This window comes from Heptranchias perlo, chromosome 35, assembly GCF_035084215.1.
Source record: "Heptranchias perlo isolate sHepPer1 chromosome 35, sHepPer1.hap1, whole genome shotgun sequence".
Classification (NCBI taxonomy): Eukaryota; Metazoa; Chordata; class Chondrichthyes; order Hexanchiformes; family Hexanchidae; genus Heptranchias; species Heptranchias perlo.
Genome location: NC_090359.1, coordinates 7,321,827 through 7,463,145, shown reverse-complemented (window position 1 = coordinate 7,463,145; position 141,319 = coordinate 7,321,827). Strand labels below are relative to the sequence as shown.

At 45.9% G+C, this 141,319-nt stretch overlaps 1 protein-coding gene and 35 non-coding genes across 36 annotated transcripts in view; all 36 read left to right on the top strand.

Moving 5' to 3' along the window:
- The window catches only part of LOC137302211 (probable G-protein coupled receptor 139), a 9,836-nt gene extending 2,008 nt beyond the window's left edge, over window positions 1-7,828 (top strand). The window contains exons 2-4 of the mRNA XM_067971870.1: window positions 1,006-1,206; window positions 4,098-4,281; window positions 6,933-7,828. Of these exons, the coding sequence (XP_067827971.1) occupies window positions 1,006-1,206; window positions 4,098-4,281; window positions 6,933-7,828 (1,281 nt within the window). The remainder of the gene's footprint in view (window positions 1-1,005; window positions 1,207-4,097; window positions 4,282-6,932) is intronic.
- Window positions 7,829-41,958: 34,130 nt separating this feature from the next.
- Window positions 41,959-42,040, top strand: trnal-aag (transfer RNA leucine (anticodon AAG)). The gene has a single exon. It is a non-coding gene; the product is annotated as a tRNA-Leu (tRNA).
- A 1,625-nt stretch (window positions 42,041-43,665) lies between these two features.
- Window positions 43,666-43,747, top strand: trnal-aag (transfer RNA leucine (anticodon AAG)). Its single transcript has one exon. It is a non-coding gene; the product is annotated as a tRNA-Leu (tRNA).
- A 1,625-nt stretch (window positions 43,748-45,372) lies between these two features.
- trnal-uag (transfer RNA leucine (anticodon UAG)) lies at window positions 45,373-45,454 on the top strand. Its single transcript has one exon. It is a non-coding gene; the product is annotated as a tRNA-Leu (tRNA).
- Window positions 45,455-47,079: 1,625 nt separating this feature from the next.
- trnal-aag (transfer RNA leucine (anticodon AAG)) lies at window positions 47,080-47,161 on the top strand. The gene has a single exon. It is a non-coding gene; the product is annotated as a tRNA-Leu (tRNA).
- Window positions 47,162-48,786: 1,625 nt separating this feature from the next.
- trnal-aag (transfer RNA leucine (anticodon AAG)) lies at window positions 48,787-48,868 on the top strand. The gene has a single exon. It is a non-coding gene; the product is annotated as a tRNA-Leu (tRNA).
- A 1,625-nt stretch (window positions 48,869-50,493) lies between these two features.
- Window positions 50,494-50,575, top strand: trnal-aag (transfer RNA leucine (anticodon AAG)). The gene has a single exon. It is a non-coding gene; the product is annotated as a tRNA-Leu (tRNA).
- A 1,625-nt stretch (window positions 50,576-52,200) lies between these two features.
- trnal-aag (transfer RNA leucine (anticodon AAG)) lies at window positions 52,201-52,282 on the top strand. The gene has a single exon. It is a non-coding gene; the product is annotated as a tRNA-Leu (tRNA).
- A 1,625-nt stretch (window positions 52,283-53,907) lies between these two features.
- On the top strand, window positions 53,908-53,989 carry trnal-aag (transfer RNA leucine (anticodon AAG)). Its single transcript has one exon. It is a non-coding gene; the product is annotated as a tRNA-Leu (tRNA).
- A 1,625-nt stretch (window positions 53,990-55,614) lies between these two features.
- On the top strand, window positions 55,615-55,696 carry trnal-aag (transfer RNA leucine (anticodon AAG)). Its single transcript has one exon. It is a non-coding gene; the product is annotated as a tRNA-Leu (tRNA).
- Window positions 55,697-57,321: 1,625 nt separating this feature from the next.
- On the top strand, window positions 57,322-57,403 carry trnal-aag (transfer RNA leucine (anticodon AAG)). Its single transcript has one exon. It is a non-coding gene; the product is annotated as a tRNA-Leu (tRNA).
- A 1,625-nt stretch (window positions 57,404-59,028) lies between these two features.
- Window positions 59,029-59,110, top strand: trnal-aag (transfer RNA leucine (anticodon AAG)). Its single transcript has one exon. It is a non-coding gene; the product is annotated as a tRNA-Leu (tRNA).
- Window positions 59,111-60,735: 1,625 nt separating this feature from the next.
- trnal-aag (transfer RNA leucine (anticodon AAG)) lies at window positions 60,736-60,817 on the top strand. Its single transcript has one exon. It is a non-coding gene; the product is annotated as a tRNA-Leu (tRNA).
- Window positions 60,818-62,441: 1,624 nt separating this feature from the next.
- On the top strand, window positions 62,442-62,523 carry trnal-aag (transfer RNA leucine (anticodon AAG)). The gene has a single exon. It is a non-coding gene; the product is annotated as a tRNA-Leu (tRNA).
- Window positions 62,524-65,685: 3,162 nt separating this feature from the next.
- On the top strand, window positions 65,686-65,767 carry trnal-aag (transfer RNA leucine (anticodon AAG)). Its single transcript has one exon. It is a non-coding gene; the product is annotated as a tRNA-Leu (tRNA).
- A 1,625-nt stretch (window positions 65,768-67,392) lies between these two features.
- trnal-aag (transfer RNA leucine (anticodon AAG)) lies at window positions 67,393-67,474 on the top strand. The gene has a single exon. It is a non-coding gene; the product is annotated as a tRNA-Leu (tRNA).
- A 1,625-nt stretch (window positions 67,475-69,099) lies between these two features.
- Window positions 69,100-69,181, top strand: trnal-aag (transfer RNA leucine (anticodon AAG)). Its single transcript has one exon. It is a non-coding gene; the product is annotated as a tRNA-Leu (tRNA).
- Window positions 69,182-70,806: 1,625 nt separating this feature from the next.
- On the top strand, window positions 70,807-70,888 carry trnal-aag (transfer RNA leucine (anticodon AAG)). The gene has a single exon. It is a non-coding gene; the product is annotated as a tRNA-Leu (tRNA).
- Window positions 70,889-72,508: 1,620 nt separating this feature from the next.
- trnal-aag (transfer RNA leucine (anticodon AAG)) lies at window positions 72,509-72,590 on the top strand. The gene has a single exon. It is a non-coding gene; the product is annotated as a tRNA-Leu (tRNA).
- A 1,624-nt stretch (window positions 72,591-74,214) lies between these two features.
- On the top strand, window positions 74,215-74,296 carry trnal-uag (transfer RNA leucine (anticodon UAG)). The gene has a single exon. It is a non-coding gene; the product is annotated as a tRNA-Leu (tRNA).
- A 1,624-nt stretch (window positions 74,297-75,920) lies between these two features.
- Window positions 75,921-76,002, top strand: trnal-uag (transfer RNA leucine (anticodon UAG)). Its single transcript has one exon. It is a non-coding gene; the product is annotated as a tRNA-Leu (tRNA).
- Window positions 76,003-77,626: 1,624 nt separating this feature from the next.
- Window positions 77,627-77,708, top strand: trnal-uag (transfer RNA leucine (anticodon UAG)). The gene has a single exon. It is a non-coding gene; the product is annotated as a tRNA-Leu (tRNA).
- Window positions 77,709-79,333: 1,625 nt separating this feature from the next.
- trnal-aag (transfer RNA leucine (anticodon AAG)) lies at window positions 79,334-79,415 on the top strand. The gene has a single exon. It is a non-coding gene; the product is annotated as a tRNA-Leu (tRNA).
- A 3,334-nt stretch (window positions 79,416-82,749) lies between these two features.
- Window positions 82,750-82,831, top strand: trnal-cag (transfer RNA leucine (anticodon CAG)). The gene has a single exon. It is a non-coding gene; the product is annotated as a tRNA-Leu (tRNA).
- A 1,626-nt stretch (window positions 82,832-84,457) lies between these two features.
- Window positions 84,458-84,539, top strand: trnal-aag (transfer RNA leucine (anticodon AAG)). The gene has a single exon. It is a non-coding gene; the product is annotated as a tRNA-Leu (tRNA).
- A 1,627-nt stretch (window positions 84,540-86,166) lies between these two features.
- On the top strand, window positions 86,167-86,247 carry trnal-aag (transfer RNA leucine (anticodon AAG)). The gene has a single exon. It is a non-coding gene; the product is annotated as a tRNA-Leu (tRNA).
- Window positions 86,248-87,873: 1,626 nt separating this feature from the next.
- On the top strand, window positions 87,874-87,954 carry trnal-aag (transfer RNA leucine (anticodon AAG)). Its single transcript has one exon. It is a non-coding gene; the product is annotated as a tRNA-Leu (tRNA).
- Window positions 87,955-89,580: 1,626 nt separating this feature from the next.
- trnal-aag (transfer RNA leucine (anticodon AAG)) lies at window positions 89,581-89,661 on the top strand. Its single transcript has one exon. It is a non-coding gene; the product is annotated as a tRNA-Leu (tRNA).
- A 1,626-nt stretch (window positions 89,662-91,287) lies between these two features.
- trnal-cag (transfer RNA leucine (anticodon CAG)) lies at window positions 91,288-91,368 on the top strand. Its single transcript has one exon. It is a non-coding gene; the product is annotated as a tRNA-Leu (tRNA).
- Window positions 91,369-92,995: 1,627 nt separating this feature from the next.
- trnal-aag (transfer RNA leucine (anticodon AAG)) lies at window positions 92,996-93,076 on the top strand. The gene has a single exon. It is a non-coding gene; the product is annotated as a tRNA-Leu (tRNA).
- A 3,335-nt stretch (window positions 93,077-96,411) lies between these two features.
- Window positions 96,412-96,493, top strand: trnal-aag (transfer RNA leucine (anticodon AAG)). Its single transcript has one exon. It is a non-coding gene; the product is annotated as a tRNA-Leu (tRNA).
- A 1,625-nt stretch (window positions 96,494-98,118) lies between these two features.
- On the top strand, window positions 98,119-98,200 carry trnal-aag (transfer RNA leucine (anticodon AAG)). The gene has a single exon. It is a non-coding gene; the product is annotated as a tRNA-Leu (tRNA).
- A 3,333-nt stretch (window positions 98,201-101,533) lies between these two features.
- trnal-aag (transfer RNA leucine (anticodon AAG)) lies at window positions 101,534-101,615 on the top strand. Its single transcript has one exon. It is a non-coding gene; the product is annotated as a tRNA-Leu (tRNA).
- A 26,519-nt stretch (window positions 101,616-128,134) lies between these two features.
- On the top strand, window positions 128,135-128,213 carry trnaf-gaa (transfer RNA phenylalanine (anticodon GAA)). The gene has a single exon. It is a non-coding gene; the product is annotated as a tRNA-Phe (tRNA).
- A 9,697-nt stretch (window positions 128,214-137,910) lies between these two features.
- trnaq-uug (transfer RNA glutamine (anticodon UUG)) lies at window positions 137,911-137,982 on the top strand. The gene has a single exon. It is a non-coding gene; the product is annotated as a tRNA-Gln (tRNA).
- A 1,946-nt stretch (window positions 137,983-139,928) lies between these two features.
- trnaq-cug (transfer RNA glutamine (anticodon CUG)) lies at window positions 139,929-140,000 on the top strand. The gene has a single exon. It is a non-coding gene; the product is annotated as a tRNA-Gln (tRNA).
- Window positions 140,001-141,319: the final 1,319 nt, after the last annotated feature.

Genomic DNA, 141,319 nt, shown 5'->3' with positions numbered 1-141,319 from the left:
CGGCAGGTCAGGGTCACGCTTGCTGACAGAGCGGAGGTGTTCAGCAAAGCCATCACCCATTCTGCGTTTGTTCTCCCCAATGTAGAGGAGACCGCAGTGTGAGCAGCGAATACAATATACTAAATTGAAAGAAGTGCAAGTAAATTGCTATTTCACTTGGAAGCAATGGTTGGGGCCCTGGACGGTGAGAAAAGGCAGGCATTGCATCTCCTGCACTCGCACGGGAAGGTGCCGTGGGGAGGAGAGCGGGTGTTGAGGGTGATGGAAGAGTGGACGAGGATGTCACGGAGGGAACGGTCCCCTTGGAATGCTGAAAGGGGAGGGGAGGGGAAGATGTATTTGGCAGTGGGATCACGCAGAAGGTAGATTGCGGTGGATGATACGTTGAATGTGGAGGCTGGTGGGGTCGAAGGTGAGGACAGGGGGACACTATCATGGTTCTGGGAGGGAGGGGAAGGGGTGAGAGCAGAATTGCAGGAAATGGGTTGGACACGATCGAGGGCCCTGTCAACTACAGTGGAGGGGAGTCCTCGGTTGAGGAAAAAGGAAGACATATCAGAAGCATTCGTGTTTAAGGTGGCATCATCAGAAGAGGTGCGACTGAGATGGAGAAATTGGGAGAAGGGAGTAGAATCCTTCCAGGAAATGGGGTGGGAGGAAGTGTATTCATGGTAGCTGTTGGAAACGGTGGGCTTATAATAGATATTGGTTGACAGCCTATCCCCGGAAATTGAGATGGAGAAGCCGAGGAAGGGAAGGGAAGAGTCGGAGATGGACCGTTGAAGGCGAGGGAAGTGTGGAAGTTGGAAGCAAAGTTGATGAAATTTTCCATTTCCGAGCGAGAGCAGGAAACGGCACTGATCTGGACATCAATGCAGCGGGAAAAATGTGTTCAGGGTGGTGACCTGCTTAGGACTGGAAGAAGGAATGTCCCACGTATCCCACAAAAAGGCAGGCAGAGCTAGGATCCATACGGGTTCTCATTGCGACAACTTTTATTTGGAGGAACTGAGTGGAGTCAAAGGAGAAGTTGTTCAACATAAGGACAAGTTCAGTCAGGCGGAGAAGGCTGGTGGTGGATGGAAGAAGCGGAAGGCCCGCAGGCCGCCACGGTGGGGGATGGAGTTCCATGGTGAAAAGGAGATGGTTCGGGATTTGGAACTAAAAACTGTTAATGTGGTGGAGGGCGTCGGAGGAGAAGCAGATGTAAGTCGGAAGAGATTGAACAAGGGCAGAAAAATTAGGGTCGAGCTGGGAAAATATAAGTTCCGTGTGGGAAGAACAGTCTGAAATGACGCGTCTCCCGGGGCAGTCCTGTTCGTCGATCGTGGGAAGGAGGTAGAAGCGGGATATGCCGGGTTGGGGGAATATGAGGTTAGATGAAGTGTGGGGAAGATCTGAGAGGAGATGAGGTAATTGACGGTCTGGTAAACTATGGCGTGATGTTGGGCGGTGGGGTCATGGACCAGGGGGAGGTTTGAGAAGGTGTCGGAGAGTTGTCCTTCAGCTTCCTCAAGTTGGAGGTCTGTTCGCCACGCAACAACAGCGCTGCCCTTTTCAGCAGGTTTAATGACAATGTCAGGGTTGGACCTGACAGAACGGAATGCTGTAATTTCAGGTGGAGGTGGGTTAGAGCGTGTGTGGGGAGCATAGAAATTGAAACGGCCGATGTCACTCCGGCAGTTCCCAAGGAAAAGTTCGAGAGGGTTAGAAGCCAAAGGAAGGGGTCCAGGTGGAACTTGAATTCTGAAGAGGGGAGAAAGGGTCCGCTGTTCGGGGGGAAGATTTCTGTCCAACGAAGTGGGCGCGGAGGCAAAGGCGACGAAAGAAGAACTTAGCAACGTGTCGAGCTCGAAATTCATTGAGGTGGGGGCGTAAGCGGATCAATTTGTTGGTATCACCAAACAATACATCGGGGTTTATCGGCAATTCCTTCAATAACCAGCCTACATGTTGGCGTATATCGGCATTTGCTGGGAAAACCAGCCGATATATCTGTGTTTAAATGGGCGGTTTCCTGCGATCACCAGCCTATTTATATGGGTTCATTCGGGATTTACTGGGATCATCATCATATATCTACGTTTATCAGGGTTCACTGGCACTACCAACCGATATATCTCGGTTTATCGGGGTTTACTGAGATCACCAGACTCCATATCTGGGTTTATGTGGGATTACTGGGTTCAAGAATCTATAAGTTTGGGTTGATCAGTTGATCAGCTGACTGGAATCACCAGCCAATATATCTCGGTTGATCGGGTTTACTGGGATCACCAGCTTATGTATCTGGGTCTATCAGGGTTTACTTGGGTCATCAGCTTATATATCTGGGCTTATCGTATTTACTGGAATGATCAGCCCATGTATCTGGCTTCATCATTGGGTTTTCTCGCATGATCGATCCATATATTTGGGTTTATCACTGGATTCACTGGGATTACCAGACTTTTAACATCGGATTATCAGGGTTTGCGGGGGTCACCATCATATATATAAATATATAGATTGATTGTGGTTAACTATGATCACCAGCGTGTATATCGTCATTTATTACCGATTACTGTGATCGACATCAAGTCATAGAATCATAGAAAGATTAAAGCATGGAAGGAGTCCATTTGGCTCATCGAAACTGGGCCAGCTCGATGGAAGAACAATTCAGCGAGTCCGAGTCCTACGGCCTGTCCCCGTAGCCCTGCATTTTTTTCCTTTCAATTAATCATCCAGTTCCTTTAGAAGGCCACGATAAATTCTGCCTCCACCACCTCCTTGGACAGTACATTCCAGATCCCAACGATTCGCTGTGTGAAAAAAGATTTTCCTCATGTCACCTTTGGTTCTTTGTCAATCACATTAAATCTATGTCCTCTGGTTCTTGGTCCTTCCGTCAATGGGAACAGTTTCTCTCTCTCTATACTGTCTACCCTCTCTGTGATTTTGAATACGTATATCAGATCTTCTCGCAACTGTCTCTGTTCCAAGGAGAACAACCCCAGCTTCTCCAGTCTATCCATATAACTAAAACCCCTGGAATCATTCTGATAAATATTTTCTGCACCCTCCCTAAGGCCTTCACGTCTTTCCTAAAGTGTGGTGCCCAGACCTGGAAACAATACTCCCGTTGTGGCCGAACCAATCTTTTATAAAGGTTCATCATGACTTGCATACTTTTGTACTCTATGCCTCTATTTACAAAGCCCAGGATTCCGTCTGATTTTTTAACCGCTTTCTCAACCTGCCCTGCCACCTTCGACGATTTGTGTACATATACATTAGAGTGAGACCGTCTAGTTTATATTGCCTTTCCTCGTTCTTCCTACCAATTAGTACTACTTCGCATTATTCTGCGATAAATTTTAGCTGCCACGTGTAGGCCATGCCACCAGCCTGCCAATAACTTCTTGAATCGATCACTGTTTACAACCTTTCCAAGTTTTTTGTAGTCTGCAAATTTTGAAATTGTGCCCTGTACAACCAAGTCCAAGGTATTAATATATATGAAGAAAAGCAATGGTCCCAGTACCGACCCCTGGGGAACACCAATGTACATCTCCCTCCAGTCCGAAAAACAACTGTTCACCACTACTCTCTGTTTCGTGTCACTGGGTTTATCACGGTTTGCTGACACACCAGCCCACGTATCTGGATATATTAGTGTCGAGGCTTATCAGGTTTTCCTGCAATCCCAGCCTATATATAGTAGTCTATCGGCGTTCACTGAGATCAACAACATGTATATCTGGTTTATCAGGGTGTGCTGGGATCACCAACCAATATATCTGAGTTGATCAGAGTTTACTAGGATCACCATCCTGTACATCTGTATTTATCGCGGTTTACTGGGATTACCAGCTGAAAAATCTGGGTTTACCGGGGTATGTTGTTACCGCCAGTCTGCATATCTCGGTTTTCCGGGGTTGCTCAGTATCACCAACCAATATTTTTAGGTTTTTAGGGGACATTCACGTCTCCAGGAAAACAAGTTCTGAAGTAGCTCCTGTGTAAACAGCGTGTTTGTTCAGTGACTGTGATGAAACCCAGTCAGCGCGGGACTTCTTTTTCCGAACGGTTGAATTCGCTCTGCTGTAATTAAGGATAATCCGCTCAATGTCTCAATCGGAGAATTGATCCCACCATCAGGACCAACCATCGAATCATCGCTTCTAACTGAAGGAGAAATAATGTCTCTTAGTTTTATGATCAAGTTCCAGATTCGAAGGGCGCTTTATGATCTACAAAAAATTTGCTATCGTATCCTGGTTGCGTTCGGTGTCCCGGGTAAGTTACGATCTGCACCTGGAACTTCAGGAAGCTGAGTTTATCTGTACGTGGCCTTTTAGTCCTCCTGTCCAGCTATTTATTGTTTTACTCTCCCGACATTACAACAGTGACTACACTGCCAACTTTATTGGTTCTGAACCACTTTGGGAGGTTCTAAGGTTGTGAAAGGCGCTTTCTTTCTTTCCATTGCTCTTGTGTGTGGTTGACAATGGCTCATGGTCCACTGATGTGAATTCCCATTCATTGGTGTCAGTTCAATGAAAAGTGTGCCCTTAGTTGCCATTATTAGTATCATTTCAGGCGATCTTATTAAGATCCCGGTCTTCTTTCAGACGACAGCACACGTCATGTGACTGGATCTTTCTGTTAATTAAAAGTGTGCACTCTGCTGTAAATACTGAGTCCGACTGACAAGTGAGAAACGTTTTATTATCTCACACGGTCTGCAATTTCGGCAGATATATTTAGTTATTTAGTTGTACAGATGAATCCGACCAGATAAATGACAAATGCATTGATGATCCAATCTGGTTCAACTCTCTCGCTTTCCACCGCTTCGTGGTCTACATTGGTGTCACTGTTTCTGAATGGTTAAATTAGAATGGTTCAGTGAGCTACTATTTATTTTATTCAGATCATTTCATGTTTTCAGTTCTAATAATGAATCTTCATTAACAATCTAATCCCGTGCCTGGCTGGTACAGTTCTTCGGTTCTTTCATCAGGGCCCACAATCAATGCAATGGTCATATTCTGAAAGTGAAACTCATTTCATATTGAAGTGTGCATTAATCCTTGTATGAATTGGAAATTATAGAATTCGCACTCCGGACGAGAAAGAGCAAGATTAACAGAATTTGACTGGAATACAGATGGATTTGTAATCACAAGTTGGTTTGAAGGATTAGAGGGTAACTGAGGAGAATTGTTTTCACCCAGAGGGTGATGTGAGTCCAGAACTCGCTGCCTGAAAGGGTGGTAGAGGCAGAAACCTCAACTGATTTAAACAGTATAGATGCGCACTTGAAGTGCCGTAACCGACATGGCTACGGACCAAGTGCTGGAGAGTGAGATTAAGCTGGTTAACTCGGTTCGACCGGCACGGACACGATGGGCCCAATCTCCACCTCCTGTGCCGTAACTTTCTATGATTCTATGGTGTATTTTATTACCGGTCACATTATTCCACGATTTAAATTAAATGATCGTTGTTGCAAGTGTGACCTGTAATGTAATGAGAAAACTTGCTTGCAAAATTAACGACATTATATTATCATTTTCGACCTTTGTATTCTTGGTGCGGAGCATCACACATGACCCTGAATATCGAATTACCATGCATGGAGCTTAGCGTGACTGTAACTCCGTTCATGCAACGATTGACCATTGGGAATCAGAGGGCAGAGTATCTCACTGACTCTCACTTGTAATATATAACACAAACATGGATTGAAATATTTAGTATTTTAGACCAGGAGCAGAAAGGTGGAATAATTATCTCCACACTGGATAATGTGGAGCACGGCAGGCTGTTTCTGTTTCACCTTGTCCATAACAATAGCACAGTAGAGGGCAAGGCCTGTAATTGAAGGGTTAGTTGGGGGGTAAAGTCAAAACTAAGCTGCAGAAAAAAATATTTCTGTGTTTGAATGGCCAATCTACAGAACATGCTCCGTAGGGAGACGGTGGAAACAGTTAGCATTGATTCATCAGCGAGGTTTCTTTCAGAAAATAACATTTTGGGTACAGTAGATGAGTAATAAGAGACATGACAGACGGTCAGTGTAACATGCTTGGGAGGGTAAAGGTGATTTTGGATATATGGTTCTCAAAATTTTCCAAACTTGGGGCTTTGCTCACCTCCTGTCTGGGTCTGTGTACATTAATTGATAGAGATTGATTGCTATGATTTTTCGCCAACTCCATTATTGTTGTATCATGCGACTACCGGGAAGGTAGAAGCTGCACTCGATGGAGCTTGGTGTTTTTTGATCTAGCAATCCTTATGTTCCTATACTCCTATCTCTTATGCACATTTAAACATTGGATGGGCGTGATTGATTTCTGTCATTGTACAGATGTTCTTAATGCCATGAACAATTGACCATGGACAATGTATGAGCACAGACAATGGGTGTTGTTAGCTCACTTTTCCATTCAAAGGGCACCAGCGATTAAACCAATCTTCTTCCTCCCAGGGCCCTATTGTCCCTTCCCCATCTCGGGGCATGAAATCCAGGTAACACTCCAGCAGCTGACGCACACACGCCGCAATTCAAACATGCAAGAAATATCACCTTTTCCTTCCCCAGCTGGCTCAGGTGTTGGTGAGGCCCTTGTTTTCCGTTTGGTTACTTTTGTAATCATTCGAAACTAAGTTTCTGTTTTTAACCATATTTAATTTGATCGCGTTGCTTAGCTTATTTACCGATTCATTGTTCTGATTACAAAGCCCGTCATAGTTAAAATAATCGGATTCCATCACTGGACGCAGAGCAAAGATGCAAATTTCATAGGCATTTCAGGTTATTGTGAAAAACATTAATGTCCCTGTTCTGTAACCTGCTCCTTTATTCCACTGGAAACGCATCAAATTAGTGTTTTTCCTGAGTCTGGTAAATCATTTACCTATTTACGTCTTGTTTACAGTTAACGTGGTGACGATTGAGATCCTGTCTCGGGGAAAGTGCGGTCTCTCCAAATGTGTCACTCGCTACCTGGTGGCCATGGCAGCGGCAGATCGACTGGTCGTTATCGTGGATCTGATATTAAGGCAGGTTCCGATTGTTTATAGGTACGAATTTAGGTTTCTGTGGCACGTTGGACTGTGTAATATCCACGCCGTCCTGCTCTATGCAGTCACGGATTGTTCTGTCTGGTTCACGGTCACTTTCACCTTTGATCGATTTGTGGCCATTTGTTGTCAGAAGCTGAAAACTAAATACTGCACCAAGAAGATGGCGGCTGTGGTTCTCGGAACAGTGACTGTGCTGAGCGGCTTGAAGAACATTTTCTGGTATTTTCTGAATACAAATGAGTATTGGCTTTCTAATACTCCCTGGTTTTGCCGCGTGAAACCCGAAGTATCTCGTTCGCTGGCCTGGGCGGTCATTGAATTATTCCATTACATATTAACCCCGTTGATTTCATTTCTTTTGATTGTACTGTTCAATGTATTAACGGTCAGACACATTTTAGTGGCCAGCAGAGCTCGCAGGAGAATCCGGGGTCCGAGCAGTGGGGAGAGTTCCAGTGACCCAGAGATGGAGAACCGAAGGAAATCGGTCGTTGTACTGTTTGTTATATCTGGGAATTTCATCCTGTTGTGGGTGTTGTTCATGGTGTGTTCTATATTGAAACGGTTGGATTATTTGGGATATCCTGTCCCCCTGCCCACATTTGTACGAGAAATCGGCTTCATGCTCCAGCTCCAGAGTTGCTGCACGAACACTTTTATTTATTCAGTGACCCAAAGGAAATTCAGAGAGGAGTTGAGGAATGGAGTGAAATATCCCCTCGCAATGATGGTCAAATTAATTAGATGAGAAGACCTCACACTTTCTAACTTTATCATGTAATTTATGTTTCATGTTCTGTCGAATCTAATGTGGGGCTTCTTTAACTCTTCATATTTCGTGAAACATTTCACAATCTGGTCCAGTCTTAAAAGTAGGTTAATGTAGCCATTCATCACGAGATAGGATCCAGACATGATCTCTGTCGAGGACGGTTTTACCATATACTTGCCCAAGAGCGGTTAACTGCTTTCGACAGTCCTGTGCTCAGCTCACAGTCTGGGGTGTTTTGGAAATGACCCCTTGTTGTGATTCTTTCCCAAAAATAATCCAAGTGAACAATGTCCGGTCAGACAGGGGATGTTTAGTACCTCAGTGTTGATATGTTTTTCTAATCTCTGCCAATGTTGGAAGGAAGACTTTTTGGATGTCAAGATAGACACCAGAAAACAGTCAAGGCATCGGGTAGACTGTGGAGGTTATTAATCTGTGCAACGTCACTGGGACAAAAAGAGAAAAATAATCAATGTTTCTACGTTATTTCCAATCAACCCGTGCGCCTTAGTCTCAGTGTGTTACATTTATTTACCAGTTTCCGTGCGGATGTTGAACTGATTACATCGAATGCATTTAATCGTGTTTAGTGATCTGTATCTTTTCCCTGTGGTTGAATAAAGCAGATTTGAATGGATCTCAAAGACATTTCGCCCAGAGGACCAAGATATTGGTCGCAAATCAATATTGCTCCACTTCCGGGACCCGTTAAAGCACACTCCCGTGTCCCGGCACTGGACACTGAACCATCCCAGTACAGCACACTCCCCGGTCCTGGCACAGCACACTCCCGGGTCCCTGTGTTGCACACTTCCGGTTCCCGGGACAGCACAATCCTGGGTCCAGGTACAGCATACTCTCGTGTCCCGGGACAGCAAAATCCTGGATCCAGGTACAGCTCAATCACGGGTTCCGGTACAGCATACTCCCCGCTCCCGGAAAAGCATTCTCCCGTGCCCCGGTACAGCAAATACCAAGGTCCGAGAACAGCACACTCCAGGGTCCAGGTACAATACAGTCCAGAGTCCTGGTACTGCACGGTCCCGGATCCAGGAACAGGATACTTCCGGGTCGCCTTACGCCAACTCCCCGGCCCCGGTGCACCAAACTCCCGGGTTTCAGTGAAGCATACTCCTTGCTCCCAGTATAGTACACTCCCAGCTTCCTGCACAGCACAGTCCCCGCACCCGGAAAAGCACTCTCCCCAGACCCGGTACAGCACATTCTCGGGTTCCGGAACAGCACACTGCAGGGTCCATGGAGAGCACAGTCCAGAGTCCTGGTATGCACGATCCCGGATCCAGAAACAGCACACTCCCAAGTCCCCTTCCGGCAAACTGCATGGTCCCGCGTCCCAATATAACACACTCCCAGGTCCCGGTTTATCACACACGGGGGGCCCGGTATAGCACACTCCTCTGTCCCGGTACACCACACTCCCATGTCCCAGTTTAGCGCAATCCTGTCTCGCGCTACATCATATTCCAGTGGACCACAATCCTCATCTGCCCCATTGAATTTTTGGCACTTAACTTATATTAATGTCCTCGAGTTACCAACTCTCCTACCGGTGGAAACAGTTTCTCCTTATTTAGTCTATCACAATCCCTCATCATTGTGAACATATCTGATCAAGCTTCTCTTAACCATCGATGCTCTCAGGAGAACAATCCCAGCTTTTCTATCTCTCCACATAACTGGAGTCCCTCATATCTGGTACCATTCCAGTTGATAATACAATTGGTATTTTCCAAAATGAATCCATTTATTATTGTTGCCCTGTGGACCCTTAGGTTCCTCCAGCGTACGGTGTTACAATAACAGATGAGAGTTTTAAAGCAGCGTTTTTGTGTTACTTGTTTATCGGGGGGAGTGGGGCGATTGGCGACAATTGATTCGGTGAAATGGCAGGCCACAGGTCTTGAAATCTGAAGAACCAGATACACAATTTCTATATTCGTGAAGCAGATATACGTCCCTTTGAACTGTCATGTCGGGAAATTGGGAAGGGAAAGATGCTGCCTGGTGTCATGGTGTAAACGGGTGAAATTACTCAGCTCAGAGTTAATGATCCGCTGAAAGGTCGAGCGGCCTTTTCCAGTTCCCCTGTGGGAAAGGTTTAGCGTTTTAACCACTTGATAAAGTGTTCTTTTTAATTGGTTCTGCACAATGAGAAAATGTTTGTCACAAATGAGAAGATGTGGAACTCATGGGTTATCTGTCCAAGTTTCCTGCATCAGAAACAGAACCAAGGATTCTCCTGAACACGTTTCTGGGAAATTTGAAAAGGGTCCCTGACGTGTATTTGGACTCTGAAAATTAAGAGGCCACAAATGAAGCGTTTTGATAAAATTCGAATGGGTGTGTGGAGGCTCGTGTTGAGCATAAAAGCTGGAATAAATCAGTTAGGACGTGTGGCCTGATTCTGTGCTGTAAATTCTGTGCATTCTATGCAAACGTGGCGCTGAAATATCTCCGTCTCCAAAGTAAAATGATTAACGAGGCAGTGAACTGACAGTCTTCGGTTCAAGTTATTTAAAACAATAACTTGCTTTTGTATATCGCGCCAATAACGTAGTAAAAAGTCCCATGGCGCTTCACAGCAGCGATTATCAAACATTATTTGACACCAGAACACATGAGGAGATGTTAGTACAGGTGACCAAAAATTTGGTGAATGTGATAGATTTTCACGAGCGTCATCGAGGAGGAGAGAGAGGTGGAAATGTTTAGGGAAGGAATTCCAGAACTTATGGCCGAGGCAGCTGAAGGAAAGTCACCAGTGCTGGACCGAAGGGAATTGGGAATATACAAGAGGTGAGATTTGGAGGGACTGACAGATCTCGAAGTGTTGTAGGGTAGGAGGAGGTTACAGAGTTGGGACGGGCAAGGCCATCGAGGGAATTGAAAACAACGATGAGAATTTTAAAATTGAGGCTTTGCCGGAACGGGAGCCAATGTCGGTCAGCGAGCACAGGGGTGATGGGTGAAGGGGATTTGGTGCGAGCTAAGATACGGACAGCAAGAGTTTTGGATGAGCTCTATTTTAGGGAGTGTGAAAGGTGGGAGGCCGGAGAGGAGAGTATTTTAGTAGCCGAGTCTAAAGGTAACAAAGGCATGGATGAGGATTTCCGCAGCAGATCAGCTGAGGCAGGACTCTCGGCCAAGGATATTATGAAGCTGGAAGTCGGCAGTCTCAGTGGTGGAGCGGATGTGGGGTCGGAAGCTCGGCTCAGAGTCAAATAGCATGCCAAGATTGCAAACAGTCTGGTTCAGCCTCAGGAGAGTGATAAAACAGCAGACAATTTCTGTCCGTCCGGCCAAGACGCTGCATTGTCAACTCTGGTGTGCAGCTGAGAAAATGGCTTTGTTCTCTGATCAGCACTTTTACCAGAAACATTTGGAATGTTAGAAAGACCACTTGTATTTGAAATTTGCCAATTGAATGGTTTATACTGAGTTCGGTTGGCTTGGTCTGATTTTTTTTTCTCACAAGTCTGATACTTTTTAACACCCACATTCTCACTTCAATCACCATCCGGGTGGGTGAGATAATGCAGAGACATTCAGCGCTACAAATCTTTCCGTCATGTCACTTACTGAATCTCGGCAACAATGTTAACCATTTCAGCCTCTCAGATACGGGTGTCGCCATTTGCATCTTGTTCAGCCCGAAGCCAGGGTGATTTTACGGCCACTGAAGTTCACTTCACTTTCCCGAAAGTCTGCTCTTAGAGACAGCAACGAAATAGGAAGGAATAGTAAGAATTTATCTATTGGTGCAAAAGCAAAATAGCTGCTAAATGTGTAGTTGCAGCGATTCTCTTTTTTCCACTTTTACTGAGTTCAGTAGAAGCACCTTAAAAACAGTCACACTCAACAACTAAATGAACTTCTACATTATATATTATAAGCATCATATACCGTATTGCCAACATTACAACCGTGACTTCACTTCAAAAATGTTTCATTGTCTGTAAAGTGCTTTGAGATATCCTCAGGTCGTGTTCGGCGCTGTATAAATGCAAATTCTTCCACTCTTTCTTTTACTTCTCACACGTCTATTTATGAAGCAAACATCTATCAAACTCAACGCAAAATTTTGCAGCCCTTCACTTTCATCAAAATTTCAAATTCCGGCATCAATTGGTCAGGCACAGCATATCTTAGGGAAACTTTTCGATTGTAGCCCATAAGCTACAAGAGGAATTTCGGCTTCTTCAGAGTGATTGCTGAGAATGTGGATTCGGAAAATCAAATGGAGCCAAGACTGTGACCAGTTTGACGGCGGCAATTCTCAATCCCCAATATTGGTCCTTCGTCACGGCATTTTATGACATTTTCAGCACGGAGTCCTTCTCAGTCATGTATCGAGTGACATCGAAACTACAACACAGGAAGAGGCCATTCAGCCCAACTGGTCTATTTATGATGCACACGACCCTCCTCCCTCCTTACTTATTCTAACGCGATCAGGATACGCTTCTATTCCTTTCTCCCTCATGTGCTGATCGAGCTCCCCCTGAAATGCATCTGTGCGATATGCTCAACTCTTCCTTGTGGTCGTGCGTTCCACACTATTACCATTCTTTGAGTAAAGAAGTTTCTCCTGAATTCCCGATTGGATTTATTCGCGACTATTTTTTATTGATGACCTCTAATTTTGGACATGCTCAGAAACCCGAACCCCTCAACCTTTTCATTTCTGGAGAAAAGTGAACCAACCTGTTCAGCCTTTCCTGATAAGGATGTGCTCTCATTTTTGGCATCATCCTTGTGAATCTTGTTTGCGCCCTCTCCAATGCCTGTATATCCTTTCTATAGTATGGAGATCATAACTGTGCACAGTACTCCAAGTGTGACCTAAACCAGGTTCTGTAGAAGTTTAACATAACTTCTTTGCTTTTCAATTCTATCCCTCTACAAATGAACCCAATTCTTGATTTACCCTTTTTCTGGTCTTATTAATCTGTGTTGCTACTTTCCGTGAATTGTGCATCAGTACCCCTTTATTCCGTTATCCCATTTAGACTATTCTAAATCAAGCAATATGTGGCCTCCTTAATCTTCCTATCAAAATGCAACATCTCACACTTATCCATATTGAAATTCATTTTCCAATTACATGCCCATTCTGCAAGTTTATTAATTTCCTCTTGAATTTTAATGCAATCTTCCTTTGTTTTAACTATCCCTCCCAATTTGTTGCGGCCCGAAAATTTTGAAATTTTACTTCTGATTCCCGAATCCAAATAGTTAATGTAAATTTTGAACAACAATGGACCCACCAGCGATCCCTGTGGAACACCACTGCCCACCTTTGCCTGTGTGAGTAGCTACCCTTAACCTCTCTTCTCTGTTTCCTGTTTTGTAGCCAGCTTGCTCTCCATTCGACTACCTGTACCCTGACTCCACATGCTCAGATCCTTGGCCATGAGTCTGCAGTTCGGCATCTTATCTTCTGATGTACCACATTTGAATATCAGCAGATATATCTCAAGAGCACGTTTCCTCACAGGGAGCAGTTCCACAAGTTTGTGTGTGTGCATACGCATGTGTGTATGTGTGTGCTTGTGCGTGCATGTATCTGTGAGCATTTGTGTGTGCCAATTTGATTGTGTGGATGCGTGTGTATGTGTGGCACGTATGTATGTATGCGTGAATGTGTGTATGCGTGTTTTTGTGTCTCGGTGTGAGAGCATGCATGTGAACGCGTTTGTGTGTGTATGTGTGTCTATGTACCTGCTTGTGAGTGCACATCTGTGTGTATGTGTGCATGTCTGTGCGTATGTCTGCGTATGTGTGCGTGTATGTGTGCAGGTGCTGAGAAAGGAGCCAGGATTCTTTGAATAGTGTTTGCTCAACGCAATCCCTGCGTTCTTTACATGGTGTAATGGTGAGCACTGTGGACTTTGAATCCAGTGATGCGCGTTTGAATCTCTGTGACACCTGTTTTGAGTCGATCTCTATGTTTCCCATATCAAAGAAAACAATTTTTACAATGTGGACACAGGTCGATTCTCGAGTTCAACATTCAAAATTCCTCCCGCCACGTGAGCAGTTACTGCAATCCACGTAATTGGAGTTTTAGTCCAGCGCATTGCGCAATGACGGAATGTTTCCTTGCAGTGAATGTTAATTCTTAAGTTGAAAGGATCCATCTCGGCTCATAATCTGGACTTGTTCTGTTCTCTTTCTTTCTTCCCTCATTGAGCTTCCTGCTCTTCTGGGCTTCATGTGACAGGCGCAGCAGAACCTGGTTTTCGTTCAGTTGAAGCGCTGCATAAGACAGATTTCCTTTCCTGTCGAATCTTTGCCGATGAAGAATATTGGAAAATGTCAAATGATTTCTCTTCAAATGCCAGCTGGTGCTCACACTGTGCCATTCCTCTCAGGCTGGATACTTCATTCCAGGCCGATTGATGCCCATTAGAGTCTTGCAAAGAATGGACGCCTTTATTCGTACACCCGATGTGAGCAATCTCAGGCAGCGAAAATAAACATCTGAAAGCTGTTTTAATCTGCCTTCAAACAGAACTGGCAAGAATAGAACTGAAAATACCGACCAGAACTCACTGGCCCAGAGTGCAAAGGTTAAAATGAAAATGTTCAATGTTTATTGTTCTCCTCTTGTGAAAAGTTCCGAAGCTTTCTTACTTCAAATGACAAAAAACATGCATGGACTTGAGAATACCTACGAGGTGCCCCTCTAATGAAATGCATATGTAGTAAGCTTTCAGTCGCTCAATAAGATGCCTCCATAACAAAATGGCAGTGTGGTAAACCAAGGGTTAATACAAGTGGCCCATTTTGCTCGCTAGAATTAGAACAATGAGCTTTCCAAATGATCTTATTCTTGACCATTCGTTTCTGTTCTGAATTTCCTGTATGAAAATGTATGCTTTATTATGAATCAAGCAAAGCGATATGATAAGCTGAATTCTGGGGTCAGCAGGTGTAGGGAGTGTTGTTTTGCAGCTACCTAATGAATGGATCCTTATTTCGGACAAGGTCGAAAAACATCCCAGGCCTGAGAGAAGTGAGACTCCCTTTCCTGTGACCTACGTATGAACAGGTATCACCTGTGAGTGGTCGGTCATTATGTCAGTTAGTATGGCTTGCCCAGACTCAGCTTATGATTGGTTTTAACCCCTTGCTACTCATGTCCCTCCCCACTCTGAAAATGTATAATTGTGTGAACGTTGACTGTGTAATTTGCCTGTTCTATGAGATTGACCAGACTCTGTCAAGAGTTGAAATCAATTCTATAGATGGGTCAGCTGCAGCTAATAAAATTGTGTTAAAACTTTCAAGTGTATTCGCTTTCAGTTTTTGCTGAACCAGACTAAGAGTAAAGAATCCGGTATCGTCATTTGGGGGCTCGTCCGGGATCTCAACGGTCGATCACCGAGAGTTCGCGGCGTAAGAGACGAATTGTCTTGGACACGGACGAAGGAGAGGGCGCCCCGGGTGAGTAAACACTTCTTTACCACTCCGGCTTTCCTAAATCTGTCACGTCTGACGACGAATCGTCCCATCGCTAACTCTTGCGTGGCGTCATTACGCGATTCAGCTTAGTACTTAGTCTGGCGAATACACGGATATAGGTTAGTGATTCATATCACTAAGGTTCAGTCGGCGTACTGAGGGAGTGGTAATCAACACACCACTGGGTCAGGCTTTGAGTTCCGGGTGATTGAGTGTAAACCGAAACTCTGAAGCGGTAGGTCAGTGATCAACAAACATCACTGAGTCCAGTTCGCGTTCCGGGTCATTGAAAATAAACAGGAAGTTCGTGATCAAAATATCACTCGGTTCGAGTTCCTGGTGATTGGATATAAACAGGACCTTTGAACACGGTGGGTCAGTGATCAATATCACTAAGGGTTAGGTTTCAAGTCTCTGGTGATTGGGTGTAAACCAGTACTTTGAATCCTTGGGGATTGGATACAAACAGGAACTGATTGCTTGTGCTGATCGACGACAGAAGGAAGTGCCTGTCACACACCCCGCCTTAGACTGGCTGTTAAGAGAGGAGATCCTCCACGCGAAGGTCAGGACCCTGAAGTGGGTGTAGGCACAAAGGGCACTTAGGATTGTGAGGCACAAGCAGTCAGGACCATCATTAAATCCAGTAAGTAACTGGGTGGCGACATCCGGTAGCGTTAACTAGTTGACTTGACTGGGCAGCGACCAATACAGTTGTGTTAACTGGTCGACTAAGGGTAACAAAACAAGATAAGATGGGTAATTGTTTGGATGTCACTACGGAACCGGGAAGTCCCTTACAAATTTTGTGCGAAAAATATCCAGACAAGATAAAACAATTAAGACAGTTTGGGGGGCTGAATAAAAGACTGGGCAATGAGGAATGGCCATTGGGGGGCAGTAAAAACCTAGATGCCGTCACTAAGGCTGAGGAACTAATTTGGAAAAATAACGGAGGTAAACCAGCCAAAGGGTTAATTGCTTTATGGAAACAGTACTGTCAGGAATTGAGAGGAGCGTCAGTATTAGCCAGCTGGCAAGATAACGCGTTAAAGTTAGGAATAGGACTCACTGAAGGAGGAATAGTTAAGTCTGTAGAACTCCTAGAAAAAGAATGTGCTCATGCAGAACGGGAGTCTGAAAAGACTTCGGTCGAGTCCAAAACACTTGATAGGAGTGGATTACGTAATCCAATGGTTGGCATGGCTTTGACCGGGGAAGACGATGAATTCGATGAATGGAACTTCAGGTCCCATGTAACTCCCCAGGGTCCTAGTGCTCCTCCTGCATACAATAGCCCCTATCCCTCAGCAGCTCCGAGACCGGTTGTTCAAACCGCTGTCATAACGCCTCAAATTGTTTCCCCAGTCTCCTCCCGTACCAGAAGTCAAACTAAGGGCTTATTGGCTCCAATTTTTAAACCCTCAGCCAACCCACCTAGTTCCGGACAGCAGCTGAGACTGGACAGTCAGGGACTTAGAGACACAGACACGAGAGAGCCGGGTGACGACTTGATATCACTCGACTCAAGACGTAATACTGAGACACTAGTTAGATATGAACCGACCCCTCGTCAGTTACCAATGAGACAGGTGCCGAACCCCGCCTATGTCGCGGCTAACGCCGGAGACGCTGACAACCCCCAAACGATAAATGTGTACTGTCCATGGAGACCCCACGAAATAATGGCCATTCTAACCGGGTTACCGGATAGAAAACAAGCACCTACCTCATTCGTGGACTTTCTTCGGACTACCATTTCCGTCTATAATGCCGAATCAAGGGACTTATGGTCGCTAATACAGCAAGTTTTAACCCCTGCTGAACGTACTAAATTCCTAGCAAAGTTGACCTATCAGAATCATGCCGCACTGGTGGAACAGGTAGCAAATGATGAACACCGCCAGCAGCGTCTTTTTGCTGCCCTTAGTGCTATTCTACAAAAACCAGTTGACATAACCAAGATCTTAGACATCAAGCCTAAAAAGGGAGAGGGAGCAGAAGAATATTTGGAAATATTCTCTGAAATATACCAGAATCACTCAGGGGATGTAGCATACCGTGACAAAAAGGACTCGCCACAGTACTGCGCTATGCTATTGAACTGCCGACCGAGTCAGGTTGCTCAAGCAATTAAGAATAATAATAATATGAACTGGTCAGAGAATACTCCCACCCAGATGAATAGGGCAGTAAAATACTACTGGACGAATAATAAGCACCAGGAAGGTCAAGCCCAAGTTAGGGTCAAGACTGAGTATGTGATGAAAAAGGAAGAGCCAAAACTCATAACAGGATATCAGATGGAGCCTCAGTCTTGTGTCCCAGGATGGGTGGACAGGGAAGGGAATGGATATGTTACACATCCTAACGGACCAACCGCCCCTATTTATGGCCCACCCTATGTTCCCCCGAGACGTAATTCTGAACCGAGAAGAGGAGGAGGGAGACAGACAGGGTCAGATGGCTGTTTCAATTGTGGTCAGCGGGGCCACTGGAGCAAGGAATGTCCCTCCCGTAGACAACAAAGAGGGGAACAGATGCAGGGGCAGCGAAGAGGAGGTTGGCAAGGGAGTCAAGGACGAGGAAGATATACGGACTTTTCCCAAAATAATCCCTACCCCCAGTATTGACGAGCTAACCTTGTGGTGAACGGGATCCAATCAGAACAGGAGCCCGTTCTGTCATTAATGATCGAAGGAAACCCACATACATTCTTGGTAGACACCGGAGCAACTATGTCATCTGTCCGATCGGAGCTCAATCTCCCTGAGTCCGGGGAAAGACAGAGTCTGTCTGGTTTCCAGGGACAAGTGAACCAATACCCGATATGTAAACCAGTGGAAGTATATTTTGGAAATGACTCAGTAAAACACCAATTTATAATCACAAATGGACCAGACTGTAACCTCATGGCGAGAGACTTGCTCTGTACATTTCGCCTGAGCATTGAGTGCGGGGACGAAGGACTGACTGTGAAACCATGGGCTCCCAAAAGGCAGTTTTATGTTTCTATCACCCCACAATGGTGGGCTCTAGATTTTAAGGATGAGGGTCCCCTTCATGTAAACTTGGCTTACGATATGAGTGGGAAGAATAAGGAATTGGAGTACTTTTACCGAAGCTATGTAGGAACGGAATGGGAAGTTATCCGTCGAGCTATGGTTACAGGACCAGAAGGGAGAGCAGAGTATGTTGAGATCCCCTCAGAGTTATGGAAGGAAGCACCTATTACAGGTTACATCGCTCGACGTGCTGCAAAAACAATGGGATGGGATCCAGGATACTTTGAAATAAAAGGAGCCCCACATATCACCCGGGAGGTGAATTACCCGCACCATGCGAGGAATCTAGGACCCATGGTAAATCGGGCAGTCAAACAAGCTGATCCAAATAACCGGCAGAAGCAGATCCTGTCAAATGGCCGGACTATTCTGTTTTATCAGACACCAAAGTTTAAAAGGGCACAATTGCACCACCATGTGGGCAAAGAAAAACCAGAATATGTCAATCCGCAAGTGTGGGCAGAGGACCCCACACTGGTAGGATGCGTTAAGATGACTCCTATTCATGTGGCCCTGCAGGACAATGTTGCATTACCCTCTATTCGACAATATCCACTAAAGCAACAGGCAATACCAAGCATTGACAAACTGATCGCTGGATTATTAAAGCAAGGGATTTTGATTAAATGTCAGTCCCCGTGTAACACGCCCATCCTTGCAGTTCCGAAGCCAGCGAAACCAGACCAGTACAGATTAATACAGGACTTACGATCTATTAATGCTATTGTACAATCGCTACACGCACTTGTACCCAATCCGGCCCATATTCTGGCTCAAGTCCCGGCAGCAGCTAAAATCTTTGCAGTAGTTGATCTCCAACATGCCTTTTTCGCCTTGCCGCTAGACCCATCTAGCCAGTATCTTTTTGCCTTCACTTACAAGGGACAGCAATATACGTGGACCCGACTGCCACAAGGCTTCGTTAACTCCCCAACGTTGTTTTCTAGATGCCTACAGGAGCAATTACAGACATTGACTTTAAAACAAGGGTCTGCACTAGTCCAGTATGTGGACGATCTGTTGATAGCCAGCCCTGATGAGCAGAGTAACCGGGAAGACACTGCCCAACTGCTAAATCACTTATCCTCGCTGAGGTACATAGTATCCCAGTCGAAAGTACTGGTGGCCCAACAGAGGGTTAAGTTTCTTGGCGTCTTGCTCTCAGCAATTGAGCGAGGCTTAGAAAGAAGCAGGATTGAACCAATCTGTCAATTCCCTGTACCTCGCACTGCAAAGGAGGTACGGCAGTGGATGGGAATGGTAAACTATTGCAGACAGTGGATCCCGAATATTGCCTTGGACACTAAATTATTAACGCCATATCCCAAAAAAGAGGGCGAATTTCAACAAGATTCCGAAGCTTTAGAGGCATTCAAGAGATTAAAGGCAGCTTTGTCACAAGCACCCGCATTGGGGAGACCCCTGTACGACAGACCCTTTCAGTTGTACTGTACTATCTTCACTGATTGCTCGACTGCTGTTCTGACTCAAAAACATGGAGACAAGCATAGACCGGTGGCGTACTACTCTTCGAAGCTAGACCCGGTAGCACTGGGACATCCAGTTTGTACTCAGATTTTAACGGTCATTTACAATAGCCTGCAGTCGGCTGCTAATCTGACTTTACAACAGGACATCACTGTATACAGTTCACACTCGGTAACTGCATTATTAGGCCAGCTGCAGACTCAACATCTTACCATGGCTCGACAGAATAAGTATGGGATATATCTGCTGAATAATCCTAAGCTGCAATTTAAACATTGTACTACCATCAATCCAGCATGTTTTCTCACAGAGCCACCCCTTGAACAGACTGATCCAGGACACGATTGTTTATCTTTGATTAAGGAAGACACCTCTGTCAGAGACGATCTGTCTGATGTCCCAATAAAGGATCCAGACTTAACTATGTATGTAGAAGGGAGTGCCTCTGTTGGTTCCTTTGGGGAGAAACTTTCGGGATATGCAGTCGTGAATCAATACCGTGAAACTATTGAATCTGCTGCTTTTGAATTTCCATATTCTGCCCAACAAGCGGAACTGTTTGCATTAATAAGAGCCTGCATTTTAGGAAAAAACTTGAGAGTGAACATCTGTACAGATTCGAGATACGCTTTCGGGGTAGATCACTATTTTGGACAATTATGGAAAAACAGGGGATTTCTGACTTCTGCAGGTACGCAGATTTCCCATCAGAAGTTAGTCTCAGATTTATTACAAGCCCTTATGCTACCAAGACAGATCTCGGTTATGAAATGCTCCGCCCACACGACAGGACAGACCTCAGTAGATATAGGGAATAGATATGCTGATCGGGAAGCAAAGGAAGCGTCCCAGACACAGAGGGTGGTTGTCCCTAGAATGATGAGTCAGACTAAAAGCTCAAACAAGAGCAAGTCTCCCTCTGATAAACAAATGCCAACCATCCAAGACGTCATTAAATTACAGGTGGACGCTCCTGGCTGTGACAAGCAATTGTGGGAACAACTTGGTTGTACTTATGACTGTGTATCTAAATTGTGGGTCACCCCTGCGGGGCAGACTTGTATGTCGGATGAATTAGCAGGATGGGTTATTGAATGTGTACACTTTGCAACTCATTGTGGGGCCAAAGCTGCAAGCGATACACTGCTGGCCACTTGGTGTCATCCTAGGTTGCAAGCCCTAGCCCAGGGCATCAGCAGTCGTTGCCTTATTTGTCAGAAACACAACCCTGGAAAGGCAGTGTCTTGCGAAAAGGGAAAAACCCCTTTACCTGAAGGTCCCTTTGAGACCCTCCAAATGGACTACATTGAGCTGCAAAGATGTCAGGGTTATAAATATGTTTTAGTTATTGTTGATGTATTTAGTAAAAGGATAGAGTCCCATCCGACAACGGATAATAAAGCCTCCACTGTTGTAAAAGTTCTGATGCAAGAGATCATTCCTAGATACGGAATCCCAAATCAATTGAGTTCAGATAACGGCCCTCATTTTGTAGGCCAGGTGAATAAGGAATTCTGCACCCAGATGGGCATCAAACAACAGCTACATTGTGCCTACAGGCCACAGGCCGCTGGGTTGGTTGAACGTGCTAACCAGACTTTGAAAAATAAACTGGCCAAGCTGCAGGCTGAGACTGGTACTACTTGGCTCAAACTTCTTCCTATAGCCTTATTTCAGACACGTACTACCCCGGCTGGGGCAATGCGGTTAAGTCCTGCTGAAATTATATACGGTAGACCCCTCAAGACCCCGTGGAATCAAAACGTTCTGAAGACTGTCCATTTTCACCACATGACAACAGACAACAGAAATGACTAACTATGTTTTGTCATTAACTAAGGCATTGAGAAGCCTTCACTCTCGGGTACGAGCTGCCTACATCGAACTTCCTCCTATAACCAGTCCATCTAAATTCGAACCGGGAATGTATGTGTTAATCAGGAATTGGACAAGGAAAGGAATGGAACCTCGTTGGGAGGGGCCCTATCAAGTCTTACTCACCACCCCTACCGCTGTGAAAGTAGAGGGGAAGAGTGCTTGGGTTCACCTCCACCACTGTAAAACTATCAGTCCCACGTTTTAAATTTAAAATGCTAACTTCTCTTTTCTTTCAAGAAATCTTTCCTATACAGGTGTCGTGACCAGCCATGAAAGCCTTACTACGGATCTCCTCTATTCTACTCTGCTACACCCTGGGAGTGAACAAACAGGATACATGTCAGCGCGACCAGCCTGAACGCATATACCACCTATGCTCAGGAGACGTACTTCGATGCAACGACCCAGATGGATTCGGAATATGGAACGTCACCCAGGTGGACGCCTCTACCGGGCTCTTGCGGCAGCCCTACCGGACGCTGATATTGGGAGCACAACAAAGGAACAGTCACTTACCATGTTATCGGACTAAATGCAAATTTGATTTTGTTTGCCACCGAAACGAAAGTGAATTCCCAGCCCCAGATCCATGCTCTAAAGGAGGGATCAGGCGCTCCGTGACTCGGGTGTCTCGGGGACTGTATTTGAATACTTTTCTCTGTATGTCTCATCTCTATGCCCAAAGCTTAAACATGTCCTCCTGCTGGGTGTGCTCCCATATCCCTACCCATTCCAAGGGAGGTATCCCTCGAAGGCCGATTCCCCTAACTTCCCCAGAAATTGCAGAATGGGTGATAAATCGGAATGAAACTGACGGGAACGGTATTAGAGACAATGGCTATGTACGAGCATACGATTTAACAGTGCCAGTTCCAGTGGGGGAGCAATGGAGAAAATACACCAACCACACCAAGTGTGGGATCAAATTTAAGGGGTGATACCAACCCAATTACAATCGTACCTATAAGCCCCCATTCCTGATGCTCACCAACACGTCAAGGCCTCAGGGGGTAATATGCCTGTCTAAAAACACCACGGGTGGACAGGTAATGGGATGGAGCAGATGTACTCAATACATCAATGTGACAATATACGCCAGCCCCAGTACCATCCAATGGACCGGCTGCGGAAATGGGTCAGTATTGCAGCACAGACTCCGGGGGGTGGGGAACAACCGCTGGGACCTGACGGGGTGCCCCCATTCACGGAATTGCCCTCACATCTGATAGCCTACAATGGTACGTATTTCATATGCGGCCATAAGGCATACCCATGGTTGCCTCAGAAATGGACTGGGTCCTGCTTTTTGGGATATGTGGTACCATACATCCATCACTTGCCCTCCCTCGCAGATCATCGCCATTACCGACTCAAAAGGGAAATCACAGAGACAGAACGATACTTCGCTATTTTGTTCCCTGGGTATGGGGTGGGCAGGACAATCAAGGAAATTCGGCTTATCGCTTCCGTCTTAGAACAGGTAGCTAATGAAACAGCAGACGCACTGCAGGACATTAACGCCGAAATGATAGCCATGCGTACAGTGGCCTTGCAAAATCGCATGTCTCTAGACTATCTGTTGGCCGAAAAAGGGGGAACGTGTGCGCTGATTGGATCAGAGTGCAGCACCTGCATACCAGATAACTCAGAAAATATAACTAATCTGGCTAAGCACATACGGGACGAAGTAAAGAAATTACGCCAAACCCCAAGGGAGGGTTGGTTAGACTGGCTTTTCGGTACCTCATGGGGAGCGCATCTAGTGCATGGATTGGTTATCCTAATTGCAGCAATACTCATTTTCGCCATAACCGTTCTTAGCATCAAAATTGTCTGCAAGATAGCCATCAACCAAATCCGAGTAGAGACTTGACCAATCAGAACTGTTGATTGAGCAAAGATCAGTTATCATAAATGATAAAAGGGGGGAATGAGAATACCTACGAGGTGCCCCTCCAATGAAATGCATATGTCGTAAGCTTTCAGTAGCTCAATAAGATGCCTCCATAACAAAATGGCAGTATGGTAAACCAAGGGTTAATATAAGTGGCCCATTTTGCTAGCTAGAATTAGAACAATGAGCTTTTCAAATGAGCTTATCCTTGACCATTCGTTTATGTTATTAATTTCCTGTATGAAAATGTATGCTTTATTATGAATCAAGCAAAGCGATATGATAAGCTGAATTCTGGGGTAAGCAGGTGTAGGGAGTGTTGTTTTGCAGCTACCGAATGAATGGATCCTTATTTCGGACAAGGTCGAAAAACATGCCAGGCCTGAGATAAGTGAGACTCCCTTTCCTGTGACCTACGTATGAACAGGTATCACCTGTGAGTGGTCGGTCATGATGTCAGTTAGTATGGCTTGCCCAGACTCAGCTTATGATTGGTTTTAACCCCTTGCTACTCATGTCCCTCCCCACTCTGAAAATGCATCATTGTGTGAACTTTGACTGTGTAATTTGCCTGTTCTATGAGATTGACCAGACTCTGTCAAGAGTTGAAATCAATTCTATAGATGGGTCAGCTGCAGCTAATAAAATTGTGTTAAAACTTTCAAGTGTATTCGCTTTCAGTTTTTGCTGAACCAGACTAAGAGTAAAGAATCCGGTATCGTCAGACTAATGATTCGAGACCGAATGCTTTATCTGCTGCCTCCCGGTACACGGAACATTGTCTGAAGTTTCGGCCCATTCTTTTCCCAGTTTGAGGGAGTGAAGTGTCTGATCTGCTCTGCTAATTACGGTAGAAAAATCTAGGGTAAATTTGTCACCTCTGAGTGATTCATTGGTGAAGTTTGAGAACATTTCTTAAAGCCTCCGGCTCACTCAGAAACAAACCCAGACACACGGATTGACCCAGAATTAACCAGAGATGGTCACAGGGTTAAACAGAGCCGAGATACAGGCAGTGTTTCGAAACACGTGGAAATGGAAAAGAGAAAGAGAAGGACAAAGCGATTTGATGACAAAAACTTGACTTAAACCCTAAAAGACAGCAACAAGAGGCTGCTAGCGTTTGTCATGACCGGATGCGGTGTCTCGGATGTACTTCAGGGCTCCATGCCTTAGTTGCTTAAAAAGCCTGTCTAATGAGCAGGAGTTCCTGGCATCAAATCCCAGGGGGATCTCATTCTTTTCACCTTGGTTCCATTTCCCTATTTGAGACTTTTAAGCGAGGGCTTTGAGATTCTTCGGAATTCATCAAATACAGCGGTGCCAAACTGCACCTTTAATGTGCGGACAGAATGTATGAAGTAAGATGCTGGAAATCTGAAATAATAAGAGAAACTGCTGGAAAAACTCATCAGGTCAGAGAACGTCTGTGTGGAGACGAACGTGGGATAACCTTCCGGCGAAAGATATTCTACCTTCCTCCTTTCACAGATGCTGCCTGACCCGTTGAGTATTTCCTGCATTTCCTGTTTTTATCTCAGGGAATGAGTCGACGACGTGTGTCGAGTATCCTCCGCTGGAGAAGTGATTTTACAAACTCAGTTACTTACACAGGATCACAGTGACAGGAGGACGCCATGCAGTCCCTCTGGCCTGTTCCGTCATTCAATCATATAATGGCTGATCTGTACCTGAACTCCATTTAGACGTTTTCAAGCCATTTCCCTTGATACTCTTACCAAACAAATCTCAATTTATCGCATTCTTGAACATTTCAATTGAGCCAGCATCCACTGATTTTCACTGCCATTTGTGTGTCCAACGTGCTTCCTGATATCACTCCTGAACGGCCGAGCTCTAATTGTAAGAATTTGCTCACTTGTTCTATATCGCTGCACCAGAGCTAATGGTTTATATGTAACTACCCTATCGAATCTCTTCACCAGTTTAAACGCCGATTAAATGGCCCTCCCACCGTATAAACTCAAGGGAATACAAGTCAGCTTTATGCAACCTGTCCACATAATTTCCCCTTTTATGCCCACGTATTCAGTTGAATCTGTGCTACACTCCCTCCAACCCTTCCTGAGTTGCAGTGCCCAACACTGAACGAAGTTCTCCAGATGGAATATGAACAAGGATCTGTTCATCTGAAGCATCATTTCCTCACTTTTGTTTTCCAGCCGACTTAAGATAAAGGCTTTCACTTCATTAGCCTTTTTGATTGCTTTTTGTACCTCTATAGCAGCTTTTAATGATTTGTGTTCCTTGACACACGAATATCTTTACTCCTTCACACTTCCTAGTCTCTCGCCACAAAGAAAATATTTAGATTTTTCTTTCTTGGATCCAAAGTGGATGACCTCACACTTCCTCAAATTAAGCTCCATCTGCCATATTTTTGCCCACTCTCTTTGTCTGGCAATGTCCGTTCGTAACTTCCTGCTCCAATCTACACACGTTACCATGCCTCCTAATTTAGTGTTACGTGAAAATTTGGATATATAACTCTCTATTCCTTCGTTCACCGCCATTTGCCACATTCTGCCAATCAGAATGCATTCATAGAATCATAGCATAATAGACTGATACAGCACAGAAGGAGGCCATTCGGTCTTCGTGCCTGAACCGGCTCTTTGAAAAGTGTCCAATTCGTCTCATTCCCCTGTCCTTTCCACAAATTTTCGCTCGTCAAATATTTATCCAATTCTCTTCTGAAAGTTATTAGTGAATCTGCTTCCACCACCCTTTCATGCACTGCGTTGCAGATCATAACAACTCGCTGTTTTAAAAACAAGTTCTCCTCACCTCGCCTCTGGTTCTTTTGCCAATACTATCAATCTGCGTCCTCTGGTTACAGGCCCTTCTGCCTCTGGATAAAGTTTCTCCTTATTTGCTCTATCAAAACACTTCATGATTAAGAACACCTCCATTAAATCTTCCCTTTACCTTCTCTGCTCCAAGAGAACGGCCCCTCCTTCTTTCGTCCATATACACCGACTCTCTGTCTCCTACCTTTTAACCAATTACGAACATATTTCACAAGCTTACCTCCAATTCCATGCACTTTAAATTTCGCTACCAATCTCTTGAGAGGAACCTTATCAAATACCTTCTGGTATTCCATTTGGACGATATAAGTGGATATTTTGTATTCATTCATGGGATGTGGGAGTCGCTGGCAAGGCCAACATTTATTGTCCATCCCTAAATGTCCTGCTAATAAATGGGGAATAGAGAGGAGACAATGAGACAATAGGCGGGAGTCCAAATTTAAAGCGAGAAGTACCGGAGCAGGGTAAATTTGATGTAGGTATGGTGGAGTCAGCTTGGAGCATCGACGAACTGATGTCCAGTTTCGGAGGCAGGTGGGGAGAGCGAGTGAGTCCAGAAGTTATTTGAAGGGAAGAGTAACAGAGGGGGCATTGCTGGAGGTATTTCTGTGCGAATGAAGAGCTAGGAGGTGTGCACAACGAATCACGGGCAGAAAAACAGTGGGGAAATTGAAGGTCATTAGAAGATGAAGAAACGGCGGAGAAATTGAATGTGGCCCAGGGACTGAATTTATAACCAAGAACCAGGAACTGAAGCAAAATAAAGATAAAAAATAATAGTAGGACCAGTAGGATAGTCATAAGCTCAGCAGCTATTAGCAGTGGTGGAAGGTGGGCATCAATCACAGCAGCTAAGGGTAACAATGCAATCCAGTGCATTCAAGTGCAGTCCAGTGGAGTGGCGTCGTCTTGAAGTCCAGGAAATTCCAGGAATTTGGAAGCCAAAGTTGAGCAAAGAACCAGTGCTCACTGATTAAAACAAAGAGCAGACATGGTCGGGGAGTGGGCCCAGGTAACTTTATAGTTGCAGCTTCAACTTGTAGTTCGGGCTAAAATGCACCCACCATCAAACTCACCATGGACTACTCCTCAGAATCGGTTTCTTTCTTGGACACACGAATCTCCATCAAAGACGGGCACCTCAGCACCTCACTCTACCGCAAGCCCACGGACAACCTCACGATGCTCCACTTTTCCAGCTTCCACCCCAACCACGTCAAAGAGGCCATCCCCTATGGACAGGCCCTACGAATACACAGGATCTGCTCAGACGAGGAGGAACGCGATGGACACCTACAGACGCTGAAAGACGCCCTCGTAAGAACGGGATATGACGCTCGACTTGTCGATCGACAGTTCCGACGGGCCACAGCGAAGAATCGCATAGACCTCCTCAGAAGACAAACACGGGACGCAACCAACAGAATACCCTTCGTCGTCCAGTACTTCCCTGGAGCGGAGAAACTACACCATGTTCTCCGCAGCCTTCAACATGTCATCGATGACGACGAACACCTCGCTAAGGCCATCCCCACGCCTCCACTGCTCGCCTTCAAACAGCCACCCAACCTCAAACAGACCATCGTTCGCAGCAAGTTACCCAGTTTTCAGGAGAACAGCGTCCACGACACCACACAACCCTGCCACGGCAACCTCTGCAAGACATGCCAGATCATCGACACAGATACCACCATCACACGAGAGGACACCACCCACCAGGTACATGGTTCATACTCCTGTGACTCGGCCAACGTTGTTTACCTCATACGTTGCAGGAAAGGATGCCCCGGAGCATGGTACATTGGCGAGACCATGCAGACACTGCGACAACGGATGAACGGACACCGCGCAACAATCGCCAAACAGGAGGTTTCCCTCCCAGTCGGGGAACACTTTAGCAGTCAAGGACATTCAGCCACCGATCTTCAGGTAAGCGTTCTCCAAGGCGGCCTTCGAGACACACGACAACGCAAAATCGTCGAGCAGAAGTTGATAGCCAAGTTCCGCACCCATGAGGACGGCCTCAACCGGGATCTTGGGTTCATGTCACGCTACACGTAACCCCACCAGCAAAAAAGGGGAAACAATTTATATGTTTTTTAAAATACTCTCTCTCTCTCTCTCTGCCATTTTGAGTTTCTTTCTGCCTGCCTGTGTAATAGACACAATGTATATCTAGTGTACTGGGACGTGCTGTTCTCCGTGACTGGCCTGTTTGAATAACAACGACACCTTTTGATTGGTGTGATGCAGTCCCAACATAGTATAAGATGTGCGATTTGAGAACCTTTTCATTCATTCATCTGATGAAGGAGATAATCTCCGAAAGCTTGTGATTTTAAAATAAATTTGTTGGACTATACCCTGGTGTTGTAAGATTCCTTACATTTGTCCACCCCAGTCCATCACCGGCATCTCCACATCATGCCCACCAGAAGAGCCAGTGAACGTTAAACAGGGTAAGAGAGGAGATTTGGGGAGAAAGGGATTCGGATGGCAAAGGATGGCCAAGCATCGTGTTGAACAGCAAAGGAGCTCTCCATGGAGCTAACAGCCGAGGAGCCATCTTAAAACTGCCATCTTTAAATTTAAATATGGCAATCATCGAGGGGATAAGAAATAACTTGTCCAGAGTAAACTGGACTGCGCTGTTAAAGGGGAACCATGCAGACCAAGGTAGTAAGTATTCATTTGATTATTTGTATAATTCAAAACCAATACACACTGATAAAATGCAAAAACTCTCCTTGTGTAGTTAAGCAACCATGACCAACGGATGAATTAAGAGGCAGCATCGAGCTAAAAGAAAAGTCTTACACAAATACAGGAAAAGTGGAATGGGGGAGCTATAAAAAGCATCAAAATGATACAAGCAAATTAATAATAGGTGCATGAAGCTTTTAGAAACGAGAATGTGGGACAAAGTTAATAGTCGTTTGGACAAGTGTGGATTATTAAAGGAAAACCAGCATGGGTTTGCTAAACTTGATTGCGTATTTTGATAAGGCAAACTGGAGGGTTGATGAGGGCAATGCGGTTGATGTTGTGTTATGGACTTTTAAAACGCGTTTGATAAAGTGCCACTTAATAGGCTTGTAAGCAAAATTGAAGCCCGTGGAATAAAAGGGGCAGTGGCAGCATGGATCGAAATTAGCTAAGTGATTGGAAACAGACATTGTGGTGAACAGTTTTTTTTCGGACTGGAGGACGGTAGACAGTGGCGTGTGAACGGATGGTAGAAGCAGAAACCATCAGCTCATTTATAATACGTGGATGTGCACCTGAAGTGCAGCGACCGACAAGGCTATCAACCAAGTGCTGGAAAGTGGGACTAAGCTGCGTGGCTCACTTTAGGCTGGCGCCGTAAATATTCTATGATTCTACATTCCCCAGGTGTCGTTACTAGGGCCATTGCTTTATATATATTTATATATATATATATAACTAACTGAAGGCTAGAAACAGAATCCATATGGATTGAAACAAGAGGTAAGAAGGGATCGATCATGCTAATAGGGGTATACGACAGACCACCTTATCGCGGAAAGGAGGTGAAGGAAGAAATATGCAAGCAAATTTGTGAAACGAGTAAAGGACATAGAATAATAATGATGAGAGATTTTAACAATCCCCAGATGAACTGGCAAGAAGAGGTCGGTGAAGTCATACACGGAATGGAGTTTTTACAATGTGTGCTGGACTCCTTTCTTACCCAGTCTGCAAACAGCCCAACAAGAGAGGATGCACTGCTGGTTCTAGTAATGGGAAACGAACAAGAACAGAAAATAGAAGTAAGTTTCCGGGTGCATCCAGGCAATAGCGATCACAACATAATAAGGTCTAAGTAAAGATTGTGAAGCACATAAGTAAGTCAAAGACCAACATGATGAATTGGAAGAACGCACGTTTTCAGGGGATGAGAATGGAAATGGGAAAAATAACCTGTAAAAAATACTGATAAACAAAACAAAACGAACAGAAGTGGAAAATGTTTAAAAATGGTGATATATGGAGTCCAGGAGAAATATATCCTGCTGAAAAACAAGAAAAACCAGCCAGTAATGATACACCATGGAAGAAGAAAGGAATATGTGCTCAACTGAAACTAAAAAAGGAATACACGAAATACATAGACAACAAAGGAGAGGATGACAAAACGGATTACGAAACAGTCAGGGAAAGGGTAATAATAACAAGCAGGAAGGCAAAGAGAATCTACAAAATTGAATTATTAAGCAATATAAAAAGAAATAATTAAGTATTCTACGGACACACAACTGGCAAAAGAAAAATCGGATAGACATAGGGGGACTAAGGTATACACACGATCAACTCACAGGTAATGACAGCAATATGGCAGAAACATGAAATAATTACTTTGCCTCAGTTTTTACCAGGGAGACTAACATGGTAAGGATGATATTAGAAGAAGAAATAAAAATGTAAAAAGACATTTAAGATAGAAAGGGGGGAGTTAATTGAAAAACTAACCAAACCTAGAGAGGATACAATCCCTGTTCCAGGTGGATTCCATCCGTGCATCGTAAAAGAAGCAAGGCAAGCAATAGCAGAGGAGCTATTACATATATATTGAACAAATCATTAGAACAGTGTATATTGTCAGAGGACTGGCAGACAGCTAATGTGATTGCTAAATTTAAAGATGGAAATAGAAGCAGTCCAGGGAACTATAGAACAATTAGCTTAACTTTGATGGTAGTAAAGATAATCGAATCTTTTATTCAAAGATGTAATAGAAAAACATCAGGAACTTAAAATATAAAAAAAGAATAGTCAGCAAGGATTGCAAAAAGGAAGGTCACCTTTGACCAACGTTAATGAATTCTTTGAAGAAGTGACAGAAAGGGTAGACAAGGATAACGTCGACGATGAAAAGTATTTGGATTTTCAAAATGCCTTCGATAAGGTACTGCATAGTAGAATCATGACTAATGTCAGAGCATGTGCAGTCAGGGCACAAGTAGCAAAAAGGGTAGCAAGCTGGCGACAGAAAGCAGAGAGAAGGGTTAAAGGTAGTTACTCAGGTTGGCAAAACGTGGGAAGTGGTGTTCCGAAGGGATGGGTGCTGGGACCACTGATGTGCACCAGTTAAATAAACGAATTGTACTCGGGAATCGGAAGCACAGTTTTAAAATTTTCAGATGACATCATATTTTTTGGGGGGTGGGCGGGGCTGTTATCGTTAATATAAAGGAGGACTGCAACAAAATGCGGGAGGACATTAATAAAGTTGCAGAATGGGCAAGTAATTGGCAAATAAATTTCAATATAGATAAGTGTGAGATATTACATTTCGTTATAAATAATAAGGGGCTACATACTGCTTGGATAATAAGAGTCTAAATGGTCAGAGGCTGGGTATTCTGCGGCGAGTGACTCACCTCCTGACTCCCCAAAGCCTTTCCACCATCGATAAGGCACAAGTTAGGAGTGGATTGAATACTCTCCACTTGCTTGGAATAGTGCAGCTCCAACAACACTCAAGAAGCTCGACACCATCCAGGACAAATCAGCCCGCTTGATTGGCACCCCATCCACCACCCTACACATTCACTCCCTTCACCACCGGCGCACTGTGGCTGCAGTGTGTACCATCCACAGGATGCACTGCAGCAACCAGTCAAGGCTTCTTTGAGGGTACCTCCCAAACCCGCGACCTCTACCACCTAGAAGGACAAGAGCAGCAGGCACTTGGGAACAACACCACTTGCACGTTCCCCTCCAAGTCACATGCCATCCCGACTTGGAAATATATCCCCATTCCTTCATCCTCGCTGGGTCAAAATCCTGGAACTCCCTCCTGAACAGCACTGTGGGGGAACTTTCACCACACGGACTGCAGCGGTTCAAGAAGGCGGCTCACCACCACATTCTCAAGGGCAATTAGGTATGGTCAATAAATGCCGGCCTCGCCATCGAACGCCCCCATCCCATGAAGGAATAAAAAAAGGATAGAGGAGCAGAGTGATCTGGGCGTACAGATGATTAAATTCGCGAAGTTGGTTCGTAAGGCGATAAAAGAGCAAACCAAGAATCGGGGTTTATTTCTAGAGGGATGGAATTGAAAAGCAGAGAAGTTATATTAAATTTGTGTAGAACCTTGTTTGGACCATACTTGGAGTATTGGGAAAAGTTCTGGTCTCCATATTATAAAAAAAGGACATAGAGGCATTCGAGAAGAGGCAAAAAATATTTAGTGGGATGAACGGAAGCAAACCGACAACTGGACAACGAGGTACACGACAGACGGTTACCCGCAGATCCAAAGAAGGAACACACCCACCACCTCAACAAACTGATCAAGACCTTCGATACAGACCTTCAAAACATCCTACGCGCTCTCATCCCACGTACTCCCTGCGTGGGAGACTTCTACTGCCTCCCAAAGATACACAAAGCCAACACACCCGGACGGCCTATCGTATCAGGCAACGGAACCCTGTGTGATAACCTCTCTGGATACGTCGAGGGCATCCTGAAACCCATCGTATAGGGAACCCCCAGCTTCTGTCGCGACACTACAGACTTCCAAGAAAAATTCAGCATCCACGGACCAGTTGAATCAGGAACACTTCTCACCACGATAGACGTCTCGGCACTCTACACCAGTATCCCCCACGATGACGGCATCGCTGCAACAGCATCAGTACTCAACACCAACAACAGCCAATCCCCAGACGCCATCGTACAACTCATCCGCTTCATCCTGGATCACAATGTCTTCACCTTCGACAATCAGTTCTTTACCCAAACACAAGGAACAGCCATGGGGACCAAATTCTCACCCCAATACGCCAAAGTTTTCATGCATAAGTTCGAGCACGACTTCTTCACTGCACAGGACCTCCAACCAACGCTATACACCAGATACATCGATGACATTTTCTTCCTATGGACCCATGGCGAAGAATCACTGAAGAGAGGACACGATAACATCAACAAATTCCATCCCACCATCAAGCTCACCATGGACCACTCCTCAGAATCGGTTTCTTTCTTGGACACACGAATCTCCATCAAAGACGGGCACCTCAGCACCTCACTCTAACGCAAGCCCACGGACAACCTCACGATGCTCCACTTTTCCAGCTCCCACCCTAACCACGTCAAAGATGCCATCCCCTATGGACAGGCCCTACGAATACACAGGGTCTGCTCAGACGAGGAGTAACGCGATGGTCACCTACAGATGCTGAAAGACGCCCTCGTAAGAACGGGATATGACGCTCGACTCGTCGATCGACAGTTCCGACGGGCCACAGCGAAAAATCGCAGACACTTCCTCAGAAGACTAACACGGGACGCAACCAACAGAGTACCCTTCGTCGTCCAGTACTTCCCCGGAGCGGAGAAACTTGGCCATGTTCTCCGCAGGCTTCAACATGTCATCGATGACGACGGACATTTCGCTAAGGCCATCCCCACACCTCCACTATTCGCCTTCAAACAGCCACCCAACCTCAAACAGACCATCGTTCGCAGCAAATTACCCAGCTTTCACGAGAACAGCGTCCACGACACCACACAACCCTGCCACGGCAAACTCTGCAAGACATGCCAGATCATCGACACAGACACCACCATCACGCGAGAAGACACCACCCACCAGGTACATGGTTCACACTCCTGTGTCTCGGCCAACGTTGTCTACCTCATACGTTGCAGGAAAGGATGCCCCAGAGCATGGTACATTGGCGAGACCATGCAGACACTGCGACAACGGATGAACGGACACCGCGCAACAGTCGCCAGACAGGACGGTTCACTCCCAGTCGGGGAACACTTCAGCAGTCAAGGACATTCAGCCACCGATCTTTGGGTAAGCATTCTCCAAGGCGGGCTTCGAGACACACAACAACGCAAAATCGTCGAACAGAAATTGATAGCCAATTTCCGCAACCATGAGGACGGCCTCAACCGGGATCTTGGGTTCATGTCACGCTACAGGTAACTCCACCAGCGAAAGAAAGTTATCTGTTTTTAACACAACGGTTCATTCTCTGTCTTTCTCTTCCTTTCGGATGTTTCTCTCTCTCTGTCTGTCTCTTGTTCTGGCCGTTTGTGTATTCGGTCGTGCTGCAGGTCACATCACTCTGTCTCAACACTTTGATTGCCTTGACAACGGGCAGTTGGAAAGATTATCTGTAATCACCAGGTATTGTTCTCTGACTGTAAATACGGTAACCTTCCATGGAATCCCATACTCGCTCACCTGACGAATGAGAAAGCCTCCGAAAGCTTGTGATTTTCAAATAAAACAGTTGGACGAAAACCTGGTGTTGTAAGATTCCTTACGTTTGTCAACCCCAGTCCATCAACTGCATCTCCAAATCACAGATTTAAAATTAACAATGGCGCTAGCATTAACTGTCATTTGCAGAAGAAAGAGCCTACCTGAACCAAACGTTTTCGTGCAGATTTGTTGCCAACTTCACTCCGGAAAGCGCTGGCTCCAATTTATCGACGACGTCCCCGAGTTCTGGAAAAGAGCCAAGTATCTTTGGATGGAGGGTGCGACATTTCTTACGGAATGGGTTCCATGGTGTAATGGTGCGCACTCTGGACTTTGAATCTAGCGATCTGAGTTCGAATCTCGGTGGAATCTGATTTGTTTTTGTCCCATTCGTTTGCAACTGCAGGGCGCAAAAACAAAACGCAGCTGGAATGCACTCCCTGCTGTTTGGAATTTGCTGCCTCAATCAATGACGTTTCAGTTGCTTCTATCGATTTCAGTTCAAAAGCTCAACCGGACTTTTGCTTTCCCAAATCAGCAGAAGAGAACGTTGTTTTTTCTTTGATGCTAAGTTTCACTTCACCAAAGAATGGTGTTTGCTGAGCTATTCTTTGTAATCTGCATTCAGCAGTCAAGCATGTGGAAATTCAAAGCATTGTTTCTTGAAAGGCAGGCATTGCTTGGATCATGTCCTCGGGCAAAGTTTACATTTTCTTTTCAAGAAGTTGCAGTTTTGCTGATGGGAGAGGTTTGTCGGTAGCCTCGAGGTGTCAGTGATATTGCATTATGGCAGTGCTAAGAAAAGAGCCAAGTGTCTTTGACTGGTGGGTGCCGGCAGAAGTAATCAGTTGGATTCCATCGTGCAATGGTGAGCCTTCTGGACTTGTACTCCAGCGATCCAAATTTAAACCTCGAATTTTGTCCGATTCGTTTGCAAGTTTAGGGCAGAATAAGTCAAACGCACTTGAAATCCAATCCCTGTTGGTGGGGATATCGCAGCTTCAATCCGTGAGGATCGAGCTCTTTTCTTTTTACCCCGAACTTCATGCATCAGTGCCTTGCAATGTTTATGCACTGATTATCCAACAAGACGAGCTGCGCTGAGCAGTGTGAAACAGAAGCAGCAACGAGCGAAGCGATGGATTTGACAGCAGCTGTGTGATTGGCAAAGCATCGACACTTATCAAAGGGTAAAGTGGGGAAGCTGAACGTCTGGATGAGAAAGGGCGGAGCCGAAGTGGCAGGTTGGGATTGACCAGGGCTTGCAGTTTTTTTTATGGCAGAGGTTTGCCAGTGCCCTCGTGCAGTCAACGATGCAGCGCCATGGCGATGCTGATAAACGAGCCCAGTATCTTTGAAGGAAGGTGGCCGCCTGTTTTAATAAATGGGTTTGATGGTGTAATGGTGATCATTCTGTATTTTGAATCCAGCGATCCGAATTCAAAGTTCGGTGGAACCTCAATCAATGAGGCTCGAGCTCCTTGTATAAATTTGGCCTTTTGTTCAAAGCAAATCGTATTGAACTAACTTGATAGAGTTTTTGATGAGGCAACGGAGTGGGTTGATGAGGGCAATGCGATTAATGTGGTGTTTTTTAACTTTCAAAAGGCGTTTGATAAATTGCCTCATAATAGGCTTGTCATCAAGATTGATATCCATAGAATAAAAGGAGCAGTGGCAACATGGATACAAAATTGCCTCAGTAACAGGAACCAGAGAGGATTGATGATCGGTTGTTTTTCGGATTGGAAGGAGGTGTACAGTAATGTTTCCCAAAGGTCGGTACTCGCACCACTGCCGCTTTTGACATTTATTAATGACTTGGACTTGGGTGTACAGGGCACAATTTCCAAATTTGCAGATGAGACAAATCTTGGAAGTATAGTGAACAGTGAGGAGGATAGTGATAGACTGCAAGTGGAAATAGGTATTTCACCCAGAAAAATGCAAGGTGATACACCTTGGTCGGAAGAAGGAGGAGAAGCAACATAAATTAGAGTGCTCAAATCGAAGAGGGGTGCTGGAAAAGAGAGATCTGGTGGTTTATGTGCACAAATCGTTGAATGTAGCGAGGCAGGCTGAGAAAGCGGTTCAGAAAAGCAGACGGGATCCTGGGCTTTATAAATAGAGGCATAGAGTACGAAAGCACGTAATTCATGATGAACCTTTATAAAACATGAGTTCGACCACAACTGGAGTATTGTGTCCAATTCTGGTCACCGCACTTTTGGAAAAATGTGAAGGCCTAAGAGAGGGTGCAGAAAAGATGAACGAGAATGATTCCAGGGATGAGGGACTTTAGTTACGTGGATAGACTGGAGAAGCTGGGGTTGTTCTTCTTGGAACAGAGAAGATTGAGAGGAGATTTGAGAGAGGTATTTAAAATCATGAGCGGTGTTGACAGAATAGATGGAGACAAACTTTTCCCATTGGCGGAAGTGTCAAGAACCAGAGGACATCGATTTAGGTGACTGGCAAAAGAACCAAAGCTGACTTGAGGAAAAAGCTTTTTTAGTCAGTGAGTGGTTCGGATCAGGAATGCACTGCCAGGGGGCGTGGTGGAGGCAGATTCAATCGTGGCTTTCAAAGGGGAACTGAAAAATACTTGAAAGGAAAACATGTGCTGGGCCACGGGGACAGGGCGAGGAAGTGGGATTGGCTGCATTGCTTTTGCACAGAGTTGGCAGGACTCGATGTATCGATCGGCCTCCTTCCGTGCTGTAACCTTTCTATGAGTCTCTCAGCTCAGCCTATCTTTTGCTTTCCCAAATCTTCAGAAGAGAAAGTTGCTTCATGTGCAACGCTGCGCGTCACTGCACCAAAGAATGGTGTTTGCTGAATTTTTCTTTGCAATCTGCATTCAGCAGGCAAACATGTCGAAATTCAAAGCACTGTCTCTTGAAATGCAGGCATTGCTTGGATCGTGTCCTCGGGCAAAGTTTGCATTTTATTTTACGCCAATGTTCATGCATCAGTGCCTTGCAATATTTATTCACAGATTATCCGGCAAGATTGTAATAGGAGCAGAATCTGCGCTGAGCAGATTGAAACAGAAACAATCACGAGGGAAGCAATGGGTTTGACGAGCAGCTGTGTGATTCGCAGAGCTTCGGAACGAAGCAGAAGGGAAAGGGTGGAAGCTGAAGGTATCGATGAGAACGGGCCGAGTCAAAGTGGCAGTTTGGAATTGTCCACTTCTTGCAGTTTTGCTGATGGGAGAGGTTCAGCAACAGTCAGTGATGCAGCGACATGGCCGTGCTGAGAAAAGAGTGAAGTGTCTTTGGATGGAGGTTGCGGCATATTTTCATGAATGGGTTCCATGGTGTAAAGTGAAACACATTAAATTCTGAATCTAGCGAACCGAGTTCGAATTTTGGTGGAGATTGTTATGTTTTTGGTTCTTTTGTTTGAAACTGCAGGACGAAAAAACAAAATGCAGCTGGAATCCACTCACTGCTGGTATGAAGTTGCTGCCTCAATCAATTAGGTTCCAGTTGTTTCAATCGGATTCAGTCCAAAAGTTACTTGTCAAATCTTGTGATCCAGGTGATGGTCACTGAAGAACTGGTTTTTGTTTTGAAGCTTTTGGCTTGTTTCTTTCAGCAGTTGAGTTGCGTGACAGACGGGCAGCGCTGCAGAGCTGTGAATGGCGGTTGACAGGTGCACATTTGGCAAGTTGGGGCGGCGCAGCAAGATCGGAAGTGTTCCGCCTTGGTCTTAATAGTTCTGTTCAAACATGCGATTGAATCAAGCAGAGGATAAATGTAAAGAGAGCTTATGGCGAAAAAGGAGCGATTACAGGCCATGAGCGAAAGTTTTTCAAATTATTGTGCTGCACGACACTGTGTGAGGATTGGGCAGATTTTAAAACGTGTGTCGGAAAGTAAAGTGCGATGTTGTGTGTGCGAAGAGCACAAGAAAGTTGTGCTTGAAGCTGCGCCCTTGAGGAAAGTTTCAGGTTGTCAGCAAAACGGCTACAGTGAAATCTCAAAAATAAATCCAGAAACTGCTGGCAACACTCAGCAGGTCAGGTATTATCTGTGGACAGATACGCGTCAGATACTCGCGAGCAATGCCAAATTCATCCACCGTGGCTTCGGATTGGAGCGAGGCCCAAGACTTCTGGTTGAATTTCAGGAAGGAAACAACACATCAAACGGTAAATGCAATAATGGCGCGGATGAGATACAAAACCATGCGTGCAGAGCACAATGGATTAGGAATCCATCACCTCAAACACTCGGCCACCTCGTCGCATGAATATTGCTCAGAAAGCCCATTCATTCCATTCGTTCAATGGAAAATCCTCGACGCAAAGGTCAAAATGCAAGAAAACCACATTTCAATCACCAGATATCAGATTCTGAAGGCAGAGCTTTGATAGCTGGGACCATGGCCGAGCGGTCCAAGGCGCTAGATTAAGGCTCTTGTCTCTTTGGGGGCGTGGTTTAAATGCCAACGTGTAAAGTGCTTGCCATTTTTTCCTCATCACCAAACATCCTTCTTTTCCAAGCAGCACCGGGCGCGACATTGCTGTTGTTCGGGCATGACTGCCCCACCTGATGCGCTTCGCCTTGATCGTCTCCTCGTCCATGCTCTGCGTTGAGGTCGCAGTTTGTTCGGTTTCAATACGAGCTACAGTATAGTTTCGATTACCTCTTTTGTTCTCTTCCACATACACGAATAGAATGCAGCAAGAAATCAATCTTTTGCACAAAAAAGAAATATTTTTTGTTGCTGGCAAAAACCTAACCATTCCTTCGAATCCAGCACTCTCACATGCCTGTACTTGATGCTCCACAGTTCAAACTGGCCTGTTTTCCCCACTTTTTCTTCCTTCCACAGCCAATATGCCGCCTTTCCTTTCTTCCTTCCACTTCATGGAAACTATCCTGCGGCATTGCCGACTCCAGCATTCACTTTCATGACCTCACGCGTTTAAATTTGTTCTGCTGTGACCACTGTTTCTATTGGGCAGATGTCCGATTCGCACCAATGTTCATTTGCGCCTTGAAACCAGTCGATACATTTCGATCTGCGTGACCGCTCGACAGACAAACACGATGAAAGCAGGGCTGGCCTCTGGAAAGACAGCCGCCCGATTGTTCACGAATTTTACTTGTCGAATCTTGTGATCCAGGTGATGGTAACTGAAGAACTGGATTTTGTTTTGATGCTTTTTGGATTTTTTCTTTCAGCAGTTGAGTTGCGTGACCGACGGGCAGCGCTCCAGAGCTGCGATTGGCGGTTGAGGGGTGCACATTTGGTAAGTTGGGGCTGCCCAGGAAGATCGGAAGTATTCCGCCTTGATCTTAATAGTTCTGTTTAAACATGGGATTGAATCGAGTAGAGGATAAATGTAAAGAGCGCCTGTGGCGAAAAAGGAGCGATTGCAGGCCAAGAGCGAAAGGTGTTTCAAATTTTCGTGGCGCAGGAAGCTGTGTGCGGATAAGCCAGATTTTAAAGCGAGTGTGTCGGAAAGTAAAGAGCTATGTTGTGTGTGAGTACAGCTCAAGAAATTTGTGCTGGATTAAGGCTCCAGTCTCTTCGGGGGCGTGGGTTCGAATCCCACCGCTGCCAGCGTGTAAAGTGCTTGCTATTTTTTCCTCATCACCAAACATCCTTCTTTTCCAAGCAGCACCGGGCGCGACATTGCTGTTGTTCGGGCATGACTGCCCCACCTGATGCGCTTCGCCTTGATCGTATCCTCGTCCATGCTCTGCGTTGAGGTCGCAGTTTGTTCGGTTTGAATACGAGCTACAGTATAGTTTCGATTACCTCTTTTGTTCTCTACCACATACACTAATAGAATGCAGCAAGAAATCAATCTTTTGCACAAAAAAGAAATATTTTTTGTTGCTGGCAAAAACCGAACCATTCCTTCAAATCCAGCACTCTCACATGCCTGTACTTGATGCTCCACAGTTCAAACTGGCCTGTTTTCCCCACTTTTTCTTCCTTTCACAGCCAATATGCCGCCTTTCCTTTCTTCCTTCCACTTCATGGAAACTATCCTGCGGCATTGCCGACTCCAGCATTCACTTTCATGATCTCACGCGTTTAAATTTGTTATGCTGTGACCACTGTTTCTATTGGGCAGATGTCCGATTCGCACCAATGTTCATTTGCGCCTTGAAACCAGTCGACACATTTCGATCTGGGTGACCGCTCGACAGACAAACACGATGAAAGCAGGGCTGGCCTCTGGAAAGACAGCCGCCCGATTGTTCACGAATTTTACTTGTCGAATCTTGTGATCCAGGTGATGGTAACTGAAGAACTGGATTTTGTTATGATGCTTTTTGGATTTTTTCTTTCAGCAGTTGAGTTGCGTGACCGACGGGCAGCGCGACAGAGCTGCGAGTGGCGGTTGAGAGGTGCACATTTGGCAAGTTGGGGCGGCCCAGGAAGATCGGAAATATTCCGCCTTGATCTTAATAGTTCTGTTTAAACATGGGATTGAATCGAGTAGAGGATAAATGTAAAGAGCGCCTGTGGCGAAAAAGGAGCGAGTGCAGGCCAAGAGCGAAAGGTGTTTCAAATTTTCGTGGCGCAGGAAGCTGTGTGCGGATAAGCCAGATTTTAAAGCGAGTGTGTCGGAAAGTAAAGAGCGATGCTGTGTGTGAGTAGAGCTCAAGAAAGTTGTGCTTGAAGCTGCGCCCTTGAGTAAAGTTTCAAGTTGTCAGGAAAACGGCTATCGTGAAAGCTCAAAAATAAATCCAGAAACTGCTGGCAACACTCAGCAGGTCAGGTATTATCTGTGGATAGATACTCGCTTTACCGGGGCGTCATTGTGCACTTTCTTGATCCTTCACGTTATTCACATCTTACACTCGCAACACCTCCGTGCACCAATTTTTCCTTGCTGATTTGAGCAGAGATCAGCGAGCAATGCAAAATTCATCCACCGTGGCTTCGGATTGGAGCGAGGCCCAAGACATCTGGTTGAATTTCAGGAAGGAAGCGACACATCAAACGGTAAATGCAATAATGGCGCGGATGAGATACAAAACCATGCGTGCAGAGCACAATGGATTAGGAATCCATCACCTCAAACACTCGGCCACCTCGTCGCATGAATATTGCTCAGGAAGACCATTTATTTGATTCGTTCAATGGAAAATCCTCGACTCAAAGGTCAAAATGCAAGAAAACCACATTTCAATCACCAGATATCAGATTCTGAAGGCAGAGTTTTGACAGGTGGTAGCGTGGCCGAGCGGTCTAAGGCGCTGGATTAAGGCTCCAGTCTCTTCGGGGGCGTGGGTTCGAATCCCACCGCTGCCAGCGTGTAAAGTGCTTGCTATTTTTTCCTCATCACCAAACATCCTTCTTTTCCAAGCAGCACCGGGCGCGACATTGCTGTTGTTCGGGCATGACTGCCCCACCTGATGCGCTTCGCCTTGATCGTATCCTCGTCCATGCTCTGCGTTGAGGTCGCAGTTTGTTCGGTTTGAATACGAGCTACAGTATAGTTTCGATTACCTCTTTTGTTCTCTACCACATACACTAATAGAATGCAGCAAGAAATCAATCTTTTGCACAAAAAATAAATATTTTTTGTTGCTGGCAAAAACCGAACCATTCCTTCAAATCCAGCACTCTCACATGCCTGTACTTGATGCTCCACAGTTCAAACTGGCCTGTTTTCCCAACTTTTTCTTCCTTCCACAGCCAATATGCCGCCTTTCCTTTCTTCCTTCCACTTCATGGAAACTATCCTGCGGCATTGCCGACTCCAGCATTCACTTTCATGATCTCACGCGTTTAAATTTGTTCTGCTGTGACCACTGTTTCTATTGGGCAGATGTCCGATTCGCACCAATGTTCATTTGCGCCTTGAAACCAGTCGACACATTTCGATCTGCGTGACCGCTCGACAGACAAACACGATGAAAGCAGGGCTGGCCTCTGGAAAGACAGCCGCCCGATTGTTCACGAATTTTACTTGTCGAATCTTGTGATCCAGGTGATGGTAACTGAAGAACTGGATTTTGTTTTGATGCTTTTTGGATTTTTTCTTTCAGCAGTTGAGTTGCGTGACCGACGGGCAGCGCGACAGAGCTGCGAGTGGCGGTTGAGAGGTGCACATTTGGCAAGTTGGGGCGGCCCAGGAAGATCGGAAATATTCCGCCTTGATCTTAATAGTTCTGTTTAAACATGGGATTGAATCGAGTAGAGGATAAATGTAAAGAGCGCCTGTGGCGAAAAAGGAGCGATTGCAGGCCAAGAGCGAAAGGTGTTTCAAATTTTCGTGGCGCAGGAAGCTGTGTGCGGATAAGCCAGATTTTAAAGCGAGTGTGTCGGAAAGTAAAGAGCGATGCTGTGTGTGAGTAGAGCTCAAGAAAGTTGTGCTTGAAGCTGCGACCTTGAGTAAAGTTTCAAGTTGTCAGGAAAACGGCTATAGTGAAAGCTCAAAAATAAATCCAGAAATTGCTGGCAACACTCAGCAGGTCAGGTATTATCTGTGGATAGATACTCGCTTTACCGGGGCGTCATTGTGCACTTTCTTGATCCTTCACGTTATTCACATCTTACACTCGCAACACCTCCGTGCACCAATTTTTCCTTGCTGATTTGAGCAGAGATCAGCGAGCAATGCAAAATTCATCCACCGTGGCTTCGGATTGGAGCGAGGCCCAAGACATCTGGTTGAATTTCAGGAAGGAAGCGACACATCAAACGGTAAATGCAATAATGGCGCGGATGAGATACAAAACCATGCGTGCAGAGCACAATGGATTAGGAATCCATCACCTCAAACACTCGGCCACCTCGTCGCATGAATATTGCTCAGGAAGACCATTTATTTGATTCGTTCAATGGAAAATCCTCGACTCAAAGGTCAAAATGCAAGAAAACCACATTTCAATCACCAGATATCAGATTCTGAAGGCAGAGTTTTGACAGGTGGTAGCGTGGCCGAGCGGTCTAAGGCGCTGGATTAAGCCTCCAGTCTCTTCGGGGGCTTGGGTTCGAATCCCACCGCTGCCAGCGTGTAAAGTGCTTGCTATTTTTTCCTCATCACCAAACATCCTTCTTTTCCAAGCAGCACCGGGCGCGACATTGCTGTTGTTCGGGCATGACTGCCCCACCTGATGCGCTTCGCCTTGATCGTATCCTCGTCCATGCTCTGCGTTGAGGTCGCAGTTTGTTCGGTTTGAATACGAGCTACAGTATAGTTTCGATTACCTCTTTTGTTCTCTACCACATACACTAATAGAATGCAGCAAGAAATCAATCTTTTGCACAAAAAATAAATATTTTTTGTTGCTGGCAAAAACCGAACCATTCCTTCAAATCCAGCACTCTCACATGCCTGTACTTGATGCTCCACAGTTCAAACTGGCCTGTTTTCCCAACTTTTTCTTCCTTCCACAGCCAATATGCCGCCTTTCCTTTCTTCCTTCCACTTCATGGAAACTATCCTGCGGCATTGCCGACTCCAGCATTCACTTTCATGATCTCACGCGTTTAAATTTGTTCTGCTGTGACCACTGTTTCTATTGGGCAGATGTCCGATTCGCACCAATGTTCATTTGCGCCTTGAAACCAGTCGATACATTTCGATATGCGTGACCACTCGACAGACAAACACGATGAAAGCAGGGCTGGCCTCTGGAAAGACAGCCGCCCGATTGTTCACGAATTTTACTTGTCGAATCTTGTGATCCAGGTGATGGTAACTGAAGAACTGGATTTTGTTTTGATGCTTTTTGGATTTTTTCTTTCAGCAGTTGAGTTGCGTGACCGACGGGCAGCGCTCCAGAGCTGCGATTGGCGGTTGAGGGGTGCACATTTGATAAGTTGGGGCTGCCCAGGAAGATCGGAAGTATTCCGCCTTGATCTTAATAGTTCTGTTTAAACATGGGATTGAATCGAGTAGAGGATAAATGTAAAGAGCGCCTGTGGCGAAAAAGGAGCGATTGCAGGCCAAGAGCGAAAGGTGTTTCAAATTTTCGTGGCGCAGGAAGCTGTGTGCGGATAAGCCAGATTTTAAAGCGAGTGTGTCGGAAAGTAAAGAGCGATGTTGTGTGTGAGTAGAGCTCAAGAAAGTTGTGCTTGAAGCTGCGCCCTTGAGTAAAGTTTCAAGTTGTCAGGAAAACGGCTATAGTGAAAGCTCAAAAATAAATCCAGAAACTGCTGGCAACACTCAGCAGGTCAGGTATTATCTGTGGATAGATACTCGCTTTACCGGGGCGTCATTGTGTACTTTCTTGATCCTTCACGTTATTCACATCTTACACTCGCAACACCTCCGTGCACCAATTTTACCTTGCTGATTTGAGCAGAGTTCAGCGAGCAATGCAAAATTCATCCACCGTGGCTTCGGATTGGAGCGAGGCCCAAGACATCTGGTTGAATTTCAGGAAGGAAGCGACACATCAAACGGGAAATGCAATAATGGCGCGGATGAGATACAAAACCATGCGTGCAGAGCACAATGGATTAGGAATCCATCACCTCAAACACTCGGCCACCTCGTCGCATGAATATTGTTCAGAAAGTCCATTTATTTGATTCGTTCAATGGAAAATCCTCGACTCAAAGGTCAAAATGCAAGAAAACCACATTTCAATCACCAGATATCAGATTCTGAAGGCAGAACTTTGACACGTGGTAGCGTGGCCGAGCGGTCTAAGGCGCTGGATTTAGGCTCCAGTCTCTTCGGGGGCGTGGGTTCGAATCCCACCGCTGCCAACATGTAAAGTGCTTGCTATATTTTCGTCATCACCAAACATCCTTCTTTTCCAAGCAGCACCGGGCGCGACATTGCTGTTGTTCGGGCACGACTGCCCCACCTGATGCGCTTCGCCTTGATCGTATCCTCGTCCATGCTCTTTGTTGAGGTCGCAGTTTGTTCGGTTTGAATACGAGCTACAGTATAGTTTCGATTACCTCTTTTGTTCTCTACCACATACACTAATAGAATGCAGCAAGAAATCAATCTTTTGCACAAAAAATAAATATTTTTTGTTACTGGCAAAAACCTAACCATTCCTTCAAATCCAGCACTCTCACATGCCTGTACTTGATGCTCCACAGTTCAAACTGACCTGTTTTCCCAACTTTTTCTTCCTTCCACAGCCAATATGCCGCCTTTCCTTTCTTCCTTCCACTTCATGGAAACTATCCTGCGGCATTGCCGACTCCAGCATTCACTTTCATGATCTCACGCGTTTAAATTTGTTCTGCTGTGACCACTGTTTCTATTGGGCAGAAGTCCGATTCGCACCAATGTTCATTTGCGCCTTGAAACCAGTCGATACATTTCGATATGCGTGACCACTCGACAGACAAACACGATGAAAGCAGGGCTGGCCTCTGGAAAGACAGCCGCCCGATTGTTCACGAATTTTACTTGTCGAATCTTGTGATCCAGGTGATGGTAACTGAAGAACTGGATTTTGTTTTGATGCTTTTTGGATTTTTTCTTTCAGCAGTTGAGTTGCGTGACCGACGGGCAGCGCTCCAGAGCTGCGATTGGCGGTTGAGGGGTGCACATTTGATAAGTTGGGGCTGCCCAGGAAGATCGGAAGTATTCCGCCTTGATCTTAATAGTTCTGTTTAAACATGGGATTGAATCGAGTAGAGGATAAATGTAAAGAGCGCCTGTGGCGAAAAAGGAGCGATTGCAGGCCAAGAGCGAAAGGTGTTTCAAATTTTCGTGGCGCAGGAAGCTGTGTGCGGATAAGCCAGATTTTAAAGCGAGTGTGTCGGAAAGTAAAGAGCGATGTTGTGTGTGAGTAGAGCTCAAGAAAGTTGTGCTTGAAGCTGCGCCCTTGAGTAAAGTTTCAAGTTGTCAGGAAAACGGCTATAGTGAAAGCTCAAAAATAAATCCAGAAACTGCTGGCAACACTCAGCAGGTCAGGTATTATCTGTGGACAGAAACTCGCTTTACCGGGGCGTCATTGTGCACTTTCATGATCCTTCAAGTTATTCACATCTTACACTCGCAACACCTCCGTGCACCAATTTTTCCTTGCTGATTTGAGCAGAGATCAGCGAGCAATGCAAAATTCATCCACCGTGGCTTCGGATTGGAGCGAGGCCCAAGACATCTGGTTGAATTTCAGGAAGGAAGCGACACATCAAACGGTAAATGCAATAATGGCGCGGATGAGATACAAAACCATGCGTGCAGAGCACAATGGATTAGGAATCCATCACCTCAAACACTCGGCCACCTCGTCGCATGAATATTGCTCAGGAAGACCATTTATTTGATTCGTTCAATGGAAAATCCTCGACTCAAAGGTCAAAATGCAAGAAAACCACATTTCAATCACCAGATATCAGATTCTGAAGGCAGAGTTTTGACAGGTGGTAGCGTGGCCGAGCGGTCTAAGGCGCTGGATTAAGGCTCCAGTCTCTTCGGGGGCGTGGGTTCGAATCCCACCGCTGCCAGCGTGTAAAGTGCTTGCTATTTTTTCCTCATCACCAAACATCCTTCTTTTCCAAGCAGCACCGGGCGCGACATCGCTGTTGTTCGGGCATGACTGCCCCACCTGATGCGCTTCGCCTTGATCGTATCCTCGTCCATGCTCTGCGTTGAGGTCGCAGTTTGTTCGGTTTGAATACGAGCTACAGTATAGTTTCGATTACCTCTTTTGTTCTCTACCACATACACTAATAGAATGCAGCAAGAAATCAATCTTTTGCACAAAAAAGAAATATTTTTTGTTGCTGGCAAAAACCGAACCATTCCTTCAAATCCAGCACTCTCACATGCCTGTACTTGATGCTCCACAGTTCAAACTGGCCTGTTTTCCCCACTTTTTCTTCCTTCCACAGCCAATATGCCGCCTTTCCTTTCTTCCTTCCACTTCATGGAAACTATCCTGCGGCATTGCCGACTCCAGCATTCACTTTCATGATCTCACGCGTTTAAATTTGTTCTGCTGTGACCACTGTTTCTATTGGGCAGATGTCCGATTCGCACCAATGTTCATTTGCGCCTTGAAACCAGTCGACACATTTCGATCTGCGTGACCGCTCGACAGACAAACACGATGAAAGCAGGGCTGGCCTCTGGAAAGACAGCCGCCCGATTGTTCACGAATTTTACTTGTCGAATCTTGTGATCCAGGTGATGGTAACTGAAGAACTGGATTTTGTTATGATGCTTTTTGGATTTTTTCTTTCAGCAGTTGAGTTGCGTGACCGACGGGCAGCGCGACAGAGCTGCGAGTGGCGGTTGAGAGGTGCACATTTGGCAAGTTGGGGCGGCCCAGGAAGATCGGAAGTATTCCGCCTTGATCTTAATAGTTCTGTTTAAACATGGGATTGAATCGAGTAGAGGATAAATGTAAAGAGCGCCTGTGGCGAAAAAGGAGCGATTGCAGGCCAAGAGCGAAAGGTGTTTCAAATTTTCGTGGCGCAGGAAGCTGTGTGCGGATAAGCCAGATTTTAAAGCGAGTGTGTCGAAAAGTAAAGAGCGATGTTGTGTGTGAGTAGAGCTCAAGAAAGTTGTGCTTGAAGCTGCGCCCTTGAGTAAAGTTTCAAGTTGTCAGGAAAACGGCTATAGTGAAAGCTCAAAAATAAATCCAGAAACTGCTGGCAACACTCAGCAGGTCAGGTATTATCTGTGGATAGATACTCGCTTTCCCGGGGCGTCATTGTGTACTTTCTTGATCCTTCACGTTATTCACATCTTACACTCGCAACACCTCCGTGCACCAATTTTTCCTTGCTGATTTGAGCAGAGATCAGCGAGCAATGCAAAATTCATCCACCGTGGCTTCGGATTGGAGCGAGGCCCAAGACATCTGGTTGAATTTCAGGAAGGAAGCGACACATCAAACGGTAAATGCAATAATGGCGCGGATGAGATACAAAACCATGCGTGCAGAGCACAATGGATTAGGAATCCATCACCTCAAACACTCGGCCACCTCGTCGCATGAATATTGCTCAGAAAGACCATTTATTTGATTTTTTCAATGGAAAATCCTCGACTCAAAGGTCAAAATGCAAGAAAACCACATTTCAATCACCAGATATCAGATTCTGAAGGCAGAGCTTTGACAGGTGGTAGCGTGGCCGAGCGGTCTAAGGCGCTGGATTAAGGCTCCAGTCTCTTCGGGGGCGTGGGTTCGAATCCCACCGCTGCCAGCGTGTAAAGTGCTTGCTATTTTTTCCTCATCACCAAACATCCTTCTTTTCCAAGCAGCACCGGGCGCGACATTGCTGTTGTTCGGGCATGACTGCCCCACCTGATGCGCTTCGCCTTGATCGTATCCTCGTCCATGCTCTGCGTTGAGGTCGCAGTTTGTTCGGTTTGAATACGAGCTACAGTATAGTTTCGATTACCTGTTTTGTTCTCTACCACATACACTAATAGAATGCAGCAAGAAATCAATCTTTTGCACAAAAAAGAAATATTTTTTGTTGCTGGCAAAAACCGAACCATTCCTTCAAATCCAGCACTCTCACATGCCTGTACTTGATGCTCCACAGTTCAAACTGGCCTGTTTTCCCCACTTTTTCTTCCTTCCACAGCCAATATGCCGCCTTTCCTTTCTTCCTTCCACTTCATGGAAACTATCCTGCGGCATTGCCGACTCCAGCATTCACTTTCATGATCTCACGCGTTTAAATTTGTTCTGCTGTGACCACTGTTTCTATTGGGCAGATGTCCGATTCGCACCAATGTTCATTTGCGCCTTGAAACCAGTCGACACATTTCGATCTGCGTGACCGCTCGACAGACAAACACGATGAAAGCAGGGCTGGCCTCTGGAAAGACAGCCGCCCGATTGTTCACGAATTTTACTTGTCGAATCTTGTGATCCAGGTGATGGTAACTGAAGAACTGGATTTTGTTATGATGCTTTTTGGATTTTTTCTTTCAGCAGTTGAGTTGAGTGACCGACGGGCAGCGCGACAGAGCTGCGAGTGGCGGTTGAGAGGTGCACATTTGGCAAGTTGGGGCGGCCCAGGAAGATCGGAAGTATTCCGCCTTGATCTTAATAGTTCTGTTTAAACATGGGATTGAATCGAGTAGAGGATAAATGTAAAGAGCGCCTGTGGCGAAAAAGGAGCGATTGCAGGCCAAGAGCGAAAGGTGTTTCAAATTTTCGTGGCGCAGGAAGCTGTGTGCGGATAAGCCAGATTTTAAAGCGAGTGTGTCGAAAAGTAAAGAGCGATGTTGTGTGTGAGTAGAGCTCAAGAAAGTTGTGCTTGAAGCTGCGCCCTTGAGTAAAGTTTCAAGTTGTCAGGAAAACGGCTATAGTGAAAGCTCAAAAATAAATCCAGAAACTGCTGGCAACACTCAGCAGGTCAGGTATTATCTGTGGATAGATACTCGCTTTACCGGGGCGTCATTGTGTACTTTCTTGATCCTTCACGTTATTCACATCTTACACTCGCAACACCTCCGTGCACCAATTTTTCCTTGCTGATTTGAGCAGAGATCAGCGAGCAATGCAAAATTCATCCACCGTGGCTTCGGATTGGAGCGAGGCCCAAGACATCTGGTTGAATTTCAGGAAGGAAGCGACACATCAAACGGTAAATGCAATAATGGCGCGGATGAGATACAAAACCATGCGTGCAGAGCACAATGGATTAGGAATCCATCACCTCAAACACTCGGCCACCTCGTCGCATGAATATTGCTCAGAAAGACCATTTATTTGATTTTTTCAATGGAAAATCCTCGACTCAAAGGTCAAAATGCAAGAAAACCACATTTCAATCACCAGATATCAGATTCTGAAGGCAGAGCTTTGACAGGTGGTAGCGTGGCCGAGCGGTCTAAGGCGCTGGATTAAGGCTCCAGTCTCTTCGGGGGCGTGGGTTCGAATCCCACCGCTGCCAGCGTGTAAAGTGCTTGCTATTTTTTCCTCATCACCAAACATCCTTCTTTTCCAAGCAGCACCCGGCGAGACATTGCTGTTGTTCGAGCATGACTGCCCCACCTGATGCGCTTCGCCTTGATCGTATCCTCGTCCATGCTCTGCGTTGAGGTCGCAGTTTGTTCGGTTTGAATACGAGCTACAGTATAGTTTCGATTACCTCTTTTGTTCTCTACCACATACACTAATAGAATGCAGCAAGAAATCAATCTTTTGCACAAAAAAGAAATATTTTTTGTTGCTGGCAAAAACCGAACCATTCCTTCAAATCCAGCACTCTCACATGCCTGTACTTGATGCTCCACAGTTCAAACTGGCCTGTTTTCCCCACTTTTTCTTCCTTCCACAGCCAATATGCCGCCTTTCCTTTCTTCCTTCCACTTCATGGAAACTATCCTGCGGCATTGCCGACTCCAGCATTCAATTTCATGATCTCACGCGTTTAAATTTGTTCTGCTGTGACCACTGTTTCTATTGGGCAGATGTCCGATTCGCACCAATGTTCATTTGCGCCTTGAAACCAGTCGACACATTTCGATCTGCGTGACCGCTCGACAGACAAACACGATGAAAGCAGGGCTGGCCTCTGGAAAGACAGCCGCCCGATTGTTCACGAATTTTACTTGTCGAATCTTGTGATCCAGGTGATGGTAACTGAAGAACTGGATTTTGTTTTGATGCTTTTTGGATTTTTTCTTTCAGCAGTTGAGTTGCGTGACCGACGGGCAGCGCGACAGAGCTGCGAGTGGCGGTTGAGAGGTGCACATTTGGCAAGTTGGGGCGGCCCAGGAAGATCGGAAGTGTTCCGCCTTGATCTTAATAGTTCTGTTTAAACATGGGATTGAATCGAGTAGAGGATAAATGTAAAGAGCGCCTGTGGCGAAAAAGGAGCGATTGCAGGCCAAGAGCGAAAGGTGTTTCAAATTTTCGTGGCGCAGGAAGCTGTGTGCGGATAAGCCAGATTTTAAAGCGAGTGTGTCGGAAAGTAAAGAGCGATGTTGTGTGTGAGTAGAGCTCAAGAAAGTTGTGCTTGAAGCTGCGCCCTTGAGTAAAGTTTCAAGTTGTCAGGAAAACGGCTATAGTGAAAGCTCAAAAATAAATCCAGAAACTGCTGGCAACACTCAGCAGGTCAGGTATTATCTGTGGACAGATACTCGCTTTACCGGGGCGTCATTGTGCACTTTCTTGATCCTTCACGTTATTCTCATCTTACACTCGCAACACCTCCGTGCACCAATTTTTCCTTGCTGATTTGAGCAGAGATCAGCGAGCAATGCAAAATTCATCCACCGTGGCTTCGGATTGGAGCGAGGCCCAAGACATCTGGTTGAATTTCAGGAAGGAAGCGACACATCAAACGGTAAATGCAATAATGGCGCGGATGAGATACAAAACCATGCGTGCAGAGCACAATGGATTAGGAATCCATCACCTCAAACACTCGGCCACTTCGTCGCATGAATATTGCTCAGAAAGTCCATTTATTTGATTCGTTCAATGGAAAATCCTCGACTCAAAGGTCAAAATGCAAGAAAACCACATTTCAATCACCAGATATCAGATTCTGAAGGCAGAGCTTTCACACGTGGTAGCGTGGCCGAGCGGTCTAAGGCGCTGGATTAAGGCTCCAGTCTCTTCGGGGGCGTGGGTTCGAATCCCACCGCTGCCAGCGTGTAAAGTGCTTGCTATTTTTTCCTCATCACCAAACATCCTTCTTTTCCAAGCAGCACCGGGCGCGACATTGCTGTTGTTCGGGCATGACTGCCCCACCTGATGCGCTTCGCCTTGATCGTATCCTCGTCCATGCTCTGCGTTGAGGTCGCAGTTTGTTCGGTTTGAATACGAGCTACAGTATAGTTTCGATTACCTCTTTTGTTCTCTACCACATACACTAATAGAATGCAGCAAGAAATCAATCTTTTGCACAAAAAATAAATATTTTTTGTTGCTGGCAAAAACCTAACCATTCCTTCAAATCCAGCACTCTCACATGCCTGTACTTGATGCTCCACAGTTCAATCTGGCCTGTTTTCCCAACTTTTTCTTCCTTCCACAGCCAATATGCCGCCTTTCCTTTCTTCCTTCCACTTCATGGAAACTATCCTGCGGCATTGCCGACTCCAGCATTCACTTTCATGATCTCACGCGTTTAAATTTGTTCTGCTGTGACCACTGTTTCTATTGGGCAGATGTCCGATTCGCACCAATGTTCATTTGCGCCTTGAAACCAGTCGACACATTTCGATCTGCGTGACCGCTCGACAGACAAACACGATGAAAGCAGGGCTGGCCTCTGGAAAGACAGCCGCCCGATTGTTCACGAATTTTACTTGTCGAATCTTGTGATCCAGGTGATGGTAACTGAAGAACTGGATTTTGTTTTGATGCTTTTTGGATTTTTTCTTTCAGCAGTTGAGTTGCGTGACCGACGGGCAGCGCGACAGAGCTGCGAGTGCCAGTTGAGAGGTGCACATTTGGCAAGTTGGGGCGGCCCAGGAAGATCGGAAGTATTCCGCCTTGATCTTAATAGTTCTGTTTAAACATGGGATTGAATCGAGTAGAGGATAAATGTAAAGAGCGCCTGTGGCGAAAAAGGAGTGATTGCAGGCCAAGAGCGAAAGGTGTTTCAAATTTTCGTGGCGCAGGAAGCTGTGTGCGGATAAGCCAGATTTTAAAGCGAGTGTGTCGGAAAGTAAAGAGCGATGTTGTGTGTGAGTAGAGCTCAAGAAAGTTGTGCTTGAAGCTGCGCCCTTGAGTAAAGTTTCAAGTTGTCAGGAAAACGGCTATAGTGAAAGCTCAAAAATAAATCCAGAAACTGCTGGCAACACTCAGCAGGTCAGGTATTATCTGTGGATAGATACTCGCTTTACCGGGGCGTCATTGTGCAATTTCTTGATCCTTCACGTTATTCACATCTTACACTCGCAACACCTCCGTGCACCAATTTTTCCTTGCTGATTTGAGCAGAGATCAGCGAGCAATGCAAAATTCACCCACCGTGGCTTCGGATTGGAGCGAGGCCCAAGACATCTGGTTGAATTTCAGGAAGGAAGCGACACATCAAACGGTAAATGCAATAATGGCGCGGATGAGATACAAAACCATGCGTGCAGAGCACAATGGATTAGGAATCCATCACCTCAAACACTCGGCCACCTCGTCGCATGAATATTGCTCAGGAAGACCATTTATTTGATTCGTTCAATGGAAAATCCTCGACTCAAAGGTCAAAATGCAAGAAAACCACATTTCAATCACCAGATATCAGATTCTGAAGGCAGAGCTTTGACAGGTGGTAGCGTGGACGAGCGGTCTAAGGCGCTGGATTAAGGCTCCAGTCTCTTCGGGGGCGTGGGTTCGAATCCCACCGCTGCCAGCGTGTAAAGTGCTTGCTATATTTTCCTCATCACCAAACATCCTTCTTTTCCAAGCAGCACCGGGCGGGACATTGCTGTTGTTCGGGCATGACTGCCCCACCTGATGCGCTTCGCCTTGATCGTATCCTCGTCCATGCTCTGCGTTGAGGTCGCAGTTTGTTCGGTTTGAATACGAGCTACAGTATAGTTTCGATTACCTCTTTTGTTCTCTACCACATACACTAATAGAATGCAGCAAGAAATCAATCTTTTGCACAAAAAAGAAATATTTTTTGTTGCTGGCAAAAACCGAACCATTCCTTCAAATCCAGCACTCTCACATGCCTGTACTTGATGCTCCACAGTTCAAACTGGCCTGTTTTCCCCACTTTTTCTTCCTTCCACAGCCAATATGCCGCCTTTCCTTTCTTCCTTCCACTTCATGGAAACTATCCTGCGGCATTGCCGACTCCAGCATTCACTTTCATGATCTCACGCGTTTAAATTTGTTCTGCTGTGACCACTGTTTCTATTGGGCAGATGTCCGATTCGCACCAATGTTCATTTGCGCCTTGAAACCAGTCGACACATTTCGATCTGCGTGACCGCTCGACAGACAAACACGATGAAAGCAGGGCTGGCCTCTGGAAAGACAGCCGCCCGATTGTTCACGAATTTTACTTGTCGAATCTTGTGATCCAGGTGATGGTAACTGAAGAACTGGATTTTGTTATGATGCTTTTTGGATTTTTTCTTTCAGCAGTTGAGTTGAGTGACCGACGGGCAGCGCGACAGAGCTGCGAGTGGCGGTTGAGAGGTGCACATTTGGCAAGTTGGGGCGGCCCAGGAAGATCGGAAGTATTCCGCCTTGATCTTAATAGTTCTGTTTAAACATGGGATTGAATCGAGTAGAGGATAAATGTAAAGAGCGCCTGTGGCGAAAAAGGAGCGATTGCAGGCCAAGAGCGAAAGGTGTTTCAAATTTTCGTGGCGCAGGAAGCTGTGTGCGGATAAGCCAGATTTTAAAGCGAGTGTGTCGAAAAGTAAAGAGCGATGTTGTGTGTGAGTAGAGCTCAAGAAAGTTGTGCTTGAAGCTGCGCCCTTGAGTAAAGTTTCAAGTTGTCAGGAAAACGGCTATAGTGAAAGCTCAAAAATAAATCCAGAAACTGCTGGCAACACTCAGCAGGTCAGGTATTATCTGTGGATAGATACTCGCTTTAACGGGGCGTCATTGTGTACTTTCTTGATCCTTCACGTTATTCACATCTTACACTCGCAACACCTCCGTGCACCAATTTTTCCTTGCTGATTTGAGCAGAGATCAGCGAGCAATGCAAAATTCATCCACCGTGGCTTCGGATTGGAGCGAGGCCCAAGACATCTGGTTGAATTTCAGGAAGGAAGCGACACATCAAACGGTAAATGCAATAATGGCGCGGATGAGATACAAAACCATGCGTGCAGAGCACAATGGATTAGGAATCCATCACCTCAAACACTCGGCCACCTCGTCGCATGAATATTGCTCAGAAAGACCATTTATTTGATTTTTTCAATGGAAAATCCTCGACTCAAAGGTCAAAATGCAAGAAAACCACATTTCAATCACCAGATATCAGATTCTGAAGGCAGAGCTTTGACAGGTGGTAGCGTGGCCGAGCGGTCTAAGGCGCTGGATTAAGGCTCCAGTCTCTTCGGGGGCGTGGGTTCGAATCCCACCGCTGCCAGCGTGTAAAGTGCTTGCTATTTTTTCCTCATCACCAAACATCCTTCTTTTCCAAGCAGCACCCGGCGAGACATTGCTGTTGTTCGAGCATGACTGCCCCACCTGATGCGCTTCGCCTTGATCGTATCCTCGTCCATGCTCTGCGTTGAGGTCGCAGTTTGTTCGGTTTGAATACGAGCTACAGTATAGTTTCGATTACCTCTTTTGTTCTCTACCACATACACTAATAGAATGCAGCAAGAAATCAATCTTTTGCACAAAAAAGAAATATTTTTTGTTGCTGGCAAAAACCGAACCATTCCTTCAAATCCAGCACTCTCACATGCCTGTACTTGATGCTCCACAGTTCAAACTGGCCTGTTTTCCCCACTTTTTCTTCCTTCCACAGCCAATATGCCGCCTTTCCTTTCTTCCTTCCACTTCATGGAAACTATCCTGCGGCATTGCCGACTCCAGCATTCAATTTCATGATCTCACGCGTTTAAATTTGTTCTGCTGTGACCACTGTTTCTATTGGGCAGATGTCCGATTCGCACCAATGTTCATTTGCGCCTTGAAACCAGTCGACACATTTCGATCTGCGTGACCGCTCGACAGACAAACACGATGAAAGCAGGGCTGGCCTCTGGAAAGACAGCCGCCCGATTGTTCACGAATTTTACTTGTCGAATCTTGTGATCCAGGTGATGGTAACTGAAGAACTGGATTTTGTTTTGATGCTTTTTGGATTTTTTCTTTCAGCAGTTGAGTTGCGTGACCGACGGGCAGCGCGACAGAGCTGCGAGTGGCGGTTGAGAGGTGCACATTTGGCAAGTTGGGGCGGCCCAGGAAGATCGGAAGTGTTCCGCCTTGATCTTAATAGTTCTGTTTAAACATGGGATTGAATCGAGTAGAGGATAAATGTAAAGAGCGCCTGTGGCGAAAAAGGAGCGATTGCAGGCCAAGAGCGAAAGGTGTTTCAAATTTTCGTGGCGCAGGAAGCTGTGTGCGGATAAGCCAGATTTTAAAGCGAGTGTGTCGGAAAGTAAAGAGCGATGTTGTGTGTGAGTAGAGCTCAAGAAAGTTGTGCTTGAAGCTGCGCCCTTGAGTAAAGTTTCAAGTTGTCAGGAAAACGGCTATAGTGAAAGCTCAAAAATAAATCCAGAAACTGCTGGCAACACTCAGCAGGTCAGGTATTATCTGTGGACAGATACTCGCTTTACCGGGGCGTCATTGTGCACTTTCTTGATCCTTCACGTTATTCTCATCTTACACTCGCAACACCTCCGTGCACCAATTTTTCCTTGCTGATTTGAGCAGAGATCAGCGAGCAATGCAAAATTCATCCACCGTGGCTTCGGATTGGAGCGAGGCCCAAGACATCTGGTTGAATTTCAGGAAGGAAGCGACACATCAAACGGTAAATGCAATAATGGCGCGGATGAGATACAAAACCATGCGTGCAGAGCACAATGGATTAGGAATCCATCACCTCAAACACTCGGCCACTTCGTCGCATGAATATTGCTCAGAAAGTCCATTTATTTGATTCGTTCAATGGAAAATCCTCGACTCAAAGGTCAAAATGCAAGAAAACCACATTTCAATCACCAGATATCAGATTCTGAAGGCAGAGCTTTCACACGTGGTAGCGTGGCCGAGCGGTCTAAGGCGCTGGATTAAGGCTCCAGTCTCTTCGGGGGCGTGGGTTCGAATCCCACCGCTGCCAGCGTGTAAAGTGCTTGCTATTTTTTCCTCATCACCAAACATCCTTCTTTTCCAAGCAGCACCGGGCGCGACATTGCTGTTGTTCGGGCATGACTGCCCCACCTGATGCGCTTCGCCTTGATCGTATCCTCGTCCATGCTCTGCGTTGAGGTCGCAGTTTGTTCGGTTTGAATACGAGCTACAGTATAGTTTCGATTACCTCTTTTGTTCTCTACCACATACACTAATAGAATGCAGCAAGAAATCAATCTTTTGCACAAAAAATAAATATTTTTTGTTGCTGGCAAAAACCTAACCATTCCTTCAAATCCAGCACTCTCACATGCCTGTACTTGATGCTCCACAGTTCAATCTGGCCTGTTTTCCCAACTTTTTCTTCCTTCCACAGCCAATATGCCGCCTTTCCTTTCTTCCTTCCACTTCATGGAAACTATCCTGCGGCATTGCCGACTCCAGCATTCACTTTCATGATCTCACGCGTTTAAATTTGTTCTGCTGTGACCACTGTTTCTATTGGGCAGATGTCCGATTCGCACCAATGTTCATTTGCGCCTTGAAACCAGTCGACACATTTCGATCTGCGTGACCGCTCGACAGACAAACACGATGAAAGCAGGGCTGGCCTCTGGAAAGACAGCCGCCCGATTGTTCACGAATTTTACTTGTCGAATCTTGTGATCCAGGTGATGGTAACTGAAGAACTGGATTTTGTTTTGATGCTTTTTGGATTTTTTCTTTCAGCAGTTGAGTTGCGTGACCGACGGGCAGCGCGACAGAGCTGCGAGTGCCAGTTGAGAGGTGCACATTTGGCAAGTTGGGGCGGCCCAGGAAGATCGGAAGTATTCCGCCTTGATCTTAATAGTTCTGTTTAAACATGGGATTGAATCGAGTAGAGGATAAATGTAAAGAGCGCCTGTGGCGAAAAAGGAGTGATTGCAGGCCAAGAGCGAAAGGTGTTTCAAATTTTCGTGGCGCAGGAAGCTGTGTGCGGATAAGCCAGATTTTAAAGCGAGTGTGTCGGAAAGTAAAGAGCGATGTTGTGTGTGAGTAGAGCTCAAGAAAGTTGTGCTTGAAGCTGCGCCCTTGAGTAAAGTTTCAAGTTGTCAGGAAAACGGCTATAGTGAAAGCTCAAAAATAAATCCAGAAACTGCTGGCAACACTCAGCAGGTCAGGTATTATCTGTGGATAGATACTCGCTTTACCGGGGCGTCATTGTGCAATTTCTTGATCCTTCACGTTATTCACATCTTACACTCGCAACACCTCCGTGCACCAATTTTTCCTTGCTGATTTGAGCAGAGATCAGCGAGCAATGCAAAATTCACCCACCGTGGCTTCGGATTGGAGCGAGGCCCAAGACATCTGGTTGAATTTCAGGAAGGAAGCGACACATCAAACGGTAAATGCAATAATGGCGCGGATGAGATACAAAACCATGCGTGCAGAGCACAATGGATTAGGAATCCATCACCTCAAACACTCGGCCACCTCGTCGCATGAATATTGCTCAGGAAGACCATTTATTTGATTCGTTCAATGGAAAATCCTCGACTCAAAGGTCAAAATGCAAGAAAACCACATTTCAATCACCAGATATCAGATTCTGAAGGCAGAGCTTTGACAGGTGGTAGCGTGGACGAGCGGTCTAAGGCGCTGGATTAAGGCTCCAGTCTCTTCGGGGGCGTGGGTTCGAATCCCACCGCTGCCAGCGTGTAAAGTGCTTGCTATATTTTCCTCATCACCAAACATCCTTCTTTTCCGAGCAGCACCGGGCGAGACATTGCTGTTGTTCGGGCATGACTGCCCCACCTGATGCGCTTCGCCTTGATCGTATCCTCGTCCATGCTCTGCGTTGAGGTCGCAGTTTGTTCGGTTTGAATACGAGCTACAGTATAGTTTCGATTACCTCTTTTGTTCTCTACCACATACACTAATAGAATGCAGCAAGAAATCAATCTTTTGCACAAAAAAGAAATATTTTTTGTTGCTGGCAAAAACCGAACCATTCCTTCAAATCCAGCACTCTCACATGCCTGTACTTGATGCTCCACAGTTCAAACTGGCCTGTTTTCCCCACTTTTTCTACCTTCCAAAGCCAATATGCCGCCTTTCCTTTCTTCCTTCCACTTCATGGAAACTATCCTGCGGCATTGCCGACTCCAGCATTCAATTTCATGATCTCACGCGTTTAAATTTGTTCTGCTGTGACCACTGTTTCTATTGGGCAGATGTCTGATTCGCACCAATGTTCATTTGCGCCTTGAAACCAGTCGACACATTTCGATCTGCGTGACCGCTCGACAGACAAACACGATGAAAGCAGGGCTGGCCTCTGGAAAGACAGCCGCCCGATTGTTCACGAATTTTACTTGTCGAATCTTGTGATCCAGGTGATGGTAACTGAAGAACTGGATTTTGTTTTGATGCTTTTTGGATTTTTTCTTTCAGCAGTTGAGTTGCGTGACCGACGGGCAGCGCGACAGAGCTGCGAGTGGCGGTTGAGAGGTGCACATTTGGCAAGTTGGGGCGGCCCAGGAAGATCGGAAGTGTTCCGCCTTGATCTTAATAGTTCTGTTTAAACATGGGATTGAATCGAGTAGAGGATAAATGTAAAGAGCGCCTGTGGCGAAAAAGGAGCGATTGCAGGCCAAGAGCGAAAGGTGTTTCAAATTTTCGTGGCGCAGGAAGCTGTGTGCGGATAAGCCAGATTTTAAAGCGAGTGTGTCGGAAAGTAAAGAGCGATGTTGTGTGTGAGTAGAGCTCAAGAAAGTTGTGCTTGAAGCTGCGCCCTTGAGTAAAGTTTCAAGTTGTCAGGAAAACGGCTATAGTGAAAGCTCAAAAATAAATCCAGAAACTGCTGGCAACACTCAGCAGGTCAGGTATTATCTGTGGACAGATACTCGCTTTACCGGGGCGTCATTGTGCACTTTCTTGATCCTTCACGTTATTCTCATCTTACACTCGCAACACCTCCGTGCACCAATTTTTCCTTGCTGATTTGAGCAGAGATCAGCGAGCAATGCAAAATTCATCCACCGTGGCTTCGGATTGGAGCGAGGCCCAAGACATCTGGTTGAATTTCAGGAAGGAAGCGACACATCAAACGGTAAATGCAATAATGGCGCGGATGAGATACAAAACCATGCGTGCAGAGCACAATGGATTAGGAATCCATCACCTCAAACACTCGGCCACTTCGTCGCATGAATATTGCTCAGAAAGTCCATTTATTTGATTCGTTCAATGGAAAATCCTCGACTCAAAGGTCAAAATGCAAGAAAACCACATTTCAATCACCAGATATCAGATTCTGAAGGTAGAGCTTTCACACGTGGTAGCGTGGCCGAGCGGTCTAAGGCGCTGGATTAAGGCTCCAGTCTCTTCGGGGGCGTGGGTTCGAATCCCACCGCTGCCAGCGTGTAAAGTGCTTGCTATTTTTTCCTCATCACCAAACATCCTTCTTTTCCAAGCAGCACCGGGCGCGACATTGCTGTTGTTCGGGCATGACTGCCCCACCTGATGCGCTTCGCCTTGATCGTATCCTCGTCCATGCTCTGCGTTGAGGTCGCAGTTTGTTCGGTTTGAATACGAGCTACAGTATAGTTTCGATTACCTCTTTTGTTCTCTACCACATACACTAATAGAATGCAGCAAGAAATCAATCTTTTGCACAAAAAATAAATATTTTTTGTTGCTGGCAAAAACCTAACCATTCCTTCAAATCCAGCACTCTCACATGCCTGTACTTGATGCTCCACAGTTCAATCTGGCCTGTTTTCCCAACTTTTTCTTCCTTCCACAGCCAATATGCCGCCTTTCCTTTCTTCCTTCCACTTCATGGAAACTATCCTGCGGCATTGCCGACTCCAGCATTCACTTTCATGATCTCACGCGTTTAAATTTGTTCTGCTGTGACCACTGTTTCTATTGGGCAGATGTCCGATTCGCACCAATGTTCATTTGCGCCTTGAAACCAGTCGACACATTTCGATCTGCGTGACCGCTCGACAGACAAACACGATGAAAGCAGGGCTGGCCTCTGGAAAGACAGCCGCCCGATTGTTCACGAATTTTACTTGTCGAATCTTGTGATCCAGGTGATGGTAACTGAAGAACTGGATTTTGTTTTGATGCTTTTTGGATTTTTTCTTTCAGCAGTTGAGTTGCGTGACCGACGGGCAGCGCGACAGAGCTGCGAGTGCCAGTTGAGAGGTGCACATTTGGCAAGTTGGGGCGGCCCAGAAAGATCGGAAGTATTCCGCCTTGATCTTAATAGTTCTGTTTAAACATGGGATTGAATCGAGTAGAGGATAAATGTAAAGAGCGCCTGTGGCGAAAAAGGAGTGATTGCAGGCCAAGAGCGAAAGGTGTTTCAAATTTTCGTGGCGCAGGAAGCTGTGTGCGGATAAGCCAGATTTTAAAGCGAGTGTGTCGGAAAGTAAAGAGCGATGTTGTGTGTGAGTAGAGCTCAAGAAAGTTGTGCTTGAAGCTGCGCCCTTGAGTAAAGTTTCAAGTGTCAGGAAAACGGCTATAGTGAAAGCTCAAAAATAAATCCAGAAACTGCTGGCAACACTCAGCAGGTCAGGTATTATCTGTGGATAGATACTCGCTTTACCGGGGCGTCATTGTGCACTTTCTTGATCCTTCACGTTATTCACATCGTACACTCGCAACACCTCCGTGCACCAATTTTTCCTTGCTGATTTGAGCAGAGATCAGCGAGCAATGCAAAATTCACCCACCGTGGCTTCGGATTGGAGCGAGGCCCAAGACATCTGGTTGAATTTCAGGAAGGAAGCGACACATCAAACGGTAAATGCAATAATGGCGCGGATGAGATACAAAACCATGCGTGCAGAGCACAATGGATTAGGAATCCATCACCTCAAACACTCGGCCACCTCGTCGCATGAATATTGCTCAGGAAGACCATTTATTTGATTCGTTCAATGGAAAATCCTCGACTCAAAGGTCAAAATGCAAGAAAACCACATTTCAATCACCAGATATCAGATTCTGAAGGCAGAGCTTTGACAGGTAGTAGCGTGGACGAGCGGTCTAAGGCGCTGGATTAAGGCTCCAGTCTCTTCGGGGGCGTGGGTTCGAATCCCACCGCTGCCAGCGTGTAAAGTGCTTGCTATTTTTTCCTCATCACCAAACATCCTTCTTTTCCAAGCAGCACCGGGCGAGACATTGCTGTTGTTCGGGCATGACTGCCCCACCTGATGCGCTTCGCCTTGATCGTATCCTCGTCCATGCTCTGCGTTGAGGTCGCAGTTTGTTCGGTTTGAATACGAGCTACAGTATAGTTTCGATTACCTCTTTTGTTCGCTACCACATACACTAATAGAATGCAGCAAGAAATCAATCTTTTGCACAAAAAAGAAATATTTTTTGTTGCTGGCAAAAACCGAACCATTCCTTCAAATCCAGCACTCTCACATGCCTGTACTTGATGCTCCACAGTTCAAACTGGCCTGTTTTCCCCACTTTTTCTTCCTTCCACAGCCAATATGCCGCCTTTCCTTTCTTCCTTCCACTTCATGGAAACTATCCTGCGGCATTGCCGACTCCAGCATTCAATTTCATGATCTCACGCGTTTAAATTTGTTCTGCTGTGACCACTGTTTCTATTGGGCAGATGTCCGATTCGCACCAATGTTCATTTGCGCCTTGAAACCAGTCGACACATTTCGATCTGCGTGACCGCTCGACAGACAAACACGATGAAAGCAGGGCTGGCCTCTGGAAAGACAGCCGCCCGATTGTTCACGAATTTTACTTGTCGAATCTTGTGATCCAGGTGATGGTAACTGAAGAACTGGATTTTGTTTTGATGCTTTTTGGATTTTTTCTTTCAGCAGTTGAGTTGCGTGACCGACGGGCAGCGCGACAGAGCTGCGAGTGGCGGTTGAGAGGTGCACATTTGGCAAGTTGGGGCGGCCCAGGAAGATCGGAAGTGTTCCGCCTTGATCTTAATAGTTCTGTTTAAACATGGGATTGAATCGAGTAGACGATAAATGTAAAGAGCGCCTGTGGCGAAAAAGGAGCGATTGCAGGCCAAGAGCGAAAGGTGTTTCAAATTTTCGTGGCGCAGGAAGCTGTGTGCGGATAAGCCAGATTTTAAAGCGAGTGTGTCGGAAAGTAAAGAGCGATGTTGTGTGTGAGTAGAGCTCAAGAAAGTTGTTCTTGAAGCTGCGCCCTTGAGTAAAGTTTCAAGTTGTCAGGAAAACGGCTATAGTGAAAGCTCAAAAATAAATCCAGAAACTGCTGGCAACACTCAGCAGGTCAGGTATTATCTGTGGATAGATACTCGCTTTACCGGGGCGTCATTGTGCACTTTCTTGATCCTTCACGTTATTCACATCTTACACTCGCAACACCTCCGTGCACCAATTTTTCCTTGCTGATTTGAGCAGAGATCAGCGAGCAATGCAAAATTCATCCACCGTGGCTTCGGATTGGAGCGAGGCCCAAGACATCTGGTTGAATTTCAGGAAGGAAGCGACACATCAAACGGTAAATGCAATAATGGCGCGGATGAGATACAAAACCATGCGTGCAGAGCACAATGGATTAGGAATCCATCACCTCAAACACTCGGCCACCTCGTCGCATGAATATTGCTCAGAAAGACCATTTATTTGATTCGTTCAATGGAAAATCCTCGACTCAAATTTTTTCCTCATCACCAAACATCCTTCTTTTCCAAGCAGCACCGGGCGCGACATTGCTGTTGTTCGGGCATGACTGCCCCACCTGATGCGCTTCGCCTTGATCGTATCCTCGTCCATGCTCTGCGTTGAGGTCGCAGTTTGTTCGGTTTGAATACGAGCTACAGTATAGTTTCGATTACCTCTTTTGTTCTCTACCACATACACTAATAGAATGCAGCAAGAAATCAATCTTTTGCACAAAAAAGAAATGTTTTTTGTTGCTGGCAAAAACCTAACCATTCCTTCAAATCCAGCACTCTCACATGCCTGTACTTGATGCTCCACAGTTCAAACTGGCCTGTTTTCCCAACTTTTTCTTCCTTCCACAGCCAATATGCCGCCTTTCCTTTCTTCCTTCCACTTCATGGAAACTATCCTGCGGCATTGCCGACTCCAGCATTCACTTTCATGATCTCACGCGTTTAAATTTGTTCTGCTGTGACCACTGTTTCTATTGGGCAGATGTCCGATTCGCACCAATGTTCATTTGCGCCTTGAAACCAGTCGACACATTTCGATCTGCGTGACCGCTCGACAGACAAACACGATGAAAGCAGGGCTGGCCTCTGGAAAGACAGCCGCCCGATTGTTCACGAATTTTACTTGTCGAATCTTGTGATCCAGGTGATGGTAACTGAAGAACTGGATTTTGTTTTGATGCTTTTTGGATTTTTTCTTTCAGCAGTTGAGTTGCGTGACCGACGGGCAGCGCTGCAGAGCTGCGAGTGGCGGTTGAGAGGTGCACATTTGGCAAGTTGGGGCGGCCCAGGAAGATCGGAAGTATTCCGCCTTGATCTTAATAGTTCTGTTTAAACATGGGATTGAATCGAGTAGACGATAAATGTAAAGAGCGCCTGTGGCGAAAAAGGAGCGATTGCAGGCCAAGAGCGAAAGGTGTTTCAAATTTTCGTGGCGCAGGAAGCTGTGTGCGGATAAGCCAGATTTTAAAGCGAGTGTGTCGGAAAGTAAAGAGCGATGTTGTGTGTGAGTAGAGCTCAAGAAAGTTGTGCTTGAAACTGCGCCCTTGAGTAAAGTTTCAAGTTGTCAGGAAAACGGCTATCGTGAAAGCTCAAAAATAAATCCAGAAACTGCTGGCAACACTCAGCAGGTCAGGTATTATCTGTGGATAGATACTCGCTTTACCGGGGCGTCATTGTGCACTTTCTTGATCCTTCACGTTATTCACATCTTACACTCGCAACACCTCCGTGCACCAATTTTTCCTTGCTGATTTGAGCAGAGATCAGCGAGCAATGCAAAATTCATCCACCGTGGCTTCGGATTGGAGCGAGGCCCAAGACATCTGGTTGAATTTCAGGAAGGAAGCGACACATCAAACGGTAAATGCAATAATGGCGCGGATGAGATACAAAACCATGCGTGCAGAGCACAATGGATTAGGAATCCATCACCTCAAACACTCGGCCACCTCGTCGCATGAATATTGCTCAGAAAGACCATTTATTTGATTCGTTCAATGGAAAATCCTCGACTCAAAGGTCAAAATGCAAGAAAACCACATTTCAATCACCAGATATCAGATTCTGAAGGCAGAGCTTTGACACGTGGTAGCGTGGCCGAGCGGTCTAAGGCGCTGGATTAAGGCTCCAGTCTCTTCGGGGGCGTGGGTTCGAATCCCACCGCTGCCAACATGTAAAGTGCTTGCTATTTTTTCCTCATCACCAAACATCCTTCTTTTCCAAGCAGCACCGGGCGCGACATTGCTGTTGTTCGGGCATCACTGCCCCACCTGATGCGCTTCGCCTTGATCGTATCCTCGTCCATTCTCTGCGTTGAGGTCGCAGTTTGTTCGGTTTGAATACGAGCTGCAGTATAGTTTCGATTCCCTCTTTTGTTCTCTACCACATACACTAATAGAATGCAGCAAGAAATCAATCTTTTTCACAAAAAAGTAATATTTTTTGTTGCTGGCAAAAACCTAACCATTCCTTCAAATCCAGCACTCTCACATGCCTGTACTTGATGCTCCACAGTTCAAACTGGCCTGTTTTCCCCACTTTTTCTTCCTTCCACAGCCAATATGCCGCCTTTCCTTTCTTCCTTCCACTTCATGGAAACTATCCTGCGGCATTGCCGACTCCAGCATTCACTTTCATGATCTCACGCGTTTAAATTTGTTCTGCTGTGACCACTGTTTCTATTGGGCAGATGTCCGATTCGCACCAATGTTCATTTGCGCCTTGAAACCAGTCGACACATTTCGATCTGCGTGACCGCTCGACAGACAAACACGATGAATGCAGGGCTGGCCTCTGGAAAGACAGCCGCCCGATTGTTCACGAATTTTACTTGTCGAATCTTGTGATCCAGGTGATGGTAACTGAAAAACTGGATTTTGTTTTGATGCTTTTTGGATTTTTTCTTTCAGCAGTTGAGTTGCGTGACCGACGGGCAGCGCGACAGAGCTGCGAGTGGCGGTTGAGTGGTGCACATTTGGCAAGTTGGGGCGGCCCAGGAAGATCGGAAGTATTCCGCCTTGATCTTAATAGTTCTGTTTAAACATGGGATTGAATCGAGTAGAGGATAAATGTAAAGAGCGCCTGTGGCGAAAAAGGAGCGATTGCAGGCCAAGAGCGAAAGGTGTTTCAAATTTTCATGGCGCAGGAAGCTGTGTGCGGATAAGCCAGATTTTAAAGCGAGTGTGTCGGAAAGTAAAGAGCGATGTTGTGTGTGAGTAGAGCTCAAGAAAGTTGTGCTTGAAGCTGCGCCCTTGAGTAAAGTTTCAAGTTGTCAGGAAAACGGCTATAGTGAAAGCTCAAAAATAAATCCAGAAACTGCTGGCAACACTCTGCAGGTCAGGTATTATCTGTGGATAGATACTCGCTTTACCGGGGCGTAATTGTGCACTTTCTTGATCCTTCACGTTATTCACATCTTACACTCGCAACACCTCCGTGCACCAATTTTTCCTTGCTGATTTGAGCAGAGATCAGCGAGCAATGCAAAATTCATCCACCGTGGCTTCGGATTGGAGCGAGGCCCAAGACATCTGGTTGAATTTCAGGAAGGAAGCGACACATCAAACGGTAAATGCAATAATGGCGCGGATGAGATACAAAACCATGCGTGCAGAGCACAATGGATTAGGAATCCATCACCTCAAACACTCGGCCACTTCGTCGCATGAATATTGCTCAGAAAGACCATTTATTTGATTCGTTCAATGGAAAATCCTCGACTCAAAGGTCAAAATGCAAGAAAACCACATTTCAATCACCAGATATCAGATTCTGAAGGCAGAGCTTTGACAGGTGGTAGCGTGGCCGAGCGGTCTAAGGCGCTGGATTAAGGCTCCAGTCTCTTCGGGGGCGTGGGTTCGAATCCCACCGCTGCCAACATGTAAAGTGCTTGCTATTTTTTCCTCATCACCAAACATCCTTCTTTTCCAAGCAGCACCGGGCGCGACATTGCTGTTGTTCGGGCATGACTGTCCCACCTGATGCGCTTTGCCTTGATCGTCTCCTCGTCCATGCTCTGCGTTGAGGTCGCAGTTTGTTCGGTTTGAATACGAGCTACAGTATAGTTTCGATTACCTCTTTTGTTCTCTACCACATACACTAATAGAATGCAGCAAGAAATCAATCTTTTGCACAAAAAAGAAATATTTTTTGTTGCTGGCAAAAACCTAACCATTCCTTCAAATCCAGCACTCTCACATGCCTGTACTTGATGCTCCACAGTTCAAACTGGCCTGTTTTCCCAACTTTTTCTTCCTTCCACAGCCAATATGCCGCCTTTCCTTTCTTCCTTCCACTTCATGGAAACTATCCTGCGGCATTGCCGACTCCAGCATTCACTTTCATGATCTCACGCGTTTAAATTTGTTCTGCTGTGACCACTGTTTCTATTGGGCAGATGTCCGATTCGCACCAATGTTCATTTGCGCCTTGAAACCAGTCGACACATTTCGATCTGCGTGACCGCTCGACAGACAAACACGATGAAAGCAGGGCTGGCCTCTGGAAAGACAGCCGCCCGATTGTTCACGAATTTTACTTGTCGAATCTTGTGATCCAGGTGATGGTAACTGAAGAACTGGATTTTGTTTTGATGCTTTTTGGATTTTTTCTTTCAGCAGTTGAGTTGCGTGACCGACGGGCAGCGCGACAGAGCTGCGAGTGGCGGTTGAGAGGTGAACATTTGGCAAGTTGGGGCGGCCCAGGAAGATCGGAAGTGTTCCGCCTTGATCTTAATAGTTCTGTTTAAACATGGGATTGAATCGAGTAGAGGATAAATGTAAAGAGCGCCTGTGGCGAAAAAGGAGCGATTGCAGGCCAAGAGCGAAAGGTGTTTCAAATTTTCGTGGCGCAGGAAGCTGTGTGCGGATAAGCCAGATTTTAAAGCGAGTGTGTCGGAAAGTAAAGAGCGATGTTGTGTGTGAGTAGAGCTCAAGAAAGTTGTGCTTGAAGCTGCGCCCTTGAGTAAAGTTTCAAGTTGTCAGGAAAACGGCTATAATGAAAGCTCAAAAATAAATCCAGAAACTGCTGGCAACACTCAGCAGGTCAGGTATTATCTGTGGATAGATACTCGCTTTACAGGGGCGTCATTGTGCACTTTCTTGATCCTTCACGTTATTCACATCTTACACTCGCAACACCTCCGTGCACCAATTTTTCCTTGCTGATTTGAGCAGAGATCAGCGAGCAATGCAAAATTCATCCACCGTGGCTTCGGATTGGAGCGAGGCCCAAGACATCTGGTTGAATTTCAGGAAGGAAGCGACGCATCAAACGGTAAATGCAATAATGGCGCGAATGAGATACAAAACCATGCGTGCAGAGCACAATGGATTAGGAATCCATCACCTCAAACACTCGGCCACCTCGTCGCATGAATATTGTTCAGAAAGTCCATTTATTTGATTCGTTCAATGGAAAATCCTCGACTCAAAGGTCAAAATGCAAGAAAACCACATTTCAATCACCAGATATCAGATTCTGAAGGCAGAGCTTTGACACGTGGTAGCGTGGCCGAGCGGTCTAAGGCGCTGGATTAAGGCTCCAGTCTCTTCGGGGGCGTGGGTTCGAATCCCACTGCTGCCAACATGTAAAGTGCTTGCTATTTTTTCCTCATCACCAAACATCCTTCTTTTCCAAGCAGCACCGGGCGCGACATTGCTGTTGTTCGGGCATGACTGCCCCACCTGATGCGCTTCGCCTTGATCGTATCCTCGTCCATTCTCTGCGTTGAGGTCGCAGTTTGTTCGGTTTGAATACGAGCTGCAGTATAGTTTCGATTACATCTTTTGTTCTCTACCACATACACTAATAGAATGCAGCAAGAAATCAATCTTTTTCACAAAAAAGTAATATTTCTTGTTGCTGGCAAAAACCGAACCATTCCTTCAAATCCAGCACTCTCACATGCCTGTACTTGATGCTCCACAGTTCAAACTGGCCTGTTTTCCCCACTTTTTCTTCCTTCCACAGCCAATATGCCGCCTTTCCTTTCTTCCTTCCACTTCATGGAAACTATCCTGCGGCATTGCCGACTCCAGCATTCACTTTCATGATCTCACGCGTTTAAATTTGTTCTGCTGTGACCACTGTTTCTATTGGGCAGATGTCCGATTCGCACCAATGTTCATTTGCGCCTTGAAACCAGTCGACACATTTCGATCTGCGTGACCGCTCGACAGACAAACACGATGAAAGCAGGGCTGGCCTCTGGAAAGACAGCCGCCCGATTGTTCACGAATTTTACTTGTCGAATCTTGTGATCCAGGTGATGGTAACTGAAGAACTGGATTTTGTTTTGATGCTTTTTGGATTTTTTCTTTCAGCAGTTGAGTTGCGTGACCGACGGGCAGCGCGACAGAGCTGCGAGTGGCGGTTGAGAGGTGAACATTTGGCAAGTTGGGGCGGCCCAGGAAGATCGGAAGTGTTCCGCCTTGATCTTAATAGTTCTGTTTAAACATGGGATTGAATCGAGTAGAGGATAAATGTAAAGAGCGCCTGTGGCGAAAAAGGAGCGATTGCAGGCCAAGAGCGAAAGGTGTTTCAAATTTTCGTGGCGCAGGAAGCTGTGTGCGGATAAGCCAGATTTTAAAGCGAGTGTGTCGGAAAGTAAAGAGCGATGTTGTGTGTGAGTAGAGCTCAAGAAAGTTGTGCTTGAAGCTGCGCCCTTGAGTAAAGTTTCAAGTTGTCAGGAAAACGGCTATAATGAAAGCTCAAAAATAAATCCAGAAACTGCTGGCAACACTCAGCAGGTCAGGTATTATCTGTGGATAGATACTCGCTTTACAGGGGCGTCATTGTGCACTTTCTTGATCCTTCACGTTATTCACATCTTACACTCGCAACACCTCCGTGCACCAATTTTTCCTTGCTGATTTGAGCAGAGATCAGCGAGCAATGCAAAATTCATCCACCGTGGCTTCGGATTGGAGCGAGGCCCAAGACATCTGGTTGAATTTCAGGAAGGAAGCGACGCATCAAACGGTAAATGCAATAATGGCGCGAATGAGATACAAAACCATGCGTGCAGAGCACAATGGATTAGGAATCCATCACCTCAAACACTCGGCCACCCCGTCGCATGAATATTGTTCAGAAAGTCCATTTATTTGATTCGTTCAATGGAAAATCCTCGACTCAAAGGTCAAAATGCAAGAAAACCACATTTCAATCACCAGATATCAGATTCTGAAGGCAGAGCTTTGACACGTGGTAGCGTGGCCGAGCGGTCTAAGGCGCTGGATTAAGGCTCCAGTTTCTTCGGGGGCGTGGTTTGGAATCCCACCGCTGCCAGCGTGTAAAGTGCGTGCTATTTTTTCCTCATCACCAAACATCCTTCTTTTCCAAGCAGCACCGGGCGCGACATTGCTGTTGTTCGGGCATGACTGCCCCACCTGATGCGCTTCGCCTTGATCGTATCCTCGTCCATGCTCTGCGTTGAGGTCGCAGTTTGTTCGGTTTGAATACGAGCTACAGTATAGTTTCGATTACCTCTTTTGTTCTCTACCACATACACTAATAGAATGCAGCAAGAAATCAATCTTTTGCACAAAAAAGAAATATTTTTTGTTGCTGGCAAAAACCGAACCATTCCTTCAAATCCAGCACTCTCACATGTGTACTTGATGCTCCACAGTTCAAACTGGCCTGTTTTCCCAACTTTTTCTTCCTTCCACAGCCAATATGCCGCCTTTCCTTTCTTCCTTCCACTTCATGGAAACTATCCTGCGGCATTGCCGACTCCAGCATTCACTTTCATGATCTCACGCGTTTAAATTTGTTCTGCTGTGACCACTGTTTCTATTGGGCAGATGTCCGATTCGCACCAATGTTCATTTGCGCCTTGAAACCAGTCGACACATTTCGATCTGCGTGACCGCTCGACAGACAAACACGATGAAAGCAGGGCTGGCCTCTGGAAAGACAGCCGCCCGATTGTTCACGAATTTTACTTGTCGAATCTTGTGATCCAGGTGATGGTAACTGAAGAACTGGATTTTGTTTTGATGCTTTTTGGATTTTTTCTTTCAGCAGTTGAGTTGCGTGACCGACGGGCAGCGCTACAGAGCTGCGAGTGGCGGTTGAGAGGTGCACATTTGGCAAGTTGGGGCGGCCCAGGAAGATCGGAAGTATTCCGCCTTGATCTTAATAGTTCTGTTTAAACATGGGATTGAATCGAGTAGAGGATAAATGTAAAGAGCGCCTGTGGCGAAAAAGCAGCGATTGCAGGCCAAGAGCGAAAGGTGTTTCAAATTTTCGTGGCGCAGGAAGCTGTGTGCGGATAAGTCAGATTTTACAGCGAGTGTGTCGGAAAGTAAAGAGCGATGTTGTGTGTGAGTAGAGCTCAAGAAAGTTGTGCTTGAAGCTGCGCCCTTGAGTAAAGTTTCAAGTTGTCAGGAAAACGGCTATAGTGAAAGCTCAAAAAAAACGAGAAACTGCTGGCAACACTCAGCAGGTCAGGTATTATCTGTGGACAGATACTCGCTTTACCGGGGCGTAATTGTGCACTTTCTTGATCCTTCACGTTATTCACATCTTACACTCGCAACACCTCCGTGCACCAATTTTTCCTTGCTGATTTGAGCAGAGATCAGCGAGCAATGCAAAATTCATCCACCGTGGCTTCGGATTGGAGCGAGGCCCAAGACATCTGGTTGAATTTCAGGAAGGAAGCGACGTGTCAAACGGAAAATGCAATAATGGCGCGAATGAGATACAAAACCATGCGTGCAGAGCACAATGGATTAGGAATCCATCACCTCAAACACTCGGCCACCTCGTCGCATGAATATTGTTCAGAAAGTCCATTTATTTGATTCGTTCAATGGAAAATCCTCGACTCAAAGGTCAAAATGCAAGAAAACCACATTTCAATCACCAGATATCAGATTCTGAAGCAGAGATTTGACACGTGGTAGCGTGGCCGAGCGGTCTTAGGCGCTGGATTAAGGCTCCAGTCTCTTCGGGGGCGTGGGTTCGAATCCCACCGCTGCCAACGTGTAAAGTGTTTGCTATTTTTTCCTCATCACCAAACATCCTTCTTTTCCAAGCAGCACCGGGCGCGACATTGCTGTTGTTCGGGCATGACTGCCCCACCTGATGCGCTTCGCCTTGATCGTATCCTCGTCCATGCTCTGCGTTGAGGTCGCAGTTTGTTCGGTTTGAATACGAGCTGCAGTATAGTTTCGATTACCTCTTTTGTTCTCTACCACATACACTAATAGAATGCAGCAAGAAATCAATCTTTTGCACAAAAAAGAAATATTTTGTGTTGCTGGCAAAAACCGAACCATTCCTTCAAATCCAGCACTCTCACATGCCTGTACTTGATGCTCCACAGTTCAAACTGGCCTGTTTTCCCAACTTTTTCTTCCTTCCACAGCCAATATGCCGCCTTTCCTTTCTTCCTTCCACTTCATGGAAACTATCCTGCGGCATTGCCGACTCCAGCATTCACTTTCATGATCTCACGCGTTTAAATTTGTTCTGCTGTGACCACTGTTTCTATTGGGCAGATGTCCGATTCGCACCAATGTTCATTTGCGCCTTGAAACCAGTCGACACATTTCGATCTGCGTGACCGCTCGACAGACAAACACGATGAAAGCAGGGCTGGCCTCTGGAAAGACAGCCGCCCGATTGTTCACGAATTTTACTTGTCGAATCTTGTGATCCAGGTGATGGTAACTGAAGAACTCGATTTTGTTTTGATGCTTTTTGGATTTTTTCTTTCAGCAGTTGAGTTGCGTGACCGACGGGCAGCGCTACAGAGCTGCGAGTGGCGGTTGAGAGGTGCACATTTGGCAAGTTGGGGCGGCCCAGGAAGATCGGAAGTATTCCGCCTTGATCTTAATAGTTCTGTTTAAACATGGGATTGAATCGAGTAGAGGATAAATGTAAAGAGCGCCTGTGGCGAAAAAGCAGCGATTGCAGGCCAAGAGCGAAAGGTGTTTCAAATTTTCGTGGCGCAGGAAGCTGTGTGCGGATAAGTCAGATTTTACAGCGAGTGTGTCGGAAAGTAAAGAGCGATGTTGTGTGTGAGTAGAGCTCAAGAAAGTTGTGCTTGAAGCTGCGCCCTTGAGTAAAGTTTCAAGTTGTCAGGAAAACGGCTATAGTGAAAGCTCAAAAAAAAACGAGAAACTGCTGGCAACACTCAGCAGGTCAGGTATTATCTGTGGACAGATACTCGCTTTACCGGGGCGTAATTGTGCACTTTCTTGATCCTTCACGTTATTCACATCTTACACTCGCAACACCTCCGTGCACCAATTTTTCCTTGCTGATTTGAGCGGAGATCAGCGAGCAATGCAAAATTCATCCACCGTGGCTTCGGATTGGAGCGAGGCCCAAGACATCTGGTTGAATTTCAGGAAGGAAGCGACGCATCAAACGGTAAATGCAATAATGGCGCGAATGAGATACAAAACCATGCGTGCAGAGCACAATGGATTAGGAATCCATCACCTCAAACACTCGGCCACCTCGTCGCATGAATATTGTTCAGAAAGTCCATTTATTTGATTCGTTCAATGGAAAATCCTCGACTCAAAGGTCAAAATGCAAGAAAACCACATTTCAATCACCAGATATCAGATTCTGAAGGCAGAGCTTTGACACGTGGTAGCGTGGCCGAGCGGTCCAAGGCGCTGGATTTAGGCTCCAGTCTCTTCGGGGCCGTGGGTTCGAATCCCACCGCTGCCAGTGTGTAAAGTGCTTGCTATTTTTTCCTCATCACCAAACATCCTTCTTTTCCAAGCAGCACCGGGCGCGACATTGCTGTTGTTCGGGCATGACTGCCCCACCTGATGCGCTTCGCCTTGATCGTATCCTCGTCCATGCTCTGCGTTGAGGTCGCAGTTTGTTCGGTTTGAATACGAGCTACAGTATAGTTTCGATTACCTCTTTTGTTCTCTACCACATACACTAATAGAATGCAGCAAGAAATCAATCTTTTGCACAAAAAAGAAATATTTTGTGTTGCTGGCAAAAACCGAACCATTCCTTCAAATCCAGCACTCTCACATGCCTGTACTTGATGCTCCACAGTTCAAACTGGCCTGTTTTCCCAACTTTTTCTTCCTTCCACAGCCAATATGCCGCCTTTCCTTTCTTCCTTCCACTTCATGGAAACTATCCTGCGGCATTGCCGACTCCAGCATTCACTTTCATGATCTCACGCGTTTAAATTTGTTCTGCTGTGACCACTGTTTCTATTGGGCAGATGTCCGATTCGCACCAATCTTCATTTGCGCCTTGAAACCAGTCGACACATTTCGATCTGCGTGACCGCTCGACAGACAAACACGATGAAAGCAGGGCTGGCCTCTGGAAAGACAGCCGCCCGATTGTTCACGAATTTTACTTGTCGAATCTTGTGATCCAGGTGATGGTAACTGAAGAACTGGATTTTGTTTTGATGCTTTTTGGATTTTTTCTTTCAGCAGTTGAGTTGCGTGACCGACGGGCAGCGCTACAGAGCTGCGAGTGGCGGTTGAGAGGTGCACATTTGGCAAGTTGGGGCGGCCCAGGAAGATCGGAAGTATTCCGCCTTGATCTTAATAGTTCTGTTTAAACATGGGATTGAATCGAGTAGAGGATAAATGTAAAGAGCGCCTGTGGCGAAAAAGCAGCGATTGCAGGCCAAGAGCGAAAGGTGTTTCAAATTTTCGTGGCGCAGGAAGCTGTGTGCGGATAAGTCAGATTTTACAGCGAGTGTGTCGGAAAGTAAAGAGCGATGTTGTGTGTGAGTAGAGCTCAAGAAAGTTGTGCTTGAAGCTGCGCCCTTGAGTAAAGTTTCAAGTTGTCAGGAAAACGGCTATAGTGAAAGCTCAAAAAAAAACGAGAAACTGCTGGCAACACTCAGCAGGTCAGGTATTATCTGTGGACAGATACTCGCTTTACCGGGGCGTAATTGTGCACTTTCTTGATCCTTCACGTTATTCACATCTTACACTCGCAACACCTCCGTGCACCAATTTTTCCTTGCTGATTTGAGCAGAGATCAGCGAGCAATGCAAAATTCATCCACCGTGGCTTCGGATTGGAGCGAGGCCCAAGACATCTGGTTGAATTTCAGGAAGGAAGCGACGCATCAAACGGTAAATGCAATAATGGCGCGAATGAGATACAAAACCATGCGTGCAGAGCACAATGGATTAGGAATCCATCACCTCAAACACTCGGCCACCTCGTCGCATGAATATTGTTCAGAAAGTCCATTTATTTGATTCGTTCAATGTAAAATCCTCGACTCAAAGGTCAAAATGCAAGAAAACCACATTTCAATCACCAGATATCAGATTCTGAAGGCAGAGCTTTGACACGTGGTAGCGTGGCCGAGCGGTCCAAGGCGCTGGATTTAGGCTCCAGTCTCTTCGGGGCCGTGGGTTCGAATCCCACCGCTGCCAGTGTGTAAAGTGCTTGCTATTTTTTCCTCATCACCAAACATCCTTCTTTTCCAAGCAGCACCGGGCGCGACATTGCTGTTGTTCGGGCATGACTGCCCCACCTGATGCGCTTCGCCTTGATCGGATCCTCGTCCATGCTCTGCGTTGAGGTCGCAGTTTGTTCGGTTTGAATACGAGCTACAGTATAGTTTCGATTACCTCTTTTGTTCTCTACCACATACACTAATAGAATGCAGCAAGAAATCAATCTTTTGCACAAAAAAGAAATATTTTTTGTTGCTGGCAAAAACCGAACCATTCCTTCAAATCCAGCACTCTCACATGCCTGGACTTGATGCTCCACAGTTCAAACTGGCCTGTTTTCCCCACTTTTTCTTCCTTCCACAGCCAATATGCCGCCTTTCCTTTCTTCCTTCCACTTCATGGAAACTATCCTGCGGCATTGCCGACTCCAGCATTCACTTTCATGATCTCACGCGTTTAAATTTGTTCTGCTGTGACCACTGTTTCTATTGGGCAGATGTCCGATTCGCACCAATGTTCATTTGCGCCTTGAAACCAGTCGACACATTTCGATCTGCGTGACCGCTCGACAGACAAACACGATGAAAGCAGGGCTGGCCTCTGGAAAGACAGCCGCCCGATTGTTCACGAATTTTACTTGTCGAATCTTGTGATCCAGGTGATGGTAACTGAAGAACTGGATTTTGTTTTGATGCTTTTTGGATTTTTTCTTTCAGCAGTTGAGTTGCGTGACCGACGGGCAGCGCGACAGAGCTGCGAGTGGCGGTTGAGAGGTGCACATTTGGCAAGTTGGGGCGGCCCAGGAAGATCGGAAGTATTCCGCCTTGATCTTAATAGTTCTGTTTAAACATGGGATTGAATCGAGTAGAGGATAAATGTAAAGAGCGCCTGTGGCGAAAAAGCAGCGATTGCAGGCCAAGAGCGAAAGGTGTTTCAAATTTTCGTGGCGCAGGAAGCTGTGTGCGGATAAGTCAGATTTTACAGCGAGTGTGTCGGAAAGTAAAGAGCGATGTTGTGTGTGAGTAGAGCTCAAGAAAGTTGTGCTTGAAGCTGCGCCCTTGAGTAAAGTTTCAAGTTGTCAGGAAAACGGCTATAGTGAAAGCTCAAAAAAAAACGAGAAACTGCTGGCAACACTCAGCAGGTCAGGTATTATCTGTGGACAGATACTCGCTTTACCGGGGCGTAATTGTGCACTTTCTTGATCCTTCACGTTATTCACATCTTACACTCGCAACACCTCCGTGCACCAATTTTTCCTTGCTGATTTGAGCAGAGATCAGCGAGCAATGCAAAATTCATCCACCGTGGCTTCGGATTGGAGCGAGGCCCAAGACATCTGGTTGAATTTCAGGAAGGAAGCGACGCATCAAACGGTAAATGCAATAATGGCGCGAATGAGATACAAAACCATGCGTGCAGAGCACAATGGATTAGGAATCCATCACCTCAAACACTCGGCCACCTCGTCGCATGAATATTGTTCAGAAAGTCCATTTATTTGATTCGTTCAATGTAAAATCCTCGACTCAAAGGTCAAAATGCAAGAAAACCACATTTCAATCACCAGATATCAGATTCTGAAGGCAGAGCTTTGACAGGAGGTAGCGTGGCCGAGCGGTCCAAGGCGCTGGATTTAGGCTCCAGTCTCTTCGGGGCCGTGGGTTCGAATCCCACCGCTGCCAGTGTGTAAAGTGCTTGCTATTTTTTCCTCATCACCAAACTTCCTTCTTTTCCAAGCAGCACCGGGCGCGACATTGCTGTTGTTCGGGCATGACTGCCCCACCTGATGCGCTTCGCCTTGATCGTATCCTCGTCCATGCTCTGCGTTGAGGTCGCAGTTTGTTCGGTTTGAATACGAGCTACAGTATAGTTTCGATTACCTCTTTTGTTCTCTACCACATACACTAATAGAATGCAGCAAGAAATCAATCTTTTGCACAAAAAAGAAATATTTTTTGTTGCTGGCAAAAACCGAACCATTCCTTCAAATCCAGCACTCTCACATGCCTGTACTTGATGCTCCACAGTTCAAACTGCCTGTTTTCCCCACTTTTTCTTCCTTCCACAGCCAATATGCCGCCTTTCCTTTCTTCCTTCCACTTCATGGAAACTATCCTGCGGCATTGCCGACTCCAGCATTCACTTTCATGATCTCACGCGTTTAAATTTGTTCTGCTGTGACCACTGTTTCTATTGGGCAGATGTCCGATTCGCACCAATGTTCATTTGCGCCTTGAAACCAGTCGACACATTTCGATCTGCGTGACCGCTCGACAGACAAACACGATGAAAGCAGGGCTGGCCTCTGGAAAGACAGCCGCCCGATTGTTCACGAATTTTACTTGTCGAATCTTGTGATCCAGGTGATGGTAACTGAAGAACTCGATTTTGTTTTGATGCTTTTTGGATTTTTTCTTTCAGCAGTTGAGTTGCGTGACCGACGGGCAGCGCTACAGAGCTGCGAGTGGCGGTTGAGAGGTGCACATTTGGCAAGTTGGGGCGGCCCAGGAAGATCGGAAGTATTCCGCCTTGATCTTAATAGTTCTGTTTAAACATGGGATTGAATCGAGTAGAGGATAAATGTAAAGAGCGCCTGTGGCGAAAAAGGAGCGATTGCAGTCCAAGAGCGAAAGTTGTTTCAAATTTTCGTGGCGCAGGAAGCTGTGTGCGGATAAGTCAGATTTTACAGCGAGTGTGTCGGAAAGTAAAGAGCGATGATGTGTGTGAGTCGAGCTCAAGAAAGTTGTGCTTGAAGCTGCGCCCTTGAGTAAAGTTTCAAGTTGTCAGGAAAACGGCTATCGTGAAAGCTCAAAAATAAATCCAGAAACTGCTGGCAACACTCAGCAGGTCAGGTATTATCTGTGGACAGATACTCGCTTTACCGGGGCGTCATTGTGCACTTTCTTGATACTTCACGTTATTCACATCTAACACTCGCAACACCTCCGTGCACCAATCAGGACCTTGCTGATTTGATCAGAGATCAGCGAGCAATGCAAAATTCATCCACCGTGGCTTCGGATTGGAGCGAGGCCCAAGACTTCTGGTTGAATTTCAGGAAGGAACCGACACATCAAACGGTAAATGCAATAATGGCGCGGATGAGATACAAAACCATGCGTGCAGAGCACAATGGATTAGGAATCCATCACCTCAAACACTCGGCCACCTCGTCGCATGAATATTGGTCAGAAAGCCCATTTATTTGATTCGTTCGATGGAAAATCCTCGACTCAAAGGTCAAAATGCAAGAAAACCACATTTCAATCACCAGATATCAGATTCTGAAGGCAGAGCTTTGACAGGTGGTAGCGTGGCCGAGTGGTCTAAGGCGCTGGATTAAGGCTCCAGTCTCTTCGGGGGCGTGGGTTCGAATCCCACCGCTGCCATTGTGTAAAGTGCTTGCTATTTTTTCCTCATCACCAAACATCCTTCTTTTCCAAGCAGCACCGGGCGCGACATTGCTGTTGTTCGGGCATGACTGCCCCACCTGATGCGCTTCGCCTTGATCGTATCCTCGTCCATGCTCTGCGTTGAGGTCGCAGTTTGTTCGGTTTGAATACGAGCTACACTATAGTTTCGATTACCTCTTTTGTTCTCTACCACATACACTAATAGAATGCAGCAAGAAATCAATCTTTTGCACAAAAAAGAAATATTTTTTGTTGCTGGCAAAAACCTAACCATTCCTTCAAATCCAGCACTCTCACATGCCTGTACTTGATGCTCCACAGTTCAAACTGGCCTGTTTTCCCCACTTTTTCTTCCTTCCACAGCCAATATGCCGCCTTTCCTTTCTTCCTTCCACTTCATGGAAACTTTCCTGCGGCATTGCCGACTCCAGCATTCATTTTCATGATCTCACGCCTTTAACTTTGTTCTGCTGCGACCACTGTTTCTATTGGGCAGATGTCCGATTCGCACCAATGTTCATTTGCGCCTTGAAACCTGTCGATACATTTCGATCTGCGTGACCGCTCGACAGACAAACACGATGAAAGCAGGGCTGGCCTCTGTAAAGACAGCCGCCCGATTGTTCACGAATTTTACTTGTCGAATCTTGTGATCCAGGTGATGGTAACTGAAGAACTGGATTTTGTTTTGATGCTTTTTGGATTTTTTCTTTCAGCAGTTGAGTTGCGTGACCGACGGGCAGCGCGACAGAGCTGCGAGTGGCGGTTGAGAGGTGCACATTTGGCAAGTTGGGGCGGCCCAGGAAGATCGGACGTGTTCCGCCTTGATCTTAATAGTTCTGTTTAAACATGGGATTGAATCGAGTAGAGGATAAATGTAAAGAGCGCCTGTGGCGAAAAAGGAGCGATTGCAGTCCAAGAGCGAAAGTTGTTTCAAATTTTCGTTTCGCAGGAAGCTGTGTGCGGATAAGCCAGATTTTAAAGCGAGTGTGTTGGAAAGTAAAGAGCGATGATGTGTGTGAGTCGAGCTCAAGAAAGTTGTGCTTGAAGCTGCGCCCTTGAGTAAAGTTTCAAGTTGTCAGGAAAACGGCTATCGTGAAAGCTCAAAAATAAATCCAGAAACTGCTGGCAACACTCAGCAGGTCAGGTATTATCTGTGGACAGATACTCGCTTTACCGGGGCGTCATTGTGCACTTTCTTGATACTTCACGTTATTCACATCTAACACTCGCAACACCTCCGTGCACCAATCAGGACCTTGCTGATTTGATCAGAGATCAGCGAGCATTGCAAAATACATCCAAGGTGGCTTCGGATTGGAGCGAGGCCCAAGACTTCTGGTTGAATTTCAGGAAGGAACCGACACATCAAACGGTAAATGCAATAATGGCGCGGATGAGATACAAAACCATGCGTGCAGAGCACAATGGATTAGGAATCCATCACCTCAAACACTCGGCCACCTCGTCGCATGAATATTGCTCAGAAAGCCCATTTATTTGATTCGTTCAATGGAAAATCCTCGACTCAAAGGTCAAAATGCAAGAAAACCACATTTCAATCACCAGATATCAGATTCTGAAGGCAGAACGTTGTCAGGTGTTAGCGTGGCCGAGCGGTCTTAGGCGCTGCATTCAGGCTCCAGTCTCTTCGGGGGCGTGGGTTCGAATCCCACCGCTGCCAGCGTGTAAAGTGCTTGCTATTTTTTCCTCATCACCAAACATCCTTCTTTTCCAAGCAGCACCGGGCGCGACATTGCTGTTGTTCGGGCATGACTGCCCCACCTGATGCGCTTCGCCTTGATCGTATCCTCGTCCATGCTCTGCGTTGAGGTCGCAGTTTGTTCGGTTTGAATACGAGCTACACTATAGTTTCGATTACCTCTTTTGTTCTCTACCACATACACTAATAGAATGCAGCAAGAAATCAATCTTTTGCACAAAAAAGAAATATTTTTTGTTGCTGGCAAAAACCTAACCATTCCTTCAAATCCAGCACTCTCACATGCCTGTACTTGATGCTCCACAGTTCAAACTGGCCTGTTTTCCCCACTTTTTCTTCCTTCCACAGCCAATATGCCGACTTTCCTTTCTTCCTTCCACTTCATGGAAACTTTCCTGCGGCATTGCCGACTCCAGCATTCACTTTCATGATCTCACGCCTTGAAGTTTGTTCTGCTGCGACCACTGTTTCTATTGGGCAGATGTCCGATTCGCACCAATGTTCATTTGCGCCTTGAAACCAGTCGATACATTTCGATCTGCGTGACCGCTCGACAGACAAACACGATGAAAGCAGGGCTAGCCTCTGGAAAGACAGCCGCCCGATTGTTCACGAATTTTACTTGTCGAATCTTGTGATCCAGGTGATGGTAACTGAAGAACTGGATTTTGTTTTGATGCTTTTTGGATTTTTTCTTTCAGCAGTTGAGTTGCGTGACCGACGGGCAGCGCGACAGAGCTGCGAGTGGCGGTTGAGAGGTGCACATTTGGCAAGTTGGGGCGGCCCAGGAAGATCGGAAGTGTTCCGCCTTGATCTTAATAGTTCTGTTTAAACATGGGATTGAATCGAGTAGAGGATAAATGTAAAGAGCGCCTGTGGCGAAAAAGGAGCGATTGCAGTCCAAGAGCGAAAGTTGTTTCAAATTTTCGTTTCGCAGGAAGCTGTGTGCGGATAAGCCAGATTTTAAAGCGAGTGTGTTGGAAAGTAAAGAGCGATGATGTGTGTGAGTCGAGCTCAAGAATGTTGTGCTTGAAGCTGCGCCCTTGAGTAAAGTTTCAAGTTGTCAGGAAAACGGCTATCGTGAAAGCTCAAAAATAAATCCAGAAACTGCTGGCAACACTCAGCAGGTCAGGTATTATCTGTGGACAGATACTCGCTTTACCGGGGCGTCATTGTGCACTTTCTTGATACTTCACGTTATTCACATCTAACACTCGCAACACCTCCGTGCACCAATCAGGACCTTGCTGATTTGATCAGAGATCAGCGAGCATTGCAAAATACATCCAAGGTGGCTTCGGATTGGAGCGAGGCCCAAGACTTCTGGTTGAATTTCAGGAAGGAACCGACACATCAAACGGTAAATGCAATAATGGCGCGGATGAGATACAAAACCATGCGTGCAGAGCACAATGGATTAGGAATCCATCACCTCAAACACTCGGCCACCTCGTCGCATGAATATTGCTCAGAAAGCCCATTTATTTGATTCGTTCAATGGAAAATCCTCGACTCAAAAGTCAAAATGCAAGAAAACCACATTTCAATCACCAGATATCAGATTCTGAAGGCAGAACGTTGTCAGGTGTTAGCGTGGCCGAGCGGTCTTAGGCGCTGCATTCAGGCTGCAGTCTCTTCGGGGGCGTGGGTTCGAATCCCACCGCTGCCAGCGTGTAAAGTGCTTGCTATTTTTTCCTCATCACCAAACATCCTTCTTTTCCAAGCAGCACCGGGCGCGACATTGCTGTTGTTCGGGCATGACTGCCCCACCTGATGCGCTTCGCCTTGATCGTATCCTCGTCCATGCTCTGCGTTGAGGTCGCAGTTTGTTCGGTTTGAATACGAGCTACAGTATAGTTTCGATTACCTCTTTTGTTCTCTACCACATACACTAATAGAATGCAGCAAGAAATCAATCTTTTGCACAAAAAAGAAATATTTTTTGTTGCTGGCAAAAACCTAACCATTCCTTCAAATCCAGCACTCTCACATGCCTGTACTTGATGCTCCACAGTTCAAACTGGCCTGTTTTCCCCACTTTTTCTTCCTTCCACAGCCAATATGCCGACTTTCCTTTCTTCCTTCCACTTCATGGAAACTTTCCTGCGGCATTGCCGACTCCAGCATTCACTTTCATGATCTCACGCCTTGAAGTTTGTTCTGCTGCGACCACTGTTTCTATTGGGCAGATGTCCGATTCGCACCAATGTTCATTTGCGCCTTGAAACCAGTCGATACATTTCGATCTGCGTGACCGCTCGACAGACAAACACGATGAAAGCAGGGCTGGCCTCTGGAAAGACAGCCGCCCGATTGTTCATGAATTTTACTTGTCGAATCTTGTGATCCAGGTGATGGTAACTGAAGAACTGGATTTTGTTTTGATGCTTTTTGGATTTTTTCTTTCAGCAGTTGAGTTGCGTGACCGACGGGCAGCGCGACAGAGCTGCGAGTGGCGGTTGAGAGGTGCACATTTGGCAAGTTGGGGCGGCCCAGGAAGATCGGAAGTGTTCCGCCTTGATCTTAATAGTTCTGTTTAAACATGGGATTGAATCGAGTAGAGGATAAATGTAAAGAGCGCCTGTGGCGAAAAAGGAGCGATTGCAGGCCAAGAGCGAAAGGTGTTTCAAATTTTCGTGGCGCAGGAAGCTGTGTGCGGATAAGCCAGATTTTAAAGCGAGTGTGTAGGAAAGTAAAGAGCGATGATGTGTGTGAGTCGAGCTCAAGAAAGTTGTGCTTGAAGCTGCGCCCTTGAGTAAAGTTTCAAGTTGTCAGGAAAACGGCTATCGTGAAAGCTCAAAAATAAATCCAGAAACTGCTGGCAACACTCAGCAGGTCAGGTATTATCTGTGGACAGATACTCGCTTTACCGGGGCGTCATTGTGCACTTTCTTGATACTTCACGTTATTCACATCTAACACTCGCAACACCTCCGTGCACCAATCAGGACCTTGCTGATTTGATCAGAGATCAGCGAGCATTGCAAAATACATCCAAGGTGGCTTCGGATTGGAGTGAGGCCCAAGACTTCTGGTTGAATTTCAGGAAGGAACCGACACATCAAACGGTAAATGCAATAATGGCGCGGATGAGATACAAAACCATGCGTGCAGAGCACAATGGATTAGGAATCCATCACCTCAAACACTCGGCCACCTCGTCGCATGAATATTGCTCAGAAAGCCCATTTATTTGATTCGTTCGATGGAAAATCCTCGACTCAAAGGTCAAAATGCAAGAAAACCACATTTCAATCACCAGATATCAGATTCTGAAGGCAGAGTTTTGACAGGTGGTAGCGTGGCCGAGCGGTCTAAGGCGCTGGATTAAGGCTCCAGTCTCTTCGGGGGCGTGGGTTCGAATCCCACCGCTGCCAGCGTGTAAAGTGCTTGCTATTTTTTCCTCATCACCAAACATCCTTCTTTTCCAAGCAGCACCGGGCGCGACATTGCTGTTGTTCGGGCATGACTGCCCCACCTGATGCGCTTCGCCTTGATCGTATCCTCGTCCATGCTCTGCGTTGAGGTCGCAGTTTGTTCGGTTTGAATACGAGCTACAGTATAGTTTCGATTACCTCTTTTGTTCTCTACCACATACACTAATAGAATGCAGCAAGAAATCAATCTTTTGCACAAAAAAAGAAATATTTTTTGTTGCTGGCAAAAACCTAACCATTCCTTCAAATCCAGCACTCTCACATGCCTGTACTTGATGCTCCACAGTTCAAACTGGCCTGTTTTCCCCACTTTTTCTTCCTTCCACAGCCAATATGCCGCCTTTCCTTTCTTCCTTCCACTTCATGGAAACTTTCCTGCGGCATTGCCGACTCCAGCATTCACTTTCATGATCTCACGCCTTTCAGTTTGTTCTGCTGCGACCACTGTTTCGATTGGGCAGATGTCCGATTCGCACCAATGTTCATTTGCGCCTTGAAACCTGTCGATACATTTCGATCTGCGTGACCGCTCGACAGACAAACACGATGAAAGCAGGGCTGGCCTCTGGAAAGACAGCCGCCCGATTGTTCACGAATTTTACTTGTCGAATCTTGTGATCCAGGTGATGGTAACTGAAGAACTGGATTTTGTTTTGATGCTTTTTGGATTTTTTCTTTCAGCAGTTGAGTTGCGTGACCGACGGGCAGCGCTACAGAGCTGCGAGTGGCGATTGAGAGGTGCACATTTGGCAAGTTGGGGCGGCCCAGGAAGATCGGACGTGTTCCGCCTTGATCTTAATAGTTCTGTTTAAACATGGGATTGAATCGAGTAGAGGATAAATGTAAAGAGCGCCTGTGGCGAAAAAGGAGCGATTGCAGTCCAAGAGCGAAAGTTGTTTCAAATTTTCGTTTCGCAGGAAGCTGTGTGCGGATAAGCCAGATTTTAAAGCGAGTGTGTTGGAAAGTAAAGAGCGATGATGTGTGTGAGTCGAGCTCAAGAAAGTTGTGCTTGAAGCTGCGCCCTTGAGTAAAGTTTCAAGTTGTCAGGAAAACGGCTATCGTGAAAGCTCAAAAATAAATCCAGAAACTGCTGGCAACACTCAGCAGGTCAGGTATTATCTGTGGACAGATACTCGCTTTACCGGGGCGTCATTGTGCACTTTCTTGATACTTCACGTTATTCACATCTAACACTCGCAACACCTCCGTGCACCAATCAGGACCTTGCTGATTTGATCAGAGATCAGCGAGCATTGCAAAATACATCCACCGTGGCTTCGGATTGGAGCGAGGCCCAAGACTTCTGGTTGAATTTCAGGAAGGAACCGACACATCAAACGGTAAATGCAATAATGGCGCGGATGAGATACAAAACCATGCGAGCAGAGCACAATGGATTAGGAATCCATCACCTCAAACACTCGGCCACCTCGTCGCATGAATATTGCTCAGAAAGACCATTTATTTGATTCGTTCAATGGAAAATCCTCGACTCAAAGGTCAAAATGCAAGAAAACCACATTTCAATCACCAGATATGAGATTCTGAAGGTAGAGTGTTGACAGGTGGTAGCGTGTCCGAGCGTCTAAGGCGCTGGATTAAGGCTCCAGTCTCCTCGGGGGCGTGGGTTCGAATCCCACCGCTGCCAGCGTGTAAAGTGCTTGCTATTTTTTCCTCATCACCAAACATCCTTCTTTTCCAAGCAGCACCGGGCGCGACATTGCTGTTGTTCGGGCATGACTGCCCCACCTGATGCGCTTCGCCTTGATCGTATCCTCGTCCATGCTCTGCGTTGAGGTCGCAGTTTGTTCGGTTTGAATACGAGCTACAGTATAGTTTCGATTACCTCTTTTGTTCTCTACCACATACACTAATAGAATGCAGCAAGAAATCAATCTTTTGCACAAAAAAGAAATATTTTTTGTTGCTGGCAAAAACCGAACCATTCCTTCAAATCCAGCACTCTCACATGCCTGTACTTGATGCTCCACAGTTCAAACTGGCCTGTTTTCCCCACTTTTTCTTCCTTCCACAGCCAATATGCCGCCTTTCCTTTCTTCCTTCCACTTCATGGAAACTTTCCTGCGGCATTGCCGACTCCAGCATTCACTTTCATGATCTCACGCCTTTCAGTTTGTTCTGCTGCGACCACTGTTTCGATTGGGCAGATGTCCGATTCGCACCAATGTTCATTTGCGCCTTGAAACCTGTCGATACATTTCGATCTGCGTGACCGCTCGACAGACAAACACGATGAAAGCAGGGCTGGCCTCTGGAAAGACAGCCGCACGATTGTTCACGAATTTTACTTGTCGAATCTTGTGATCCAGGTGATGGTAACTGAAGAACTGGATTTTGTTTTGATGCTTTTTGGATTTTTTCTTTCAGCAGTTGAGTTGCGTGACCGACGGGCAGCGCTACAGAGCTGCGAGTGGCGATTGAGAGGTGCACATTTGGCAAGTTGGGGCGGCCCAGGAAGATCGGACGTGTTCCGCCTTGATCTTAATAGTTCTGTTTAAACATGGGATTGAATCGAGTAGAGGATAAATGTAAAGAGCGCCTGTGGCGAAAAAGGAGCGATTGCAGTCCAAGAGCGAAAGTTGTTTCAAATTTTCGTTTCGCAGGAAGCTGTGTGCGGATAAGCCAGATTTTAAAGCGAGTGTGTTGGAAAGTAAAGAGCGATGATGTGTGTGAGTCGAGCTCAAGAAAGTTGTGCTTGAAGCTGCGCCCTTGAGTAAAGTTTCAAGTTGTCAGGAAAACGGCTATCGTGAAAGCTCAAAAATAAATCCAGAAACTGCTGGCAACACTCAGCAGGTCAGGTATTATCTGTGGACAGATACTCGCTTTACCGGGGCGTCATTGTGCACTTTCTTGATACTTCACGTTATTCACATCTAACACTCGCAACACCTCCGTGCACCAATCAGGACCTTGCTGATTTGATCAGAGATCAGCGAGCATTGCAAAATACATCCACCGTGGCTTCGGATTGGAGCGAGGCCCAAGACTTCTGGTTGAATTTCAGGAAGGAACCGACACATCAAACGGTAAATGCAATAATGGCGCGGATGAGATACAAAACCATGCGAGCAGAGCACAATGGATTAGGAATCCATCACCTCAAACACTCGGCCACCTCGTCGCATGAATATTGCTCAGAAAGACCATTTATTTGATTCGTTCAATGGAAAATCCTCGACTCTAAGGTCAAAATGCAAGAAAACCACATTTCAATCACCAGATATGAGATTCTGAAGGCAGAGTGTTGACAGGTGGTAGCGTGTCCGAGCGTCTAAGGCGCTGGATTAAGGCTCCAGTCTCCTCGGGGGCGTGGGTTCGAATCCCACCGCTGCCAGCGTGTAAAGTGCTTGCTATTTTTTCCTCATCACCAAACATCCTTCTTTTCCAAGCAGCACCGGGCGCGACATTGCTGTTGTTCGGGCATGACTGCCCCACCTGATGCGCTTCGCCTTGATCGTATCCTCGTCCATGCTCTGCGTTGAGGTCGCAGTTTGTTCGGTTTGAATACGAGCTACAGTATAGTTTCGATTACCTCTTTTGTTCTCTACCACATACACTAATAGAATGCAGCAAGAAATCAATCTTTTGCACAAAAAAGAAATATTTTTTGTTGCTGGCAAAAACCTAACCATTCCTTCAAATCCAGCACTCTCACATGCCTGTACTTGATGCTCCACAGTTCAAACTGGCCTGTTTTCCCCACTTTTTCTTCCTTCCACAGCCAATATGCCGCCTTTCCTTTCTTCCTTCCACTTCATGGAAACTTTCCTGCGGCATTGCCGACTCCAGCATTCACTTTCATGATCTCACGCCTTTCAGTTTGTTCTGCTGCGACCACTGTTTCGATTGGGCAGATGTCCGATTCGCACCAATGTTCATTTGCGCCTTGAAACCTGTCGATACATTTCGATCTGCGTGACCGCTCGACAGACAAACACGATGAAAGCAGGGCTGGCCTCTGGAAAGACAGCCGCCCGATTGTTCACGAATTTTACTTGTCGAATCTTGTGATCCAGGTGATGGTAACTGAAGAACTGGATTTTGTTTTGATGCTTTTTGGATTTTTTCTTTCAGCAGTTGAGTTGCGTGACCGACGGGCAGCGCTACAGAGCTGCGAGTGGCGGTTGAGAGGTGCACATTTGGCAAGTTGGGGCGGCCCAGGAAGATCGGACGTGTTCCGCCTTGATCTTAATAGTTCTGTTTAAACATGGGATTGAATCGAGTAGAGGATAAATGTAAAGAGCGCCTGTGGCGAAAAAGGAGCGATTGCAGTCCAAGAGCGAAAGTTGTTTCAAATTTTCGTTTCGCAGGAAGCTGTGTGCGGATAAGCCAGATTTTAAAGCGAGTGTGTTGGAAAGTAAAGAGCGATGATGTGTGTGAGTCGAGCTCAAGAAAGTTGTGCTTGAAGCTGCGCCCTTGAGTAAAGTTTCAAGTTGTCAGGAAAACGGCTATCGTGAAAGCTCAAAAATAAATCCAGAAACTGCTGGCAACACTCAGCAGGTCAGGTATTATCTGTGGACAGATACTCGCTTTACCGGGGCGTCATTGTGCACTTTCTTGATACTTCACGTTATTCACATCTAACACTCGCAACACCTCCGTGCACCAATCAGGACCTTGCTGATTTGATCAGAGATCAGCGAGCATTGCAAAATACATCCACCGTGGCTTCGGATTGGAGCGAGGCCCAAGACTTCTGGTTGAATTTCAGGAAGGAACCGACACATCAAACGGTAAATGCAATAATGGCGCGGATGAGATACAAAACCATGCGAGCAGAGCACAATGGATTAGGAATCCATCACCTCAAACACTCGGCCACCTCGTCGCATGAATATTGCTCAGAAAGACCATTTATTTGATTCGTTCAATGGAAAATCCTCGACTCAAAGGTCAAAATGCAAGAAAACCACATTTCAATCACCAGATATGAGATTCTGAAGGCAGAGTGTTGACAGGTGGTAGCGTGTCCGAGCGTCTAAGGCGCTGGATTAAGGCTCCAGTCTCCTAGGGGGCGTGGGTTCGAATCCCACCGCTGCCAGCGTGTAAAGTGCTTGCTATTTTTTCCTCATCACCAAACATCCTTCTTTTCCAAGCAGCACCGGGCGCGACATTGCTGTTGTTCGGGCATGACTGCCCCACCTGATGCGCTTCGCCTTGATCGTATCCTCGTCCATGCTCTGCGTTGAGGTCGCAGTTTGTTCGGTTTGAATACGAGCTACAGTATAGTTTCGATTACCTCTTTTGTTCTCTACCACATACACTAATAGAATGCAGCAAGAAATCAATCTTTTGCACAAAAAAGAAATATTTTTTGTTGCTGGCAAAAACCTAACCATTCCTTCAAATCCAGCACTCTCACATGCCTGTACTTGATGCTCCACAGTTCAAACTGGCCTGTTTTCCCCACTTTTTCTTCCTTCCACAGCCAATATGCCGCCTTTCCTTTCTTCCTTCCACTTCATGGAAACTTTCCTGCGGCATTGCCGACTCCAGCATTCACTTTCATGATCTCACGCCTTTCAGTTTGTTCTGCTGCGACCACTGTTTCGATTGGGCAGATGTCCGATTCGCACCAATGTTCATTTGCGCCTTGAAACCTGTCGATACATTTCGATCTGCGTGACCGCTCGACAGACAAACACGATGAAAGCAGGGCTGGCCTCTGGAAAGACAGCCGCCCGATTGTTCACGAATTTTACTTGTCGAATCTTGTGATCCAGGTGATGGTAACTGAAGAACTGGATTTTGTTTTGATGCTTTTTGGATTTTTTCTTTCAGCAGTTGAGTTGCGTGACCGACGGGCAGCGCTACAGAGCTGCGAGTGGCGGTTGAGAGGTGCACATTTGGCAAGTTGGGGCGGCCCAGGAAGATCGGACGTGTTCCGCCTTGATCTTAATAGTTCTGTTTAAACATGGGATTGAATCGAGTAGAGGATAAATGTAAAGAGCGCCTGTGGCGAAAAAGGAGCGATTGCAGTCCAAGAGCGAAAGTTGTTTCAAATTTTCGTTTCGCAGGAAGCTGTGTGCGGATAAGCCAGATTTTAAAGCGAGTGTGTTGGAAAGTAAAGAGCGATGATGTGTGTGAGTCGAGCTCAAGAAAGTTGTGCTTGAAGCTGCGCCCTTGAGTAAAGTTTCAAGTTGTCAGGAAAACGGCTATCGTGAAAGCTCAAAAATAAATCCAGAAACTGCTGGCAACACTCAGCAGGTCAGGTATTATCTGTGGACAGATACTCGCTTTACCGGGGCGTCATTGTGCACTTTCTTGATACTTCACGTTATTCACATCTAACACTCGCAACACCTCCGTGCACCAATCAGGACCTTGCTGATTTGATCAGAGATCAGCGAGCATTGCAAAATACATCCACCGTGGCTTCGGATTGGAGCGAGGCCCAAGACTTCTGGTTGAATTTCAGGAAGGAACCGACACATCAAACGGTAAATGCAATAATGGCGCGGATGAGATACAAAACCATGCGAGCAGAGCACAATGGATTAGGAATCCATCACCTCAAACACTCGGCCACCTCGTCGCATGAATATTGCTCAGAAAGACCATTTATTTGATTCGTTCAATGGAAAATCCTCGACTCAAAGGTCAAAATGCAAGAAAACCACATTTCAATCACCAGATATGAGATTCTGAAGGCAGAGTGTTGACAGGTGGTAGCGTGTCCGAGCGTCTAAGGCGCTGGATTCAGGCTCCAGTCTCCTAGGGGGCGTGGGTTCGAATCCCACCGCTGCCAGCGTGTAAAGTGCTTGCTATTTTTTCCTCATCACCAAACATCCTTCTTTTCCAAGCAGCACCGGGCGCGACATTGCTGTTGTTCGGGCATGACTGCCCCACCTGATGCGCTTCGCCTTGATCGTATCCTCGTCCATGCTCTGCGTTGAGGTCGCAGTTTGTTCGGTTTGAATACGAGCTACAGTATAGTTTCGATTACCTCTTTTGTTCTCTACCACATACACTAATAGAATGCAGCAAGAAATCAATCTTTTGCACAAAAAAAGAAATATTTTTTGTTGCTGGCAAAAACCTAACCATTCCTTCAAATCCAGCACTCTCACATGCCTGTCCTTGATGCTCCACAGTTCAAACTGGCCTGTTTTCCCCACTTTTTCTTCTTTCCACAGCCAATATGCCGCCTTTCCTTTCTTCCTTCCACTTCATGGAAACTTTCCTGCGGCATTGCCGACTCCAGCATTCACTTTCATGATCTCACGCCTTTCAGTTTGTTCTGCTGCGACCACTGTTTCGATTGGGCAGATGTCCGATTCGCACCAATGTTCATTTGCGCCTTGAAACCTGTCGATACATTTCGATCTGCGTGACCGCTCGACAGACAAACACGATGAAAGCAGGGCTGGCCTCTGGAAAGACAGCCGCCCGATTGTTCACGAATTTTACTTGTCGAATCTTGTGATCCAGGTGATGGTAACTGAAGAACTGGATTTTGTTTTGATGCTTTTTGGATTTTTTCTTTCAGCAGTTGAGTTGCGTGACCGACGGGCAGCGCTACAGAGCTGCGAGTGGCGGTTGAGAGGTGCACATTTGGCAAGTTGGGGCGGCCCAGGAAGATCGGACGTGTTCCGCCTTGATCTTAATAGTTCTGTTTAAACATGGGATTGAATCGAGTAGAGGATAAATGTAAAGAGCGCCTGTGGCGAAAAAGGAGCGATTGCAGTCCAAGAGCGAAAGTTGTTTCAAATTTTCGTTTCGCAGGAAGCTGTGTGCGGATAAGCCAGATTTTAAAGCGAGTGTGTTGGAAAGTAAGGAGCGATGATGTGTGTGAGTCGAGCTCAAGAAAGTTGTGCTTGAAGCTGCGCCCTTGAGTAAAGTTTCAAGTTGTCAGGAAAACGGCTATCGTGAAAGCTCAAAAATAAATCCAGAAACTGCTGGCAACACTCAGCAGGTCAGGTATTATCTGTGGACAGATACTCGCTTTACCGGGGCGTCATTGTGCACTTTCTTGATACTTCACGTTATTCACATCTAACACTCGCAACACCTCCGTGCACCAATCAGGACCTTGCTGATTTGATCAGAGATCAGCGAGCATTGCAAAATACATCCACCGTGGCTTCGGATTGGAGCGAGGCCCAAGACTTCTGGTTGAATTTCAGGAAGGAACCGACACATCAAACGGTAAATGCAATAATGGCGCGGATGAGATACAAAACCATGCGAGCAGAGCACAATGGATTAGGAATCCATCACCTCAAACACTCGGCCACCTCGTCGCATGAATATTGCTCAGAAAGACCATTTATTTGATTCGTTCAATGGAAAATCCTCGACTCAAAGGTCAAAATGCAAGAAAACCACATTTCAATCACCAGATATGAGATTCTGAAGGCAGAGTGTTGACAGGTGGTAGCGTGTCCGAGCGTCTAAGGCGCTGGATTAAGGCTCCAGTCTCCTAGGGGGCGTGGGTTCGAATCCCACCGCTGCCAGCGTGTAAAGTGCTTGCTATTTTTTCCTCATCACCAAACATCCTTCTTTTCCAAGCAGCACCGGGCGCGACATTGCTGTTGTTCGGGCATGACTGCCCCACCTGATGCGCTTCGCCTTGATCGTATCCTCGTCCATGCTCTGCGTTGAGGTCGCAGTTTGTTCGGTTTGAATACGAGCTACAGTATAGTTTCGATTACCTCTTTTGTTCTCTACCACATACACTAATAGAATGCAGCAAGAAATCAATCTTTTGCACAAAAAAAGAAATATTTTTTGTTGCTGGCAAAAACCTAACCATTCCTTCAAATCCAGCACTCTCACATGCCTGTCCTTGATGCTCCACAGTTCAAACTGGCCTGTTTTCCCCACTTTTTCTTCTTTCCACAGCCAATATGCCGCCTTTCCTTTCTTCCTTCCACTTCATGGAAACTTTCCTGCGGCATTGCCGACTCCAGCATTCACTTTCATGATCTCACGCCTTTCAGTTTGTTCTGCTGCGACCACTGTTTCGATTGGGCAGATGTCCGATTCGCACCAATGTTCATTTGCGCCTTGAAACCTGTCGATACATTTCGATCTGCGTGACCGCTCGACAGACAAACACGATGAAAGCAGGGCTGGCCTCTGGAAAGACAGCCGCCCGATTGTTCACGAATTTTACTTGTCGAATCTTGTGATCCAGGTGATGGTAACTGAAGAACTGGATTTTGTTTTGATGCTTTTTGGATTTTTTCTTTCAGCAGTTGAGTTGCGTGACCGACGGGCAGCGCTACAGAGCTGCGAGTGGCGGTTGAGAGGTGCACATTTGGCAAGTTGGGGCGGCCCAGGAAGATCGGACGTGTTCCGCCTTGATCTTAATAGTTCTGTTTAAACATGGGATTGAATCGAGTAGAGGATAAATGTAAAGAGCGCCTGTGGCGAAAAAGGAGCGATTGCAGTCCAAGAGCGAAAGTTGTTTCAAATTTTCGTTTCGCAGGAAGCTGTGTGCGGATAAGCCAGATTTTAAAGCGAGTGTGTTGGAAAGTAAGGAGCGATGATGTGTGTGAGTCGAGCTCAAGAAAGTTGTGCTTGAAGCTGCGCCCTTGAGTAAAGTTTCAAGTTGTCAGGAAAACGGCTATCGTGAAAGCTCAAAAATAAATCCAGAAACTGCTGGCAACACTCAGCAGGTCAGGTATTATCTGTGGACAGATACTCGCTTTACCGGGGCGTCATTGTGCACTTTCTTGATACTTCACGTTATTCACATCTAACACTCGCAACACCTCCGTGCACCAATCAGGACCTTGCTGATTTGATCAGAGATCAGCGAGCATTGCAAAATACATCCACCGTGGCTTCGGATTGGAGCGAGGCCCAAGACTTCTGGTTGAATTTCAGGAAGGAACCGACACATCAAACGGTAAATGCAATAATGGCGCGGATGAGATACAAAACCATGCGAGCAGAGCACAATGGATTAGGAATCCATCACCTCAAACACTCGGCCACCTCGTCGCATGAATATTGCTCAGAAAGACCATTTATTTGATTCGTTCAATGGAAAATCCTCGACTCAAAGGTCAAAATGCAAGAAAACCACATTTCAATCACCAGATATGAGATTCTGAAGGCAGAGTGTTGACAGGTGGTAGCGTGTCCGAGCGTCTAAGGCGCTGGTTTAAGGCTCCAGTCTCCTCGGGGGCGTGGGTTCGAATCCCACCGCTGCCAGCGTGTAAAGTGCTTGCTATTTTTTCCTCATCACCAAACATCCTTCTTTTCCAAGCAGCACCGGGCGCGACATTGCTGTTGTTCGGGCATGACTGCCCCACCTGATGCGCTTCGCCTTGATCGTATCCTCGTCCATGCTCTGCGTTGAGGTCGCAGTTTGTTCGGTTTGAATACGAGCTACACTATAGTTTCGATTACCTCTTTTGCTCTCTACCACATACACTAATAGAATGCAGCAAGAAATCAATCTTTTGCACAAAAAAAAAATATTTTTTGTTGCTGTCAAAAACCTATCCATTCCTTCAAATCCAGCATTCTCACATGCCTGTACTTGATGCTCCACAGTTCAAACTGGCCTGTTTTCCCCACTTTTTCTTCCTTCCACAGCCAATATGCCGCCTTTCCTTTCTTCCTTCCACTTCATGGAAACTTTCCTGCGGCATTGCCGACTCCAGCATTTTCTTTCATGATCTCACGCCTTTAATTTTGTTCTGCTGCGACCACTGTTTCCATTGGGCAGATGTCCGATTCGCACCAATGTTCATTTGCGCCTTGAAACCAGTCGATACATTTCGATCTGAGTGACCGCTCGACAGACAAACACGATGAAAGCAGGGCTGGCCTCTGGAAAGACAGCCGCCCGATTGTTCACGAATTTTACTTGTCGAATCTTGTGATCCAGGTGATGATAACTGAAGAACTGGTTTTTGTTTTGATGCTTTTTGGCTTTTTTTCTTTCAGCAGTTGAGTTGCGTGACCGACGGGCAGCGCTACAGAGCTGCGAATGGCGGTTGGGAGGTGCACATTTGGCAAGTTGGGGCGGCCCAGGAAGATCGGACGTGTTCCGCCTTGATCGGAATAGTTCTGTCGCAACATGGGATTGAATCGAGTCGAGGATATATGTAAAGAGCGCCTGTGGCGAAAAAGTAGCGATTGCAGGCCAAGAGCGAAAGGTCTTTCAAATTTTCATGGCGCAGGAATCGATGTGCGGATAAGCCAGATTTTAAAGCGCGTGTGTGGGAAAGTCAAGAGCGATGTTGTGTGTGAGTAGAGCTCAAGAAAGTTGTGCTTGAAGCTGCGCCCTTGAGTAAAGTTTCAAGTTGTCAGGAAAACGGCTATCGTGAAAGCTCAAAAATAAATCCAGAAACTGCTGGCATCACTCAGCAGGTCAGGTTGTATCTGTGGACAGATACTCGCTTTACCAGGGCGTCATTGTGCACTTTCTTGATACTTCACGTTATTCACATCTGACACTCGCAACACCTCCGTGCGCCAATCAGGACCTTGCTGTTATTTGCAGAGTTCAGCGAGCAATGCAAAATTCATCCACCGTGGCTTCGGATTGGAGCGAGGCTCAAGACTTCTGGTTAAATATCAGGAATGAAGCAACACATCAAACGGTAAATGTAATAATGGCGCGCATGAAATACAAAACCATGCGTGCAGAGCACAATGGATTAGGAATCCATCACCTCAAACACTCGGCCAGCTCGTCGCATGAATATTGCTCAGAAAGACCATTTATTTGATTCGTTCAATGGAAAATCCTCGACTCAAAGGTCAAAATGCAAGAAAACCACATTTCAATCACCAGATATCAGATTCTGAAGGGAGAGCTTTGACAGGTGGTAGCGTGGCCGAGCGGTCTAAGGCGCTGGATTAAGGCTCCAGTCTCTTCGGGGGCGTGGGTTCGAATCCCACCGCTGCCAGCGTGTAAAGTGCTTGCTATTTTTTCATCAGCACCAAACATCCTTCTTTTCCAAGCAGCACCGGGCGCGACATTGCTGTTGTTCGGGCATGACTGCCCCACCTGATGCGCTTCGCCTTGATCGTATCCTCGTCCATGCTCTGCGTTGAGGTCGCAGTTTGTTCGGTTTGAATACGAGCTACAGTATAGTTTCGATTACCTCTTTTGTTCTCTACCACATACACTAATAGAATGCAGCAAGAAATCAATCTTTTGCACAAAAAAGAAATATTTTTTGTTGCTGGCAAAAACCGAACCATTCCTTCAAATCCAGCACGCTCACATGCCTGTACTTGATGTTCCACAGTTCAAACTGGCCTGTTCTCCCCACTTTTTCTTCCTTCCACAGCCAATATGGCGCCTTTCCTTTCTTCCTTCCACTTCATGGAAACTTTCCAGCGGCATTGCCGACTCCAGCATTCACTTTCATGATCTCACGCCTTTAAGTTTGTTCTGCTGCGACCACTGTTTCTGTTGGGCAGATGTCCGATTCGCACCAATGTTCATTTGCGCCTTGAAACCAGTCGATACATTTCGATCTGCGTGACCGCTCGAAAGACAAACACGATGAAAGCAGGGCTGGCCTCTGGAAAGACAGCCGCCCGATTGTTCACGAATTTTACTTGTCGAATCTTGTGATCCAGGTGATGGTAACTGAAGAACTGGATTTTGTTTTGATGCTTTTTGGATTTTTTCTTTCAGCAGTTGAGTTGCGTGACCGACGGGCAGCGCGACAGAGCTGCGAGTGGCGGTTGAGAGGTGCACATTTGGCAAGTTGGGGCGGCCCAGGAAGATCGGAAGTGTTCCGCCTTGATCTTAATAGTTCTGTTTAAACATGGGATTGAATCGAGTAGAGGATAAATGTAAAGAGCGCCTGTGGCGAAAAAGGAGCGATTGCAGGCCAAGAGCGAAAGGTGTTTCAAATTTTCGTGGCGCAGGAAGCTGTGTGCGGATAAGCCAGATTTTAAAGCGAGTGTGTCGGAAAGTAAAGAGCAATGTTGTGTGTGAGGAGAACTCAAGAAAGTTGTGCTTGAAGCTGCGCCCTTGAGTAAAGTTTCAAGTTGTCAGGAAAAGGGCTATCGTGAAAGCTCAACAATAAATCCAGAAACTGCTGGCTACACTCAGCAGGTCAGGTATTATCTGTGGACAGATACTCGCTTTACCGCGGCGTCATTGTGCACTTTATTGATACTTCACGTTATTCACATCTAACACTCGCAACACCTCCGTGCACCAATTTTTCCTTGCTGATTTGAGCAGAGATCAGCGAGCAATGCAAAATTCATCCACCGTGGCTTCGGATTGGAGCGAGGCCCAAGACTTCTGGTTGAATTTCAGGAAGGAACCGACACATCAAACGGTAAATGCAATAATGGCGCGGATGAGATACAAAACCATGCGTGCAGAGCACAATGGATTAGGAATCCATCACCTCAAACACTCGGCCACCTCGACGCATGAATATTGCTCAGAAAGCCCATTTATTTGATTCGTTCAATGGAAAATCCTCGACTCAAAGGTCAAAATGCAAGAAAACCACATTTCAATCACCAGATATCAGATTCTGAAGGCAGAGCTTTGACATGTGGTAGCGTGGCCGAGAGGTCTAAGGCGCTGGATTAAGGCTCCAGTCTCTTCGGGGGCGTGGGTTCGAATCCCACCGCTGCCAGCGTGTAAAGTGCCTGCTATTTTTTCCTCATCACCAAACATCCTTCTTTTCCAAGCAGCACCGGGCGCGACATTGCTGTTGTTCGGGCATGACTGCCCCACCTGATGCGCTTCGCCTTGATCGTATCCTCGTCCATGCTCTGCGTTGAGGTCGCAGTTTGTTCGGTTTGAATACGAGCTACACTATAGTTTCGATTACCTCTTTTGTTCTCTACCACATACACTAATAGAATGCAGCAAGAAATCAATCTTTTGCACAAAAAAGAAATATTTTTTGTTGCTGGCAAAAACCTAACCATTCCTTCAAATCCAGCACTCTCACATGCCTGTACTTGATGCTCCACAGTTCAAACTGGCCTGTTTTCCCCACTTTTTCTTCCTTCCACAGCCAATATGCCGACTTTCCTTTCTTCCTTCCACTTCATGGAAACTTTCCTGCGGCATTGCCGACTCCAGCATTCACTTTCATGATCTCACGCCTTGAAGTTTGTTCTGCTGCGACCACTGTTTCTATTGGGCAGATGTCCGATTCGCACCAATGTTCATTTGCGCCTTGAAACCAGTCGATACATTTCGATCTGCGTGACCGCTCGACAGACAAACACGATGAAAGCAGGGCTGGCCTCTGGAAAGATAGCCGCCCGATTGTTCACGAATATTACTTGTCGAATCTTGTGATCCAGGTGATGGTAACTGAAGAACTGGATTTTGTTTTGATGCTTTTTGGATTTTTTCTTTCAGCAGTTGTGTTGCGTGACCGACGGGCAGCGCTGCAGAGCTGCGAGTGGCGGTTGAGAGGTGCACATTTGGAAAGTTGGGGCGGCCCAGGAAGATCGGACGTGTTCCGCCTTGATCTTAATAGTTCTGTTTAAACATGGGATTGAATCGAGTAGAGGATAAATGTAAAGAGCGCCTGTGGCGAAAAAGGAGCGATTGCAGGCCAAGAGCGAAAGTTGTTTCAAATTTTCGTTTCGCAGGAAGCTGTGTGCGGATAAGCCAGATTTTAAAGCGAGTGTGTAGGAAAGTAAAGAGCGATGATGTGTGTGAGTCGAGCTCAAGAAAGTTGTGCTTGAAGCTGCGCCCTTGAGTAAAGTTTCAAGTTGTCAGGAAAACGGCTATCGTGAAAGCTCAAAAATAAATCCAGAAACTGCTGGCAACACTCAGCAGGTCAGGTATTATCTGTGGACAGATACTCGCTTTACCGGGGCGTCATTGTGTACTTTCTTGATACTTCACGTTATTCACATCTAACACTCGCAACACCTCCGTGCACCAATCAGGACCTTGCTGATTTGATCAGAGATCAGCGAGCATTGCAAAATACATCCAAGGTGGCTTCGGATTGGAGCGAGGCCCAAGACTTCTGGTTGAATTTCAGGAAGGAACCGACACATCAAACGGTAAATGCAATAATGGCGCGGATGAGATACAAAACCATGCGTGCAGAGCACAATGGATTAGGAATCCATCACCTCAAACACTCGGCCACCTCGTCGCATGAATATTGCTCAGAAAGCCCATTTATTTGATTCGTTCAATGGAAAATCCTCGACTCAAAGGTCAAAATGCAAGAAAACCACATTTCAATCACCAGATATCAGATTCTGAAGGCAGAACGTTGTTAGGTGTTAGCGTGGCCGAGCGGTCTTAGGCGCTGCATTCAGGCTCCAGTCTCTTCGGGGGCGTGGGTTCGAATCCCACCGCTGCCAGCGTGTAAAGTGCGTGCTATTTTTTCCTCATCACCAAACATCCTTCTTTTCCAAGCAGCACCGGGCGCGACATTGCTGTTGTTCGGGCATGACTGCCCCACCTGATGCGCTTCGCCTTGATCGTATCCTCTTCCATGCTCTGCGTTGAGGTCGCAGTTTGTTCGGTTTGAATACGAGCTACACTATAGTTTCGATTACCTCTTTTGTTCTCTACCACATACACTAATAGAATGCAGCAAGAAATCAATCTTTTGCACAAAAAAGAAATATTTTTTGTTGCTGGCAAAAACCGAACCATTACTTCAAATCCAGCACGCTCACATGCCTGTACTTGATGCTCCACAGTTCAAACTGGCCTGTTTTCCCCACTTTTTCTTCCTTCCACAGCCAATATGCCGCCTTTCCTTTCTTCCTTCCACTTCATGGAAACTTTCCAGCGGCATTGCCGACTCCAGCATTCACTTTCATGATCTCACGCCTTTAAGTTTGTTCTGCTGCGACCACTGTTTCTGTTGGGCAGATGTCCGATTCGCACCAATGTTCATTTGCGCCTTGAAACCAGTCGATACATTTCGATCTGCGTGACCGCTCGACAGACAAACACGATGAAAGCAGGGCTGGCCTCTGGAAAGACAGCCGCCCGATTGTTCACGAATTTTACTTGTCGAATCTTGTGATCCAGGTGATGGTAACTGAAGAACTGGATTTTGTTTTGATGCTTTTTGGATTTTTTCTTTCAGCAGTTGAGTTGCGTGACCGACGGGCAGCGCGACAGAGCTGCGAGTGGCGGTTGAGAGGTGCACATTTGGCAAGTTGGGGCGGCCCAGGAAGATCGGAAGTGTTCCGCCTTGATCTTAATAGTTCTGTTTAAACATGGGATTGAATCGAGTAGAGGATAAATGTAAAGAGCGCCTGTGGCGAAAAAGGAGCGATTGCAGGCCAAGAGCGAAAGGTGTTTCAAATTTTCGTGGCGCAGGAAGCTGTGTGCGGATAAGCCAGATTTTAAAGCGAGTGTGTCGGAAAGTAAAGAGCAATGTTGTGTGTGAGGAGAACTCAAGAAAGTTGTGCTTGAAGCTGCGCCCTTGAGTAAAGTTTCAAGTTGTCAGGAAAAGGGCTATCGTGAAAGCTCAACAATAAATCCAGAAACTGCTGGCTACACTCAGCAGGTCAGGTATTATCTGTGGACAGATACTCGCTTTACCGCGGCGTCATTGTGCACTTTATTGATACTTCACGTTATTCACATCTAACACTCGCAACACCTCCGTGCACCAATTTTTCCTTGCTGATTTGAGCAGAGATCAGCGAGCAATGCAAAATTCATCCACCGTGGCTTCGGATTGGAGCGAGGCCCAAGACTTCTGGTTGAATTTCAGGAAGGAACCGACACATCAAACGGTAAATGCAATAATGGCGCGGATGAGATACAAAACCATGCGTGCAGAGCACAATGGATTAGGAATCCATCACCTCAAACACTCGGCCACCTCGACGCATGAATATTGCTCAGAAAGCCCATTTATTTGATTCGTTCAATGGAAAATCCTCGACTCAAAGGTCAAAATGCAAGAAAACCACATTTCAATCACCAGATATCAGATTCTGAAGGCAGAGCTTTGACATGTGGTAGCGTGGCCGAGAGGTCTAAGGCGCTGGATGAAGGCTCCAGTCTCTTCGGGGGCGTGGGTTCGAATCCCACCGCTGCCAGCGTGTAAAGTGCCTGCTATTTTTTCCGCAACACCGGGCGAGACATTGCTGTTGTTCGGGCATGACTGCCCCACCTGATGCGCTTCGCCTTGATCGTATCCTCGTCCATGCTCTGCGTTGAGGTCGCAGTTTGTTCGGTTTGAATACGAGCAACAGTATAGTTTCGATTACCTCTTTTGTTCTCTACCACATACACTAATAGAATGCAGCAAGAAATCAATCTTTTGCACAAAAAAGAAATATTTTTTGTTGCTGGCAAAAACCTAACCATTCCTTCAAATCCAGCACTCTCACATGCCTGTACTTGATGCTCCACAGTTCAAACTGGCCTGTTTTCCCCACTTTTTCTTCCTTCCACAGCCAATATGCCGCCTTTCCTTTCTTCCTTCCACTTCATGGAAACTTTCCTGCGGCATTGCCGACTCCAGCATTCACTTTCATGATCTCACGCCTTTCAGTTTGTTCTGCTGCGACCACTGTTTCTATTGGGCAGATGTCCGATTCGCACCAATGTTCATTTGCGCCTTGAAACCTGTCGATACATTTCGATCTGCGTGACCGCTCGACAGACTAACACGATGAAAGCAGGGCTGGCCTCTGGAAAGACAGCCGCCCGATTGTTCACGAATTTTACTTGTCGAATCTTGTGATCCAGGTGATGGTAACTGAAGAACTGGATTTTGTTTTGATGCTTTTTGGATTTTTTCTTTCAGCAGTTGAGTTGCGTGACCGACGGGCAGCGCTACAGAGCTGCGAGTGGCGGTTGAGAGGTGCACATTTGGCAAGTTGGGGCGGCCCAGGAAGATCGGAAGTGTTCCGCCTTGATCTTAATAGTTCTGTTTAAACATGGGATTGAATCGAGTAGAGGATAAATGTAAAGAGCGCCTGTGGCGAAAAAGGAGCGATTGCAGTCCAAGAGCGAAAGTTGTTTCAAATTTTCGTTTCGCAGGAAGCTGTGTGCGGATAAGCCAGATTTTAAAGCGAGTGTGTTGGAAAGTAAAGAGCGATGATGTGTGTGAGTCGAGCACAAGAAAGTTGTGCTTGAAGCTGCGCCCTTGAGTAAAGTTTCAAGTTGTCAGGAAAACGGCTATCGTGAAAGCTCAAAAATAAATCCAGAAACTGCTGGCAACACTCAGCAGGTCAGGTATTATCTGTGGACAGATACTCGCTTTACCGGGGCGTCATTGTGCACTTTATTGATACTTCACGTTATTCACATCTAACACTCGCAACACCTCCGTGCACCAATTTTTCCTTGCTGATTTGATCAGAGATCAGCGAGCATTGCAAAATACATCCACCGTGGCTTCGGATTGGAGCGAGGCCCAAGACTTCTGGTTGAATTTCAGGAAGGAACCGACACATCAAACGGTAAATGCAATAATGGCGCGGATGAGATACAAAACCATGCGAGCAGAGCACAATGGATTAGGAATCCATCACCTCAAACACTCGGCCACCTCGTCGCATGAATATTGCTCAGAAAGACCATTTATTTGATTCGTTCAATGGAAAATCCTCGACTCAAAGGTCAAAATGCAAGAAAACCACATTTCAATCACCAGATATGAGATTCTGAAGGCAGAGTGTTGACAGGTGGTAGCGTGTCCGAGCGTCTAAGGCGCTGGATTAAGGCTCCAGTCTTCTCGGGGGCGTGGGTTCGAATCCCACCGCTGCCAGCGTGTAAAGTGCTTGCTATTATTTCCTCATCACCAAACATCCTTCTTTTCCAAGCAGCACCGGGCGCGACATTGCTGTTGTTCGGGCATGACTGCCCCACCTGATGCGCTTCGCCTTGATCGTATCCTCGTCCATGCTCTGCGTTGAGGTCGCAGTTTGTTCGGTTTGAATACGAGCTGCACTATAGTTTCGATTACCTCTTTTGCTCTCTACCACATACACTAATAGAATGCAGCAAGAAATCAATCTTTTGCACAAAAAAAAAATATTTTTTGTTGCTGTCAAAAACCTATCCATTCCTTCAAATCCAGCACTCTCACATGCCTGTGCTTGATGCTCCACAGTTCGAACTGGCCTGTTTTCCCCACTTTTTCTTCCTTCCACAGCCAATATGCCGCCTTTCCTTTCTTCCTTCCACTTCATGGAAACTTTCCTGCGGCATTGCCGACTCCAGCATTTTCTTTCATGATCTCACGCCTTTAATTTTGTTCTGCTGCGACCACTGTTTCCATTGGGCAGATGTCCGATTCGCACCAATGTTCATTTGCGCCTTGAAACCAGTCGATACATTTCGATCTGAGTGACCGCTCGACAGACAAACACGATGAAAGCAGGGCTGGCCTCTGGAAAGACAGCCGCCCGATTGTTCACGAATTTTACTTGTCGAATCTTGTGATCCAGGTGATGGTAACTGAAGAACTGGATTTTGTTTTGATGCTTTTTGGCTTTTTTCTTTCAGCAGTTGAGTTGCGTGACCGACGGGCAGCGCTACAGAGCTGCGAATGGCGGTTGGGAGGTGCACATTTGGCAAGTTGGGGCGGCCCAGGAAGTTCGGAAGTGTTCCGCCTTGATCGGAATAGTTCTGTCGCAACATGGGATTGAATCGAGTAGAGGATAAATGTAAAGAGCGCATGTGGCGAAAAAGTAGCGATTGCAGGCCAAGAGCGAAAGGTCTTTCAAATTTTCATGGCGCAGGAATCGATGTGCGGATAAGCCAGATTTTAAAGCGCGTGTGTGGGAAAGTCAAGAGCGATGTTGTGTGTGAGTAGAGCTCAAGAAAGTTGTGCTTGAGTCATAGAGTCATAGAGCACGGATGGAGGCCCTTCGGCCCATCGTGTCCGCGCCGGCCATCAAGCCCTGTCCACTCTCATCTCATATTCCAGCATTTGGTCTGCAGCATTATATGCGATGGCATACGTGACCGACGGGCAGCGCCGCAGAGCTGCGAATGGCGGTTGAGAGGTGCACATTTGGCAAGTTGGGGCGGCGCAGTAAGATCGGAAGTGTTCCGCCTTGATCTTAATAGTTCTGTTGAAACATGCGATTCACACCCCTCTCTCCAATCTCCAATCTCTTTTTTCGTATTTTCATTCTTCCCTCTGATCTTCCCCTCTCTGAAACCGAACGTCAGTCCTCAGTGAAAGCCTCAGCGTCATCCCCATACGCCCCCAACTCAATGAGTTTCGAGCAAGATATTATGCTGAGCTCTTCTTCCGTGAACAGACAGTAGTCGTGGTCCATATTGGTACCAACGACATTTGTAAAAGAAGGGATGAGGTCTTGCAAGGTGAATTTAAGGAGTTAGGAGATAAATTAAAAAGCAGGACTTCAAAGGTTGTGATCTCATGTTTATTGCCGGTGCCACGTGCCAGTGAGAAGAGAAACAGGAGAATCGACAGCATGAATGCATAGCTGCAGGGATGGCGTAGGAGGGAGAGATTTAGATTCCTGGGACATTTGCACCGGTTCTGGGGAAGCTGGGACCTCTGCAAGCGTGACGGGTTACACCCGAGCAGGACCGGGACCAATGTACTCGCGGGGCTGTTTGCTAGTGCTGTTGGGGAAGGTTAAACTCGAGTGGCAGGGGCATGGGAACCTGAGCGGGGAGTCAGAAGAGAATAAAGTTGAGAGCAGCAAGAGTGGGGAAGACCCAGGGGAAATCTACAATACAAATAGTACAAACAGTTGTTCAAGAACAAGTGAAAGGGAAAAGCGGAGAGCAGCGGAAAGAAAGTGTACTTTAGGCACGACAGATAAAATAAAAACTAGAAGGCTTAAGGCGATTAACCCAGCATCAAAGCTGTGGCAGGGCGTTGGAACCTGAGCAGGGAGACAGAGGAAAGGGACAGAAGGTATGGAGTAAAAGGTAAAGTGTTAAAAAAGGAACAAGCAGAAACAAAGTGTCACTAAACATATTTGAAAATTCTTTATCTGAATACATGGAGCATTCGTAACAAAATGGATGCGTTAACGGCACAAATAACTACATTTGGGTATGATCTTGTGGCCATTACAGAAACATGGCTGGAGGGTGACAACGACTGGGAATTAAATGTGCCAGGTTATTTGACTATCAGGAAAGACAGGCAGGATGGAAGGGCAGGTGGGGTGGCTATGTTAATAAAGGAAGAAATCACTGTAATACAGAGAAATGATACTGGGACAAAGGATCAGGACAATGAAACAGTTTGGGGAGAGATAATGAATAATAAGGGGAAAAGAAAACTAGTGGGCGTAGGAAATAGGCCTCCGAATAGTTGCAACTCTACTGGAAGAAGTATTAATCAGGAAATAGTCGGGGCATGTAATAATGGAACAGCTATAATTATGGGGGATTTTAACCATCATATTAACTGGACAAATCTAATTGGGCAGGGCAGGCTTGAGGAAGAGTTTATTGAGTGTATTAGGGATGGATTTCTTGAGCAGTATGTTACTGATCCTACAAGGGGGCAAGCAACCTTGGACCTGGTCCTGTGTAATGAGCTAGGATTAATTAAAAATGTCCTAGTTAAGGATCCCCTTGGAATGAGTGACCATAACATGGTAACATTCCATTTCCAATTCGAGGGTGAGAAGGTTGGTTCTCAAACAAGCATACTGAGCTTGAATAAAGGAGACTATGATGGTATGAGAGCGGAATTGATGAAAGTGGACTGGAAAAATAGATTAAAGGGTAAGACGGTACATGAGCAGTGGTGTTCATTTAAGGGGTTATTTTAGAACTTTCAAAACAAATATATTCCACTGAGGAAAAAAGGGTTTAAAAGAAATAACAGCCATCCGTGGCTGAGTAAAGAAATTAAGGATAGTATCCGACTAAAAACAAGGACATATAAGGTAGCCAAACTTAGTGGGAGGACAGAAGATTGGGAAGTCTTCAAAAGACAGCAAAAAGTAACTAAAGGATTGATTAAGAAAGGGACGATAGATTATGAAAATAAATTAGCAAAAAATATTAAAACATATAGCAAGAGTTTCAATAGTTATATAAAAAGAAAAAGGGTGGCTAAGGCAAACGTAGAGGATGAGACCGGAAAATTAATGGTGGGATACATGGAGATGGCAAAAATGCTGAACAAATATTTTGTTTCAGTCTTTACGGTAGAGGACACCAAGAATATCCCAACACTGGATCAACAGGGGGCTCTCGGCGGGGAGGAGCTGAATACGATTAAAATCACGAAGGAATTGGTACTAAGTAAATTAATGGGACTCAAGGCGGATGAATCCCCTGGACCTGACGGCTTACATCCGAGGGCATTGAGGAAAGTGGCAGTGGGGATTGTGGATGTTTGGTAATAATTTTCCAAAATTCTCTGGACTCGGCAAAGGTGCCGGCAGATTGGAAAACTGCTAATGTAACACCATTACTTAAAAAGGGTAGTAGGCAGAATGCTAGAAATTATAAACCTAACATCTGTGGTGGGTAAAATTTTGGAGTCTATTATTAAGGAGACAGTAGCGGAACATTTGGATAAACATAATTTAATAGGACAAAGTCAACATTGCTTTATGAAGGGGAAGTCATGTCTGACAAATTTGCTTGAGTTCTTTGAGGACATAACGTACAGGGTGGATAATGGGGAACCAGTGGACGTAGTGTATTTAGACTTCCAGAAGGCATTCGACAAGGTGCAACATAAAAGATTATTGCTCAAGATAAAGAATCACTGGATTGGGGGAAATATTCTGGCATGGGTGGAGGATTGGTTATCTAACAGGAAGCAGAGAGTTGGGATAAATGGTTCATTCTCGGACTGGTAACCAGTAGCCAGTGTTGTTCCGCAGGGGTCGGTGAGGGGTCCCCAACTCTATCCAATCTATATTAACGATTTGGAGGAGGGGACCGAGTGTAACATATCAAAGTTTGCAGATGATACAAAGATGGGAGGGAAAGTAGAGAGTGAGGAGGACAAAAAAACCTGCAAGGGAATGTAGACAGACTGGGTGAGTGGGTGGAGATTTGGCAGATTCAATACAATATTGGAAAATGTGAGGTTATGCACTTTAGCTGTAAATATCAGAAAGCAAGTTATTATCTTAATGGCAAGAAACTGGAAAGTACTGCAGTACAAAGGGATCTGGGGGTCCTAGTGCAAGACAATCAAAAAGTTAGTATGCAGGTGCAGCAGGTGATCAAGAAGGCCAACGGAATGTTGGCTTTTATTGCTAGAGGGAAAGAATATAAAAACAAGGAGGTATTGCTGCAGTTATATAAGGTATTAGTGAGACCGCACCTGGAATACTGCATACAGTTTTGGTGTCCATACTTAAGAAAAGACATACTTGCTCTCGAGGCAGTACAAAGAAGGTTCACTCGGTTAATCCCGGGGATGAGGGGGCGAACATATGAGGAGATGTTGATTTGATTGGGACTCTACTCATTGGAGTTCAGAAGAATGAGAGGCGATCATATTGAAACATATAAGATTGTGAAGGAGCTTGATCGGGTGGATGCGGTAAGGATGTTCACAAGGATGGGTGAAACTAGAACTAGTGGGCATAATCTTAGAATAAGGGGCTGCTCTTTCAAAACTGAGATGAGGAGAAACTTCTTCACTCAGAGGGTGGTAGGTCTGTGGAATTTGCTGCCCCAGGAAGCTGTGGAAGCGACATCGTTAAATAAATTTAAAACAGAAATAGACAGTTTCATAGAAGTAAAGGGAATTAGGGGTTACGGGGAGCGGGCAGGAAATTGGACATGAATTTAAATTTGATGTTAGGATCAGATCAGCCATGATCTTATTGAATGGCGGAACAGGCTCGAGGGGCCGATTGGCCTACTCCTGCTGCTTTTTCTTATGTTCTTATGTTCACCTCCTCCTTCCCCACCTATCACGGCCCCAAACATTGCTTCTCGGTGAAACAGTGATTTACTTTTACTTCTTTCAATTTACTATACTGTATTCGCTGCTCGCAATGCGGCCACATCTACAGTGGGTCGACCAAACGCAGATTGGGTGACCGTTTTGCTGAACACTTCTGCTCGGTCCGCAAGCTTGACCCACACCTGCTGGTCGTTTGCCATTTTTATTCCCCGTCTCACTCCCACTCTCACATCTCTGTCCTCGGCCTCAGTCACTGCTCCAATGAAGCTCAACGGAAGATCGAGAAACAACACCTAATCTTTCGATTAGTCTCTTTGCAACCTTCTGAAGTCAACACTGATTTCAATAATTTGAGCTCATAACCATTGCTCCAATTTTTTTCGGAGAGCAAGTGTTTTTTCTAATGTTGCCATTTACAGCTCCAAGAGACCCATCATTTGTTTCTTTAATTTTCCCAATACTACCCTTCTTGCACCATGACCCCTTTTATTTTTGAATCACCCCTGCCCTCCACCCTATCAGGGACCTTCCCTTATGTTCTTTCCTCCCCTCTCCCTCCACCCCCAGCCCTGTTCCTGGCTCTGTAGTTGCTTAAAAACTATGTAATCTTCAACTTTTTTCCATTTCTGACGAAGGGTCATCGACCTTAACGTTAACTCTGTTTCTCTCTCTCGACAGACGCTGCCTGACTTGTGGAGTCTTTTCAGCATTTTCTATTTTTATTTCAGATTTCCAGCATCCGCAGTATTTTGCTTCTAATATCTCCTTATGTGACTCGGAGTCAAATGTTGTTCAATAAAGTTCCAGTGAAGCGCCTTGTGACGTTTTGCTACACTAATTGCGCGATATAAATGGCCGTTGTATTTGTAGTTGTTGAAACTGATTAAAATTTCTCTGTCACCCAGTGTCCATGTCAATGTTTCTGTCAGTCTGCAGCAGAAAGTTATCGGTTGATCAATGGCGATTACAACAATTATTCATCTTTCACAGAGTTTCATTCGTTTTCTTTAATTAATGTCATCAGGTTCTTGTCGCTGCAACCTCAAACTTTAGCTCGGTGAATTAATGGTTTAGTTTTTAACCAGTCGTGTTACCTGCGCAAAGCAGCCGCACAGGAGTTCCAAATCCACCCTCCCATCACCATACGAAGATAAGACCATACGAGATTGGAGCAGGAGTTGGCCATTTGGCCCTTTGAGCCCCGCCATTTAATGAGATCATGGCGGATCTGATTTTTACCTCAACTCCACTGTTCCGCCTTTTCCCCATTTCCTTTGACTCCCTTGCCACTCGGCAATCACATTAACTGAACTTTACTCTGGCCCAGTGTCTCCGTGTTGAAATCGCGGCTTCCTCTGGCAGATGATTTTAACATCAGGGTTGCTGGTTTAGGAGGGAAAAGTGATCCCGCTTCAATCTAGGGGCGTTGGACAACGTTGTAGATGCCGTGTAGTTGGTGCTGGTACCACTGCTTTTCTTGGTATATGCGTGAAGATTGGCGTAAAACAAAATGTAAACTTTGTGCGAGGGCACGATCCAAGCAATGCCTGTATTTCAAGAGACAGTGCTTTGGATTTCTGCAAGTTTGCCTGCTGAATGCAGATTGCAAAGAAATGTTCAGCAAACACCATTTTTTGGTGCAGTGAAGCGCAGCATTGCACACAAAGCAACTTTGTCTTCTGAAGATTTAGGAAAGCAAAAGACAGCCTGAGCAAATAGACTCATAGAAAGGTTACAGCACGGAAGTAGGCCGTTCGGCCCTTCGAGTCCTGCCAGCTCTCTGCAAAAGCAATCCAGCCAATCCCACTCCCTCGCCCGATTCCCGTCGCCCTCGGCATGCTTTCCTTTAAATTATTTCTACAGTTCCCTCTTGAAAGCAACGATTGAATCTGCCTCCACCAGGACCCCTGGCAGTGCATTCCAGATCCTAAACACTCACTGTGTAAAAAAAAGGTTTTTCTTCAAGTCACCTTTGGTTCTTTTAACAGTCACCTTAAATCTATGTCCTCTGGTTCTTGACCTTTCCGCCAATAGGAACAGTTTGTCTCCACCTATTCTGTCAATAGCCCTCATGATTTTAAATACCCCTATCAAATCTCCTCTCAATCTTCTCTGTTCCAAGAAAAATATCCCCAGCTTCTCCAGTCTATCCACGTAACTAAAGTCCCTCATCCCTGGAATCATTCTCGTTCATCTTTTCTGCACCCTCTCTTAGGCCTTCACATTTTTCCAAAAGTGCGGTGCCCAGGTCTGGACACAATACTCCAGTTGTGGTCGAACTGATGTTTTATAAAGGTTCATCATGAATTCCGTGCTTTAGTACAATATGTCTCTATTCATAAAGCCCAGGATTCCGTATGCTTTTTTGAACCGCTTTTTCAGCATGCCTCGCTTACATTCAACGATTTGTGCACATAGATCCCCAAACCTCTCTGTTCCTGCACCCATTTTCGAATTGAGCCCTCTAATTTATATTGCTTCTCCTCGTTCTTCCGACCGAGATGTATCACCTTGCATTTTTCTGCGTTAAATTTCTATGTCCTCTTGAAGTCTATCACTATCCACCTCAAGGTTTGTGTCATCTGCAAATTTGGAAATTGTTCCCTGTACACCCAAGTCCAAGTCATCAATAATTATCAAAAAGGGCAGTGGTGCGAGCACAGACCTGTGGGGAACATTACTGTGCACCTCCCTCCGATCCGAAAAAAACTACCGTTCATCACTCCTCTCTGGTTCCTGTTACTGAGGCGATTTTGTATCCATGTTGCTACTGCTCCTTTTATTCTATGGGTATCAATCTTGATGACAAGGCGATGAAAAGGCACTTTATCAAACGCCATTTCAAAGTTTATATACACCACATCAATCGCATTGCCCTCATCAACCCTCTCCGTCAACTCATCAAAAACTCTATCAAGTAAGTTCAATACGATTTGCCTTTAACAAAATGCCAAATTTATACAAGGAGCTCGAGCCTCATTGATTGAGGCTGCGAACTGCCCACAAAAAGGGATGGGATTCCAGGTGTCTGAAATTTGTTTCCGCAAAAGTGACAAAAGTTGATGTTCCACCGAGATTTGAACTCGGATCGCTGGATTCAAAGTCCAAAGTGCTCACCATTAGACCATGGAACCCATTCATTGAAATAGGCGGCCCCCTCCCTTCAAAGATACTTGGCTCCTTTATCAGCATCGCCATGGCGCTGCATCATTGACTGCACGAGGCAACAGGCAAACCTCTGCCATCAGCAAAACTGCAAGCACTGGTCAATCGCAACCTGCCATTTTGGCTCCGCCCTTTCTCATCCATACTTTCAGGTTCCCCACTTTCCCCTCTGATAAGTATAGATGATTAGCCAATCACACAGCTACTGTCAAATGCATCGGTTCCCTCGTTGCTGCTTCTGTTTCACACTGCTCAACGCAGCTCGTCTTGTTGGATAATCAGTGCAAAAACAATACAAGGCACTGATGCATGAAGTTCGGGGTGAAAAGAAAATAGCTCGATCCTCACTGATTGATGTGGAGATGCCGGTGATGGACTGGGGTGGACAAATGTGAGGAATCTGACAACACCAAATTTGTGAATCCAATAAAGCTGTTCGACTGGAATCTGGTTTTGTAAGACTCCTCACTGATTGAAGCTGTGAATTCCCCTCCAACATTGTGGGATTGGCTGGATTTCTTTTGCACAGAGCTGGCAGGACTCGATGGGCCTAACGGCCGACTTCCGTGCTGTCACCTTTCTATGAGTCTGTAAGCTCAGCCTGTCTTTTGCTTTCCTAAATCTTCAGAAGACAAAGTTGCATTATGTGCAACGCTGCGCTTCACTGCACCAAAAAACGGAGTTTGCTGAATTTTTCTTTGCAATCTGCATTCAGCAGGCAAAATGTGGAAATTCAAAGCACTGTCTCTTGAAATGCAGGCATTGCTTGGATCGTGTCCTCGCCCAAAGGTTAAATTTTGATTTACGCCAATCTTCATGCATCAGTGCCTTGCAATATTTATTCACAGATTATCCGGCAAGACTGGAATCGGAGCTGCGCTGAGCAGATTGAAAGAGAAGCAGTGACGAGGGAAGCGACAGGTTTGACGAATAGCTGTGTGATTGGCTGAGCATCGAGACAAAGCAGACGGAAAAGGGTCGAAACTGAAGGAAGAGATGAGAAAGGGCCGAGTCAAAGTGGCAGTTTGGAATTGTCAATTTCTTGCAGTTTTGCTGATGGGAGATGGTTGGCAACAATCTCGAGAAGTCAGTGATGGAGCGACATAGCAGTGCTCAGAAAAGAGCCAAATGTCTTTGGATGGAGGGTGCGGCTTTCATTAACAAATGGGTTCCATGTTGTAATGGTGAGCACTCTCGACACTGAATCTAACGTTCAGAGTTCGAATCTCGGCAGAACCTGATTTGTTTTTGTCCCATCCGTTTGCAACTGCAGGGCGAAAAAATAAAATGCAGTTGGAATCCACTCCCTGCTGGTGGGAAGTTGCTGCCTCAATCAATGAGGTTCCAGTTGCTTCAATCGGTTTCTGTTCATAAGCTCAACCGGACTTTTGCTTTCGCAAATCAGCAGAAGAGAAAGTTGTATTTTGTTTAATGCTGAGTTTCACTGCACCAAAGAATGGTGCTTGCTGAACTTTTCTTTGTGATCTGAATTCAGCAGTCAAGCATGTCGAAATTTAAAGCATTGTTTCTTGAAAGGCAGGCATTGCTTGGATCATGTCCTCGGGCAATGTTTACATTTTCTTTGCAAGAAGTTGCAGTTTTCATGATGGGAGAGGTTTGTTGGTAGCCTCGAGGTGTCAGTGATGTGGCATGATGGCAGTGCTAAGAAAAGAGCTAAGTGTCTTTGACTGGTGGGTCCCAATTAAAGATGTGAGTTAATTTCCATCGTGCAATGGTAAGCATTCTGGACTTGGATTCCAGCGATCCAAATTCAACTATCTATTAAACCTCGAAGTTTGTCCAATTCATTTACAAATTGAGGGCAAACAAGGAAAAAGCACTTGGAATCCAATCGCTGTTGGTGGGGAGTTCGCAGCTTCAATCAGTGAGGATCGAGCTCTTTTCATTTCACCCCGAACTTCATGCATCAGTGCCTTGCAATGTTTATGCACTGATTAACCAACAAGTCGAGCTGCGCTGAGCAGTGTGAAACAGAAGCAGCAACGAGGGAACCGATGGATTTGACATTAGCTGTGTGATTGGAGAATCATCTATTCTTATCAGAGGGGAACGTGGGGAAGCTGAAAGTGTGGATGAGAAAGAGCGGAGCCAAAATGGCAGGTTGGGTTTGACCAGTGCTTGCAGTTTTGCTGATGGCAGAGATTTGCCATGAGCCTCGTGAAGTCAATGATGCAGCGCCATGGCGATGCTGATAAAGGAGCCCAGTATCTTTGAAGGGAGGGGGCCACTTGTTTTAATCAATGGGCTCCATGGTGCAATGTTGAGCACTCTGAACTTTAAATGTAGCGATTCGAATTCAAATCTTGGAGGAATTCGAACTTTTGTCACTTTCGTTTGTAACTGTTGGGGAAACGAATAAAAGGCACCTGGAATCCCATCCCTGTTCGTGGGCAGTTCCCAGCCTCAATCAATGAGGCTCGAGCTCCTTGTATAAATTTGTCCTTTTGTTAAAGGCAAACCGTTTTGAAATAACTTGATAGAATTTTTGATGAGATAACGGAGAAGGATGCTGAGGGCAATGCGATTGATGTGGTGCATATAAACTTTCAAAAGGCGTTTGATAAAGTGCCTTATGATAGCCTTGTCATCAATGTTGATACCCATAGAATAAAAGGAGCAGTAGCAACATGAATACAAAATTGCCTCAGTAACAGGTACCAGAGACGAGTGATGAACGGTTGTGTTTCGGATTGGAGGGAGGTGTGCAGTAATGTTCCCCACAGGTCGGTGCTCCCAACGCTGCCAGCAATTAAAGTTCTTGCTATTTTTTCCTCAGCACCAAACATCCTTCTTTTCCAAGCAGTCCCGTACGCGACATTGCTGTTGTTCGGGCATGACTGCCCCACCTGTTGCGCGTCGCCTTGATCGTATCCTGGTCCATACTCTGCGTTGTGGTCGCAGCAAGTTTGGTTTGAATACGTGCTAGAGTAGAGTTTCGTTTACCTCTTTTGTTCTCTGCCACATACACTAATAGAATGCAGCAAGAAATCAATCTTTTGCACAAGAAATAAATATTTTTTGTTGCTGGCAAAAACCTATCCATTCCTTCAAATCCAGCACTCTCACATGCCTGGACTTGATGCTCCACAGTTCAAACTCGCCTGTTTTCACCACTTTTGTTTCCTTCCACAGTCAATAGGCCGCCTTTCCTTTCTTCCTTACATTTCATGGAAACTTTCCTGCGGCATTGCCGACTCTAACATTCACTTTCATGATCTCACGCCTTCAAGTTTGCTCTGCGACGACCGCTGTTTCTATTGGGCAGATGTCCGATTCGCACCAATGTTCATTTGCGCCTTGAAACCAGTCGATACATTTCGATCTGCGTGACCGCTCGACAGACAAACACAACGAAAGCAGGGCTGGTCTCGGGAAACACAGCCGCCCGATTGTTCACGAATTTTACTTGTCGAATCTTGAGATCCAAGTGATGGTCACTGAAGAACTGGTTTTTGTTTTGATGCTTTTTGGCTTGTTTCTTTCAGCAGTTGAGTTGCGTGACCGACGGGAAGCGCTGCAGAGCTGCGAATGGCGGTTGAGAAGTGCACATTTGGCAAGTTGGGGCGGCGCAGTAAGATCGGAAGTGTTCCGCCTTGATCTTAATAATTCTGTTGAAACATGCGATTGAATCGAGTAGAGGATAAATGTAAAGAGCGCCTGTGGCGAACAAGTCGCGATTACAGGCCAAGAGCAAAAGGTCTTTCAAATTTTCGTGGCGCAGGAAACTGTGTGCGGATAAGCCAGATTTTAAAGCGCGTGTGTCGGAAATTAAAGAGCGATGTTGTGTGTGAGAAGAGCACAAGAAAGTTGTGCTTGAAGCAGCGCCCTTGAGGAAAGTTTCAGGTTGTCAGGAAAACGGCTGTACTGATAGCTCAAAAATAAATCCAGAAACTGTTGGCAACACTCAGCAGGTCAGGTAGTATCTGTGGACAGATACTCGCTTTCCCGGGGCGTCGTTGCGCACTTTCTTGAGATTTCACGTTCTTCACATCTGACACTCGCAACAGCTCCTTGCGCCAATCATGACCTTGCTGATTTGAGCAGAGTTCAGCGAGCAATGCAAAATTCATCCACCGTAGGTTCGGCTTGGAGCGAGGCCCAAGACTTCTGGTTGAATATGAGGAAGGAGCAAACACATCAAACGGTAAATGCAATAATTGCGCGGATGAGATACAAAACCATGCGTGCAGAGCACAATGGATTTTGAATCCATCACCTCAAACACTCGGCCATCTCGTCGCATGAATATTGCTCAGAAAGCCCATTTATTTGATTTTTTCAATGGAAAATCCTCGACTCAAAGGTCAAAATGCAAGAAAACCACATTCCAATCACCAGATATCAGATTCTGAAGGCAGAGCTTTCATAGGTGGTAGCGTGGTCGAGCGGTCTAAGGAGCTGGATTTTGGCTCCAGTCGCTGCGGGGGCGTGGGTTCGAATCTCACCACTGCCAGTATTGAAAGTGGCTGCTATTTTGTCCTCATCACCAAACATCCTTCTTTTCCAAGCAGCACCGGGCGCGACATTGCTGTTGTTCGGGCATGACTGCCCCACCTGATGCGCGTCGCCTTGATCGGATCCTGGTCCATGCTCTGCGTTGCGGTCGCAGCAAGTTCGGTTTGAATACGAGCTGCAGTTTCGTTTCGTTTACCTCTGTTGTTCTCTGCCACATACACTAATAGAATGCAGCAAGAAATCAATCTTTTGCACAAGAAAGCAATATTTTTTGTTGCTGGCAAAAACCTATCCATTCCTTCAAATCCAGCACTCTCACATGCCTATACTTGATGCTGCGCAGTTCAAACCAACCTGTTTTCCCGAATTTTCTTCCTTCCACAGTCAATCGGCCGCCTTTCCTTTCTTCCTTCCACTTCATGGAAACTTTCCTGCGGCATTGCCGACTCCAGCATTCACTTTCATGATCTCACGCCTTCAAGTTTGCTCTGCGACGACCGCTGTTTCTATTGGGCAGATGTCCGATTCGCATCAATGTTCATTTGCGCTTTGAAACCAGTCGATACATTTCGATCTGCGTGACCGCTCGACAGACAAACACGACGAAAGCAGGGCTGGCCTCTGGAAAGACAGCCGCCCGATTGTTCACGAATTTTAATTGTCGAAACTTGTGATCCAGGTGATGGGAACTGAAGAACTGGTTTTTTTTTTGGTTCTTTTTGGCTTTTTTTCGTTCAGCAGTTGAGTTGCGTGACCGACGGGCAGCGCTGCAGAGCTGCGAATGGCGGTTGAGAGGTGCACATTTGGCAAGTTGGGGCGGCCCAGGAAGATCGGAAGTGTTCCGCCTTGATCTTAATAGTTCTGTTGAAACATGCGATTGAATCGAGTAGAGGATAAATGTAAAGAGCGCCTGTGGCGTCAAAGTCGCGATTAAAGGCCAAGAGCGAAAGGTCAAAATGCAAGAAAACCACATTTCAATCACCAGATATCAGATACTGAACACAACCGTTTGGCAGGTGGTTGCGTGGCCGAGCGGTGTCATCGCGCTGGATTTGGTTTCCAGTTTCTGTTGGAGCGGAGGTTCGAATCTCACCCCTGCTAGTATTTCAAGAGCTTGCTATTTTTTCCTCATGACCAAACATCCTTCTTTTCCAAGCAGCACCGTGCGCGACATTGCTGTTGTTCGGGCATGACTGCCCCAGCTGATGCGCGTCGCCTTGATCGTATTCTGGTCCACACTCTGCGTTGAGGTCGCAGTCAGTTCGGTTTGAATACGAGCTCGAGTATAGTTTCGTTTCCCTCTTATGTTCTCTGCCACATACACTGATAGAATTCAGCAAGAAATCAATACTTTTCACAAGAAAAAATATTATTTGTTGCTGGCGAAAACCTATCCATTGCTTCAACTCCAGCACTCTCACATGCCTGTACTTGATGCTCCACAGTTCAAACTCTCCTGTTGTCCCCACTTTTTCTTCCTTCCACAGTCAATCGGCCTCCTTTTCCATCTTCCTTCCATTTCATGGAAACTTTCCGACACATTGCCGACTCTTACATTCACTTTCATGATCTCACGTTTTTAATTTTGCTCTGCGACGACCGCTGTTTCTTTTGGGCAGATGTCCGATTCGCACCAATGTTCATTTGCGCCATGAAACCGGTCGATACATTTCGATCTGCGTGACCGCTCGACAGACAAACACGATGAAAGCAGGGCTGTCCTCGGGAAAGACAGCCGCCCGATTCTTTACGAATTTTACGTGTAGAATCTTGTGGTCCAGGTGATGGTAACTGAAGAACTGGTTTTTGTTTTGATGCTTTTTCGCTTTTTTCTTTCAGCAGTTGAGTTGCGTGAGCGACGGGCAGCGCGACAGAGCTGTGAATTGCGGTTGAGAGGTACACATTTGGCAAGTTGTGGCGGCGCAGTCAGATCGGAAGTGTTCCGCCTTGATCTTAATACTTCTGTTGAAACATGCGATTCACATCCCTCCTGATTCTTCTTCCCCTTCCATTTCCTCTGACCCCATCCCTCCCTCCAATCTCTTTGTCGTATTTTCATTCTTCCCTCTGATCTTCCCCTCTCTGAAACCGAACGTCAGTCCTCAGTAAAAGCCTCTGCGTCATCCTCATACGCCCCCACCTCAATGAGTTTCGAGCAAGATATTATGCTGAGCTCTTCTTCGGTGGCCTTCACATCCGCGCCCATTTCTTTGGCCAGGAGTCTTCCCTCCGCACAGCGGACCCTTGCTCCCATCTCCAGAATTCTCGGTACACCTGGACCCCTCCCTCTATCCTCTTACCCTCACTTGATCTTATCATTGGGAACTGCTGGTAATAAATCGGCAGTCTCAATTTCTCTGGTTCCCTCACTCAATCTGATCGACTTCCCTCTGAACTTGCCGCACTCCGTTCTCTCAGTTCCAACCCTGACATTGGCATTCAACCTGCTGACAAGGGTGGCGCTATTTTCGATATGAGGCGAACAGACCTCGACCTTGCGGAGGCTGAACGCCAACTCTCTCATACCTCCTCGGACCTTCCCCTGGACCGTGACCCCACCACCGAACATCAAGCCATAGTTTCCCACACCGTCACTGTCCTCATCTCCTCTGGAGATCTTCCCCCCACGGCCTCCAACCTCACAGCCCCCCAACCCCGCAAAGCCCACTTCTTCCTCCTTCCGAAGATATTCAAACAGGACTGACCTGGTAGATCCATTGTGCTTTGACTCCACTCATTTCCTCCAAATAAAAGATGTTACTATGGGCTCCCCTTTGGGTCCTAGCTATGCCTTCCTTTTTTTGATGGATATGAGGAACATCCTTTGTTCCAGTCCTACTCAGGTCCCCTCCCTCACCTCTTTTTCTGGTACATTGATGACTGTTTCGATGCCGGTTCCTGCTCTCACCCCGAACTGGGAAATGTCATGTAGATTGCATCCAATTTCCACCCTTCACTCGCCTTCTCACGATCCATCTCCGAATCGTCACTTCCCTTCCTCGACTTCTCTGTCTACATTTCCGGGGATAGGGTGTCAACCACTGTCAACTAAAAGCCAACCGACCCTCACAGCTACCTTGATTACACATCCACCCACCCCGCTTCCTCTAAGGACTCTTTTCCCTTCTCCCAGTTTCTCCGTCTCCTTCACATCTGTTCTCACGATGCCACCTTCCATAGCAGTGCTTCCGAAATACCTTCCTTTTTCCTCAACCGATAATTCCCCTCCACTCAAGTTAACAGGACCTTGACCATGTCCGTCCCAGTTCCTCCACTTCTGCCCTCACCCTCTCCCTCCCAGAACCATGATAGGGTTCCTCTTGTCCTTCCTTTCCACACCACCAGCCTCCACATTCAACGTACCATCCTCCCCCATTTCAACCACCTGCAGCACAATCCCACCACCAACCACATCGTCCCCTCCACTCTCCTTTCAACAATCTCAAGCGACTGCTCTCTCCTCGACACACTGGTCCACTCTTCCATCACCCCAAAACCCGCTCTCCTCCCACAGCACCTTTCCATGCAAGTGCAGGAGATGCAACAGGAAGGGAGGAAGAAGAGTGGCAGGGCTATAGTGATTGGGGATTCAATTGTAAGGGGAACAGATGGGCGTTTCTGAGGCCGGAAACGTGACTGAAGGATGGTATGTTGCCTCTCTGGTGCTAGGGTCAAGGATGTCACGGAGCGGCTGCAGGGCATTCTGGAGGGGGAGGGTGAACATACAGTAGTCGTGGTCCATATTGGTACCAACGACATTTGTAAAAAAAGGGATGAGGTCCTGCAAGGTGAATTTAAGGAGTTAGGAGATAAATTAAAAAGCAGGACTTCAAAGGTCGTGATCACAGCATTATTACCGGTGCCACGTGCAAGTGAGAAGAGAAACAGGAGAATAGACAGGATGAATGCGTTGCTGCAGGGATGGAGTACGAGGGAGGGATTTGGTTTCCTGGGACATTGGGACCGGTTCTGGGGAAGGTGGGACCTGTACAAGCGTGACGGGTTACACCCGAGCAGGACCGGGACCAATGTGCTCGCGGGGTTGTTTGCTCGTGCTGTTGGGGAAGGTTTAAACTCGAGTGGCAGGGGGATTGGAACCTGAGCGGGGAGTAAGAAGAGAATAAATTTGAGAGCAGCAAGAGAGGGGAAGACCCAGGGGAAATCTACAATACAAATAGTACAAACAGTTGTTCAAGAACAAGAGAAAGGGAAAAGCGTGGAGCAGCGGAAAGCAAGTGTACTTGAGGCACAACAGATAAAGTAAAAACTAGAAGGCGTAAGGCGATTAACACAGCATCAAAGCTGTGGCAGCGGGTTGGAACCGAAGCAGGGAGACAGAGGAAAGCGTGTCAGGAAGGGACAGAAGGTATGGAGTAAAAGGTAAAGTGTTAAAAAAGGAAAAAGCAGGAACTATGTGTACAAAACATATTTGAAAGTTCTTTGTCTGAATGCACGCAGCATTCGTAACAAAATGGACGAGTTAAAGGCACAAATAACTACATTTGGGTATGATCTTGTGGCCATTACAGAAACATTGCTGCAGGGTGACAACGACTGGGAATAAAATATGCCAGGGGATTTAACTATCACGAAAGACAGGCAGGATGGAAGGGCAGGTGGGGTGGCTATGTTAATAAGGGAAGAAATCACTGTAATACTGTAATACAGAGAAATGATATTGGGACAAAGGATCCGGACAAAGAAACTGTTTGGGTAGAGATAAGGAATAATAAGGGGAAAAGAACATTCGTGTGCGTCGTATATAGGCCTCCTAAGAGTTGCACCTCTGCTGGAAGAAGTATTAATCAGGAAATAGTCGGGGCATGTAATAAGGGAACAGCGATAATTATGGGCGATTTTAACTATCATATTCACTGGACAAATCGAATTGGGCAGGGCAGCCTTGAGGAAGAGTTTATTGGGTGTATTAGGGATGGATTTCTTGAGCAGTATGTTACTGATCCTACAAGGGGGCAAGCAACCTTGGAACTGGTCCTGTGTAATGAGCTTGGATTAATTAATAATGTCCTAGTTAAGGATCCCCTTGGAATGAGTGACCATAACATGGTAACATTCCATATCCAATTAGAGGGTGAGAAGGTTGGTTCTCAAACAAGCGTACTGATCTTGAATAAAGGAGACTATGATGGTATGAGAGCGGAATTGATTAAAGTGGACTGGGAAAATAGATTAAAGGGTAAGACGGCACATGAGCAGTGGTGTGCATTTAAGGGGTTATTTTACAACTTTCAAAACAAATATATTCCACTGAGGAAAAAAGGGTGTAAAAGAAATAATCAGCCATCCGTGGCTAAGTGAAGAAATTAAGGATAGTATCCGACTAAAAACAAGGACATATAAGGTAGCCAAACTTAATGGGAGGACAGAAGATTGGGACGTCTTCAAAAGACAGCAAAAAATAATTGAAGGATTGATTAAGAAAGGGAAGCTAGATTCAGAAAATAAATTAGCAAACAATATAAAAACAGATGGCAAGAGTTTCTATCGTTATGTAAAAAGAAAAAGGGTAGCTAAGGCAAACGTAGAGGATGTGACCGGGAAATTAATGGTGGGAAACATGGAGATGGCAAAAATGCTGAACAAATATTTTGTTTCAGTCTTTACGGTAGAGGACACAAAGAATATCCTAACACTGGACAAATAGGGGGCTCTCGGGGGGAGGAGCTAACTACGATTAAAATCACTAAGGAATTGGTACTAAGTAAATTAATGGGACTCAAGGCGGATAAATCCCCTGGACCTGATAGCTTACATCCTAGGGTCTTGAGGGAAGTGGCAGTGGGGATTGTGGATGCTTTGGTAATAATTTTCCAAAATTCTCTGCACTCGGCAAAGGTCGCGGCAGATTGGAAAACTGCTAATGTAACACCCTTATTTAAAAAGTGTAGCAGGCAGAAGGCTGCAAATTATAGACCATTTCGCCTCACATCTGTGGTGGGTAAAATTTTGGAGTCTATTATTAAGGAGACAGTTGCGGAACATTTGGATAAACATAATTTAATAGGACAAAGTCAGCATTGCTTTATGAAGGGGAAGTCATGTCTGACAAATTTGCTTGAGTTCTTTGAGGACATAACGTACAGGGTGGATAAAGGGGAACCAGTGGACGTCGTGTATTTCGACTTCCAGAAGGCATTCGACAAGGTGCCACATAAAAGATTATTGCTCAAGATAAAGAATCACTGGATTGGGGGTAATATTCTGGCATGGGTGGAGGATTGGTTACCTAACAGGCAGCAGAGAGTTGGGATAAATGGTCCATTCTCGGACTGGTAACCAGTAGCCAGTGTTGTTCCGCAGGGTTCGGTGCTGGGTCCCCAACTCTTTACAATCTATATTAACGATTTAGAGGAGGGGGCCGAGTGTAACATATCAAAGTTTGCAGATGATACAAAGATGGGAGGGAAAGTAGAGAGTGAGGAGGACATAAAAAACCTACAAGGGGATGTAGACAGGCTGGGTGAGTGGGTGGAGATTTGGCAGATGCAAAACAATATTGGAAAATGTGAGGTTATGCACTTTGGCAGTAAAAATCAGAAAGCAAGTTGTTATCTTAATGGCAAGAACCTGGAAAGTACTGCAGTGCAAATGGATCTGGGGGTCCTCGTGCAAAAAAATCGAAAAGTAAGTATGCAGGTGCAGCAGGTGATCAAAAAGGCCAACGGAATGTTGGCTTTTATTGGTAGGGGGATAGAATATAAAAACAGTGAGGTATTGCTGCAGTTATATAAGGTATTGGTGAGTCCGCACCTGGAATATTGCATACAGTTTTGGTGTCCATACTTTCGAAAAGACATACTTGCTCTCGAGGCAGTACAAAGAAGTTTCACTCGGTTAATCCCGGGGATGAGGGGGCGGACATATGAGGAGAGGTTGAGTGGATTGGGACTCTCCTCATTGGAGTTCACAAGAATGAGAGGTTATCTTATTGAAACATATAAGATTGTGAAGGGGCTTGATCGAGTGAATGCGGTAAGGATGTTCCCAAGGATGGGTGAAACTGGAACCAGTGGCCATAATCTTAGAATAAGGGGCTGCTCTTTCAAAACTGAGATGAGGAGAAACTTCTTCACTCAGAGGGTAGTAGGTCTGTGGAATTTGCTGCCCCAGGAAGCTGTGGAAGCTACATCGTTAAATAAATTTAAAACAGAAATAGACAGTTTCGAAGAAGTAAAGGGAATTAGGAGTTACGGGGAGCGGGCAGGAAATATGACATGAATTTAAATTTGAGGTTCGGATCACATCAGCCATGATCTTATTGAATGGCGGAGCAGGCTCGAGGGCCCGATTGGCCTACTCCTGCTGCTTTTTCTTATGTTCTTCTGTTCACCTCCTCCTTTCCCACCTATCACGGCCCCAATCATTCCTTCTTGGTGAAACAGTGATTTACTTTTACTTCTTTCAATTTACTATCCGGTATTCGCTGCTCGCAATGCGGCCACATCTCCATTGGGGCGACCAAACGCAGATTGGGTGGCCGTTTTGCTGAACACTTCTGCTCGGTCCGCAAGCTTGACCCTGACCTGCTGGTCGTTTGCCATTTTAATTCTCCGTCCCACTCCCACTCTGACATCTCTGTTCTCGGCCTCAGTCACTGCTCCAATGAAGCTCAACGGAAGCTCGAGAAACAGCACCTCATCTTCGGATTCGTCTCTTTACAACCTTCTGAAGTCAACACTGATTTCAATAATTTGAGATCATAACCATTGCTCCCATTTTTTTCGGAGAGCAAGTGTTGGTTTTAATGGTGCCATTTACAGCTCCAAGAGACCCATCATTTGTTTCTTTAATTTTCCCAATACTACCCTTCTTGCACCATGACCCCTTTTATTTTTGATTCACCCCTGCCCTCCACCCTATCAGGGACCTTCCCTTATATTCTTTCCTCCCCTCTCCCTCCACCCCCAGCCCAGTTCCTGGCTCTGTAGTTGCTTAAAAACGATGTAATCTTCAACTTTTTCCATTTCTGACGAAGGGTCATCGACCTTAACGTTAACTCTGTTTCTCTCTCCACAGACGCAGCCTGACTTGTGGAGTCTTTTCAGCATTTTCTATTTTTAGTTCAGATTTCGAGCTTCCGCAGTATTTTGATTCTAATATCTCCTTATGTGGCTCGGTGTCAAATGTTGTTTAATAAAGTTCCAGTGAAGCGACTTGGGACGTTTTGCTACGTTAAATGCGCGATATAAATGCGCGTTGTGTTTGTCGTTGTTGAAACTGATTAAAATTTCACTGTCAGCCAGTGTCCATGTCAGTGTTTCTGTCAGTCTGCAGCAGAAAGTTATCGGATGATCAATGGCGATTACAACAATTATTCATCTTTCACAGAGTTTCATTACTTTTCTGTAATTAATGTCATCAGGTTCTTGTCGCTGCAACCTCAAACTTTAGCTCGGTGAATTAATGGTTTAGTTTGTAACAAGTCGTGTTACCTGCGCAAAGCTGCCGCACAGGAGTTCCAAATCCACCCTCTCGCCACCATACGACGATAAGACCATACGAGATTGGAGCAGGAGTTGGCCATTTGTCCCTTCGAGCCTGCCCCGCCATTTAATGAGATCATGGCGGATCTGATTTTTACTTCAACTCCAATGTTCCGCCTTTTCCGCATTTCCTTTGACTCCCTCGCCACTCGGCAATCACATTAACTGTACTTTACTCTGGCCCAGTGTCACCGCGTTGAAATCGCGGCTTTCTCTGGCAGATGATTTTAACATCAGTGTTGCTGGTTTACGAGGGTAAAGTGATCCCGCTTCAATCTCGGGGCGTTGGACAACTTTGTAGATGCCGTGTAGTCGGTGCTGGGACCACTGCTTTTCTTGGTATATATTAATGACTTGGACTTGGGTTTCCAGGGCACAATTTCAAAATTTGCAGATGACACAAAAATTAGAAAGGTAGTAACCAGTGAGGAGGATAGTGACAGACTTCAAGAGGATATAGATAGGCTGGTGGCATGAGCGGACACGAGGCACATGGAATCTGACGCAGGAAAATGTGAAGTGATTCATTTCAGTCGGAAGAACGAGAAGAGGCAAAATAATCTAGAGGGCACAACTCAAAAAGAGGTACAGGAACAGTGATATATGTGGGGATATGTGCACAAAACGTTGAAGGTGACACGGCAAGTTGAGAAAGCCGATAAAAAAGCTTACGGGATCCTGGGCTTCATAAATAAATGCAGAGAGTTAAAAATTATGGAAGTCACGATGAACCTTTAAAAAACACTGGTTCGGTACAACTGGAGTATTGTGTCCTGTTCCTGGCACCGCACCTTCGGAAAGATCGGATGGCCTTAGAGAGGGTGCAAAAGAGATTTGCAAGAATGATTCCAGGGATGAGGGACTTTAGTTACATGGATAGACTAGAGAAGCTGGAGTAGTTCTCCTTGGAACAGAGAAGTTAGCGAGTAACTTTGATAGAGCTGTTCAAAATCATTACTGGTCTCGACAGAGTAGATAGAGAGAAACTTCTCCAATTGGCAGAAAGTTCAAGCACCAGAGGGCATAGATTTAAGGTGATTGGCAAAAGAGCAAATGGTGACAAGAGGAAAAACTTTTTTACACTGCGAGAGGTTAGGATACGGGATGCACTGGGGTCAGGGTTGCGAGTTAAGGTGTGGCGCCGAGATCGTCTTGTAATCAGTGCTTTGCGTTGTAATCGCAGCAACATCGATTCGAATCCACATCACGACATGACTTTCTAATTTCCTTTGGCCTCTGCCACACATGCGAAAAGAATGCAGCAACATATGAATCTTTAATGTAGACAAGAAATAATATTTTGTTGGTGGCGAAAACCTACTCATTCCTTCAAACGCGAGCACTCTCACATGCCTGCACTTGATGTTCCACAAACACGCCTCCTCTCCCAGCTTTTTATTCCTTCCACAGTCAATAGGCCGCCTTTACTTTCCTCCTTTATTTCATGCACAGTTTCCTGCGGCATTGCGGACTCCAACATTCACTTTCACGATATCACGCCTTGAAGTTTGTTCTGCTCCGACCGCTGTTTCTATTGGGCACATTGCCCATTCTCACCAATGTTTATTTGTGCCTTGGAACCAGTCGATACATTTCGATCTGCGTGAACGCTCGGCAGACAGGACGACGAAAGCAGGGCTGGACTCTGGAAGGACAGCCGCCCGATTGTTCACGAAATTTACTTGGATAATCTTTTCAAACAGGGGACGGTAACTGAAGAACTGGTTTTTGTTTTGATCCGTGTTGGCTCTTTTCTCCAAGCAGTTGAGGTGCGTGAACGACGGGCAGCGTTGCAGAGCTGCGAATGGCGGTTGAAAGGTGCACATTTGGCTAGTTAGGCCTGTTGAAATTTGTGATTGGATCGAGTAGACCATGAATGTGAAGAGCGGCTGTGCCGAAAAAGGAGCGGTGACAAGCCATGAGCGGGAGGCCTTTCAAATTTTCGTGGCGCAGGACGCTGTGTGTGGAAAAGACAGATTTTGAAGCGCGGGTGTGGGAAAGAAAAGTGTGATATTTTGTGTGAGAAGAGCAGAAGAAAGTTGTGCTTGAAGCTGCGCCCTTGAAGCAAGTTTCAGTTTGTCAGGAAAAACTGCGATAGTGAAAGCTCAAAAATAAACCCAGAAACTACTGGCAACACTCAGCAGGTCAGGCAGCATCTGTGGAGAGATACTCAAATATTTATTCGATTCTCCTTTTAAAGTTACGATTGAATCGAGCTCCACCATCCGTTAAGGCAGTGCGTTGCAGATCATAACAATTCGCTGTTTAAAATAAGCTCCTAACTTCCCTTCTCGTTCTTTTGCCAATTATCTTAAATCTTCGTCCGTTGGTTGCCGACCCTCCCGCCAGTGGGTGCAGTTTCTCCTTATTTACTCGATCAAAACCCCTGTTAATTTTGAACAGGTGGATGACTTCTACCCTTAACCTTCATTGCTCTCAGTGGAACAATCTCAGGTTCTCGAGTCTCTCTGCACAACTAAACCCATCCCTGGTATAATTCTGGTAAATCTCCTCTGCATCATCTCCAAGACCTTGACCTCATTAATAAATTATAGTGCCCAGAATTGGAAACATTACTTCAGAAGAGGCCTGAACAATGATTTATCAACTTTCAACATAAGTTCCTTGCTTTTGCCCTCGATTTCTCTATTATTAAGCCAAAGAACCATATGCTGATTTAACAACTTCACCAACTTGTGTTGCCAGACACAAAGATGTTGATGAAAATAACCAGTGACACATTGAATCAGCTCACTCAGCACAGGCCGGGATGGCGGAGAGAGAGAGAGACACGTGTTGTGAACAGTAGCTTTTTGTAAACATTTCAGTTTATTTCACTCCGTGTCCAGAAACGTGCTGTTTTCCCTGTGTTTATATTGAGTGTAATGGATTGAATTGTGTCTTGGATCACACTGAGTGTCAGACGAGGGTCTGTGTGTGGAAGGTTTGGGGGGTGAGCTCTGATTCCCGCCATTTTCTGGATTGAATGAAAAGAATGAATGAGAGAGAGAAGCGATGTGGGAGAAGGGATGATGGAAGAATTTGTCCATGAGCCTGATTAAAGTGGCCCAAAAACAAGATAATATTAAGATATCATCAGCAGAACATTAATACAAGCTGTAAAACATAGGCAAAATACTGCAGATGCTGGAAATCTGAAGTAAAAACAGAAAATGCTGGAAATACTCAGCAGGTCAGGCAGTATCTGCGAACAGAGTTCTGATGAATGGTCATCGACCTGAAATGATGTTTCTCTCTCCACAGATGCTGCCTGACCTGCTGAGTGTTTCCCGCATTTTCTGTTTTTATTATTAATATAACCTGAGCTCTGTCGAGCGTTTGGTGCTCGATTCACTGATGAAGCTGGGAATTGAGGGGAAGCTAGTTCATGGCGAACCCCAGCTCTGAATCCCCCTGGCAGAGAGTTCAAGGAATGTTTGACATAAATGAGATTCAACGACAGTATCAGAAAATCTCAACTTGATGTTCGGTCTCATTTTCCCGAAGTGAGGAATGAGCGGGAGGGGCAAGTCCACCCGGAGTTATATTTTATTCCAACAGGATGACCAAAAATACGTTTTCTGCTGGGTCCGAAATAGCTCAGTTGAGAGAGCGTTAAATTGAAAATTTAAAGGTCTCTGGTTCGATCCCGGGTTTCAGCAGTTTTGGATTATTTTATTTGTTCTTTTGCCGATTCTCGAACATTTACTCACACTGACATTTTTACCCGACACTGAACGGTTGGGGATGGAATAGAGAGACATCAAGAATGTCTGTATTTACCTTTTATTTCTCTATTTCCTTCTGCCTTTCTCTCTGGTTTTTGGTTCTCTCGGTGCCCGATGAACATTTGATTTGATGCATTTGTCCTAAACTGATGCATTTTCCACATCTCAGGGCGGTCAGACACGCTCTGTCTGTCTGTTACTGCTTGTGACCATTAACGGGAACAGGCCGCCAGTTAAACATTTATCAGCACACTGCCAGAGAGATAACACAGCGGGAATAAAACACCTGGGGGGGAAAATAGGATCGGGTTCGGTTTTGGGCTGTTGTATCGTGATGTGCTATTACCCAACGCCCAATGAGCCCTGCGCAGGCAGGATACAAGTTTCGGCCCACCCCAGGACTCACCTGCAATCAGCATTCCGTTCCGGTCCTTGCACCGGGAATCAATGCAATTCACACTTTCCACCACCAGCAGAAAGCTGAATCTCAGAAAGGGAGGTTGTTTCTCAGAAATCTCTTAAAGGCAGCTGGTACCTGTTGTTTGATGAAAATAACAGTCTACTCTGTGCATGGAGTCTGAATGCAGATCAGACATCGCACACGTAAAACACAGATGCAGGTCCCATCCGTTTGTTTACACATTGATGAATTATGTCAAAACATTGAATAAAGGTTGCGCACAACGAAATCCCACATCTTCCAATCTGCACGCCAGACGTCACCAATCTGCCGATCTGTGTTGGTACCAGGCCTGCGAGAGTGCATGCAACAAGATTCTCTGCTGATGCACCACAGACCTTGGTGCAAGAGGGGGACAGAAGGGGAAATAAGATATCCGCAGAGTGGTTTGCGGGGAGCAAGGGGCCCTCCGCACAAATATCCAAAAGGCTGTGGGAGGCAACGGGGGAGAAAGTCAATTTCAGCGCACAGCATCTGGATGCAGTGCAAGAACAAGTTCAATGCTTTGACATGAGTGGGCAAGCTGAGTGAGGTCAACTCTCAAATGGCATAGCATACCAACTGCACCACGCACCACACCTCCATCTCCGTCCGCGAAAGTGTTGCCAAATATCAGAGCAACAAAACGCTCCAACTAACATCAACACCGGGAACAAACCTCTCACTACAAAATCCCCCATCAGACTAAACAACTCAATTCTCACTTTACCCTCCGACCAGCAACATTTATACACAACCTGCAGTAACCTGACTCCAATTAAAAGAATCGCGGTTTTGATCTGATTGGCTGCTTTTCGGACGCTCCAGAGGGCAGTGAAGAGTCAACCTGGCTGCTCTTCCATCCCACACACCTGAGCTGAGCGGAAATGCGAAAAAAATAAAAAGCTGTTTTTGATACTCCTTTCATTCAATCACGTCCATTTTCCTATTTCATAAGTTTATTTTCTTCATTTTAACCTGCCGTTTGTTTTTCTGTTACTTGTCTGTTTTTTAATCTGTCTTCCGATGATTTCACCCCATGCTCCACATCTGTTCTGCTCTTTTCTCCACATCTACCCCATTCCATTTATAATCCCCAGATTTCCAACAATTCCCATGTCCCCTTGTAACGCCGTGCATTCTGCAGCCTGTGTGCATGTCCCTGTGCTTCAGTCAGCCTCAGTCTCTCTCTGTCCGTGTGAGTCACTGTCCCACATGTTTTTAATCAGCCGTCTCATTGTCTATTTGCATCACACAGAACAGAGCGGTTCGAGTGACACAGAGAGACACCAGCAGAGGGAGGTAGAGAGCGGTGTAACTGAGTACAGAGATGCAGAGAGACACCCGAAGAGTGAGGTGGAGAGCGGTGCAACTGAGTCCAGAGATGCAGAGAGACCAGGATATGGCGATTGTGAGCGGCATATCTCAGTGAAGAGACATGGAAAGACATCAGCAGAGTGTCCAGCAAAGCCACCTTGTATCTGAAATATTTGGCGAGATCTAATCTGCACAGACTAGAGGAAGCATTTTGTGTATCTAACCTGTGTTGTCTCTGCCCTGGGAGTGTTTGACTTGACGGTGTAGAGGGAGCTTCATTCTGCATGTAACCCGTGCTGTACCTTTCCTGGAAATGTTCAATGGGGCAGTTCAGAGGGAACCTTAATCTGTACCTATCCCGTGCTGTGCCTGCCCTGAGAGTGTTTGATGGGACATTTTGCCAGGAGCTTTAATCTGTATCCAACCTGTGCTGTAGCTGCCCTGGCACCGTTTGATGTCACAGTGTCGAGCAGCTTTGCTCTTTATCTAACCCGTGATGTTACTGCCCTACTGCAACTGGAAAGTTTCTCCTTATTTACTCTATCAAAACGCTTCATGATTTTGAACAACTCTATCATACCTCCCCTTAACCTTCATTGATCTGAGGAGAACAACCCCAATTCTTCAGTTTCTCCACACAACTGAAGTCCCTCATCCATGGCACCACTCTATTAAATCTCCTCTGCATCCTCTCGAATGCCTTGAGATCCTTCCTAATGTTTTGTGCCCAGAATTGAATAGAATACTCCAGCTGAGGCCGAACCAATGTTTTATCAAGGTTTAGTATTAATTCCTTGCTTTTGTATTCTATGCCTCAATTAATAAAGAGAAGGACCCCATTTGCTTCTTTAACAGCCTTCTCAACTTGTCCTGTCACCTTCAAAGATTTGTGTACATGCACCCCATGTCTCGCTATTCCTGCACTCCCAACAAAATTGCACCATTTAGTTCATATTGCCTCCCCTCATTCTTTCTACCATAATTTGTAATTTCACAATTCTTAGCATTAAATTTCATGTGCCATGTTACTGCCCATTTCGCCAGTCTGTCCATGTATTACTGAAGTCCTTCACTATCCTCCACGTTGTTTATTACATTTTCGAGTTTCGTGTCATCTGCAAACTCTTTGAAATTATACCCTGTTCACCCAAGCCCCGTTCATTAATATAATATCAAAAAGTGCCGAGGTCCTAATTCCGAGCCCTGGGGGACACCACTGTATACTTGCCGCCAGTCTGAAAAACAACCGTTAACCACTACTCTCTGTTTTCTGCCCCTTCACCAATTTTGTATCCACGCTGCCATTGACCTTTAATCCCATGGGCTTCAATTTTGCAAACAGGTCTATTGTGTGATACTTTATCCTCACTTAATCTCTCCCTGCATAGAAACTCCCCGACGCATATTCACGGCCACACCCTCGACCTTGCCATCTTAAGTGGCCTCTCGACTCCTGATGTCATTTGGCCCATCGAGTCAGTACCGGCTCTATTCCAGAGCAATACACCTCGTCCCACTGCCCCAATGCACATCACAGAATGAACGCAGGAATCCCACGCCACTTTCTATGAGCGATAACAGGCTGCGGCAATGGTTCAGATCGGGACCCGGAGCTGAGGCTGTGGTCATCAGTCACTCTGGGAGTGGCACAGTCTGGTTCATGACTCGCCAGGGGTGAGATTAATTCCAAGGAGTCAGGCTGGTGTTTGGAAGGTTGTGGGCTCCAACTCCAGTTCCAGCAGTGGGATATGTGATCCAGGCTGACTGTGTCGTGCTGAGAGGGAGCTGCATTGTTTGAGGTGCTGTCCTTTGAATGAGGTGTTTAATGTGGGTCCCTTCTTTCTGCTCCGAGGTGTAAAGTTCCCGTTTCAATTTGTGAAGATCAGAGAATTCTACCGTTTTCCTGGCCAACATTCTTCCCTTAACCATGAACACCCAACAAACAGGAGTTCTGCTCAATATCTTATCAATGTTTATGGGATCTTGCTGGACACAACTTGGCTGCTGCATTCTCTTATAAAACGATAGTGATTGAACTTCCAGTGAAGTGAGTTGGGATGTCCTGATGATCTGAAAGGTCCTGTACAAATCCAAGTTATTTGTTTCTCACAGGGGGCCGTGTCTCGTTCCTCGTCTCATTGAGGCTCTCAGTTTATTGGTCCGTTCTCTCCACAAATGGGGCCGGACTCGCTGAGTGTTTCCAGAATGTTCTGTGTATGTTTCACTGAGACTTAGATTTTACAGAAAATGATAAAATGATTGTCGTCAAACACTTGGCCATGAGCTGCTGCTTCACTTCAGCTTTTGGTTTTGGGTTTTTGGAAAAAGCAGCCACAGCCCACACTGCAGGCAAATTGGAAGGCTGGGGCGAAAAGTTGACTAATCCAACACCTGGAGTCGAACTCGCGTTAATTGGATACGAACAAGGAGCCCGAACCGGTGGACAACATGAGAACCGATGAAAAAGCCACCAGGAACGGCACTGAGACTGCACCCAGAAGGTTATGGTGCGATTCAATGGAGCTGTTCACAATTATAAAAACTTTTGATAGAGTAAATAAGGAGAAACTGTTTCCAGTAATGGGAGCATAAATAACCATAGGACACACATCTAAGATAAATTGGAAAACAGTCACGGGGGGATGAGGAGAGATTTTCTTTAACGAAGTGATTGCGAGGAGCTCATGGACTTCTTTGTCACTTAGATTGAGAGCCTCAGTACAGCTGCCTCTGCCACTTCCATCCCTTCCTCAAGCCCACAAAGTTTCTGTCCTCTCTCCCCTCATCCCCACTCTGAGCTCATTTTGAACATGAGACCCACCTCCTGATGCCTCGAACTTATTTCCACCAAACTGTTGGACACCAAACCTCCATTCCTGGCCCCATGTTAGCTGACACTGATAACGGTTCGCTCTCCTCAGTGACTGTCCTCCTCCCGATCAAATTTGCTGTCATCACCCTCCTTATCAAAAGACCCACCTTGACCATCTGACCATGCAAACTGCCACACCATCTCCAACCTTCCTTTCCTCTCAAGTCCTTGAACGTGTTGTCACCTCACAAATCCGTGTCCATCTTTCCCACACATCCGTCCAATCAGGTTTCCACCCCTGCCACAGATCTGAAACGGCCCTTATCAAAGTCACAAATGACATCCTCTGTGACTGTATAGAGGGAGATTTAATCTTGATCTAACCCTTGTTGCACCTGCCCCCGCAGTGTTTGATGGCACAGTGCAGAGCGAGCTTTACGCTGCCATGTACTGTACAGTATCAATCTGTGATGGAGCAGAGCCCTGCTCTTTAATAGAAACCATTCTTTCGATGAGCCACTGAGCCCCAAAAGCAGCCTCCGAGACGAAAAGCCTGCTTTCCATCCCACAATTCCAGCAGTTTGCGAGGGCTGGGCCACGTTAACAGCAGCTCTCTGTTCCTGGTCTGGAGCTGAGGTTTTGTGTATTGTCCCAGACACGGGGACCAGACGGCGAGCTGCTGGCTCCTATTGTTCTGGGATCATTCCCAGCTGCTCTGTTCTCACCTCTTATTACCAATCATCTTCCTGATCAATAAACAATCGACAGTCTGACCGCGGAGATTTGAGATGAGTGAAACATTTCAGAGAGCCAGGAGATGTGTAACTGATCCAATCCCGCAGGATGTGTGGGACTCAGCACACTGACCAAAAACATCCTGGGCCCTGCTCAGTGTGTGGGAGTCCCGCTACCCTTCCTGTGAAGAAGTGTTTCCTGAACGGCCCTGCTCTAATTTTAAGATTAAGCCCCCTTGTTCTAGACACCCTCAAAGGAAATAGCCTCTCGCTCTCCACCCTATCTTTTTAAACATTACAATTAGATCACCCCTTAATCTCCTATAATCAAGAGACTACATGTCTAGTCTGCACGACCTGTCCTCATTATATAACCTTTTTAGCCGCAATATCATTCTGGTGAATCTATTCTCCATCCCATTCAAGGCCAATATGTCCCTCCTGGGTAATGTGCCCCAAACTGAATGCTGTACTCCAGATGTGGTCTAACCATATGTTTATGCATCCGTAGCATTACTTCCACACTTTTTATTCCAGCCCCTTGAGATGAAGGCTCACATTCCATTAATTATTTTTTGTACTTGTCTGCTAGTTTTTAGTGATTTCTGGAGTTGAACCCCTGAACCTCTCTGCTCCTCCACAGCTCCTAGTTTCTCGTCAGATAGAAAATACCCTGATTCATCTTTTTAATGTTCTAAGTGGATTATATCACACTTCTCCACATTGAACTCCATCTGTCATTGTTTTACCCTCTCATTTAATCATCAATGTCCCTTCACTACTTTCTGCTCCCATCTACACTACTTACTGCGCCACCTAACTTGCTGGTTTAAGGGTGAAAACTGTTCCCCGCTTCACTGTAAGTGCAAGAGACAACTTTGTAGATGCCGTGTAGTGTTACAGACCGGCTCGTTGGACCTGCTCGTTTCATCTCATCTCAATTTCAGCAAACCCGAATATTACTGAAATAGACGATGATGAATCACAGCTCGAGAAACCGATCCCCTCTACCAATGGGGACTGCGCCTTCCAACAAGTAGGCATCGATGGAACAAGGTGAGTCTGCTGCTCAGAAATAATACAGCACAGATCATTACTCGTGCAAGCTTCACACCCTTTAGTTTGGAAATGTAAACTGATGGGAGACAGCTGCTGCTTTGAACGGGTTTCCAAAACTAAAATCAAATGGATTTGTCCTGTGTTGTGAATTACTATTTGTCTGATTCGGATAACCAGAGCAGTGGGGAATGCATTTTGTACATTCCGAATACCAACGACCGATCTCGTGAGCCTGTCGTTCCTTTTCCGTCCCAAGTCCTCTTTTAAATTTCGATAACTTCCCCGAACTTTGCTTGGAGGACTGTTCGAATCGCAGTCCAGCCCTTCCCAATGTCGCATCTTCTCAATCTCCATCCAGGATTTTCACTGGTGCAACTTCATCAACTTGGGCTACTCTTTAATTTCAAAAGCAAAGTGCTGCGGATGCTGGAAATCTGAAATATAAACAGAAAATGTTGGATACACTCAGCCGGTCAGGCAGCATCTGTGGAGCGAGTTCTGATGAAAGGTCACCGACCTGAAACGTTCCCTCTGTTTCTCTCTCCACAGATGCTGTCTGACCTGCTGAGAGATCTCACCATTTTCTGTTTCGACTTTTTAATTTGTTCTTCGTGTCGACCCACTTCGCGGCATCTGGTGGTTTGGATTCGGGGCTTTTACCTGCGCGGTGTGGGTTCGATTCACGGTCAGTAAATAATTTTCACAAAACAGTGATGAACTTTATGAAATGAATACTCGAAACTGATGAAACTCTGTGAAAGATGAATTATTGTTGTAATCGCTTTGAATGAAGCGATAATTTTCTGCAAAATGGCTGACGAAATACCAACATGGTTACCGAATGACAGTGACACGTGAGTCAGTTATTGTGTTCTGCATGTGATGAACTTTCATCATTTTAAAGACTGTATTTTAAGAGTCTGGTGAAAATGTTCAGTGTTTAAGACACCAGGAAAGTGGTGCAGCCGTTGCAAAATTTAAAAGGAACAACCAATTATCGCCCCCATTTCACAAGAGCAAATTCCCAAATAACGTTCCCGTATGGGATCAAACCAGAAACTTTTCACATGTGAGGCGAACGTGATAACCGCTAAACTGCGGAAACCGTTGCTTTTGACATGGCATCGTGTGGCTTCTCCATTAAACAGCGGCTTGCAGCAGCTGGATTCGAGAGTGGTGAAGCGGTCTGGTTGAATCTCGCTCTCCCTGTTGGTGGGGAGTTCGCAGAATCAATCAGTGAGGAGTCTTACAACATTAGGTTATAGTCGAAAAGCTTTATTGGAATCACAAGTTTGTGATTCTAATAAAGCTGTTGGACTATGACCTGGTGTTGTCAGACTCCTGAAATTTGTCCACCCCAGTCCATCACCGGGATCTCCACATCCATCAGTGAGAATCGAGCTATTTTCTTTGAACCCCGAACTTCATGCATCAGTGCCTTGCAATGTTTATGAACTGATTATTCAACACGACAAGCTGCGCTGAGCAGTGTGAAACAGAAGCAGCAACGAAGGAACCGATGGATTTGACAGTAGCTGTGTGATTGGCTCAGCATTTATACTTTTCAGAGGGAAAAGTGGGGAAGCTGCTTTTGACATGGCATCGTGTGGCTTCTCCGTTAATCAGCGGCAAGCAGCGGCTGGATTCGGGAGCGGGGAAAATGAGCGGTTGTTGAGACGGTCTGTTTGTATCTCACCCTCCCTGTTGTAGGAGAATTCACAGCTTCAATCAGTGAGGAGTCTGACAACACCAGGTTGCAATCGAACAGCTTTATTGGAATCACAAGCTTGTGATTCCAATAAAGTTGTTGGACGATAACCTGGTGTTGTCAGACTCCTGACATTTGTCCACCCCAGTCCATCACCGGCATTTCCACATCAATCAGTGATGATCGAGCTCTTTACTTTTCACCCCGAACTTCATGCATCAGTGCCTTGCAATGTTTGTGCACTGATTATCCCACAAGACGAGCTGCGCTGAGCAGTGTGAAACAGAAGCAACAACGAGGGAAGCGATGGATTTGACAGTCGCTGTGTGATTGGCTGATCATCTATACTTTTCGGAGGAAAAAGTGGGGAAGCTGAAAGTATGGATGAGAAAGAGCGGAGCCAAAATGGCAGGTTGGGATTGAGCAGTGCTTGCAGTTTTGCTGATGGCAGAGGTTTGCCATTAGCCTCCTGCAGTCAATGATGCAGCGCCATGGCGATGCTGATAAAGGAGCCCAGTATCTTTGAAGGGGGGGGGCGCTTGTGTTAATGAACGGGATCCATGGGGTCATGGTGAGCACTCTGGATTTCAAATCCAGCGATCCTAGTTCAAATCACGGTGAAACCTCAACTTTTGTCCCATTCGTTTGTAACATTTTGGGAGATCAATACAAGGCACCACGAATCCCATCCCTGTTCCTGGGCAGTTCCCAGCCTCAATCAATGAGGCTCGAGCTCCTGGTATAAATTTGGCCTTTTGTTCAAGGCAAATCGTATTGAACTAACTTGGTAGAGTTTTTGATGAGGTAACGGAGAGGGTTGATGAGGGCAATGCGATTGATGTGGTGTATATAAACTTTCAAAGGGCATTTGATAAAGTGCCTTATGATAGCCTTGTCATCAAGGTTGATAGCCATAGAATAAAAGGAGCAGTAGCAACATGGATACAAAATTGCCTCAGTAACAGGAACCAGAAAGGAGTGATGAACGGTTGTTTTTCGGATTGGAGGGAGTTGCACAGTAAAGTTCCCCACAGGTCGGTACTCGCACCACTGCCCTTTTTGATACAATTTCCAAATTTGCAGATGACACAAACCTTGGAAGTATAGTGAACAGTGAGTAGGGTAGTGATAGACTTCAAGAGGATATGGAAATTTAACGCAGAAAAATGAAAGGTCATACATCTCGGTAGGAAGAACGAGGAGAAGCAATATAAATTCGAGGGCTCAATTCGAAAAGAGGTAAAGGAATAGAGAGATCTGGGGTAGATGTGCACAAATCGTTGAATGTAGCGAGACAGGTTGAGAATGCGGTTCAAAAAGCATTTGACAGTAGCTGTGTGATTGGCTAAGCATCTCTACTTATCAGAGGGGAAAGTGGGGAAGCTGAAAGTATGGATGTGAAAGGGTCAAAGTGGCAGTTTGGGATTGACCAGTGCTTGCAGTTTTGCTGATGGCAGAGGTTTGCAAGTCGCCTCGTGCAGTCACTGGTGCAGCGCCATTGCGATGCTGATAAAGGAGCCCTGTATCTTTGAAGGGAGGGGGGCCGCTTGATTTAATGAATGGGTTCCATGGTGTAATGGTGAGCACCTTGGACTTTGAATCCAGCGATCCGAGTTCAAATCTCGGTGAAACCTCAACTTTTGTCCCTTTCGTTTGGAACTTTTGGGGAAACAAAGAGAAGGCACCTGGAATCCCATCCCTGTTCGTGGGAAGTTCGCAGCCTCAATCAATGAGGCTCGAGCTCCTTGTCTAAATTTGGACTTTTGTAAAAGGCAAATCGAATTGAACTAACTTGATAGAGTTTTTGATGAGGTAACGGAGAGGGTTGCTGAGGGCAATGCGATCAATGTGGTGTATGCAAACTTTCAAAAGGTGTTTGATAAAGTGCCTTATAATAGCCTTGTCATGAAGATTGATACCCATAGAATAAAAGGAGCAGTAGCAACATGGATACAAAATTGCCTCAGTAACAAGAACCAGAGAGGAGTGATGAACAGTTGTTTTTGGGATTGGAGGGAGGTGTACAGTAATGTTCCCCACAGGTCGTTGCTCGCACCAATGCCCTTTTTGATATTTATCAATGACTTGGACTTGGGTGTGCAGGGCACAATTTCCAAATTTGCAGATTACACAAACCTTGGAAGTATAGTGAACAGTGTGCAGGATAGTCATATACTTCATGAGGATATAGAAATTTAACGCAGAGAAATGCAACGTGATACATCTCTGCAGGAAGAACGAGGAGAAGCAATATAAATAAGAAGGCTCAATTCGAAAAGGGGTACAGAAACAGAGAGATCTGGGGTAGATGTGCATAAAATCGTTGAATGTAGCGAGGCAAGTTGAGAATGCGGTTCAAAAAGCATACGGGATCCTGGGCTTTATAAATAGAGGCGTAGAGCACTAAAGCACGGAATTCATGATGAACCTTTATCAAACATTAGTTCGACCACAACTGGAGTATTGTGTCCACATCTGGGCACCGCACTTTAGGAAAAATGTGAAGGCCTAAGAGAGGGTGCAGAAAAGATGAACGAGAATGATTCCAGGGATGAGGGACTTTAGTTACGTGGATAGACTGGAGAAGCTGGGGTTGTTTTTCTTGCAACAGAGAAGATTGAGAGGAGATTTGATAGAGCTATTTAAACTCATGAGGGGTATTGACAGAATAAATGGAGACAAACTGTTCCGATTGGCGGAAAGGTCAAGAACCAGAGGACATAGATTTAAGGTGACTGGCAAAAGAACCAAAGGTGACTTGAGGAAAATCCGTTTTTACACAGTGAGTGGTTAGGATCTGCAATGCATTGCCAGGGGTCGTGGTGGAGGCAGATTCAATCGTGGCTTTCAAGAGGGAACTGTATAAATACTTCAAAGGAAAACATGCCGAGGGCTACGGGGATCGGGCGAGGGAGTGGGATTGGCTGGATTGCTTTTGCATCGAGCTGGCAGGACACGATGGGCCGAACGGCTTACTTCCGTGCTGTAACCTTTCTATGAGTCAAAAAGCTCAGGCTGTCTTTTGCTTTCCTAAATCTTCAGAAGACAAAGTTGCATTATGTGCAACGCTGCGTTTCACTGCACCAAAAAATGGTGTTTGCTGAATTTTTCTTTGCAATCTGCATTCAGCAGGCAAAATGTGGAAATTCAAAGCACTGTCTCTTGAAATGCAGGCATTGCTTGGATCGTGTCCTCGCCCAAAGTTTACATTTTGTTTTACGCCAATCTTCATGCATCAGTGCCTTGCAATATTTATTCACAGATTATCCGGCAAGACTGCAATTGGAGCTGCGCTGAGCATATTGAAAGAGAAGCAGTGACGAGGGAAGCGATATGTTTGACGAAAAGCTGTGTGATTGGCTGAGCATCGATACTAAGCAGAAGGAAAAGGGTGGAAGCTGAAGGAAGAGATGAGAAAGGGCCGAGTCAAAGTGTCAGTTTGGAATTGTCCAGTTCTTGCAGTTTTGCTGATGGGAAAAGTTGGCAACAGCCTCGAGACGTCAGTGATGCAGCGATGTGGCCGTGCTGAGAAAAGAGCCAAATGTATTTGGATGGAGGGAGCGATCTTTATTACCGAATGGGTTCCATGGTGTAATGGTGAGCACTCTAGACTCTGAATCTAGTGATCCGAGTTCGAATCTCGGTGGAACCTGATTTGTTCATGCCCCATTCGTGTGCAACTGCAGGGCGATAAATCAAAATGCAGCTGGAATCCACTCCCTGCTGGTGGGAAATTGCTGCCCCAATCAATGAGGTTCCAGTTGCTTCTTTTGGTTTCAATTCATAAACTCAACCGGACTTTTGCTTTCCCAAATCAGCAGAAGAGAAAGTTGTATTTTGTTTAATGCTGAGTTTCACTGCACCAAAGAATGGTGTTTGCAGAACTTTGTAATCTGCATTCAGCAATCAAGCATGTAGAAATTCAAAGCATTGTTTCTTGAAAGGCAGGCATTGCTTGGATCATGTCCTCGGGCAATGTTGACATTTCCATTGCAAGATTTTGCAGTTTTGATGATGGGAGAGGTTTGTCGGTGGCCTCGAGGTGTCAGTGATGTGGCATTATGGCAGTGCTAATAAAACAGCCAAGTGTCTTTGACTGGTGGGTGCCAGCTGAAGTCGTCAGTTGGTTTGCACAGTGCAATAGTGAGCATTCTGGACTTGGATTCCAGCGATCCAAATTCAAGTCTCGATTAACGTTCGAATTTTGTCCTATTCGTTTGCAAATTGAGGGCAAACAAGTAAAAATCACTTGGAATCTAATTCCTGTTCGTGGGGAGTTCGCAGCCTTAATCAGTGAGGATCGAGCTCTTTTCTTTTCACCCCGAACTTCATGCATCAGTGCCTTGCAATTTTTATGCACTGGTTATCCAACAAGATGAGCTGCGCTGAGCAGTGTGAAACAGAAGCATCAACGAGGGAAGCGATGGATTTGACAGCAGCCGTGTGATTGGCTAAGCATCTCGACTTATCAGAGGGGAAAGTGGGGAAGCTGAAAGTATGGATGAGAAAGGTCAAAAGTGGCAGTTTGGAATTGACCAGTGCTTGCAGTTTTGCTGATGGCAGACGTTTGCCAGCAGCCTCGTGCAGTCAATGATGCAGCGCCATGGCGATGCTGATAAAGGAGCCCAGTATCTTTGAAGGGAGGGAGGCCCGGCTTCTTCAACGAGTGGGTTCCATGGTGTAATGGTGAGCACTCTGGATTTTGAATCTAGCGATCCGAATTCAAATCTTGGTGGAACCTCAGCTTTTTTGACCCTTTCGTTTCTAACTTTTGGGGAAACAAATAAAAGGCACCTGGAATCCCATCCCTGTTCGTGGGAAGTTCGCAGCCTCAATCAATGAGGCTCGAGCTCCTTGTCTTAATTTGGCCTTTTGTTAAAGCCAAATCGTATTGAACTAACTTGATCGAGTTTTTGATGAGGTCACGGAGAGGGTTGCTGAGGGCAATGCGATTGATGTGGTGTCTGTAAA